This window comes from Lissotriton helveticus, chromosome 8 (assembly GCF_964261635.1).
Source record: "Lissotriton helveticus chromosome 8, aLisHel1.1, whole genome shotgun sequence".
Taxonomy (NCBI): Eukaryota; Metazoa; Chordata; class Amphibia; order Caudata; family Salamandridae; genus Lissotriton; species Lissotriton helveticus.
In genome coordinates, this window is record NC_136069.1 from 193,446,023 (window position 1) to 193,590,201 (window position 144,179).

The 144,179-nt window shown below is 45.4% G+C and overlaps 1 protein-coding gene across 16 annotated transcripts; it reads right to left on the reverse strand.

Moving 5' to 3' along the window:
* Positions 1–21,870: 21,870 nt before the first annotated feature.
* Positions 21,871–116,058, reverse strand: LOC144772508 (uncharacterized). Of its 16 annotated transcripts, none has more exons than XR_013599770.1 (7): positions 115,925–116,058; positions 90,483–90,554; positions 86,061–86,137; positions 83,563–83,644; positions 24,812–24,910; positions 23,177–23,290; positions 21,871–23,030 (listed from the first exon to the last, which is right to left on the reverse strand). XR_013599770.1 is itself a non-coding variant. In XM_078656886.1 (6 exons), the coding sequence occupies exons 2-5, from the start codon at positions 90,544–90,546 to the stop codon at positions 23,205–23,207; spliced, it is 309 nt and encodes a 102-aa protein (XP_078513012.1). In that variant the 5' UTR covers positions 90,547–90,554; positions 115,689–115,998; the 3' UTR covers positions 21,871–23,030; positions 23,177–23,204. The 16 variants fall into 16 exon arrangements, 3 of the variants coding, with proteins under 3 accessions (XP_078513012.1, XP_078513014.1, XP_078513013.1); XR_013599769.1 differs by having other exon boundaries at positions 115,689–116,001; XR_013599777.1 differs by lacking the exon at positions 83,563–83,644 and adding an exon at positions 44,007–44,127 and having other exon boundaries at positions 115,689–115,999.
* Between the last annotated feature and the right edge of the window lie 28,121 nt (positions 116,059–144,179).

A 144,179-nucleotide genomic window follows, 5' to 3' on the forward strand; every position in this document is an offset into this window, starting at 1 on the left:
ACACAGGAACAGTGTCAGCACCTGTGAGTTTATTAACAGTAGCAAAAAGAGTCCGAGGACAATTTTGCACTGAAGTAATAGTAGAGGTAATGTAAACTGCCTTGGCCCGTTTACAGTTGGCATGATAGGCTTTTAGCTCATCCTTGTAAATCAGTTTAGAGGGAATGGAATAGAATCTCCTCCACTTCCTCTCCAAGGCTTTACATTTAGCACGTTGGATTTTTAACTCATCCGAGTACCAAGGTGCTGGGGGACGCAAAGATCGAAATGTACTGCCCGAACGGGGGGCATGCACAGATACTGCATCTGTTAGCCACCTAATAATAGGGGCATTTAAATTCTGCTCAGTATTATTGAGAGACGGAATAGTCTTCGTCAGATGCAGATTAAAAGTGGCTATATCGATTTTGTCCCATCGATAAGAGGGTTTTGTTTCCTCTACATAAACATTGGTTATGTAAAGACCGGGCGGTAACACAAAGTGTACGGCATAATGATCGGACCACACCAGCGGACGAGCCAGATGAGAGCACTCAAATGGAAGAGTGGAAATAACTGGGTCCAAAAGGTGACCAGCAATATGAGTAGCTCCAGTATTACAAAGTGTGAGATTAAAAACCTCTAAATCAGAAAGAATAGATTTTGTAAGGGGATTGTTAACATCGTCTAAATGAATATTTAAATCACCAAGTATGGTGAAGTTATTTGATTTCAGGAGTATTGCTGATAGACAATCAACAAGTAAGGGAATCCAAGAAGCAGCATTCCCCGGGGGCCGATAAATTAACAGACCCGAAAGTGTCAAACGGGGATTAATCGTGAGTTTAAACAATGCAGCTTCACTACCTGGGAGATGTAATGCCTCCAGTTTGCATTGGTAGGTGGATTTAAAGATGATAGCAATTCCACCCCCTTTACCTGAGGGTCTATCCTGATGAAGCATAACATAATTAGAAGGAATCGCAGTAGCGATATCCGGACCTGAGCTGGCATGAATCCAGGTCTCGGTCAAGAATAAAACATCAGGAGATTCCTCAATTATGAACTCATGGATGTTTAGATTATTCTTAGGGAGCGATCTACAGTTTAGGCTCCATAAATGGAGCGGGGCGGGAGGGGAAGTACCACCCTTCGTAGGCTTCCGTTTCCCCCTACAGTGCTTAATATACTGTTGGGTTTTAGAGAGCTGCATTTTGCCAGTAGTAAAGCCGCAGCCGGGGCATAAGAAGTTATGGCACGGCAGAGTGCAGGTAGCGCAATGAGAGGAAGCAGAAGGTCGCAGTAAGTAGAGTGCCGCAGATGAATAATACACGCGACTGCCCTGAGTTAACGTACCTGAGGTCACGATGGCAGTGGACAGCCCGTCCTGCAGCCCGTCCTCAGCGCGGACGGGCGCAGACGGGCAGGACTCAGGCACGACTCCGGCTAAGCGAGGGCGACCCATCTGCGCGGTAGAGAGGAGCTTTAAATAGGCACTCCATGCTCAACTCGGTCACAAGGGCGTTCCAAAATGGCGCCCGTAGTTGTAGTAGTGATCCCAACCTAAGATGGCCCCCAAGCAGGGCAAACCCCAGGACCCGGACTCGCCGAAAACGGCGATGCGCTTTCCTTTAAATGCGGTGTGAGGGAGGGAGAGATCTTAAGCCCAGCCTGACCCCGCTAAAAACAGGGGGAAAAACGAAAATAAATAACAAAGCAAATAGCATAAAAGGTGAGTTTAAAAATGAGGTAGCGCTAGCAGCAGCGCGAGCGCTATGCAGCAATACCTATCAGGGCAGAGGTGAAGGAGTAATCGCCTTAAATAGGCACTCCAGGCTCAACTCGGTCACAAGGGCGTTCCAAAATGGCGCCCGTAGTTGTAGTAGTGATCCCAACCTAAGATGGCCCCCAAGCAGATGCAAAAAGTCCACCACGAAAATGAGCAAACATTTTTTGGAACATAACCACACCACCAACGACATGCACTGGACAATAATAGAACACATTGGAAGTGGTAACAACATCAATCACCGTCTGTTCGAAAAGGAACAAAGATGGGTCTACAGACTTGGGACCCACCTCCAGGGGCTGAACGATGATATTCCTTGGAACTCTGTCTTGAACCAATCCTAATAGTGGCCAGCCATACTGAACTACGCCTAGATCGTAATTGTCAAATACTAATTCCTAAAACACTATCTCCAGGCAATATGATAACGAACAATGCCTACCTCCACCCTGCCAACCAAAAAATCTACAGTCCTGACGAGTGCCTATCTGTCACTGACATCGTCTGATGCATTCTCAATTGACTCACGGGACCCTCGGGGTCCGAGTGTTAGAATCCCTTTCTGACCACATTAAGATTAAAATCATTGGCATTGGCATTTGTTATACAGTTTACAACTCGCTGCGAAAAATCGACTTGGCCTGAGTCACGAGTTGCCATGAACAACGACGCCGTCAGCTCCCATTGGCTGCACGAACATCGCGTCAGTGCGCACCGATTGGCCTACTCTCACGCACCGACGTGGCTCGACCACGCCCACCCGGAAGCAGAGTAACGCTGCATTTACTTAACGCCCTCGCTGCCTCGAGCAGACATCTTCGGGGTCCAGCAGAGGGTCGCTATAGGGATACAACGGGTGCCGAGCGTCGAGGGCATGAGTACATAAAGCCAGAAACCTCCCATCAACAATACTTCACTGAGCTAAGTACCAATTTGAGTCGCGTAATTGCCTCTCTTTGTTTCTGATGATTGCAGGGTGTGCCAATTACGCTTCCACCCCCCTCCTGTGACCCATGGTGTGAATTAATCACACTATAAAAGTGAGAAATTACCATTATTTTAATTATCAGCACGATCTCGATCGCGCCGACATTTTAGGTTGATAGCGTTTTTAAACTCACAAACCCCTTGTAAATATCACGCGATGTATATAGCACGTATAGCACTTATCACTACCTACCCATAACGCTCTATAAACTGGGGACCAAGGTGGTGTTAACTATACTGTTACTCAACCACATGATGTCTCTGATACCACCAACTGGAGCACTGACAATAGGCGATCATCAATACAACTTATTGTTTGTTTTGTCTTTTCTGTCTGTCCTCGTTATTTTTTTCCCACAGGTGCAGAAACCGAAAATTCGGAAGCCTCCTAAACCAGGAGTTATTAGAAAGACAGTTTTTCTTTCTAATTTTCTCGCACTTTTTTCACTATTTAATTTTCACTTTCACGTCCCTAGGTAAGGGTGGGCCTTAGAGAGTCCATACCGCCAGGGTTTATCCACACCAAGTCCTGAAGAATGCCAGGTAAATTTACACCGTTTCGTGGCTGAAACATGTCGACTGACTTAGGAAACTACCACTTAATTAATTGTGGACATATTTCCTACACATGATTTTATTTCTAAGTCCTTAGTGACCCTAATAAAATTAATTTTGATACACTACAGACTTCTTTTTAACCTCACATCATTCACTTAAAATTCTTTGCACAGCACTGTCCTTACCCACCAACCCGCTCCGCAGTAGATCTGGCGTTGTAGCACACAAAAGGGACGCTAGGTCCCTTTTGTGGGGCCCGATGATGAAGCATGTCATCACTAGGTAGTGAGTGAGGGCTTTCTTAAAAAACGCCTTAAGTGAAGCCGTTTGTTTGCTCCATACCGGTGGTCCCTAACTGCCTTGGAATACTCTTGTTTTGTTTACTATATGCAAATTAGTCTGTCCCTGGCCCAGTGCATCATGGGAACAGGGCAGACCAAACTACCAAGCCAATTCTTCACCAGAAAGGAGACAAGCTACCGGGGACCGGTTTCTGGCATTTCAGCCTCGTCTGCCCGGCTTGCTTGAATCCTGATGGAGCAGTGAGCAAGGGACTCATGTCCGAGTATACCCTGCCACACCTATAGTGGCCAAAAACGATTCAGAAAAGGGGGTGGTGATGAACAGAGCGTCTGAATTAAGCAGACCACTCTTACCCAGTCCAAAGATCAGGGCTTGATCCATTACCGTTATTTAGCTCACTGCCCCATCCCAGCTCAGAACCTGGCTATATGCAAATTAGTCTGTCCCTGGCCCAGTGCATCATGGGAACAGGGCAGACCAAACTACCAAGCCAATTCTTCACCAGAAAGGAGACAAGCTACCGGGGACCGGTTTCTGGCATTTCAGCCTCGTCGGCCCGGCTTGCTTGAATCCTGATGGAGCAGTGAGTAAGGGACTCATGTCTGAGTATACCCTGCCACACCTATAGTGGCCAAAAACGATTCAGAAAAGGGGGTGGTGATGAACAGAGTGTCTGAATTAAGCAGACCACTCTTACCCAGTCCAAAGATCAGGGCTTGATCCATCACCGTTATTTAGCTCACTGCCCCATCCCAGCTCAGAACCTGGCTATATGCAAATTAGTCTGTCCCTGGCCCAGTGCATCATGGGAACAGGGCAGACCAAATTACCAAGCCAATTCTTCACCCGAAAGGAGACAAGCTACCGGGGACCGGTTTCTGGCATTTCAGCCTCGTCGGCTCGGCTTGCTTGAATCCTGATGGAGCAGTGAGCAAGGGACTCATGTCTGAGTATACCCTGCCACACATATAGTGGCCAAAAACGATTCAGAAAAGGGGGTGGTGATGAACAGAGTGTCTGAATTAAGCAGACCACTCTTACCCAGTCCAAAGATCAGGGCTTGATCCATCACCGTTATTTAGCTCACTGCCCCATCCCAGCTCAGAACCTGGCTATATGCAAATTAGTCTGTCCCTGGCCCAGTGCATCATGGGAACAGGGCAGACCAAACTACCACGCCAATTCTTCACCAGAAAGGAGACAAGCTACCGGGGACCGGTTTCTGGCATTTCAGCCTCGTCGGCCCGGCTTGCTTGAATCCTGATGGAGCAGTGAGCAAGGGACTCATGTCTGAGTATACCCTGCCACACCTATAGTGGCCAAAAACGATTCAGAAAAGGGGGTGGTGATGAACAGAGTGTCTGAATTAAGCAGACCACTCTTACCCAGTCCAAAGATCAGGACTTGATCCATCACCGTTATTTAGCTCACTGCCCCATCCCAGCTCAGAACCTGGCTATATGCAAATTAGTCTGTCCCTGGCCCAGTGCATCATGGGAACAGGGCAGACCAAACTACCAAGCCAATTCTTCACCAGAAAGGAGACAAGCTACCGGGGACCGGTTTCTGGCATTTCAGCCTCGTCGGCCCGGCTTGCTTGAATCCTGATGGAGAAGTGAGCAAGGGACTCATGTCTGAGTATACCCTGCCACACCTATAGTGGCCAAAAACGATTCAGAAAAGGGGGTGGTGATGAACAGAGTGTCTGAATTAAGCAGACCACTCTTACCCAGTCCAAAGATCAGGGCTTGATCCATCACCGTTATTTAGCTCACTGCCCCATCCCAGCTCAGAACCTGGCTGTATGCAAATTAGTCTGTCCCTGGCCCAGTGCATCATGGGAACAGGGCAGACCAAACTACCAAGCCAATTCTTCACCAGAAAGGAGACAAGCTACCAGGGACCGGTTTCTGGCATTTCAGCCTCGTCGGCCCGGCTTGCTTGAATCCTGATGGAGCAGTGAGCAAGGGACTCATGTCTGAGTATACCCTGCCACACCTATAGTGGCCTTGCTCATTGCACCATCAGGATTCAAGCAAGCCGGGCCGACGACGGCTGAAATGCCAGAAACCGGTCCCCGGAAGCTTGTTTCCTTCCCAGTGTAAGAATTGGCTTGGTAGTTTGGTTTGCCCTGTTCCCATCATGCACTGGGACAGGAACAGACTAATTTGCATATAGCCAGGTTCTGAACTGGGATGGTGCAGTGAGCTAAAAAACGGTGTTGGATCTAGCCCTGATCTCTTGACTGGGTGAGAGTATTCTGCTTTATTCAGAAACTCTGTCCATCACCACCCCTTGTTGTTAAATATTTTGTCCACCCTAAGCGTGGAAGGGTATACTCAGATGTGAGTCCCTTGCTCATTGCACTATCAGGATTCAAGCAAGCCGGGCCGACGACGGCTGAAATGCCAGAAACCGGTCCCCGGAAGCTTGTTTCCTTCCCAGTGTAAGAATTGGCTTGGTAGTTTGGTTTGCCCTGTTCCCATCATGCACTGGGACAGGAACAGACTAATTTGCATATAGCCAGGTTCTGAACTGGGATGGTGCAGTGAGCTAAAAAACGGTGTTGGATCTAGCCCTGATCTCTTGACTGGGTGAGAGTATTCTGCTTTATTCAGAAACTCTGTCCATCACCACCCCTTGTTGTTAAATATTTTGTCCACCCTAAGCGTGGAAGGGTATACTCAGATGTGAGTCCCTTGCTCATTGCACCATCAGGATTCAAGCAAGCCGGGCCGACGACGGCTGAAATGCCAGAAACCGGTCCCCGGAAGCTTGTTTCCTTCCCAGTGTAAGAATTGGCTTGGTAGTTTGGTTTGCCCTGTTCACATCATGCACTGGGACAGGAACAGACTAATTTGCATATAGCCAGGTTCTGAACTGGGATGGTGCAGTGAGCTAAAAAACGGTGTTGGATCTAGCCCTGATCTCTTGACTGGGTGAGAGTATTCTGCTTTATTCAGAAACTCTGTCCATCACCACCCCTTGTTGTTAAATATTTTGTCCACCCTAAGCGTGGAAGGGTATACTCAGATGTGAGTCCCTTGCTCATTGCACCATCAGGATTCAAGCAAGCCGGGCCGACGACGGCTGAAATGCCAGAAACCGGTCCCCGGAAGCTTGTTTCCTTCTCAGTGTAAGAATTGGCTTGGTAGTTTGGTTTGCCCTGTTCCCATCATGCACTGCGACGGGAACAGACTAATTTGCATATAGCCAGGTTCTGAACTGGGATGGTGCAGTGAGCTAAAAAACGGTGTTGGATCTAGCCCTGATCTCTTGACTGGGTGAGAGTATTCTGCTTTATTCAGAAACTCTGTCCATCACCACCCCTTGTTGTTAAATATTTTGTCCACCCTAAGCGTGGAAGGGTATACTCAGATGTGAGTCCCTTGCTCATTGCACCATCAGGATTCAAGCAAGCCGGGCCGACGACGGCTGAAATTCCAGAAACCGGTCCCCGGAAGCTTGTTTCCTTCCCAGTGTAAGAATTGGCTTGGTAGTTTGGTTTGCCCTGTTCCCATCATGCACTGGGACAGGAACAGACTAATTTGCATATAGCCAGGTTCTGAACTGGGATGGTGCAGTGAGCTAAAAAACGGTGTTGGATCTAGCCCTGATCTCTTGACTGGGTGAGAGTATTCTGCTTTATTCAGAAACTCTGTCCATCACCACCCCTTGTTGTTAAATATTTTGTCCACCCGAAGCGTGGAAGGTCATACTCAGATGTGAGTCCCTTGCTCATTGCACCATCAGGATTCAAGCAAGCCGGGCCGACGACGGCTGAAATGCCAGAAACCGGTCCCCGGAAGCTTGTTTCCTTCCCAGTGTAAGAATTGGCTTGGTAGTTTGGTTTGCCCTGTTCCCATCATGCACTGGGACAGGAACAAACTAATTTGCATATAGCCAGGTTCTGAACTGGGATGGTGCAGTGAGCTAAAAAACGGTGTTGGATCTAGCCCTGATCTCTTGACTGGGTGAGAGTATTCTGCTTTATTCAGAAACTCTGTCCATCACCACCCCTTGTTGTTAAATGCATGTGGAGCATCCATGATGGTGGAGCTGTGGCGCACAACAACTGGCGCATCCCTGCTGATTTGCAGGGATGCGCCAGTTATTGTAAATATGCCCCTATGATTTTGAACTTTCTCCTTGGCCTACTACACATGCTGTTGTGAATTCTCTACATCAGTCCTACAATGCATCACACTATAGCCACTCCAAACATCAAGACAAAGCATATTAATATGAAATTTGATATCGCTTATTACTACTACACAGGAGCAATGAATAATTTTTCTACCACAAAGGTTTACAGCACTTTCCCTTCACCATTTGAACAAATGTTGAAAGTTCAAGATGTTGACTGCCTTTAGCGGTTAGAAAATATGTGCATTGAATATTAAGAAGAAAATGTGCTTCTGGTGTAATAGGGAATGTGATACAGATAGCAATGGGAGTCAAAGAAAAAAATTAAGAGATCTCAATATTGGGGTTTTCTTGGATTTTAGTGACACACTAATGCAAGTGTGTATCACTGATGGATTAGTTACTTACCAGTAATCCTAGTTCTCTTCCAGGGGTATCCTCATCAAAGTCATAAGCATTAGAATATTCCCGCCCATGCGCGGGACCCCGGAAACACTATATTATATGTGCCCCACATATATATACTAATATTACCTACTGGCGAGAGCCAGTAGGTATATATAGTTAGGATTGTTTTCCATAGGGAAAATCGCAACATTCTATTGGGAATAACTTTGGTGCCGGTTGAGGAATCTTCCTGAAATTTTCCTTAACTTTGCCTCGCGGCGCTCCGGTCCTTCCCTGAAGGTTTGAGGGGGATTCGTCAAGCGGGGGCCGAGATAAAAGGGGGGTCCCAAAACGTGTTTTCCCCATGTTAATTTCCATAGGGCGGTTGGACTCACTTTTAGCCCGAACGGCTGAATGGTTTTCCACCAAACTTGGCAAAATTGTAGGGACTGCTAGCCCGATGTGCCTTTGCTATGTCTCAAGATATGTGCTCCAGTGGTTTTTACGAAAATTAACTTTGAAAAAATATATATTGGGCTACATTGGGCTATATATATGTTAGAGCCCAAATGTAGCCCAAAGATGGCCACCAGAGACCAAAAAAAACAAATGTAGCCCAAATATCAGCCAGATGTAGCACAACTATAGCCCAATGACAGAATGTCCCTGAGTGTTCTAAAGAACAACTAGAGCGCTAACAGTCTTACTTATGACAAAAGCATGGCACACCTGAAGTCATCTTGATTGGAATAAAGTGTTAACACTTAAAACATTTAATTTGCAAAGGAACAAAATGAGGGGGTTCATTTTGCTATAGAAATTATGATTAGTGCTGAAGAAAGAAAAATTAGGGCACATTTTGAGTGACTTCTCAAACCCTCTTATATTTCATTAAAAAAATTCTGATATGCAGTCTCCCAAGATGGCCACCAGAGACATGTGGTCTGGGATGCCCGCCACCCCTTCCACCATCAATCCCAATGGTAGGAGACAGACACAGCGTTTAAGCTTTTGGAAGGCAGGGGAGCCTCACGACTCCCCCGGCCGTATTTATTAAAATATGAAACAAAATTTAAAACTTTAAATAAAAACGTTTCATTTTTATGTACAAATTTCAACTTCCATTACACTTGATGAAGACAGGTATTGAGGCTAACCTTAACAAATCTCTAATACAAAGATTTCCTAGCCGAGTCTAACATCATGGCATCGTGCATTGTATACGAATTTTGTACATCCTATCGTTAAGGGCCAACGGCAAGGTCTTAACCGGTGGCAGATCCCTATCACCAGATCCGCCCTCTCGTAGTGGCGTCTCACCAAATCCGCCCTCTCATAGTGGCGTCTCACCAAATCCGCCCTCTCGTAGTGGCGTCTCACCAAATTCGCCCTCTCGTAGTGGCGCCTGCTCAGAGGGCTGTACCCTCGTAGCCAACCGTAATTTCCCTTGCATGGGGGCCCCTTTTCCACTTGGCGCCATATTAAAGGTCGTCCGAGATCCCGTGCGGGGTAACCGTAAGAAGGACAGCGTAGACTCCCCCCCTTTCCCCGCACTCTCTTCCTCCGCAGCGGCTATCTGGCCCCCGGGAAATTCCTGGGAGGGGCATATAGCCGTCTCCCCCTGGGAGGGGCCAATGGCCGTCTCCCCCTGGGCGATCCCATCCGTATTGGGTGTTGCCCCCACATGGGAGGGGCCAATGGCCGCCTCCCCCCGGGCGCTCCCAGCTGTACTGGGTGGCACCCCCACTAGGGACCTTGAAAATTGCTCACCGATCATGACCTTACCGCCACAGGCCAGATAGTTGACCGACAATCTGGCCCCCCCACACAGTCCTATAGGTCATGTCTCCTCAAACCCACTAGCCATGCTAGGAGATCTCCTATCCATATGTCGTTCCCTGCCTTGGACAGGTGTACACCATCATGGGAGTAACAGTGATCCCCCCAAATGCACCCGCGGGGTATACTGTGAAGGTGGGCGGACCGAAACAACTTCTCAATCTTATTGGTGAGGAAGGGCACGCCCTGTGCTATCTTGCCAGCAGATGATATCCGTGGCTCAGAGAGCCTCGCCTTTTCTATCACCCTGGCACCGCACCAATCAGCTAAGGGATTATTGGTCTATAGACCGCCTGGTCCATCGGGCACGTTCTTTGAAGATCTTGATTCCGTGCTGCTGGGACTGGCCCTGAAAGCGGAACACTGCATTGTGGCTGGGGATTTCAACTTCCGGTTGGATGATCCGTCGGACCCTGCCGCTACCAAGCTTTCTGAGGCTATGACCCCGCTGGGTCTGATCCCTTATTTGCAGGGGCCTACGCACGACAAGGGGCATACCCTGGACCAGGTCTTCTCGTCTTCCCCTCTTGAGGGGATAGAGATTACCCCGGTACTGTGGTCAGACCATCTGCTTGCAAAATTTACTATCAAAGGCACAGTTAAAGCGGCTGTTGCCTTTTCACAGCAGCAGGGTCGAGTCCATAGGGCCTACCACCTAGTGACCCCTGCGATGCTTGCCCAGGCAGCCTTGGCTCATCCCTGCCCTCTCACAGGCGACTTAGAGAGGGACCTGGATTCCTTGCTTGCGTGGCTGGCAGACAGGATAAATGATCTTGCCCCGGAATTGTCCCCCTGCTTGACACCGAAACGGGTCTCCGCTCCTTGGTTCACCGCAGCACTGTCCGCTACGCGGCAGCAGTGTAAGGTGGCCGAAAGAGCTTGGAGGGCACAATATGACACAGGGGCTAAGCTGATCTATAAAGCGGCCGTTAAGGCCTATCACCGCGACATCCGTCTGGGGAAAAAAGCCTTTTTGGCAGGGAGGATAGAGGCCGCTACCAACTCCTGTAAGGAGATTTTCTCCATTGTGAGAGAATTTACATCCCCACGGTCTAATATCTCGGATGAGAGGCCAGTTGACTCCTGGGCCTTGGATCTGGCTAATTTTTTTACTAGTAAGATCCAACTTATACAGGACTCCTTCCCTGCGGCTGTTCCAGTAGGGTTGACTAACCGTGAGGCTAACCTGTCTCCTCTGACCTCGTCAGCCCCGACGTTGGGCGTGTTTCCACCCATTTCCGCCCCTGCTTCTCTAATACTTATGGGCAAGCTTAAATCGGGCTCGCCGCTGGACCCGTGCCCCGTGCCCCGCTAAATTTCTGGCAAAAATGGCGGAGGTAATCAACCCACTGGCGAACCCGTTATTGAATCTCTCGCTGAGCCAGGGAGTGGTCCCGCAGGCCTGGAAGCAGGCAATGGTCATCCCGCTGCTAAAGAAGCCTGGTTTGGACCCAAAGGCCCCAGGCAACTATAGGCCTATCTCTCTGTTGCCGGCTCTCACGAAAGTTGTGGAAAAGCACGTTCAATCGGTGCTTTCCAATTTTCTAGAGACAAACGAGATTCTGCATGCCACCCAGTCTGGTTTCCGTCCAAATCTCAGCACCGAGACCGCGCTCCTCGAGGTTTCAGAAACCATTAAAGGGGTTCTGGACACGGGAGGCAAAGCCATGCTGGTGCTGTTGGATCTGTCGGCGGCTTTCGACACCGTCCCCCATGACGGCCTTCTCGCAAGACTCTATGAGATAGGACTGCGGGGGACGGTGCTCGGCTGGTTTTCTTCCTTTCTAGCGGGCCACCGGCAAACGGTCTGGGCCTCGCCAGATTCCGCCGTGATGCCGCCATTGGGAGTCGGAGTCCCTCAGGGCTCTATTTTGAGCCCGACCCTTTTCAACATCTTTATGGCCCCTTTGGCGGCGCTGGTGGAGTCGTTTGGGGCCCAGATCGTATCCTACGCGGACGACACCCAGCTCCTCTTCTCGTGTAAGAGAGGAGGGGACTTTGATGGGGAGAGTATCCGGGATTGCCTTGGGGCTGTTTTTCAATGGTTCCAACTAAACAGCCTCAAGTGCAATTCCGATAAGTCTGAGGTACTCTTCTTTGGGTGTACAACGGAGCCAGATTGGCAGGCTTGGTGGCCCATTAGTATGTTCCCTCCGTCTTGTTCATCCCAAATGGCGAAGAACTTGGGGGTCAAGATGGATAAGGGGCTAACGTTGAAGTCCCAGATCCTTGGGGTCTCGGGTATGTGTTTCGGCCTCCTCAAGATGCTGCGGAGGTTTCTTCCCCTTCTATCTGAGGAGCATAGGAAGCTGACTGTGCAGGCTCTGATCGGCTCTAGGCTAGACTACTCCAACGTTCTTTACCTGGGCCTGCCAGAGTATCTGCTACAGCGGCTTCAAGTGGTGCAGAATGCGGCTGCTAGAGCTGCTTTTGGCTTAAACAGACGTGCCAGTGCAGCAGGTCTGTTGCAGACGCTGCACTGGCTTCCAATCCGCAAACGGATTGCCTTCAAGGCCTTGACTTTGGCCTATAAGGCTCTCCACGCGGTCGGTGCAAAGTACCTCCAAAAGAGACTCGCATTCTACCACCCAGTCCGTTCTTTGAGGTCGGAATCCCTGTTCTTGGCGGTGGTCCCGCGAGTGAAGAAAGCTCGACTGGGAGGTCGTTCCTTTGCACTTTTGGCACCACAGTTGTGGAACTCTCTGCCGCTCACACTTCGGGGAGCCACCAGCCTACTTGTTTTTAGAAAAGGTCTTAAAACCTGGTTGTTTAGCCAGTAGGTTGTATAAATTCTGTCTGCTCTATTTTTTTCTGTTTCCTTTTAACTGTGTTGTGTTATTGTATGGTAGTCCTCCTTACTCAAAGCGCCGGGACACTCTTTTTGAGTAGCCGCGCGCTATACAAAAATAAATATAACATAACATAACATATTGTTGACCCTCTTTACCGAATGGTTCAACGCTGTTGTGGACCGCCCCCCCTCCATACCCTCCTTGGCACCATGTGCAACCAGGCTAACGTGCATTCTGGGAGGATCTTTGCCAACCAACTAACTGTTGTTAAAATCTGCTCGATTAAGGCCCGTCTGCCTAATCTCACCAAGTCATTGCCCCCAATGTGCACTATGACTACTGAAGGCGGTGACCCATGCCGCCCTAACAATTCTTTAACAAAACCTTGCAGTTGGGAAATGCCCAAACCGCCCCGTCCATAAAAGAACACCTGAAAACCGTATTCCTCAGATGTGTGAATCGCATCACCTGCTCCGAATACGTCCAGCGGCCCGTCTCACGTATGAGTGGCCCACGACCCAGACCACACGTCGTCCCTTCCTTTCTCCGGACGTGGTGGACACCTGATACTGGGCCGACCCCAGTTCCCGCCCTGCGTCACAGGCTCGTGAAACTGTAAACCAAACAGAAGAGAAACAGCGTGAGTGCACATTCTTAATAAATCACAACATATGCAACCGCACGTACCGTTTAAAACAGTCCGAAGACCACCTCCCCAACTGTTTAACTTTGTCTGCTTGCAGACCCCTGGCCGTTGCCTCAGTAGCGGCCCCAATTCTGAAAGAATGCGTCCCAAAATCACTCGGGTTCAAGCCCGCCTCCGCAATTGCCATTGCCAATACTCTTTGGAACTGAAACTTTGTTAACGGGGTGCCATCCATATGCCGCAGCAAGGCCCCCCCATGTCGCCCCCTTTGCTGCAGGTACGCCTCTACATGCGCTACCGGACAGCAAGGACTACCCGGAGCGCGCTGCAACACCACGCTACTCCGTTGGGCCTCTTGGTCGGTCTTTGACCTGGCTATCGTGATGAGCAGGGAGTCCCCTCTTACTTGGACATGCTCTCACCGCAAGCCCCCCTCGGTATCCTTTTTGTTGGCCGCCACCAGTTCACTTATTCGCATGGCACCATAAAAGGCCAGGGTAAATGCTGCTCGGAACAAGCCAACTTCACTAGGTGAGGAACATGTCGCCTCGAGTGCTGCCAACAAGGTCGTTAATCTGTCAAAACCTATCGGATGCCTAGTGTCCTTCTTGCGCCCTTTTAAGCGCCTCCACCCGCGCAGCGCCTTCCTGACCATGAAGGAATCTGTGGGATCCCCCGTCCCATGGAGCTGTGCCATGAAGGCAATGGCGGCCTTATACCGACTGGCGGTTGCCGCTGACCGGCCTTCCTTATGAAGAGCCACCAAAAATTGGGCTAAGGCCCCCTCCTGCACCCACTCATGCTCCCATCTGGGACCCAAAAAGGTGCAGTATGCACGGAACGCCCCTTCATAAGCCTTCCTTGTCTTGAGCCCTAGACTGGCTGCCACGAGGTCTTGTAATCCGGTGCACCGATTTGCCACAATGCCTCGGGAAATGGCGCTGTCGCTAGCTCCGCTGCTGGTAAGTACTCCCTGAATGCCTGCATTTTAAAACGAGAGAGCGCATCTGCTGCATTATTCAGCACCCCAGGCACATGTTTAGCCCTGAATTGTACATTCAATTGCAAGCACTGTAACACAATTTCTTTCAGTAATCGCAATATCCATTTGCAGCGTGCTGCCTGTTGATTAATGCATTCAACCACAGTCATGTTATCCGACCAAAATACCACCGAGCTGTTCCTGAGTTCTTCGGGCCATGCCAGTAATGCCACCCATATCGGGAACAACTCCAGGAACCCAATGTTGCTCGTCAGGCCGCTTGTCGCCCACCATGCCGGCCATCTCTGGGCCGACCAGCGATTTCCTAAGATGGCGCCAAAGCACACGCTGCCGGCCGAGTCTGTCCACAGGCCCAGCTCTGGTGATGAAGCTGGGGCCTTGGTCCAGACTACCCGGCCGTTGAAATCCGCCAGGAATGCCAGCCAAATGAGCATATCCTGGCGAACCTCTGCCGTCAGCCTCGTGCGATGGTGGCCTTCCTTGAGGCCCACCATGGCCTGTGCAATGGACCGTGAGAACGGGCGAGCCATGGGCATCACCCGTAGCGCAAAATTCAGCTGTCCGACTGTTCGTTGTAGCTGGTGCAGTGTCACCTTACTGCTCCCAAGACATTGTTGCAAGGAGGCCCTGAATTTGGCGACCTTATCTAAGGGTAACCGGAAGCAACCTTCCACAGAGTCTAGTTCAATACCCAGAAACTCTAGAGAGGTAGTCGGCCCCACCGTCTTACCTGGCGCCAACGGTACTCCAAAACCTCGCATGAGCACGCAAAATTCCTGCAATGCCCTTGCACAGTCCTGAGAGCCGGCCGGGCCGAGGAACAAGAAATCATCCAGATAATGCATTACATGTTGATGCCCTGAGGCCCTTGTGAATGCCCATTCTAAAAAAGAGCTAAACATTTCAAAATAAGCACAGGAAATCGAACAACCCATCGGCATGCACATGTCCATATAATATTTTCCCTGGAAGGAAAACCCCAACAAGTGCTGATCCCTGGGATGAACCGGTAGTAGCCTAAATGCCGATTCGATGTCTGATTTCGCCAGCAGTGCCCCTGAACCCAGGTCGTTCAACATGGCTACTGCGTCATCGAACGATGCATACCTCACACTGCATACGCCCGAATTGCTTCGTTTAGGGAAGCCCCTCTCGGTGCAGACAGATTATGTATGAGTCTGAACTCACCCGGCTCCCTTTTAGGAACAACCCCTAACGGGGAACACACAAAATTGGCAGTCGGTACCACTGCGAATGGTCCCGCAACCCGCCCCAAACGAACCTCCTTTGCAATCTTTGCCGTGACCACAGTCAGGTTTTGCGTCACAGATGCTTGGTTCCTACACAATGGGGAGCCACGAAAGTCACCCGCCGGGATCCTGAAGCCCATTGTGAAGCCTTCCCGCAGGATCCCGGCGGACGCTCGATCAGGGTATATACTTAGCCAGGGGGTCATTGCCAAAATCGCTACTGGTGACTGGGGAGTCCCTCGTGCCCCCTTGTCACTCCTGCCGACTACCCCCTTTCCCTCCGGATCCATTGCCCTTGGATCGGCAGCTAATCTCAGGGTGGGAGGTGTTGCCACAAATTGCGCAGGCATGCCTGAACCTGCATGTTCCCTGCGGCCTAACACATGTCCCTTTGTTGAAACCCCAACACACTTTTCATTTGCCTCCATTCCCACCCGGTCTTGACTGCAAGTCACCCCCGTGGGTTGGCCGAAAGGGCTGCGGCTGCTTCTGTGGCACCGCCTTGAAGCCATTCATGCTCGACCCCGTGGCTATCGCCGGGCCTGGCACGAACTGCCCATGCCAAGATACAGTGTCCAAACAATCCCAAGTCAAACATGCATTAAATTCCTTTGCTTTTCTGAAAGACACATCATACCCTTTCCATGCGTCCCCCCGTACTTCTCATGGTAGCCCACGATCCTGCTCTGGTAGCAGTTCAGGGCTCCCATCAATTCCGGTGTGCGCTCGTGTATTATTGCCCCGAACACATTGAAGGCCCTGATCCAATTAGCCAAGTTTTCCTCCACCCTGAATTCCGCCATTTTGGCCCTCCATTCGCTTGGGTGTAAGAAATCCTTCTGGGTCTTGGCATACTCAAATTCTCTATTGGCAGTCAACAATGAAAATATATTAATGAATTTGTCGGCCCACACCATTTCCTTCGTTTCCATCGGAACATGTTGTGCCAGGCTTTCCCGCCTTGACGGTATAACACCCTCCCCCATGATTGGGAGCGATCTCTTACCATCCTCTGCCGGTACTCCGGTCTTATCTGCCGTCTTGTCCCGACTTTCTCCTGCAGCGGGGCTCGCCACCTGTAAGGGAGTAGAAGGCACCTTCACGGGCCCAGGGCATCTTGCCCGTCTGAGCTCCTCGATTATTCGTCTAGCTTCCGCAGCTGGATCTTCCCCAGTCAAGGCCTCCCCCGCACCCTTCTTCAACCAAGGCAATATCGCTGCAAAGTGTATCGCTAGCTCGGGGGGTATCTGGTCTTTGTCAATTGGTGTAACTATCACCGGTATTGGCAATCCCTCTAACGGAGCGGCCACTGGGTCGGCCGACGGGGACACCGGGACAGGCGGGACCTCCACCGGGACCGGGGCCTCGCTAGGGATTGCTTTCTTCTCCCTTAGCTTACGCTTATTCGCCCCCGGGGTGTCGCTCGGTGAATCAGACCCCTCTACCCTCTTACGTTTCCCGCCCTGCGCTTCTACCTTTTTCTGAAGCGCCGTTAAATTGCGGTCCATTCGGTCCATTTTTCCGAATTTCCTATCCATCGCCGAGACGCGGGTTACCAATGTCCGAAGCATTCGTTCCATCTCAGAGCTCTTTCCAGTCTTCTTTCCAAGCATAGTCGCTGTTCAGCTCTTGCTATATTCTCCTTGAGCCTTTGAGCACGCCTGGACCACTGAAACAGAAAGAACACAATTACCACGTTCAAAATTGCCGCTTGTTCCCTTGAGGGCTCTCGAGCGACGAGTGGTGCAACCTTCAGAGCGCGGGAACAAGAGGACGACTTCTACGATTCTGCGCCTTTTAGCTTCTTCCCGGTAGGCGGGCGGTATTCTCTCCCGCCCTAAGTGCATGACTTCCGGGCGGGAATTCTTAGGACAACCCCTTAATGCGGCGGGGGCGTGCTCCGGCTACATCACTAGGGACATACCAGCCGGGGCACGCCCCACGCCTGCACAGGTTTCCCGGGTGGGCGGGGCACCCAGCCATACGTGCGGAGTGACCGAGTGGTCCCCCCTTTCCAAAAGAGCCTGTGCTTAAAAACTCTGTTAGCAAAGCAGGCATTTGAGATTTAAAAAACGTTTTAATATATAAAAACGTTATCCGCCAATAGAATTAGCATTTAAAAAACCTTGCGAATTCAATGAAAAAACCATAGGTTGCAGGCCTTATATAGTTAGGAATTAGCATTTAAAAAACCTTGCGAATTCACTGAAAAAAACATAGGTTTCAGGCCTTATATAGTGAGGAATTAGCATTTAAAAAACCTTTGAAATTCACAGAAAAAAACATAGGTTTCAGGCCTTATATAGTTAGGAATTAGCATTTAAAAAAACCTTGCAAATTCACTGAAAAAACCATAGGTTTCAGGCCTTATAAAGTTAGGAATTAGCATTTAAAAAACCTTTGAAATTCACTGAAAAAACCATAGGTATCAGGCCTTATATAGTTAGGAATTAGCATTTAAAAAACCTTGCAAATTCACTGAAAAAACCATAGGTTTCAGGCCTTATATAGTTAGGAATTAGCATTTAAAAAACCTTTGAAATTCACTGAAAAAACCATAGGTTTCAGGAGTTATATAGTTAGGAATTATCTTTAAAAAAACCTTTGAAATTCACTCAAAAAACTATAAGTTTTAGTGGTGTTATTGTTAGCTGGACATTTTACTCATACAAAACCATTGAAATTGCTCCTATATAGTTAGTTGTACTAACTATATTTCGCGCACCCGCAATCCACTGTAGATGACGTCACATATTAGATCATGGTCAGTGACATCACTGATGACATCTCAAATGACATCACTGATGACATCATCCAGTGAATGTGGTTTGCTTCGTTATTTAAATATGCATTATATATATAGCAATTTGCATTGAAGAATAACCTGTTAACCGATTTAGCCAGGCCTTCCAACTATAACCCAACTACCACCCGAAATACCATGCTTCCTCAGCCTATGTCCCAGAGCACAAGATAAATACATAAGCTACATAATTACTTGTCCATCGAGTCCAAATACTCTTGTGCCTTTATCTCCGAAGAGAAATAATGTGTCCGGCCTTCATTAATGATTTCCAATTGCGCTGGGTTTATCAGATATACTTGTCGCTTCTGCTCTTGAAAGGGTCTGATCAGCTGCCTTAGTCTCCAGCGCCTTTCAACCGTCGAGTGGCAGAAATCTGGGCGTACGAAAAAAGAAATCCCTTCACATTCCCTCTTCGCATCAGGTCTCGCTTTATCAGCAATAGCTTGCCTCAAATCAAAATTCCCCAAGAACATGAAAATTGCCCTTGGTTTATCTCCCTCCTTTGCAGTACGTCTTACTTTGAAGGGTGTGCGATGCACCCTCTGTATCTCCTGGACCAATCCCAGTTTGAAAATTCGGGAAATGCAGACTGAAATAATTTGATGACATAGGCTCTTCCATACCCTCCGGAATTCCCAAAATCCTGAGATTGTTCCTTCGGAGCCGGTTCTCTATGTCCTCTAATTTCCACTGTATAACTATAACTTGCGCACCTTGAGACTCGACTTTGCTGGTAGCCGCCGCTACTTCTGTTTCAGTCGAGACTATCCTCTCGTCGAAATTAGAGACTCTGTCCCCAACGTTAGCACAAGCTTTAGAGAGTTTTCTCACTACGTTCTGCATCTTTCTCCTCGCCGCTTGGGCCTTGCTGCTATCCTGACGAGCTTCCTCTCTATGTGCTATAATCGCTTGGTGGATCACCTCCAGGATTGGGGGATGATAGGTTTCGAGAATAGGGCTTCCCTGTAGCGGCATTGCAGAGGAATGATCCCAGATCAAATCGCTGTGTAATGGCTGCTGCACTTTTAGCCAGACATTAGATTTTACTGTTGCGCCGCTAGCTGTTGTACTGGGTCACTTTCTGAATCTAAATTGTTGTCCTCCAGATAAGAGCTATGCTCCTTGTCCTCTTCAGACCATTTCGCGCCTTCTGATACAGAGAAGAAGCACTCTCTTGGGTCTTTCTCCTTCTCAGAGTCCTGAGTGCACATAACACTGGCTGTATCTGGAGGGTCTAGATGACCTCTTACTAACAAGTCACCCGGTTCAATGCCGTTGCAAGTATCTATCCAGAGCGCCTCCGGGGACCGTTGCTGCTGTAGGTCCCTTATATTTGTCTGTGGAGTCTCAATACCAGCTTGCCCTGTCTCACCCACAGTAGCCATAGTAGCCATATTCTCCTGTAACGCCTGAGTTAGTGGTTTCCGATTTTTCAAAGGGGCCTCTACTGTTGAACGAGACTCATGAGACCCTTTGACAATCTTCCTTGCCGGGGGGGGCGGGGGAGGGAGGGGGTTGTAGGGCGCCAGCACCAACAATCTCACCCTGCTTCAGACCTGCAGTCGCTAGCGCCGCCTCTGCCCCTACATCAAGTTCCAACGCGGTTTTCGTAGACTTCTCCTACCTTGCGCCGCCTCTGCCCCTACATCGAGTTCCAACGCGGTTTTCGTACCCTTCTCCTTCCCGCTTTTAGCAAATAGTTCCGGGATTGAGGCAGTATTCTGACGGGTCCTAGACATAGTCTGATTGCCCTTTTTTGCGAGCTCCTCAGTAGACATCTGTGACCCCCGTGGCATATCCTCCACGCCTACTGCCATCTCCTCCATTTCGGCCCTCTTCCGTGCTGCCGCTGTAGATTTTGCTCCTGGCTTTCGAGGCATCTCTCCTGTCTCTCCCGTCTTGTTTCGGAGACTCCGCAAATTCCGCGAGCTCCGCAGGCTCCGCCGATTTCTCCCCGATAGTCTCTCTTCCAGGGCAGTCCCTGTGCTCACTGTGCTCCGCCTCCTCAAACGGGCCCTCCAGCGAGCAGCGCGCGGCACTCCAACAACCAACGCCGATCCTGAGATCCTCACCCAGAACGCCCACAAGGTACCGGCATCAAACATTTGGCTTTTTAGGTTTCTTTAATCAACATTCATGATATTACACGGTTTTTACTCCAGCCCTCGCCGCCTCACTGCAAATGGCCACCACTACGCGGACGCCATCTTGCTTCTACTCCAGTCGATCATTTGTTACTGTGAAAAAGAAAAAAATTCTTAAAAATAAATACTGTCCAGGCCATTAAACTCCCCCCCCCCCCCCCAAATTACAGAATTAAATATGTGGATCGTGTTATGTAACTACTCAAAGAAATAGCTTTTGTGTCTCCCCTTTATGAATCATTTAAATCTGGAATTATAGCTACAGCAGATGCCACTCAGATCTCCATGATCTTAATTCCAGCTTATGTCCTATTAACTGCAACTTAGTTGGTTTTATATCTTCAATGGGAAAATTCTGTGCTTAGTGATCAAACATATACCTGCAACTATAGCGATGTGGTCAACACATTGCCCTATTGAACAATCCATTTTGAGACTGTCTACTTTGATAACTGAAACCACACCCCTCCCAAAGAATGCCTTGCGCCCGTGGGTAAACACTACAAGCTCCTGTTATGATTCTGGTGGACAACAGCATTGAGGTCATTGTTATTTTGAATGGTTTATCACACACTATACTAAAGAACACCGACCTACAAGTACAAAAATAGAACATAACCAAGAAACAAAATGGAAAAACATGATGGGTCATTTGCTAACAGCTAACTTAATATTGAGTCAATTAATCGTTGTAGAACGAGGAGAAAGGGTAACCGACTAAGAATATCAGGAAAACCTACTCAAGACATATTTAACAAGGTAGCGGAGGTTGAGATTCACAAGATTTCACACAGTTGAATGGAATGGATTCGGACATACGCTCAAAAAAATGGGAGGATAAACAAGATCATTGTAATTTGCAATTATTATTTTCTTTAACATCTGCTGATAAACAATTTCCTTGAGAAATAATATTTTTCTGTTAGGAAAAGTAAAACAATTTGGCCAGGCAGTCTATAAATAACACAAGAATTCATATTTATGGATAATTATAGGGCAGTACTTAGACAGACTCACTTGAAAGTGCTGATATAGTTTGATTGAAGCCAAAGCGATTCAGTGCAGACCTAAACATCACATCCTCCCTTCATTCAAAGAGTTTGCTATGAAATCAAATGTTTTATGGTGGCGAATCATGCAAGGCATGAGAGCCTTATATGAGGGGTAAATTATTTGATATTCTACAGAAAATCCAAGTCATGATTAAGCATACATAAAGTAAACACGGACACAGCAAAAGGTAAGTCTGATATGTTTATTCTCATACGTGGTCCCCAGCAACCAAGACACCTGTCCACAACAGCAGAGAGGCATGGAGTAACAGATGCTTCATTCAAAAGAAAGCAAAAATATCAAATAGAACATTACGCGAGTAAGAACAAGATGGAAGAAAGGAAACAAAAACGCTTGAACTGCTGCACATGAAACTGAGAACAGAACACTATAATACACTTGTTAATACGTTTTCCTTTTCATTGGTCTAGCGGACGCTCTGGGAATATGAAAGGTGTTGTATGTGTAGAAGTAATAAACATCTGTGTACAGTATCCAATAAAGGAATTCAAAGAAGGGGTCACTTTCTTAAGAAAAGAGGGCTACACCCGCATGCCTAGTTAATCACAGAAAACTGCCCAAAAGATGTACAACTGAATGCTTTCAAAATGAATATATCTCCTCAATACACTCACAGTATACATGTCTCAAATTCAACTGAAAACAAGAAAAAGCAAAATGTAAACTTCAACCCTACTTATGCATTAGTCGTACCTGTCCATTTTCAGATGCCCAAAATGGAACTTGGTGGGGTAATGTAGCCCAGGGGATTCAGTAATATGAGCATGAGATGTTACAATAATAAATGGTCACTGGAAATCCAAAGGATTACTACCTCGCTCCTGAAGTGCAGCCTGGCCCAATGATCAGCCAGGTAGCTCTAGAATCTTCATGGTCAGCCATGACAACATAATCAGCAGGTGACAAGTTTACTGCATCATAAAGGAGTGTGGGTGTATATATACTTCAGTCTCTGTTTATGACAGAAGCATGGCATCTTGATGGAATCACAGATACAAAAATGAAAGCATTTCCTACAGAGGATACTCCAGTTAAGTTACATTTTTCTAGCTATCATGAAGGAAAGTATTCATTTTATTAGTGACATGGAGGTGAGGACTATGCTGTAATTTTCTTTACGGTTTCTCACAGCAGCCAATACAAAATCCTGCAACTCCCATGAATGCATAAACATGCCATGTCAAAACGTGAACCCAATAACCAATAGCAGTGTCCATAATGTTATAAAATGTCTTTCCATCATCTTCGTTCTTTTTCTTTGCATGGAGGATAGCCTTAAAGTCTTCTTGTTCACCTCCTCTTAAACTTTACTGCTTCCCTTCTGTAGCTAAAAGGACACAACACCAGTTAGCTCAGATCGACCTGCACTTACCAAGTCATATCACATGGTCTTAAAATGTCTGTTTCTGTACAGTCAAGCATTTAGCAATCAACATCAGACGTAAGAATGTAAAAGAATCAAAACATACTTACCCAACTTAGTCTTCGGTAATCTTAACAATTAGGGTGAGTCTCCTGAAAGGATGTTGGGTGGGATAATGCTTGCCTCCGTGTCTTTAATGGAATTGAAACTTTCCTTCACGTTACCTTTAAAAAAAATGTATTCCGTGTCAGGACCAGGAGCTTCTGATTATGCTCTTTTAAAGCTTATTTATTACCAGTGAAACCTACTATGTAACTGGTTTAAAGTAAAGCCTTTTAAAAGTAGAATCTGATAACCAGTCAGCTGTCCTTAAGATATTTCCAATCTGGCGGTTGTATATTTATCCTCCTTAGTGTTGATGATAAATAGGAATGTGGAATGTCAATAGTATGTGTTCTATGTTCTGTACTTGCTCCAGCAGTACTGTTACTGCAGCTGGACAAGACACACCTGTTTCCTGTGCGGAATAAAGAAGATAACTAATTAAATGTATTTCCGTAGATATTTATGCAACAATTTATTGCCGACGACCTGATGGATGAACCTTTGATTCATTAACAACCTTGAATGAAATTTGAACTGGAATTATTTATTTTTGTTTTGGAATGATATTCGTGCAGCATTGGAAAAGTGGATCTTAATTGGATTATTTGGCATTCTGCGATTTCAAGAGGATTTTGGTTTGGATGGCAAAATTCTGTTTTCTACCTTAAACATAGCGTGGGACGTCGGTCCGCTGTGTTTGGAGAGTCACTGGCTGTTGGAAACGCTTCTCTTCACCGCATCCTTTAAAACGGAGAAGCGCGATGTTCAAAACCTTCTCGCGTCTTGCGTTCCACATCCCTGAATGAAATGACGTGGGACTGACCGTGTGCTGAACACTAAGTGTTCTACTTCTAGCGACTGCAACGTATGACTTCACTAATACAATGTGAAGTGTAATTACGCTCGGGTCACACAACGTGACCCCAGGGAGTGGCCATTTTGTTTTTTTTATCTTTTGGTCAATTTCAGTATCCACAACAACGCAGCAAAGTCAATAATGACGTGGGAGAAAAAACTCCTGATTACGATCTTCACTAAGAAAACACAGGTGGGGAAGTTATACATTGTACTATATTATTAAATACAATATGCATTTTCAGTGACATTTCAAAGAAACGTTTTGACATTTCAAAGGAAAGTTCTACGCAGCAAGAATTCTAAGTTAAGAATTAATAGAATTGTATGAAGGATTGATGGCTCAACAAAATTTTACAATTAATCCTCCCCATAGTTTTTGGGTTACAGGTCGAGAACCGACCGAGAAGTGGTCTGCATGGAAAGAGTATTTTGATAATTACATTGCAGCAATTGATGAGAATAAGAAAATGTCAGCTGAACAAAAGAAAGGTAGAAAAGCGCGTCTTGCAAGCAAGACGCACTGCCGTTGAGAAGGTGACTGTTAGCAGCACTCTGCCTTGAACACTCAAGTGGGAATGAGGATTTTCATAAATAACTGTACCTATCTAAACAACTCTGTCTGATTCATCAGGGATTTACAGATAACACACCATGGCTAATGAGGAATTAGATTCTACACATTCTTTGTTTCTCCTAGGAGGTTAATTTAAAGCCCTACCAAGACTAATTGGTCTGCCCCACTCTGTCCTGATGAAGACGCGCATGACCATGGTCTAACTTACCTCATGGTCCCAAGACGGGTCGAAATGTCGACGCCACTTTAAACACACAGCCTGGACCCCCATCCATCTTACCCAACGTGCCACAAGGGAAAGTATACACTGAAAAATACAATTGTTGTAAATGAGCTATTTTAAATTGTAATTGTGGCCAGGTCAACAAGGACGGTGCTTTACAACCAGTCAGCACTTTCAGAACTGTATTATCTTGTGTCACTACCTTAAATACCTTTTCCTCCCTTCACTATTTCACACTCGATCACCTCTTCCTCTTAGCACGTTCCTCCTCTGGGGCACCCATTTTACATGTGTTGATATTAATATATTAAAAAGCATATTTTTCCCCCGTTTTTTGCAAAGAAAATAAATTGTTTTTGGATTTAGAATCAGGTTGTTGCCTTTTCTACCCCATTTTACTTACGTAATTATTGAATACCTTGAGCAGACTTGTGTTTCTTTCAGCATGCTCATGAATCAATGTACTAACTGAACTAAGTATTTCAATCAATTTGACATTTTGAATAAGGTTTAGGATCATTGTTTACTGTATCAATGTATTTTTACCAGCATTACAAGATCTTGACAAATACTTTACACCAAAAGTTTGTATTGGAATTACGAGGTATAAATTCTTTCAACGTAAAACTTAAAGGTGAAGCAGTTGATGATTACATTGCAGAACTAAAGAGGTTAGCTATTGATTGCAAGTTTGGTACAAATCACGGTGATTTCATTAGAGATCAATTAGTGATGCATAGCAACAATAATACTATTCAGGAAAAGTTATGGATTAATGGAGATTCATCACTAGACAAAGTTGTTAATATTGTACGCAAAGCAGGAATGTCTAGAAGATGGCCTAATGAACTTCAACAACCAGAAAAGGATGGATAGGGCTTGTGTATGTAAAGTTGGTTCACGGAAACCTGAACATAATAAGAAATATACCAAGAAGAAAGTTCCACAGCGGATCAACTGAAAAAGCACCTCCAATTTCCAACGTTCCTTACAGTGTTCGGTTTTATTGTGCTGTGAACCTCCAGGACCTGCTGTGGTTCAGTCCCACTGGAATTCCAGACAGAAAGTATAAAAAAATAGTGGAGGCAGCACCAAATTGAAGTCAATCAACACGACAAAAGTTTTTTTATCCAAAAATATATTTTTATTTTTATTTTCGACTTTTGAAAGTGCACAGGACAGCCAACGCGTTTCTCTCCCCAACCATGGGAGCTTCGTCAGGGCTGAAAACAACGTGAAATATACACATATATTAATAATACATACTAGCAAACACAATAAATCACAGAACATACAAAAACAAAAACCAATAAATACAAAAATGAAAACAAAGAGCATGGCACTACACCTACGACGACACAATAACAATCCTACTACCTTAAGGGCATGTTGTCTCAATTGTGAAAACAACATGGAATTACTAAAGCTCCACAATAAAAACAGCTACTATATTATCAAACAAAGTTTTATGCGGCCATAAATTCCATTGCAATCGAAAATTTGGAGTCAGTGAAGAAGAAAAAAAGGAAGAAGAGGAAGAAAAGGAAATGTGGGGGGGGGGAAAGGGGGAAAGGAAGCTGGGGGATGGGGGAGGGAAGAGAACGAAGTTAGAAAGAGATGAATAGGAATAAAAATCGATAATTCCTAGTGGGTAGGAGAAGCTATGGCGAATATTACAATGTAGTCAATTATCAGTCAAATAAGAAACACATAATTCTCACCATATAAACTAGATGGTTTTTCTCACAGTTGTGCAGTCAAATTTGTAAAAAGAAGATGAACTGGCCAGTATAATGGTATAAGTACTGGAACAGCAAGAAAAAAGAAATATATATGGATTTTAGAGCACTAAAGACAAATTTGTAGAAATTATGCATATACCTAGACACATCCAATATAATGGTGCATATATGTTAAATAAAACCAACCTCCTTAAAGGAAACTATAATATGAATAACCTATGGTAAACACTATTCATAAATGAGGCAATCTATATCACAAACTAATCGTATAGTATATGCCTCAACAATATTAATGTTGAGCACTGTCAACAGCGATTCCTAGTCTGCAAGAAAAGCATACATCTATTGTTATCTCACCTAGTGCAGATATTCCAAAATAGAAATAGGGTATCCAGTGCGTCAGGGTCCGTCAGGTGGGGGAAATAGAGTTGTTAGAGAAGGAGATTGGTGAGTTGGGAGAGAAGGATCTCATAGAGAAAAACTTTGCCATTTTGAAACAAGTGATGGAAAATCATCAAGTTTATCTTAAGGACAAAAAGTTGCGCAAAATTAAGAGGGATGACCGTGACTACAAGGACGGTCGAATCTATACTTTTGCTAAAAAATGTGATAATTTATCTGTGGCCGAGGATAAAAAAAGAACTAGGGATGATAGGGATGATATGGCGATGATACCCAGTCAGGCAGTAACATCTATATTTCCTCAACCAGTAGTGTTGCCTCCTCTATTACTACATCTGAAGTCCCTTTAGGCGAGGGCTCATCGTCATTCCAAAAGGAACTGGCGAAGTTAAGGATGTCAAGCCGCCTCCAACAAAAAAGGGAACAACCAAAACCAGGAGGGGCGGCAGGAGGTGGAAAGCCAGTAGGAAAAATCGACAAATCTGTAAAAGCAAAGAAACAGTAAATACTGCTGAGATGTTGAATGCAACTGACAATATACAGGATTTGAAAATTGTGAATTTGTCCAATAAAGTTCTTGACACTATTGAAATGCAAGTTTTGAGTAAAGGATTGAGTTTTTGCCCCACCCAAATGGGTGATTTTGCTGATGTACACGTAGACTTGTTTAAATTTGCTAGGCTGTTAAAATTGAAGGATTTCTTTTCCAATAGAGCATTGTGTAATGAGAACTTACCAAACAGAATGTGTGAGAGTGAACATACTGTTGCCTCGATACGTGCTGTTCATTGTCTCATGACCATCGATGAGGAGGAACAGACGGAATTACCTGCTCTGATGACGGAATTAGGTATTAGCCAAGAAATATCTGATGATAGTGGGCTACATCCCAGATCCAAATTTACTCCAACATTTGGATATCATCCCAACATAGATGTTTTCTATAAAAAGGTCACAGAGGATCTGTACAAACTGGACATGTCTAACCAGTCCAGTTTAGGAACCAGAGCTAATCTAAGTCATTCTGAAAGGCAAGCCCTTAAAGATCTTAAGGATGACCCCAATATTGTCATACGGGAGGCCGATAAGGGCGGAAGTGTGGTTATCATGAATCGGGTTGACTATCTTAGTGAGATCAAACGCCAACTTGATGATCGCCATAGTTATAGGGAGATCAAGAGCAATCCGATATCACATGTAGTGAATGAAATCAATGAAAGACTGTGTGAATGGAAGGATTCATGCCTACTGACGGAGGATGAATTCAAATTCTTACACGTGGCCCACCCTTCTTTCCCTTGTATATACATTCTTCCAAAAATCCACAAGGGAGGGGTGGGCTTCCCTCCTGGCAGGCCCATCATCTATGGGGTGGGTTCACCCACTGAAGGACTTTCCCACTATGTGGACCTGAAGTTGCAGAAACATTTCCTTGGTCTCCCTTCGTATGTTCGTGATAGCAAGGATGTCTTGGTGAAACTTAATGATTTTGAGTGGTCGGAGGACCTTAGCTTTGTGGCACTAGATGTCACCAGTCTTTATACGTGTATAGACAGACTATATGGGAAAATAGCTGTTCAGTCGTTTCTGGATAGAGAGGACGCCCAGCTTTATTCACAGAACGAAATGATTATGCAAATGATTGATCTTATTTTGCTCAATAACTTCTTCCTCTTTGATGGTCGCTGGTACCAACAGACCAGTGGTACCGCGATGGGTTCCAGGTTTGCTCCTTCGTATGCCTGCCTCTTTATGGGGTGGTACGAGAGGGAGCATGCCTGGGCCCGATGTGCCTCCCCCTGGACCAATCATATTGTGTTCTGGGGGAGGTACATCGATGATGTGATTTGCCTCTGGTCAGGCACTGTTGAGGAACTGAACAGCTATTTTGTCTATCTCAATGACAATCCTTATAATGTCAAGTTCACTATGTCACACAATAAGAGTAGCATTAACTTTTTGGACATTACGTTCTATGTACAGAATGGTCGGGTTCAAAGCAAACTCTATCGGAAGGAAACTTCCTGTAATTCTGTATTGCATGCGTCTAGCGCGCATGCTAGTTCGGTGATAAAAAATATCCCGTTTGGTGAACTTACAAGAGTGCGCAGAACCTGTAGTCAACAAGACACATTTAAGGAAAATGTGGATGAGACTAGACTGAGATTCCTCAAACGCGGCTATGACCATAAGATTGTCAATAGAGCTGTATGCAGGATCGAGTCTCTGGACAGGGACTCTACCCTTGCAAACAGGATTGAAAGAACGAAATTGAACAAAGGTTCTAGCTTAGTCAGATTTGTTACCCAGTATAGGTCTCATAGCGACAAAATATTCAATGTATTCAGGAAGAATTGGCACCTGTTAACTGGAATCGAGAGCATCAAAAATGATATAGGTGAAAAGCCATTGATCACCTATAGAAGAGGTATCTCCCTACATAACAAGCTTTGTCCTAGTTATGTGACTACACCTCCTAATGTAGGAAATTGGTTACCTCCCAAACCTGCAGGCTTCTTTACATGTGGAACATGCATTGTCTGTGAGATGGGTATTAACAAGATCACTACCTTTTCATATAACAGTGATCGCAAGTTTAGAATTACTCATTTCTGTAACTGCAACACTCCCTACACAGTCTATGTCCTTGGTTGCCCTTGTGGTCGTATATATGTAGGCAGCAGTATACGACCATTGAAACTGAGAATTCAAGAACACCGTAGGGCAATCATCAATAGAGACACCAGACATCCAATATGGAACATTACAACTTGAAACACGTAAATGATGATACCTTCTGGTTCCATGCGATTCAACACATTCCACAAAACAGGAGAGGTGGGAATCGGGAGTTAACTTTAAGGAAGGAAGAAGCCAAATGGATTTGTCGTCTTCGAGCGATTAACCAGGGACACAATTCCGATAATGAAATGCACCATTTTTTATAGTGCACCCTCTGCTTTACGTTTTGCCATCTGAAATGGTTTAACAACCATTAACTGAATGTAATTCAAATTCTCAACTGCCTGTAACCTTTTAACATTGAAATCAAGATATCGCTATGCATATATACTCAGTCCCTCTGTTCTACCCTTTGGTTCATTCGACATGGTCCTATTCTTGTTTGATCTAAATTTAATTTTCATACTGATTCCTATTGTTATATTGTTTGACCTAAATTTAATTTTCATACTGATTCCTATTGTTATATTGTCATGATTAAGACATGTTCATGTATGTTATTTTTGTGTACTTTCTCCACTTACTATATCTCCTCTCCTTATTTGTAGTTCTTTTCATTATTGTGTCTGTATCTTGGGAATTTATTTTTTTCTTTCCGTTTTCTGATTATGCAACGATTATTGCTACACACATCTTATTTTCATACTTATCATGTGGGTACATTTATTATATACATGTATTTACATATTCCCTGCTCGAAGGCTACTACACACCGCTGTATGCTGTGTCTGTTATCTCCCACATATCTGACTTGGAGCCAGCGTCACTGGACTCCGAGCCAACCTCGTTGCTTTAGCATTTCTCCTCCACTTTCTCTCACATATAATCGCTACGGGCCGCACACGCTTGTGCAGTAACTATGGTCGTTTTTTAGGATATTTCCTTATTTAAGTGGTTTGTACATTTTTTTTATGGCCATTTAGTTGAGTTTTCACCATTCCATCATGGCCGCCGCATACTACTACGTTGTTGTTGTTTCTATCTTCACTCCCCTCACACTAAAGAGTTGGTCCACGTGACCGGCTTTAAAAAGTTGGTCCGGTGCCTTAGAGCTTGTTTGAGAAAATCCGCCGTGGGCCGTCACGCCGTGTCAAACTTTTGAAGGTAGGCACTCTTGGATGCTGTTACTTTAACTTTTAAACTGTTAAGTCAGTTTCCTCTCGGTAGCGTTTAAGCTGACGTAGGTATGCTGTTCTAGCGAGTTAATTATGTGCTTCGAGCCCTCGAGTGCTTTCTGGAGATGGGGGCTTTCATGCTTATTTTTTAATATTTGGGGGAGCTCAGGCGCCTTGCTTATGTGTTTTTGTGCTGCATTGCGTTAGTGAGCTTACGTTATCGGAGTCTGTTTGTCTTGAGTCGGTGCATAATACCCACAAGCCATATATTTTTTGTTACAGCACGTGTGTTTCAGCAGCTTATCAGGGACTGCACACACGTCGCTTGGTGTCACGACAACCTCTGATATCAATGTGAGTTGCTAACAATATTGTTTACCCCCTACCCGTTTTAATCATGTACAGCACGTGTGTTTCAGCAGTTTATCAGGGACTGCACACACGTCGCTTTGCGTTATGACAACCTCTGATACTAATGTGAGTTGCTAATCATGTGTTTTTTACATTTTACCCGTTTCAATCATGTACATTTTTGTGGTAATATTTAGTAGTAGGTATGATACTATGTGATTGTACCATAACCATCACCAGAGATACTAGCTTTACTTCCAGGTAGTTAGTTACAGATGGTATACACCTTCAGATTGGATTAATATGGGGCTCCTCGAGAGGTTTATCTCTGTCATGGAAATAGGAAAGCTCTTGATTGTGAACTTGGGCACCATTAGCTGTGTGTTTCCATCCAGTGACACTTCTTTATCTGTTGCTCTTTCAGACTATTTATTATGATAGCCTTGTGAAAAAACCTGACGGACCCTGACGCACTGGATACCCTATTTCTATTTTGGAATATCTGCACTAGGTGAGATAACAATAGATGTATGCTTTTCTTGCAGACTAGGAATCGCTGTTGACAGTGCTCAACATTAATATTGTTGAGGCATATACTATACGATTTGTTTGTGATATAGATTGCCTCATTTATGAATAGTGTTTACCATAGGTTATTCATATTATAGTTTCCTTTAAGGAGGTTGGTTTTATTTAACATATATGCACCATTATATTGGATGTGTCTAGGTATATGCATAATTTCTATAAATTTGTCTTTAGTGCTCTAAAATCCATATATATTTCTTTTTTCTTGCTGTTCCAGTACTTATACCATTATACTGGCCAGTTCATCTTCTTTTTACAAATTTGACTGCACAACTGTGAGAAAAACCATCTAGTTTATATGGTGAGAATTATGTGTTTCTTATTTGACTGATAATTGACTACATTGTAATATTCACCATAGCTTCTCCTACCCACTAGGAATTATCGATTTTTATTCCTATTCATCTCTTTCTAACTTCGTTCTCTTCCCTCCCCCATCCCCCAGCTTCCTTTCCCCCTTTCCCCCCCCCACATTTCCTTTTCTTCCTCTTCTTCCTTTTTTTCCTCTTCACTGACTCCAAATTTTCGATTGCAATGGAATTTATGGCCGCATAAAACTTTGTTTGATAATATAGTAGCTGTTTTTATTGTGGAGCTTTAGTAATTCCATGTTGTTTTCACAATTGAGACAACATGCCCTTAAGGTAGTAGGATTGTTATTGTGTCGTCGTAGGTGTAGTGCCATGCTCTTTGTTTTCATTTTTGTATTTATTGGTTTTTATTTTTGTATGTTCTGTGATTTATTGTGTTTGGTAGTATGTGTTATTAATATATGTGTATATTTCACGTTGTTTTCAGCCCTGACGAAGCTCCCATGGTTGGGGAGCGAAACGCGTTGGCTGTCCTGTGCACTTTCAAAATTCGAAAAGAAAAAGAAAAATATATTTTTGGATAAAAAAACTTTGGTCGTGTTGATTGACTTCAATTTGGTGCTGCCTCCACTATTTTTTTATAATAAGAAATATGACTCAAAGTGGAAAACGAATAACACCTAGAAAATGAATAACTCTGAGTGGAGATGCTACCGTTGTGTCAGTAAAGATCATTTAGCGTACAGTAAGTCATGTCCAACCCTTAAACAAAAGTGCATGAATTATGGAGTAATGGGACTTTATGCAAAGGTTTGCAGTAAAAGAATCTTAAAGTAAAATGTGTTCATAATACTAAAAGCTCAAGTAGTAGTGAGAATGAAGAACAATAAAATTTACTAAATCTTCAAGAAAGGAAATTTGTACTACATATTGACGAGAAAAATACAAAAGGGAAACCAGAATGTAATATGTCCATTGGTGGCGTTAGAATAAAAACGTATGCAGATTCAGGTTCACCTTTTACAATAGTGAACAAGGAAGTAAGGAGGAATAAAATTACAGAGCAAATAGGTGAATACTTATCTCCATCAGACATCAACCAAGAAAGCTTTACTGTTGAGAATACAGACATGATTGGATACAGACATATCTCTTGGAAGAAAAATGGAAAAGAAGTTTCCATGTGTGCTTAAAGAACAGTTAGGTACACTTAAAGGATTTGAACATGAGATAATTCCTAAACAAGATGGTATTTCTAAAGTACATAAAATGAGAATGGTACCAATGTTGATAGGTGAAGAAGTAGCCAAGGAACTGGAAAGGTTAAAGGAATTGGATGTCATCGAATAGGTGGAATCCTCTGACTGGATTCCTCAAACTGTGGTTTCTCGACGGAGCAATGGAAAAATCTGTTTATATGTACACTTAATAATATTATACTTGCTGAGCGCTTTCCTTTATGAATGAATTGTGTCTTATACCGCGCTAACTTAGCCCAATGGGCGTCAAGGCGCCTACATCCAATAAAGGAACAATCCAGGTCACACAGTGATATCTCATTGGTAGGCTCTGATGAAGTACCAAGTTTTAAGGGCCTTTTTAAACAGGTCGATGGAGGGAAGGGTTTTGATCTCCACCGAAAGGGAGTTCCATAGCTGAGGAGCGGCAACAGAAAAAGCTCTCGCTCCCCATCTGGTCAGCCTAGCGCGGGGCACTACCAATTGGTGTAGCCCGGCCGATCGTAGGCATCTCGTGGGTACATAGCGGGTAAGCAGGGTACCAAGTGCGTCCGCAGGGCCAGCCGCAAGTGCTCTATATGTGAGACATAGGAGCTTAAAGGAGATTCTAAACTGGACGGGGAGCCAGTGAAGATCTCTCCTAGCAGTGGTGGCAGATGATGCTATGGGAAGGGCCAGGACGAAGCGCGCTGCGGCGTTCTGTACAGTTTGAAGTCGATGGTTAAGGCCCTTGTTAGACTCCACATAGAGAGAGTTACAATAATCAAGCCTGGAGCCAAGAAGAGCAATCGCAATCTGTTTGCGTGCCTGGAAGGAGAGATAGTGGAGAATTCTTTTTAAGATCTTGATGACACCCCAGCAAGTGGCCACTGTCCTATTCACTTGGAGCGTCATGGAGAGTGAAGTGTCAAAGATGACGCCGAGGTTTCTGGACGATTGGGAGGGAGTGGGGCAGGTGCCGAGAGATGAAGGCCACCACTCGCTCGACCACACGTGTTGGTCTTTACCGAAGACCAAGACCTCTGTCTTGTCGCCATTCAGCTTTAGGGAGTTAAGGATCATCCACTCCGCCACACGCTGCATGCATGACCTAAAGCTGAATGCGGATGTACTGACAGAGTGGGCCAGCGACACCATGATCTGGGTGTCGTCGGCGTAAGACACCACCTCCATCCCCTGCGATCTTACTAGTCTAGCAAGGGGGGCCACGTAGATGTTAAATAGGGTCGGGCTAAGGGCCGACCCCTGTGGCACCCCACATTGCAATGACTTGGCAGGGGAGAGGAAATCTCCAAGCATGACTCTCTGTTCTCTGTCATGGAGAAAGGAGTTAAGAAGACTCAGGGCCGGTCCAGTAACCCCTGCCTCCCTAAGCCGAGATGTTAAAATGGCAGGAGACAGGGTATCGAACGCAGCCGTGAGGTCTAATAGGACCAGCACTGTGGTTTGGCCAAGGTCAACTTTGCGGCGAATATTATCCACCACAACAGTGAGAGCGGATTCGGTGCTGTGATGTTTTCTGAATCCGTGCTGAGAGCCATCAAGATACTCACTAGACTCAAGGAAGGTGGAAAGATGTGTATTAAGGTGCGCTTCTAACATCTTTGCCGGGGCTGGGAGTAAAGAGATCGGCCTAACATTTTTAAGGAGGCCAGGGTCCAGGGACGGTTTTTTAAGGAGAGGCTTCACTATAGCCTTCTTCCACACCGGCGGAAATACACCCTGGACAATAGCCCCGTTCATGATTTCCAGCAGAGGCGGAAGGATGCTGTTTCTGCACTCCTTTAGCTTTTTTAGCGGTACAGGATCCATTGGGGAAGAGGATTTGGTCCTGTCTAGCAGGAGATTAAGTCCTTCCAGTGAGAGTGCTGGAAATTGGGTGAAGGATTCGGAGGGGCCTTCAACCAAAGTATCAAGGTTGGCTATAGTGAGAGGAACATCATCGTCCAGGGAGTGGCGTTGAGCTTCCAAAGAAGTGTGGATATCCGCGATTTTACTATAAAAGAAATCCGAGATGTTATTGCAAAGATCTTGTGAGCTCATCACTGGATCTGGAAGTTGGAGAGAGCACAGCGAATCAGCAATTTTGAAGAGTTCTCTAGATGAGGTTAGAGAACTTGTAAGATTGGAGAAATACTCCTGCTTTTCCATGATCACTCTCTGTTTGTATTCCCGCAAAGCGGACTTGTGTTCCTCCCGGTCCTTCATATTCCAAGATTTCCTCCAGCTTCTCTCCTTACTCCTACAGCTCTGCCTCAGAAGTCTCAGATGTTCAGAGAACCAAGGAGCAGTGGGCTTCTGTCTCGCCACATAGCGGAGAGAGGCGGGGGCAAGCTTCTCAACTGCAGTAATGATGGAGTCCGCGAGTTCTTGAGCTGCCTCACCAGCCTCTCTTGAGGTGGAGGGCTCTATGGCCCGAACGTAAGGGGCAAGAGCTTCGTCGGTGATGTTTCTATAATTTCTCCTGAGAGCATATGTGGTGGCGACCTGGTTAGCCGTGGCCAAGGCAGGGAGAGCAAGTTCTAGCGGCACTGCAAGATGGTCTGACCAGACCAGCGGCAGAGGGGGGCCAGTAGATAATCTTGAGTCACTGGAAAATACCCCGTCCAGAATATGGCCAGCCTTGTGTGTTGGGCTGTTCACCATCTGAACGAGGTCACAAGCTTCAAGTGACTCAGTTAGTGTAGAGGTGTCCTTTGAACCAACTTCATCAAGGTGGAAATTGAAATCGCCCAAAATAGAGAGACGAGATTTTCCAAAATAAGGTTCAAGGATTCTAAGTAGATCTACACAGAAACTAGCTCTAGGACCAGGCGGTCTGTATAGAAGTATCCCGGTGAATGAGACAGATGGGGCACACAAAATGCAGAAGTATAATGCTTCAAAACGGTCTTGGGGCATCGATAGGGGTTTGATGGTGCAAGAAAGGGAGGATTTATAGAGGATGGCAAGTCCTCCACCTCTACGGCGCAATCTGTCCTGCCTGTGGAGAGAATAGCCATCAGGAATGGCCAGAAGTAAGTCATGACCGGAGGAGTCCGAGGCCCAGGTTTCCGTCACAAAAACCCAATCTGGCTGTCTCTCTTCAACGAACTCGTGGAAGGCAACATTATTTTTAATGAGCGAGCGCGCATTTATTAGGAAACCCGTTCTGGGAGGGATGGTAGGACGTTTTCCAAGGCGCAAATAGGGTCTTGTAGGAGCGGGAGCGGGAAAGCGAAGGGGAGCTCTGCATGTAAGACAAAAATGGGAATGTAATATCCCCTCTGGAGTGAAGCAATAATAACATGAATGTGCTGACGGTTTAAGAGCCAACAGCTCAAAGATAGAATATTGCCTAAGTACCTCAAAAGATGGAGGAGGAGTGTAAGCCGAGTCCAGCCCATCCTGCAGCGCGTCCTCAACGGGGACGGGCGCAGACGGGCTGAACTCAGGCGTAACTCCGGCGGATATCCGACGATCCCGCTGCGCGATACCGCTGCGCGTCGGCATGGCTTGTATTTATGTAGGTCCAGCCTCCTAGTGAGAGCTAGACCGCTGGAAGCCTCAACCCTCCCTCAAGATGGCCGCCAACGAGACGGGGCGAGGGACCCGCAAAGTGCGGTGTTCTTCCAATTATAGTGCAGGTGAGCGGGTCAGAGGTGCAGGTTAAGCGTGGCCGGCAATTTAAAACCAAGGGATAAGTGATACAAAGTAAAAGTAACCAAGAAGACAAAACGGGGAGATTTAAAATTCACAAGAGCTGCGCAAAGGTACAGCGCTGTCTAGTAGTGCGCCGAGGCTAGTAGGGGCTTCTCATCGACTTATTAGCGTCACCTAATGTATGAAAAATTGACTGGGGTGATGGGGGTCCACAGCTCTCCGTTGCCCAAGAGGACTCCGTTTACCAAGTACAACGACGAATCAGGTGCTGAGCAGCTCCGGGTCTCTGGGCGACTTTTGCTTTAGGTATAACAGAAAAAAAAAAAAGAAAACCCCTCCTGCGGCGTTTCCAAACAAACACTTTCCGAGTTGTGCTACGTGAAGTGAGTTTTTCAGAGGGTACCAGGCCGACAGGAACTCTGCTTTGTTGGGGGTCAGGTAGGTGCTTTTAAGATTACACACACTACGGCAAAACACTAAACTACAAATCCAAGAATGCAAAACGTTGTTTGCTAAAAAGCCAGAATGGATGAAAAAAGTTACACGTAACAGGAGTCAACTCGGCGACTGTTTTCGGCAACAGCTGTGATTCCATTGTATGGTGTTTTATATAGATTTCTGTAGAATGGATACTGAAATATAACTGGTTAACGTTCCTAAAGTGTCTCAAAATCAAGGGTTGCTGACTGGCGAAGCTCGTATGCTGCTGAAGCTAAAACAAACCAAACCCCTGCTTAGCTTTACCAAAAATTACTGAAATGGTGTCTTCCCTTAAGGGAGCTTTATGGTTTTCAACTATAGATCTTTCAAGTGCCTATCACCAGATTTTGTTATCAGAAACGTCTAGGAAAATGACAGCCTTCATCACACCTTTTGGTTGTTTTCAGTACAAGCGGATGCCTTTTTGCCTGGCATCGGGTGCAGCTGTATTTCAAATACTTATGTATAACTGATTTGGGAAAGAAAATGGTGTATTATTTTTTCAGGACGACATTTTAGTTTTTGGTGAGAACAAAGATCAACACGATGAAAGGCCACATAAAATGTTAAGTATTTTAGGAGATAAGGGTTTAACTATTGAGCAAGAAACATGCTAAATTCTGTTGAGATTCATTGTGTGAAGAAGAATTTCAGTATATCAAGAGAAAGTTCCTCATTTAACAAGTTTCGATCCCAATTCAGACACTTACATTACTGTGGACACTAGTAACAAGGGTTTAGGAGCTGTTCTTTCTCAGAAAAATGCCCAGGGCAAGGAAAACATTATTTTGTTTGCATCAAGGTCCGTTTCTCCCACCGAGGAAAAATATCCTATAATAGAGCGAGAAGCACTTGCTTATGCATGGAGTCGTGATCATTTTAGAGCTTTTATTTGGGGTAAACCGGTTGTCATTCGTAGTGATCATAAACCTCTTATCAAGATACTTTCTACTGAAGGTACTTATTCTTCAGCGAGATTAGCAAGGTTGTCAATGAGAATGAAAGACTACATGTACAAAATAGTTTACATTCCAGATAAAGAGAATTTAATAGCTGATTTTTTGTCTAGATTACCAAACCCTTTGGAAATGTGCGAGGATGATCCTTGGAATGATTTTAAAGTAGCTTTTGTGCACGATTCAGGTCTGTCTGCCATTGAACATAAAATTTGGATGGAAAAGCATTTGGAGGACAAAGTTTTATTAGAAGTTGTTAAATACATGTCAGAATGTTGGCCTAAGAAGGATGTGTTATCAAAGGAGTGTACAGCCTTATGGGAGGTCAGGTATGAACTGTCTTTAGAAAACGACATTGTTTTTAGAGGTTGTAAAGTGATTCCTCCTGATGAAATGAGGAATTGGATTTTGAGTCCATGTCATGAAGGCTATTTTGGAGTTGTAAGAACGAAGAATGTTGTTATAGCATCTTTTTGGTGGCCTTCTATTGAGAAAGTAATTCAAACGTTTGTAAATGAATATGCTGTTTGTTCCTCTTCAGAAAAAACTTTCCACACATTAAGACCACCTATGTTGGAGGTAAATGTTTCTAATGAACCTTGGGAGATTGTTGCCATTGATCTTATGGGTCCAACTGGTGAGTCATAGGAATACATTGTTGTTTTAATGGATTTATTTACTAAATGGCCAATCATAGATATTGTGAGTAAAGCGGACACTAACATTGTTTTGTAATTTTTAATCAGGTATTTTTATCTGAGGTATTCCAGTTACTCTCTTGAGTGACAATGGTGTGCAATTTACATCATCAGCAGCCAAAACATGTTTTAATAGGGTTGGTTTAAAACACAAAACCACAGCACTTTATAATCCCAGCAGGAATGGTACATTTGAAAGGTTCAACCGTGTATTGAAAGGGGCAATTCAAGGTGCTGTGTCTGATGGAACTGATTGGAAATTAGCTGTAAAAAAAGCAGTGTGGGCATACCGGATGACCAAAAATTATGTAGCAGGATTGCCACCTTTCATCATGAGAGGTAGATCTCAGAGATGCAAGTTTAATCCTGTTTGGTTAAAAGATATCTCTGTTTTAGAGTGGTCACCTGAGTCGGTTAAGGAAAAATTAATAGAAAATCAAACTAGAAGCAGAGAATATTATGACCATCATAATAGTGTCAGAGATGTGTGTATTAAAGTTGGTGATTGGGTGAGAATCAAAAAACCAACAAAGGTTGCTAAAGGTATTAGTCGTTTTTTTGAGCCAGAAAAAGTAATTGACATTTTGAAAAATGCTGTTCGTTTAGAGAACAGTAAGGTATGGAATTTAAAAAGAGTTGTGTTATGCCAAAAGAGTCAAGTAGAAAAGAGAAGTAAAGTGGATGCGATCACTGATCCACTGTGGTCTACTGACATTTGTCAATTAAATTACAGAAATGTGACTTTGCCAGAAGCAAATTGTGATATTAATAAAGAATGTATTAGTGCAGTGGATGGGAGATGTGAAAGGAAAAAAAACTTACTGTCAGGAAACCTAGAAGCCTTACCAGCCCCTACTTAAAGGTGGCTTAAACAGCAGATCAACCTGTCCATAGAACAAGCAGTGGACATGGCAACGTATTTTGCCCCAGCTCAACCGAAGGTTTTATTATATGAACCCGAGAAAGCCACACGTTTCAGTTCGGGACGTGGGCGAGTCGAGAAGAAATGCAAGTCTTTTGTAGAACCTCCAAAAGATCGTATTCCTAAAAACGACGTCACATTATGCAAAGGCCCGCAGTGTTATGAATGCGGAGAGTGGGGCCATATAGCCAGATTCTGCCCCCAAAAGAAGAACGACGAACCAATGGACGTTAGCTGTGTTCCGCGCAGCATTCTATATACGGAGGAATGCGGTTCCTGTTTTTTTGTAAGTCTTATTCTGAACGGGCATACAGTCAAGGCCCTTTTGGACTCAGGCTGTAGGCAGTCTGTTGTGCGCAAAACGTTAGTAAAAGAATCCCAACTCTGTCCCAATAAACAGATACCATTACGTTGTGTACATGGGGATGTCCATATTTATCCTGTAGCTAATATCCCCATCACACTGCTCAATGGAGTTACTGTACAGGCAAAGGTGGGGTAATGGATACCCTCCCAGAACAGTTACTTCTAGGAACAGATAACCCTGTGTTTACTGTCTTGCTTCAAAACTCTTTGAGGAAGGCTCCAGTTCATCCTTATGTCCTACTTACACAAGCCCCATGGTTATCAGACAGGACCTTTCGATATGCACAAAACCAAGATCCCACTCTTTGGAATGGATGGCAACAAGCCAGAAACACCACGTCGTCACCATCTTATCCTTTTTTTCAAATTAAGAATGGGTTATTATATCACAGAGGAAATCCCTAAGAACCTTTACAACTGGTAGTTTCCCCAAAATTTCGTGAACAAATTATGTTTTTTACTTCTTCACATCTCTTGGCTCATCATAGCGGGGCAGCAAAAACAACTCAAACGGTATTAAGATATTTTTACTGGCCTGGTATATACGCCAATATAAAAGAATATTGCAAAAAAATGTAAAATATGTCAGAAAAGGAATCCAAACACGCCACCGCCCGTTCCCTTACAACCCCTTTCTATCATCGAGAAACATTTTGAAAGGATCGGCATGGACCTGGTAGGAACCCTCCCTAAGTCAAACAAGTATTGGCATAGCCAATAGGTCTCACCTTTGGGACCTTATAAGTGTTCAGCCATGCAACAGTTGATGTTGCTGCACCAAGGATATTGTGCTGGATAACTAAACACTTATAAGGTCCCAAAGGCGAGACCTATTGGCTTGCCAATTCTTGTTGTGTAAGCCTTGTGAAAGAATCTATAGGAATGGAAGGGGAAATACCAAGGCATGGCCGTCCTTTGGTAATATAGTGCCCTGGGCAGTATTAAACGTTGCACCCTTCTTAGTCTCTCCCCAAGGTTTTCCCTTCAACCTTTTCTAAGTGAATCATTTAACCGGAGTTACTATTCGACACAGTGCTTACATTTTTCATTAAATAAGTGTAATTGCCCAGAATTGTTCTAAGGAGTTTGGGGTTCACTTTCACCACTGATGTAGCCCACTGGCATCACTGGGCCACCATTGTACTGCCCACTGTCTTTAGTGCTAGTAACATGTTAGCTTGGAAGCAATATCTGCTGGTGAACCTACTAAATAGGTTTGGTGGGGTTCACCCTGAGGAAAGGAAAGCAGCTACAAATGGTGACTTTTATAGCACAATTATCACATAAGTGCTCCAAACAACCCCAAAGATTCTGAAGGGACACTAAAGAAATATTACTGTATTCTTGTGGTGTTCTGTAGAGGCACTTGCACTCTCCGTGGATATTGATGCTCGCCCTCCCAATTGCACATGGCCTTTCACAGAATGTATGGAGCATCCTTCTTCAACTATTTGTTTCAACCTGTCCTTTCAAGTAGATCCTGATTTTGTAGTTTGAAGTGGAATGGTGTATTTTTCACAATCTCTTGCTGTAGGCAGAAACCCTCACCCTTTACTTTCAAAACCAATACCTGCCTCTTTCTAAATTTCCGTTTATTAAATTAGATCAGTTTCTAGTAGTCTATCAGTCAGAGAGCCCTGCACCTGTCACAAAACTTTCAGAGAGCCGGGCACCTTTCACATCACGTTTAGCGCTTCTAAACATTGGAATTGAAAAGTCTTACGTTCGACATAAACTTTGGTCAGTGCTAAAGGGTTCATTCACTTTTAAGGAAGTATTAGAATGTAAGAGTAGTATGTAAGATAGCTCACCAGGGACATCTTAAAGACTTTCGGGGTCCTAGGCCAAACTTATTTTGGGGCCCTGGCTCGGAACAGCTTTGAATTTATATTCCAGTTTCAGCTCTCTCATGCGGTCTTTGGCCAGGTCACTGACAAAGCACATGCACACTGTGTTTTCAATATTTTAACACAGCTGTAGCTCACTAATATTACTGCTAATAATCTCTTTGACTCCCTCCCATTTCGCATTTGTGAGGTTGATCTAAAAGAATTTTTTTCATGGATGTTGCATGAAACTAAAACACAGCATTTATCTGCAAAATCTCTGTAACAGACTCTCACACAACTCACATTAAAAATAGATTAAGCCAGGGAAAAGGGTATTTAAAACAATTTGTTTAACCTCATCGATGCAGCGCTTTTTTCCGCTGTGCGCTAACCGCAAACGGAAACCTATGCGTTCATGACGAGCTCAGCTCGTCATGAGCGTAGGAGAGGTGTACCTCATGACGAGCTGAGCTCGTCATCAGCGTCGAAGGTGTTAAGAATTATTAAAGGTCCTTTCCGTGTTGTCTCTCTCTTTAACAAATTGAACAATTTAAAATACACACTCCTTGCAGCAATTTGCTTATTTTATGGACATAAAGAAAAGCAGACAGCCCTCAACATTTCAACACCTTTGTCAAGAGGATTAAGTTTCCTACTTCAAAAGTGATGAGGCAGAGTTCTAAACTCCTGCCAGGCTGAAGAAATACTACAAGGAGGAAAGGGTGTGTATGTAAGTGATGAAGGGGTGCAAGAGAGTTCATACAGCGCGTTAATAGAATGAAAAGGCGCTGGCGAGCTCAAAATGTATGATTAAAACAGGTTTCGTTAGAGGCAAGCTCAGTTTGCACTATCTGAAATTCAGACGCCCTGGTTCGGGCCCAAGCTTGCCCATGCTTAAGGTCGGTCCGTTACCATGGACATATCATGTATAAATTATTTGGAAGCAATAGAGTCTGAAGTACAGAATGTCAGTGGTTAACTTGTTTAACAAATACTGCAATACCACTGTGGATTTCCATGTCACCCAGTTTAATAAATCGTACAGACGGCAGACGGGCAATGCATTATGGCACATTTAATTCTCCTGTGTGTTTGCTCACTACTATTTATCGAAAGGAGTCAAACACACACTAAACTCTTGGTTACATCGATCAACCCCTTTTTTTCCGCATATTTATATAGCGCAAACATGACCCGAAGGGATTGGGGAGCTTTACATGAGCACCGAATTTAGTATAATCACGTTGATGACCCAGCGCCACAGAAACCAGAGCTTTAAAATCTGGTTTCGGACACTTGAGAACAATCAGAGCACTTCCCCTTGTGGTGCCGGAAGGGAATATATCTGCAGAGCTGCGGTTTTCCGAGGACAGACTGATTGCGACATTACAAGCAAACTTCAGCTTTAAGAATTAAGGTAGCAAGTAGTTTGTAGTGTTCTTAAAAAAGATTGGTCTGTCCGTGTTTTAATAGGGTCACAGTAGGAAACAGCTCACCTTCTGGTCAGATACAATAAGCTAAAAAAAAAAAAAAAAAGGACGGGCTCCTTTAATTACAACAAAACATGAAACTACTAACAGCCAATATGTCGGACACCAAAGACTGAACTGCACTGCCTCTTGAGTGACAGGAGTATTCCTCATCCTGTCGGCCGGAAGAATGTATGCAGAGCGGGCCATGTTGGATGTATACTCGTGTCCCGAAGCTTTCACACACATCAGTGCAGCCAGCTTTAAACCCATCGAGCTGTCTTAGTATGCGTCGGAACCCACAAGTTGAACATAAGAACCCATCTCACCGCCTGAGAACTCCGCTGAGGACGGTCATCTGATGACGCAGGCAACTTGAATTATCCACAGCTGACCAGAACTCTGAACAAATTTGACTTCATGGGGAAGTGCAGACTGCTGCTGCCGTTTCTTAAAGAGAATAAACAAAACCAGAGCGTTTCCACAGACGCACACTGAAAGTGAAAGTACCACGAAAAGGAATATTTTGCAGCAGTTTCTTAAAGAGAATAAACAACATCAAAGACTACATAAAGAACGAGCATGTGAAGAAAAAAAACAAAATTGGAGAGAAGCCAAAAAAGCTATCGCCATTGCTGAAGGCAGGGGATGGTTTATACTTGCTCGCGGCCGCCATTGCAAAAGCAGAATGAAGACAAGCATTGGCGGCGTGGCCGTAAAAGTAAAGCTGCGCGGCCGCAAAATCAAATTAAAACACCCCGCGAGTGGTGGGCACGCGCATCACCGCAAGTCCTACCTTGCCGCCCCCAGCTTGCTATTACGCGCATGCGCGCTCTTGCGCGTGTGTTAGTAAGCTGGTCGCCGGTAAAATAGCACTTTTCCGAGCAGCTACAAAATGTCTCGGCCAGACAAGCACATGCGCTGGATCAGGCCGAGACCTAAAAAGGGGTATCTATACATATTAGTCATAACCGACTATGCCACCCGATACCCAGAGGCCTTTTCATTACAAGCATCAAACACCAAGATCATCAGTGAAAAACTGTTTCCCAGAGAAATATTAACAGACCAGGGAACCCCCTTTGTGTCTCGCCTTATGGGACAAGTCTGTAAAACATTGAACATCTCCCAGATAAGAACATCAGCATATCACCCTCAAACAGACAGTTTATGTGAGCGATAGAACACTACCTTAAAGCTTACCCTTGAAAAAATGTTGTCTACCGAAGGAAAGGAATGGGACATGCTTCTGCCCCTCGCTCTCTTTGTTATCTGTAGTCAGACCCAGAGCAGTCTGGGCTTCTCCCCATTTGAGCTTCTTTAAGGAAGACAGCCCAGAAAACTACTGGAAATGACAAAGGAGGCATGGGAACAAGAGACACAGGAAGATACCCAAAACCTTCTCGAGTATACCCAAGCACTAAGATCACGTCTACAAAAGCTACGAAACTTTGCTTCAGCAAATCTGGAACGAGCCCAAAGAAAACAACAAACATATTATGACAGAAGGAAGAAATGGAGACAGCTTAACCTCCATGATTGGGGTCTCGTACACATACCCCCCTCCCTACCCCATAAACAGGCAGAGTGGAAAGGACCCTATGAGGATATTGACAAAATCGACCTATCGGTTACAGTTGTCCCCAAAAAAAAACCAAATCTATCCAATAAACCTTTTGAAGAAATGGTTGGGACCCCTTCCTAAAAAATGTCCAAGCGGCATTTACAGAATTCTTCCATTTTCTCTGATCTTCCTGGTAGAACCTCCTTGGTCGAGCACACCATCACCACCCCCTGGGGAAAGTAGTGAAACAACACCTCTATAGAATTTCAGCTGCTAGGAGGGACGATGTTACCACTGAAATAGAGACCATGTTAAAGCTAGGTGTTATAAAGCCATCCCATAGTAACTGGTCTTCTCCTATCTTCATAGTTCCAAAGCCAGATGGCTCCATCCGTTTTTGTATAGACTTCAGAGCGGTTAACCTCATATCAGAATTCGACTCATACCCCTTACCCAGAGTTGATTAATTAAATGATAAACTAGGTGAAGCTCAGTATATAATCGCATTCGACCTCACTAAGGGATACTGGCAGGTCCCACTGAGACAGGAAGACCAAGAGAAAACAGCTTCAGTACCCCCACTGGCCTATATGAGTTCACCTTATTACCTTTCGGATTACATGGGCACCAGCGACTTTACGTCTCATGAATAAGGTACACCACCTATTCATCAGTATACATTGATGACATCATCATATTCAGTCCCAATTGGGAACGACATCTTTCCCACTGTAGAGAGGTATTTCAAGCACTCAAAATGGCAGGACTACATGTTAATTCCAAAAAGTGCAAAGCAGGCTTCACCAAAGTAAAGTATTTGGGATACCTCCTAGAGGATGGAGTCATTGCACCCCAACAGGAAAAGATCAAGGCAATCATGGATATTCCTTTCCCTTCTACTAAAAAGGGTGTTAGATCTTTTCTGGGTTTAATCGGCTATTACCGTTGGCTTATACCTAATTACTCCGAGATAGCGTCACCCTTAACTGACATGCTAAGAAAAGAAGTAAAGAATAAGGATCTGGTACATCCCCCCAAACCGCCAGGAGAGCGTTTTATGCTCTCAAGAAGCCCTGACTAGCAGTCCTATCCTTGTCTCACCTAACTTCAGAAAACCATTTTTATTGCAAACTGATGTATCAGAAGCAGGCTTAGGGGCTGTACTTTCCCAATGTACCGAGGACAATATAGAACGCCCTGTGCTGTTTACTAGTCGCAAGCTATTTCCAAGAGAAAAGAAATACTAGACAATTGAAAAGAAATGCTTGGCCATCAAATGGGCGATAGACAATTTGCGTTATTACTTAGAGGGAACATACTTTACCCTGTATACAGATAATGCGCCCCTTTTGTGGATGAGTCGTAATAAGGGCAACAAACCGCGAGTTCTGCGAAGGTTCTTATCCCTACAACCCTATTCCTATGACATATTGCATCGGAAGGGAACTGAAAACGGAAATGCTGACTTCCTTTCACGTAATCCGTGTTTCCCCGAACGGGAAAAAAGGGGGTTAGGGTGCGATAGGAAGCCACTAGCCAGGATGAGGGGAGACCAGAAACGGACGGAAAAGACTGTATTCCGCCTTACATTTCCCCCCTCCTTTATTTACAGCCCATATGGAGTGAAGGGACTGACGCACCTTCAAGCGGCACGAGAGACCAGAGTAACAACTGCGGCCCCTTTAAGAGTAACGCTATTACAACCCATGTGGGAGGTCACATGGGGTATGGGAAGGCATTACTATTGGAAGAAAGACAACCAGAAGAGACGAAAGGCGTGGCAGAAGAGGGAGAGGTTATTTCTACGCGAGAAGAATTTCCGACGTGGAGAAAAGAAGACGGCAGGAGGAGAGCAAGCATTGTGCCGAGTGGACCAGATAAAGTTCAGCCGTCCCAGAGCCGAGCCGAAGAGTCCTGCCACGGCCCCGGAGGGTCGTGGCTCTAACAGGTGCGTGGGCGCCTACGAGGTTACTGGCAAAGACGTGGAGAGGTCGGGAGGGACAGGGAGAGAAAGGGGGAAGTGCGCAGAGCAGAAACAAAGCGATTATGAAAGCACACCTAAATGTTCATTCTTGTGGCTGTTCGTGACTGCACCTTCCTCTTTTGGTTCTTGTCACGGTTTCCTCCCTCCTCACTATTTTTCGGGCTAATTTTTTGGGGTATTGGTGGTCCCTCACACCCTTTCTTACTACTTCTAGCGAATGCAACATATGACTTAACTGATACAATGTGAAGTGTAATTACGCTTGGGTCACCCAACGTGACCCCAGGGAGTGGCCATTTTGTTTTTTTTATATTTTGGTCAATTTCAGTTTCCACAACAACGCAGCAAAGTCAATAATGACGTGGGAGAAAAAACTCCCGATTATGATCTTCACTAAGAAAAAACAGGAAACAGGTGGGAAAGTTATACATTGTACTATATTATTAAATGCAATATGCATTTTTAGTGAATTTCAAAGAAAAGTTTTGACATTTCAAAGGCAAGTTCTATGCAGCAAGTATTCTAAGTTAAGAATTATTAGATTTGTATGGAGGAGTTATGGCTCAACAGAATTTTACAATTAATCCTCCCCATAGTTTTTGGGTTACGGGTCGCGAACCGACCAAGAAGTGGTCTGCATGGAAAGAGTATTTTGATAATTACATTGCAGCAATTGATGAGAATAAGAAAATGTCAGCTGAACAAATACTTTTACTATCGTTAGGTCCAATAGTATTAAAACTTTCAATAGAATGCCTAAAAGTGCTGGTACTGGAGATGCTAAAGTATTTTTACCAGTGTTACAAGATCTAGACAAATACTTTACACCAAAAAACTGTATTGGAATTACGAGGTATAAATTCTTTCAACGTAAACAACTTAAAGGTGAAGCAGTTGATGATTACGTTGCAGAACTAAAGAAGTTAGCTATTGATTGCAAGTTTGGTACAAATCACAGTGATTTCATTAGAGATCAATTATTTATACATAGCAACAATAATACTATTCAGGAGAGGTTATGGATTAATGGCGATTCATCACTAGACAAAGTTGTTAATATTGTACGCAAAGCAGAAATGTTTAAAAGATACGCTAATGAACTTCAACATCCAGACAAGGATGGGGCTTGTTTATGTAAAGTTGGTTCACGGAAACCTGAACATAATAAGAAATATGACTCAAAGTGGAAAACGAATAACACTGAGAAAATGAATAACTGAGTGGAGATGCTACCGTTGTGACAGTAAAGATCATTTAGCGTCCAGTAAGTCATGTCCAACCATTAAACAAAAGTGCATGAATTATGGAGTAATGGGACATTATGCAAAGGTTTGCCGTAGAAAGAATCTTTAAGTAAAATGTGTTCATAATACTAAAAGCTCAAGTAGTAGTGAGAATGAAGATGAGAATGAAAAACAAGAACATTTACTAAATCTTCAAGAAAGGAAATTTGTACTAAATATTGACGAGAAAAATACAAAAGGGAAACCACAATGTAATATGTCCATTGGTGGTATTAGAATAAAAATGTATGCAGATTCAGTTTCACCTTTTACAATAGTGAACGAGGAAGTATGGAGGAATACAATTACAGAGAAAATAGGTGAATACTCATCTCCATCAGATATCAATCCAGAAAGTTTTACTGTTGAGAAAATAGACATTATTGGATACAGACATATCTCTTGGAAGAGAAATGGGAAAGAAGTTTCCATGTGTATGTAAAGAACAGTTAGGTACACTTAAAGGATTTGAGCATGAGATCATTCTTAAACAAGATGCTATTCCTAAACTACACAAAATGAGAATGGTCCCAATGATGATACGCGAAGAAGTAGCCAAGGAATTGTAAAGGTTAAAGGAATTGGATTGTCATGGAGATGGGCCTTGCCTTTACACTGTGTTAAGTTAGCATGAGCTTATTAGAAGTTTAAACAACATTTTTCCTTTCTGCTGCCTTTGCACACGGCACACATTATTATAAATGTTTAGAGTCTAGCAGACTGTTTTGCTTCACACAAGAATAATATGTTTTCCTATGGTAGCAGCCATGCTTGGTAAGCTTTGTCTGAACAGTGAGTGCCGAGGCCTTCAAGGTTATTTCAACACAGTGGTTGTTGTTCAGTCTGATCAGTGCACGTTCTAGACATAACATATATGCAGCTGTAGCCACCTCTGATTTTGGCGTGTTTAATAATGCACTGCACAGGCATGCTCAAACACACTTTGGAGAACATTCGCATGCAGAGAGCTGGTGTAGAAAATGATGTGATCCATTTCTGCTAGGACCAGAGGTATGGGGTCGCCCTTGTAATCCCAAGAGACCTTCTATAGATATAAAATAACTTACTAGCAAGGGAGGGTGAGATCTAGGTGTAATCTAGCCTTTTTCATTTAGCATTTTACCATACTTTCTCCCTTTGTATTTTATGGAATAGTGACTATGTTGATAATCTTGTTGCTTATAATATGTCTGCTTTATTAGCTAAGATACTGCGCCTGAGAACACGGCATTAGAAATAAATATTTAAAACTTGCACTTGTCTATATTTACTTCCCGTTTTGGACTGTTATGAGAGTATGACGAAAGAGTGTTCATGTGTACGTTGCCTGAGGTATTCTAAGTTCCATGTTCTGGGTTGTCTAATCATTGGGGGTATGGAAGAACCAATGAGACACTGATTACTAGTCTGGTTGGGGATTTTGGATAGTACGGTGAGTTTTGGCACACCCTAATTCACTGAGGTTCCAAGTCTCTATGCACAGTTCTGTGTAGGAGCAGAATCCCTGCTACATGGCGCCCTAACGATGGTGGACTTATTACATGACACTTGAGTAGTACTTCTATCAGTCCTTAACCCCTTCAACGCTCATGACGAGCTCAGCTCATCATGAGTTACGCCTGTCGTACGCTCATGACGAGCTGAGCTCGTCATGAACCACAGCTTTATAAAAAAGTCAGCGCACAGCGGGAAAACCCGCAGCGCGCATGGGGTTAACTCCTTCACTATTGTTTCCGGATAATAGTAGTGTCGGGCAAAACTACCTATAGTTACATAGGGCTTTTCAAGCTTGAATCTTTTCAAACGGTTTCCTTTTGAATTACTACCCAGTTGTGCTACTTTGTTTTGCATTGTACCTTTTTCTTCTCTGTATCACTATGGCTGACATTGTTATACCGCAACAAAGTCGCATTGCGGTTCACAATCATTTGCAAGCATATAATGTTGGCTTGGAGGGCATGGCAATGATTTTGGTTGTAAGCATATAATGTTGGCTTGGAGGGCATGGCAGTGATTTTGGTTGTAAGTGCTGAGGTTGCTTACCCGTTTGAGATATTCTACTCTTGGGCGACATTTCCTGCAGCAGATGCGGTTACGCAGGTTTTTCACACTTACGCTCACTCAGCCGTGCCCCAGGGATATGTTCCTTATAGGACACAGGAGATTCCAATTTCTGCATGGCAGCACCGAGTTTGGTTTGATGGCGCCCTTTGCCACACTGTAACGACAGCTAGATTGGGTCCTTTGTCCATTCCAGGCGCTTCTTGGCCGGTTTTGGCTGGATTCACCGCGCACCCTCGTTCGGGGCAAGTTGCCGTTGCTGAATTACGGATCCTGTATAACTCTTCTATTAGTGTTATTCGGGCCCTAGTTCAATATATTACCCGCAATTTCCAGGGCGGGCCCCTGGTGTTGCGGCCCTTCCAGCTGGACCGGGCGGAATGAAGCATAGTCCCGTGATGGTCAATGCGGTGATGGGCAAGCATCCCCAAGATAAGGATGATATGCCTTTTTGGCTTGCCGAGAAGTTTGACCAGCTGGAAGCAGTGTTTCCTAATTCGACTCCCGTTGAAAAACACAGGATTCTTACGATTATTTTACCCAAAGACTTGGTACCAGAAGCCGATGACTGAGTCATGGGGGAGAATATTTGCGGCTGTGTACACGAGGTGCTTCGGCACTCCGTCAATGGCTGTCCTTCCAACGGTCATTAAGCGCGTTCAGGACGAACACGGACCTGAGGCTGCGGTTGAATTGGGAATGAGACTCTTTGGCACATTTGATGTAGTAGCTGATCTCGTCCTTTCTAATGTAAAGGGAGATGCGGTGAACTTTCAGGTGGCTAATGCCTTAAGCGATGTCCCAGATGCCGACAAACCCCGCCAGTTACAGAGAATTATTACAGCTGCCTATAAAACTATTACGCACACAACAAACAATGGGAGGAGGGTCTAAGGGCGAGTTTACCGACCAACCAGGTACATGCCCCAAAATACAATATTTTCACAACAAAAGTGCCTGGGGGTCAAAAAATTAGTCAAACAGAGTGGATCACAACATCAATACTACACAAAAGACACCAGTGAGGACATCATCCGTGTTAGTGAATGCAGGCCAAGTAGAGGCTCAAGAGCATATGGAGAAATAGTTCCCATCAGAAGCCACACTGTACCGCCCTCTTTGTCATCATTTGGATTCTCCTTACCCAGGAGACAGAACGGCCGGTCAGATGTTACCGTGACCGATATATGTGATACGGGGTGGTGTATTGAGTACAAAAAATGAGGTGGCTGCTGAAAAAGCAGTGTTAAGGTGGTAAGAGTGTTAATGTGAGGGAGAGTAAAATTAGGTGTGTCGGGTAGACAAACAAATTTTATTAGTGTCTTCCAATCCCTAAGGTTTAAAAAGCAAGTGTGAGTGCGGGTTTTGAATAATCACCGTACTTAATAGTGGTCGACATGTTTCTGCATTATATCGAACATAGTTTCAAAATGCATTCTTCAGGACCGTGTAAAAACACTGCTACTTATAGTGATGGAAGTTAAAATTAAGATCAATATCACCTGAGCTTCAGGTACATACTCAACCGAATACTGTTGCATCGCACGGTATTGGATCCACACAGAGAGACAAACAAACAAAAAGAAAAAGAAGAACATGAAAGTGTCATATTCCCATGAGTAATATACTGTAATGGATACACATTCACATGTATATGGACAACCATTTCGAATTTGCAGACTCACCCATATATGGTGGCTGAGAGGCTTCACCCCACCTGGCTGCAGCGCAGGTATGAGGAGCACCGCTCTAAAAACAATTCACAAGTGACATTTAGAGCTGGAATTTGAAATTAAAATGAATTCACAGGGAGGCAGATTCTTTAGTGCATCCTTCAAAATATACGTTAGTATTGTGCGGTGCTACCCGCCTATGTTCTACTCCATCGGAACGACAGAGATGCGGAGGCCGGGTTAAGTTGAAAAGAATGATAATGAAAAGCTTGGCTCTTCAGTGTTTATTCGCAAACCCCAGTGATGGTAGCGTGATCGCTTTCAGGACAGCGCGTTTGTAGCGTGATCGCTTAGCGTGTTTGTGTTGTTAATCACCAACGCGATGGCTGTTAGACCGCCAGCATACACATTAGGCTTCTCAGCGCATTAGTCCGCTGGTCGGGTGGGCAAACAAAGAGGCGAGCGCTTTCAGAGCAGCGCGTTATTAATTGGCCTGCGCCTTGTACTTCTCAGCGTGTCGGTCCGCTGGTCGAATAAGCAAACAGACGCGCGATCACTTTCAGGGCAACGCCTCTGTATTATAAACTATCAGCGCGGTAAAATACAGGCAGAAAGCGTGCGCATTGTGGGCGAGCGCTCGCCTACCTGTCCGTCGGTGTCTCCTGGCAGTCAACTGTACTGTCTGGGGGGGCACCGGCGCTTCTCAAAGACGACTGTATTATGCTTTCTCGTTCAGTCCGGCAGAGAAACAGTCACGTGATGTGGTTCAATCACGTGACACCGGGCATGCTGGGACATGTAGTCCCAAACTGAAAATTAATGAATAGAGTTGGCAACAAAGCATATTGGTCTGGGCGTAAGTTGCGCATACATATAGAGGAGCTCATGGTTCTAGGAGTATTATGAAAAAACATAATGATGTTGTAAGGGTACTGAGAGGTAAACTAGCGAAAACCCATGCGATTAGTTACATTAAGGCTCAGACTGAATAAAATAGAGTTTAATATAGGGACATCCAGGGAATTGGCTCATTTAGTCCCTCTTTATCACTGTTCAAGCGGTACACCCACTTTTGTTCGATTTTGAACAGGAAACGGCTAATGTCAGTACAAGACAGGGGTATTTGTGGTTGTTCCAGGACAGTCCAGCAAAAATCATCAGGGCCATGGCCCTTCTCCAGAAAGTGTGCGGTCAAACGAGTGGCCTGTTTTCTGCAACGCACTGTACTTTTGTGTTCTTGTATCCTCGTCCTGATTTTTCGGGTCGTCATGCCAACGTATCGGAGAGGGCATGGGCATGTTATCAGGTATATGAGGTTACTGCTGTTGCAGTTTGTAAATCTTTTTTGTCTCCAAGGGCGACTGGTCCCAATTTCGACCTCAATGGATTTACAAGTCTGGGGGCAGACAGTGCAGGCCCCACAGGGATGGTGTCCAATAACTGGAGGTAAGTCCCACAACGTACCCACTTGCCTCGGTTCTTTATTGCGTGGACGTGTGTGGACCAGCTGATCTTTTAGATTTTGTCCTCTTTTGAAGGCAAAAATAGGTAAAGCGATATCGTCATTGCCAGTCTTCAAGATCGACCAATGCTTTTTTATGATTTTTGCTGGACTGTCCTGGAACAACCACAAATACCCCTGTCTTGTACTGACATTAGCCGTTTCCTGTTCAAAATCGAACAAAAGTGGGTGTACCGCTTGAACAGTGATAAAGAGGGACTAAATGAGCCAATTCCCTGGATGTCCCTATAATAAACTCTATTTTATTCAGTCTGAGCCTTAATGTAACTAATCGCATGGGTTTTCGCTAGTTTACCTCTCAGTACCCTTACAACATCATTATGTTTTTTCATAATACTCCTGGAACCATGAGCTCCTCTATATGTATGCGCAACTTACGCCCAGACCAATATGCTTTGTTGCCAACTCTATTCATTAATTTTCAGTTTGGGACTACATGTCCCAGCATGCCCGGTGTCACGTGATTGAACCACATCACGTGACTGTTTCTCTGCTGGACTGAACGAGAAAGCATAATACAGTCGTCTTTGAGAAGCGCCGGTGCCCCCCCAGACAGTACAGTTGACTGCCAGGAGACACCGACGGACAGGTAGGCGAGCGCTCGCCCACAATGCGCACGCTTTCTGCCTGTATTTTACCGCGCTGATAGTTTATAATACAGAGGCGTTGCCCTGAAAGTGATCGCGCGTCTGTTTGCTTATTCGACCAGCGGACTAATGCGCTGAGAATCCTAATGTGTATGCTGGCGGTCTAACAGCCATCGCGTTGGTGATTAACAACACAAACACGCTAAGCGATCACGCTACAAACGCGCTGTCCTGAAAGCGATCACGCTACCATCACTGGGGTTTGCGAATAAACACTGAAGAGCCAAGCTTTTCATTATCATTCTTTTCAACTTAACCCGGCCTCCGCATCTCTGTCGTTCCGATGGAGTAGAACATAGGCGGGTAGCACCGCACAATACTAACGTATATTTTGAAGGATGCACTAAAGAATCTGCCTCCCTGTGAATTCATTTTAATTTCAAATTCCAGCTCTAAATGTCACTTGTGAATTGTTTTTAGAGCGGTGCTCCTCATACCTGCGCTGCAGCCAGGTGGGGTGAAGCCTCTCAGCCACCATATATGGGTGAGTCTGCAAATTCGAAATGGTTGTCCATATACATGTGAATGTGTATCCATTACAGTATATTACTCATGGGAATATGACACTTTCATGTTCTTCTTTTTCTTTTTGTTTGTTTGTCTCTCTGTGTGGATCCAATACCGTGCGATGCAACAGTATTCGGTTGAGTATGTACCTGAAGCTCAGGTGATATTGATCTTAATTTTAACTTCCATCACTATAAGTAGCAGTGTTTTTACACGGTCCTGAAGAATGCATTTTGAAACTATGTTCGATATAATGCAGAAACATGTCGACCACTATTAAGTACGGTGATTATTCAAAACCCGCACTCACACTTGCTTTTTAAACCTTAGGGATTGGAAGGCACTAATAAAATTTGTTTGTCTACCCGACACACCTAATTTTACTCTCCCTCACATTAACACTCTTACCACCTTAACACTGCTTTTTCAGCAGCCACCTCATTTTTTGTACTCAATACACCACCCCGTATCACATATATCGGTCACGGTAACATCTGACCGGCCGTTCTGTCTCCTGGGTAAGGAGAATCCAAATGATGACAAAGAGGGCGGTACAGTGTGGCTATAAAACTATTAGCCAAAATAGTTTAGGTGTCAAGCCCTTTAGTGCTAAAGATAAAAAGTAGACCCAGGGTACGGAGTCTGAAACGGAAGTTCAACCCTCAGCTCCAAAGAAAAATTGGAACAAATAAAATACAGGGGAAAGAGCAACAGAAACAGGAGTCCCGTGTCCCAGTCACCAGTGCCTGCGTCTACTGAGCGCGTATATGATTTGCGCAACCGCACTACGATTAAGTCGCCTGATAGATTTCAGGTTCCTGATCAACGCTCTCCTCGTTCTTTACAGGACACATCGGTCCCATCGTCTGGTGGTGGAAGCGGCAGAAGAGGTAGGGGTGGCCAGCTGACGCGTGACCAGCCCCGCCAGAAAGACGGAAAAGGCAAGCAGGGTTATTCTTTACAGAAGAGACCCCTGATTCAGAAAAAGAAACTACCCGCTTTAACAGCGAGATATGCCACAGATAGTGAGAAAGCAGCTTCGGAATCAGACATGGGCGCCGACGTTGTTTGACAGCGCGGCGGAGATTACCATAGTGCGAAAGGCCCTGCGTCCACTACTGAAGGTGACATATACTAACTAATATGTTGTTGTGGAGACAGCTGATACCAGAGTAGTTCCCCCTGATAGACCTTATGAAATTGTCCTTTTAGTTGAAGATGACATACAACGTATCATAAAAGGGGTATTTTGGGAAAATCTTACAACTACCTATGACATTTTGTTAGCGGAGGCTGACTGGCCCCCACCTTTTGTTCTCGCAGCTCCAAGAGGGGAGGAGGTGATCCTCCCTAGTTTCGCGCACACTGTCTCAAAGGAGCATTCGCTGAATTTTGCAGAAGAGTGAGCTAAAGCCCTTGCGCCGGCTCTGTACCGTACACACTGTGGTTGGGATAAACTTTCCCCACACCAAGAGATTCCCTTATGGTCTATGCCTCAGCCACAACCTCAATATCCCATCCAACGTGCTAAGGATCCGTTGCGGAAATCCTTGAACAATTGGAATATCAAGGTGTAATTGAAACTTGTGTGTCACCGATGAATAACCCACTTTTTGCTGTGACCAAGCCTGACGGTTCGTACCGTTTGGTATTGGATTACCGGCATTTGAACTCGCATTGCCGTACCTGTTCAGTACAGAAGAACAAGTTACTTACCTTCGGTAACGCTTTTTCTGGTAGATACTATATCTGCCTGTGGATTCCTCACCTTGTGAATATCCCCTTGCGTCAGCAACATCCGGAAATTCTTTTTTCGTAGCCTCGCGCCGACGTGGACTCTGACATCATAGAGACACGACCTCGCTCGCGACTCCGCCGACGTCACCGACGCCTACAATAGGCCCACGCCGGCGTGATGACATCAGTTCCGCCCTTTTTTCCGTGCCATCGAGGCACACGGACGGACCAATGACAGTAGAAATATGCAAAGCATACACAGTACACAATACTCAAGGCAAAACACACAGTGTTAAGCAAATGCAGGAAAGCAATTGAAACATTATCCTGACAACATAATATATACACATTACATTACAGTAACTCTGGCACAGAAGAGTGGACAACGGGGAGGCGGGTGGGTCAGTGAGGAATCCACAGGCAGATATAGTATCTACCAGAAAAAGCGTTACCGAAGGTAAGTAACTTGTTCTTCTGATAGATACATCTGCCGTGTGGATTCCTCACCTTGTGAATAGAGTCCCACAGCAGTCCCCACTCCCGGAGGAGGGTGTCCACTCTTCTAGACCAGGAAATCCTGAAGGACAGAGCGCGCAAAGTGACCGTCCCTCCTCACTTCGGAGTCTAAGCAGTAATGCTTCGCGAATGTGTGGAGGGAAGACCAAGTCGCCGCTCTACAAATATCTTCTACAGGCACACCTCTGGCCAATGCTGAGGTAGAAGACTTAGCCCTTGTAGAATGAGCCCTTATACCCTCTGGTGGTTCCTTACCGGCCAAAGAGTAGCAGATCTTTATGCAGAGGACGATCCATCTCGACAAAGTTCTCTTATGGACCGCTCTTCCTTTCTTGCAGCCAGCAAATCCAACGAAGAGCTGGTCTTCCAAACGAAAGTCCTTGGATCTGTCCAAGTAAAAGGACACCGCCCTCTTAGGGTCCAGACGGTGCAGTCTCTCTTCCTCCTTAGAAGGGTGAGGGGGAGGATAGAAGGAAGGTAAAGTAATGGACTGCCCTAGGTGGAAGGGAGTTACCACCTTAGGCAGAAAAGCAGCCCTGGTCCTGAGAACCATTCGATCAGCATGTATGGACAAGAAAGGGAGCTTGTGACAAAGAGCTTGAAGCTCACTTACCCTCCTTGCCGAGGTTATTGCAACGAGGAAGACTGTTTTGAGGGTAAGAAGCCTCAAGGGACATTTGTGGAGAGGCTCGAAAGGAGCACCCATCAAAAAGGTCAAGACCAGATTCAAGTCCCACTGAGGCACAATAAAAGGGACAGGAGGAAACTTATTTATAAGGCCCTTAAACCACAGGTGACTTAAAAAGAGAAGGCTGGTCAGGCAAACAGAGAAAAGCTGACAGCGCAGAAAGATAACCTTTCACCGTGGCAACAGCAAGACCCTGCTGAGCCAGAGAAAGGGCAAACTGGAGAACGTGAGACAAATGGGCCTTCAAAGGATCAATAGACCTTTCCCCACACCACGAGACAAATTTCGCCCATCTATAAGAATAGATGGACTTAGTGGAGTCACGCCTGGCTGACAAGATGACATCCACAACGTCAGGTGGGAGGGAAAAGGAAATCAGGTTGCCCCGCTCAGTCTCCAGGCATGAAGGTGCAATGTCTGGAGGTGGGGGCGTAGAACCTGCCCCTCCATCTGAGAGAGGAGGTCTGCCCTGTGAGGGAGACGGAGCGGCGGGTGAGAGGAGAGGTGGAGAAGATCTGTATACCACACCCTTCTTGGCCAATCCGGGGCGACCAATATGACTTGGGCCCGGTCTTGCCGAATCTTCCTCAGAACCCGAGGAATCAAGGGTATGGGAGGAAACGCGTAAAGGAGTTGACCTCTCCAACTCAACTGAAACGCATCCCCCAAGGCTCCTTGCATCGGATACTGGAGACTGCAGAATGACAGGCAGTGAGCATTCTCGCGAGTGGCGAACAGGTCCACCCGAGGAGTCCCCCACATCTGAAAGATGTCGTGAACCACCTCCGGGTGAAGCCTCCACTCGTGGTCGGCAGAGAACTGCCGACTGAGACTGTCTGCACGAACGTTCAACACCCCGGCCAGATGATTTGCCATCAGACAAATCTGATGGTCCTGAACCCAGGACCAGAGACGCAGAGCCTCTCTGCAGAGACACTGCGACCCCACTCCTCCCTGCTTGTTGATGTACCACATCGCAGTCGTGTTGTCCGTCAGGACTTGGACTGACCGACCGCGAAGGGAAGGAAGGAAGGCCTTGAGCGCCAAACGTATCGCCCGCAATTCTAAAAGGTTGATGTGAAGCAACCTTTCCTCTGGAGACCAAAGGCCCTTGACCTCCAGATCCCCCAGATGAGCACCCCACCCGAGAGCACTGAGGCCACTGATGGAGGCAGATGAAAAGGCTTTCCTTGAGACAGATTGCCTTCCACGCCCCACCAAGACAGATCCGCTGCAGCTTCTCGGGAGATCCTCACCGACTCCCTGAGATCTCCGTTGTGTTGATACCACTGCCTGCGGAGGCACCACTGGAGTGCCCTCATGTGCCAGCGTGCATGACTGACCAACAGAATGCAAGAAGCCATCAGACCGAGCAGGCGGAGGACCTTCAGGACTGGAACAACCGCTCCATTGAAGAATAAAGGAATCATCTCCTGTATGTCGCGAATCCTTTGAGGGGGAGGGAATGCGCGACATACAGTCGTGTCCAGTACAGCACCTATGAACAGGTTGCGCTGGGAGGGCACCAGGTGAGACTTGGGTACGTTTATCGAAAAACCCAACCTGAACAACAACTGTGTTGTCTCCTGCAGATGATGAAGCACTCTCTCTGACGACTCCGCTTTGATCAGCCAGTCGTCCAGATACGGGAATACAGGAATCCCCGATCTTCTGAGATGCGCCGCCACCACTGCCATCACCTTGGTGAAAACTCGAGGTGCAGTAGTAAGTCCAAACGGAAGGACCGCAAACTGGTAGTGCTGCGACCCCACCGTAAAACGGAGATACCTCCTGTGCGACTTCAGGATCGGAATATGAAAATACGCATCCTGCAAGTCGAGCGACACCATCCAGTCTTCTTCCAGCAGAGCCTGAAGAACCTGAGCAAGGGTGAGCATCTTGAATTTCTCCTGCTTCAGATAAAAATTCAAGATCCTGAGATCTAGGATTGGACGAAGCCTGCCATCCTTCTTGGGAATCAGGAAATACCGGGAGTAGCATCCCTGATCCCTTTCCTGCTCTGGAACCACCTCTATCGCACCTTTTCTCAATAGGGTTTGGACTTCCTCCTGGAGGAGTAACAGATGTTCCTCTGAGCAATACCCCTGGCAAGGAGGGTAATTGGGAGGGAATTCCCGAAAGGGAAGGGCATACCCATTTTCTACGAGATTGAGAACCCAAAGATCTGATGTAACCGATTCCCAATCTCGTAGAAAGTGGGTAAGCCGACCCCCCACTGGGCCTACATGATCCTGAATGGCGGATCTAGGGCTGCTTTTCCGTGGCTGGGGGGTTGGAGGAGGTGGAGGAGGAAGAGGCTTGACGCCCTCAAGGACGTGCCCTCTGCTTTCCTCTGTAAGACCTATATAAGGTATTCTGCTGCTGCTGGCCTTGTCTATACGACCGAAAGGAAGAGCGGCCAAATCCTCTAAATTTCCTGGTCGTTGTACCCCTGACCTAAAGGCCAAGAGACCTAGCAGTTGCCCTGCTGTCCTTGAATCTTTCCAAGGCCGTGTCTGCTTTCTTTCCAAAAAGCCCCACACCATCGAAGGGCAAATCCAACAATGCAGACTGCACATCAGTTGAAAAATCAGAAGACTTCAACCAGGCTGAACGCCTCGTGGCAACCGCCGTGCCCATGATCCTTGCCACAGAATCCGTAGTATCAAGTCCACTTTGGATGACCTGACGAGCCGCCGCCTGAGAGTCAGACAAAGCTTCTTCAAAGTCTTTTCTACTATCCTCAGGAACCTTAGGGACCAATGAACGCATAGAGTCCATAAGAGCATGAATGTATCTTCCCATAAGGCAAGTGGCGTTAGAAGACTTCAAAGCCATACTGGCCGAAGAAAAAACCTTTTTCGCCACTTGATCCTGCTTCTTGGCCTCTTTGTCGGCAGGTACTTGCGGAAAAGCCCCAACCGACTTCTTAGAGCAAGCGGCCTGAATTACCAAACTCTCAGGGGAAGGATGAGAAGATAAGAAAGCAGGATCCTCAGGAGCCACTCTATACCTCCTTGCCACACGTTTCGAAACTGCAGGAGCAGAAAAGGGCTTCTTCCAAACCTCCATGATGGGATCCTTTAAAGCGTCATTAAATGGTAGCAAAGGTTCCACCGACGAGCTTGGGGAATGGAGGACCTCTGTTAACAAGTTCGACTTAAACTCGACAGAAGGCAAAATCAAACCCAAAAGTCCTGCTGCCTTCTTCATGACAACATGATAAGGTTGAACATCCCTGGAGGGAGCATCAGGTCCTGAAGGCAACGACCACTCTGGAGAAAACTCGAGACCACTAGCATCCGCCAGGTCTTCAAAACAACTCCCCTCCAGCTCACCTTCCTCCACTTCAGAAGATGATTCATCAACCCTCTGTTCATCCAGAAGTCGTTGAGCTTCTCTACGAGACCTCATCTTCACTCGAAGTGCAGTCGAATCCAAAGCCGAATTCGACGGCGCCGGAGTCGACTTCGGAACCGAATCCGAGGGCTTGGAAGGCCGCCCCATAGAGTCCAAAGGAGCCGGTGACGCCGGGACCGGAGTCGTCGACTTCGGCCGAGCCGGCGTCGACACCGGCGTCGACCTCGGTGGAGCTTGGTACTGCCACAACGGAGTCGGAGCCGGCATATACGGCATGAAGGGTGCCGGAGCATATGAGTGTGGAACACCCAAATTGAAAGCCATTGGACCCATGGGACCCGAAGGTGCTCCAGAGGGGTACCACGACCTCGAGAAGACACCATACATCGCGTTTAAAAACGCAGAGGGGTCCTGACCTGGAGCCGGGAATGGTGGATGCTCAGGCTGACCTCATGGCACGTTCGAATCTGTCTCCTCAACAGGATTCGAAACCTCCTCCTCAACAGGAACCCCAACTGTGTCCTCCGGAGCCGGAGACAGAGCCGGGGACGGATCCGCAACTGGAATAGGAGACTGGACCACCGACTCTGAAGGCGAAGCCTCACCTTCTCGATCCGACACCTGAAGAGGAATCACCTTCGACCTCATCCTCTTGGGAGACTTCGATCTAGAATGATGACAGGAACCATGCCTCCTTTTCTTGTGCTTCTTGTGAGAACCAGAGGCGTGACCGGACGAAGACTTCGAAGCCGACGCCTCCCGAGACCTCGACCTGGATCTCGACTTCGACCTCTTCGAGTGCTTCGATGATCTTTTCACCTTACTCGCCTTAAGCCTGGCCACAAGAAGCTTGGATTCTCTTTCACGGAGAGCCTTCGGATTCATCTTCTGACACGATGAACATCCATCGACGTCATGATCCGAACTTAAACACCAGATGCAGTCCTGGTGAGGGTCCGTAACGGACATCATCTTCCCACATTCTCTGCAAGGCTTAAACCCGGTCTTCTTTGTCGACATGACAATAGAACACAAATATCCGAGAATGGAGAATCGAGGAAATAAAATAACACTGTACTAAGGCTATAGAGTATCCCGAAACCGTTAGCGTCGACGACGCGGAAAAAAGGGAACTGATGTCATCACGCCGGCGTGGGCCTATTGTAGGCGTCGGTGACGTCGGCGGAGTCGCGAGCGAGGTCGTGTCTCTATGACGTCAGAGTCCACGTCGGCGCGAGGCTACGAAAAAAGAATTTCCGGATGTTGCTGACGCAAGGGGATATTCACAAGGTGAGGAATCCACACGGCAGATGTATCTATCAGAATACCCACGGCTCTGCTTTAGTGGATAGTCTTGAGCGTAAACCACGCTTGACATATCCAACGTTTTTTTTGCCCACAATATGGATGGTCTAAGCTCCAAATGGACCAGTTATACAGTTTTACATGTGGCGGCAAACAACGCCATTTTAAATGCCTGGCTATGGGCTACAAGAATAGTCCAGGTGTGTTTGCTGCCCGCATTGTCTCGCATGAGAGTTGACCCAGATGCGTGTTCGGATGTGGATGACATCTATCTCACAGACGACGAGATTTGGGCGCAACTGTGTCGCGTTGACCGCATAATTTGTAACTTTGCGGACTGCGGTTACAAATTTAACTTTGCAAAGTCTCACATTGCAGAGTACACAGTGTTGTTCTTGGGCTACGAGCTCAACAATGAAGGCCGTGGATTGACCCCTCACTTCTTGGAGAAATGCGCACAACTGCGCGCTCCTACAACACTACAGTCCTTGCTGGGATTTTTGAATTTCGGGCGCACTTACATTACCGATTATGCCCAGCGTATCAAGCCTTTGTATGCCTTGATACAACCTACTTTCACCAAATCGTGCTGGCTGCCTGAACATTCAGCTATTTTGCAATCTTTGCAGGCTGACCTTCTAGAATCTAAATTCTTACTGACTTGTGATAACCACACCAACCTGGTGATAAGAATCATCCCTGGGGCGGTAGGTTTCACTTACCTTACTTTTAACAAAGGAGACATAGTACCTTTTGCTTACAAGTCACAATTGTACACTTCGGCTGAAATGCGGTTTTCCACTGTGGAAAAAGTTTTGTCAACAGTGCAAATGGTGATTCTAAAGGAACGTGCACTGTCGCAGTGAAAACGCATGCTGGTCGTTACCCCGTATCCTGCACTAGGGGCAGTGTCGAAGGCCAGTGTACCAAATTCTAAAGCTTTGCACCCACGGTGGATACAATGATCAGCATCATTGACGTCTCTGGATGTCACGTTTATTTTTTATGCCTCCTTACAGTCACAGGAGTTTTTGCAGTATGAATTTGTTCATCCTGCGCCATTGACTATGCGACCTTTGGAGGATTTCCATTGTATCATTTACACTGATGGTTCAGCGCAAGTTGCGCATGGGTCTAAACACGCATACGCTTCTGCTTGCGCCATTGTGATAGGTACCATGGTGAATGATGAATTCAAGTCCAGAGTCGTGCACACGGAGACTATACCGCACAATTGGCAGAGCTCCGTGCTCTGATGCTTGCATTGGAGTATGCTGATCCTAATGTGACGACTCTTATTGTGAGTGATTCTTACTACTGTGTCCAGTCTGGATTCAGGATGATTTTAGTGACTCCAAGGGTAGCACAATAAAACATAAAATGATCTGGGTCCGAGTGGCTGAGTTTAAAGAGCAGTTGCCGCTCGTGTATGTAATTCACACTCTCGGTCATCAGCGTGTGAGAGTCCTCTAATGTGAAAATACCGGACGTTGGTGAAAGGTTGATTCCCAACGCGGACCACAGGCCAACGCTGATTACAGCTGCCCATGAAGGTGTTGCGTCTGCGCATGCGGGCGTTTCGGCTACTGTATCTCAGCTACAACAACGTTTTTGGTGGCGGGGACTGTACAAACAGACGCGTGATTATGTCCTTCAATGTGACATTTGCCAGCAGATTAATCCTTCAACTGCTGCACGTCCGCCCCAGACACAGTTGTACATTTCTAATACACCACTTGGTTGTGTTTACTTAGATCACTGCAGTCCTTTTTCTTCTGATACTGCGTATAAGTACATCTAAGTAGCAGATGCATGCACACGCTTTGTGTGGGTGTGGCCACACTGCAGCGCTGATTCGAGAACTTTCATAAGAGACATGTGTGTCTTTGTAGGGATTTTTGCCTGTGGTACCTTCCATTCAGATCAGGGTCCTGCTTTCGCCTCTAAGGCGTATAAGGATACCATGGCTTCGTTGGGGGTCCAAGTCAAGTTTTTGTCTCCATACAGACCTGAGGGTAGTGTCGTGGAACGAATGAACCGAGATTTAAAGCAGTCTTTGACAGCTAGGGTTATAGGCACTGGCAGGAACCGACTGGCCCACCTAAATAGCGTGCAACGTGCACTTAATAATCTCCCTAGAAGGTCTCTGGGTGGGCGGACCCCATACGAAATGTTCTTTGGTATCAAGATGTTTGTCCCGGACCTTGATGGTCTACACCAGGCGGCTGTTGCTGCCTCCTTTGATGTAGGTGAACATTGCAATGTTTTACAGGATCTACAAAAGACGAGAGACAGTCTTGCAAAGGAACACTTGCCCTCCACATCAGATTCCGGTAGTTGGCTGGCTACCCTAAGTAGGAGAACTGGTTCGGGAGAAGATCGAAAACAAGAAGGAATTTGGTCCCTCATATCGAGCTCCGGTTCCAGTGCTTGGCGTGAAGGGCACAAGAACAGTCATTTTACCACCACTTCCAGGTCGTAAATAAAAAAGGTATATCTCCATTGACAATGTCAAACTACACAAAGTGGCCGATTCTTCTTAGCATGACTCCGGCAGTCTCGTGTCTATTGATTTTGAGAAATTCTGTTTTGGCCCCGGCTCCTGCTCCCAGGCCTGATGTTGCCCTCGAGATACCTGCAGTTTCAAGTCCTTTATTGAGTTCACCACCTGATGCTCACCTTAATGAGACTGAATATACTTACCCCACTGACTTATCGATGCCCGATTTGCAGACTTGTTTGGCTACAGAATCCAGATTTTCATTTGACACTGACTCTCACACATCGAAGACCCCTTAAAAAAATTCTGTTTTTGCATCACTGTTTAAAAAACATTTTTTGATTCCTCCTTGGACCTACATTTGGTTGGTGCTTTTTTCGATTTACCTGTTCATGTCTATTGGATTTGTGGTATATTTTTTCCGTCTTGTCAACGGACACTATGTTGAAGAAAGAACATGCATTCGACATAATAATGGAACATTGGCTCCCCATTCCTCATCACACAGATTGAAGAAGGACCTGGCTTTTGTTAATATCACTGCTTGGTCCGTCTTAGATGCTATTAGATTTCAAATCCATGGGCCCACAGAGGTTATAAATGTCCCTAATGTTCTTAGAGTTTCTATGGGGGATGTAATTAAACAAAATATACGTTCTGATGATTGGGATGTTCAGGGCGTAGAAGCTTTGTTTTCTGATTTGAAATATTATGCTGCCTTTGATGCTGAAGATTTGTATTTAGATTCTGCAAATTATGGTGATTTGGATAAGTTACTTACCTGTAATCCTAGTTCTCTTCCAGGGGTATCCTCATCAAAGTCATAAGCACTGAATATTCCCGCCCATGTGCGGGACCCCGGAAACAATATAAAAATATATATGTAAAAAACACATATATCTCGCTCCACATATATGTATGTACATATATTATTTTTCTCACACCAATGCAGCTCCATAACTGAGGCTAAAACAATGTAAACACATATACATGCACTGCAATTAGTAAGGAAGCCAAAGAAGAAAACACATTAGATCAAATAACCTTTGAACTTTGTGTTTTAATGAGTAGACCACTCATAAATCCTGAAAATTGCTTGTAAATAGACATTGTTAGCCCTCAGGCTGCATTGCAAAACAATAGCATAGAAAATGAAACCATTTTCAACAAAAACTGGCACCGTGCCTTTAAGGCAGCCATGACCCCAGGCTTCCCATCATGCCTCAGGGGTGACAGTTAGGTCAGTTGTTCTTTGCATAACCCTGAAGACAGGGCTCAACCACAAGATTGAAATAGTACAAAATCTCATTTACCTGGGGAGGCGGGTGGGTTGCTTATGACTTTGATGAGGATACCCCTGGAAGAGAACTAGGATTACAGGTAAGTAACTTATCCTTCTCTTCCAGGGAATCCTCATCAATAGTCATAAGCACTGAATAGAATAGCAAGCCCAACAACCACCTGCAGGTAAATGAGAATTATATGACCCAACCAAGTGATGACAGCCAAATAATTCAGCTGTTGAACAGATTCCTCAGTGAGGCCTGGCCCACCTGGGTATCTGCTCTAGTGTCAGAATCAAGACAGTAATGTCTGGTAAATGTATGGACAGACCTCCAGGTCGCCGCTTTACAAATCTCAGACATGGGCACATCATGTAGGTAAGCCGCCGTGGCCGCTCTACCTCTAGTGGAATGCGCCTTAGGAGTAAACCCCAAAGGTTTTTGCGCCAATTGGTAAGCAAGTTTGATACACGAAACGATCCACCTGGAAATGGAACGCTTCGATGCTGCATGGCCAGTTCTGATCGATCCATAGTTAATAAACAATTGATCAGAATGTCGAATAGACTTGGACCTGTCCAGATAGAACTTTAAAACCCTCTTCAGGTCCAAAGAGTGTAAAGCCCTCTCAGCTGGAGTAGAGGGATTAGGAAAGAAAGTGGGTAAAGAGATAGACTGATTGACATGAAAATCTGACACCACTTTCGGCAGGAAGGAAGGGTGCGTTCTGAGCACCACTCTGTTCAAATGAAAGACTGTATACGGTTCTTTAGTACACAGGGCCTGAATTTCGCTCACCCTACGGGCTGACGTAATCGCTAACAAAAAAGCCGCTTTCCAGGAAATATGCTGTAAAGTAGCTTTATGAATGGGCTCAAAGGGTGGGCCCATCAACTTTGATAGTACTAGGTTCAGCTCCCAGGGAGGAGAAGGAGGCCGTACAGGAGGGTACACCTTTTTCAGACCTTGCAGGAAATCTTTTACTGCTGGCAACTGAAAAAAAGAGGTTTGTGAAGGTGATCGCCTATAAGCAGTTATAGCGGCTAAATGCACCTTAATGGAGTTAAACTTCAAACCTGCTTTAGCAAGGTACAATAAGTATGGAAGAACTGCCTCTTCCTGACTCTTCACCGGATTATGACCATTCTGCACGCACCACATATAGAACCTCTTCCACTTGCATGCGTAAGAATGTCTCGTGGAGGGACGTCGTGCTTCTCTCAGAATGGACATGCAGTCTTGTGGCAGTCCTAGATGGCCGTACTGAATGACCTCAGGAGCCATGCTGCCAAGTTCAGTGACGGAAGGTTGGGATGGTGAATCCTCCCGTTCATCTTCGATAACAGGTCTGGCCTGCACGGAAGCCTCTTGTGAGGAGACACTGACAGGTGAAGGAGGTCCGTGTACCACCATTGCCTCGGCCAGTCGGGGGCAATCAGGATCATTGTTGTGCACGAGTGATTCAGCTTGCTCACCACCTTCGGGATCAGAGGAAGGGGTGGAAAGGACTACACAAATTCCCCTGACCAGTCGATCAAAAGAGCATTCCCCATCGTTCCTGGTCGATAGAACCTCGAGGCGAAGCTTGGGCATTTGCTGTTTACGTCGTCCGCGAAGAGATCTATGGAAGGACGACCCCAAGCCTGGAAAACGTCGTCTAGTACTTCGTCGTTGAGAACCCAGTCCTCTTTGTCCTCGAAGTGTCGACTTAGGGCGTCCGCCCTCACGTTTTGCTCTCCTGGGAGGTGGACTGCTTGAACCGACAACTTGCAAGCCAGAAGCCAATGCCAGATGCCCTGAGCTTCTAGTGACAGAGTCCTTGAGCGGGTTCCTCCCTGCTTGTTTAAATAGTACATAGTGGTGGTGTTGTCCGTTTGTACTAGCACCACCTCTGTCTGAATCGAGGGAAGGAACGCTTTGAGAGCCAGGTGGACTGCTCTCAACTCCAGCAAGTTGATGTAGTAGGTGCTTTCTTTTGACGACCACAGACCCTGCACCTGAAGAGGACCCATGTGCGCCCCCCAGCCTTGCAATGATGCGTCTGTGATGATCGTTTGCGTAGGAGGAGGTTGATGGAAGAGAACTCCCACTTGCATGTTCTCCTTCTTCGTCCACCACGGAATGGAAGCTCGTGCTACCTCTGACAAAGTGATCTGATCGTCCCATCGATCTGATTGCTGGTCCCATTTGTCCTCCAGATCCTGCTGAAGAGGACGCATCCGAAGTCTGGCGTTCGGTACCAAGAAGATGCAAGAAGCCATCGACCCTAAGAGGGAGGCTATCTTTCGCACTTTCTGAGACCTGTTGCGAAGAACTTGCTGGCACTTGAGCGCTATTGAAAACTGTCTCTCCTCCGAAGGAAACACTTTTCCTACCTCGGAGTCTAGCAGAGCTCCTAGGAAGTGAATCTTCTGAGTGGGATGGGAGACCGACTTCTTGTAGTCGACATGCAGGCCTAGACGTTGACAAAGCTCTATGCATGTCTGGAATTGATTCCTTACATCGTCTGGAGTTGGACCTTTCAACAGCCAATCGTCTAAGTATGGGTATACGAAGACTCCCCTGCGGCACAGAGCTGCCGCCACCACTGCGACACACTTTGTGAACACTCTGGGGGCCGACTTCAACCCAAAAGGAAGGACTTTGAACTGGTAGTGAGAGGTCCCCACCCGGAACCGAAGGAATCTTCTGTGATCTGGTCGTATCGGGACATGAAAATAAGCGTCTTGAAGGTCCACCGAACACATCCAATCGCCCCTCCTGAGATGTGGATATATTTGATGGAGCGCCAACATGCGGAATTTTTCTTTTCGTACATGTAGATTGAGTGTTCTCAAGTCCAGAATAGGTCTGTATTCTGCCTTCTGGCCCTTTTTTCTGACCAGAAAATACCTCGAGTATACTCCTTTCCCCCTTTGAGCCACCAGAACCCTCTCGATGGCTAATTTCTCGAGGAGTGTCGCTACTTCTTTCTTTAACATTTGTAGCTGGTGGCTTGACGTTGACATCGGAGGAACTGGTGGAGGTAGACGGTGGAAACGAAGACAGTACCCATTCTGCAGCGTAGACAACACCCATTGATCTTTTGTAATGGCCTGCCACTCTGTCCTGTGATGTGCAATGCTTCCCCCCACTGGAGTGGACAACGGCGCTGGGGGAAGTGAAGACTCATTGCTTCTGCTGGGACTTATTGAAGTTGTTGCCTTGGCCCTGATTCCCATTTCCTTTGGAATTGCGCTTGCCTTTGTATTGCGATTTCTGTTGGCCTTGTTGGTTCTGGCCCTTCTACCATTGAGGGGTTTGAACCCTCTGCTTCGAAGTTCCCTTGTTGTCCGAACGGAACTTCTTCCTGAATTCCTTTTTCTTTTCAAGCCCTACGGCTTTGAGGGTGTCCAACTCAGACTTCATACGCTGCATCTCCTCATCAGCACTCGCACCAAAGAGAGACTTGCCCGAAAAAGGAAGATTTAGAATCCTGGCTTGAGCCTCGGGTTTTAATGCCGTAAGGCGTAACCATGAGGATCTCCTCGCTGTGATTCCAAGCGCATAACCATGCGCAGCCAGCGTTGCCCCATCCGCCGCCGCTCCTATAATCTGATTGGAGACTTGACTGCCCTCCATCAGAACCTCCTCAAAGTCCTTTCTATCCTCCTGAGGAAGTTTCTCAGAAAATCTCTGAAGTGAGTCCCACAGAGATCTATCATATCTGCCGAGCAGCGCTTCCGCATTGGAGACTTTGAGGAAAGAAGCTGAGGTGTTACAAACTCTTCTTCCCCAGGAATCTTGCACCTTGCTGTCCTTATCCGGAGGAACCGTGGATGAGGAAGCTACCGCATTGGATTTTCTAGCCGCCGCAATGACTGAATCAGGCGGGGGATCAGATTTGAGGAACAGAGGATCCTCATCAGGAGGACGATACTTCTTGAGAATCCTCGCTGGGACGGACTTCACCGTTGCCGGAGTCAGGAAGACTTCATTTACTGGGTCCATTATACCCGGAACCATCGGCAACAAAGGTTTGGGTGTCGTTCTGTGCTGTAGGGTTTCAAATATGACTGTCGTCTTGATCTGTGGAGCAGTCATAGGCACTCCTAGCTTCAGGGCTCCCCTGCCCAAGATATCCTGGAATGAAAAAATATCCTCAGTTGGAGATATCCTTGAGCGTGGACTGTTTGTCAAGGTCGGAGAGTAATCCCTGTGAGAGCGGGTCCTCGAAGTACTTGAAGAACTACGGGTCCTCCTGGACCTAGATCTTCTACTTGAGCGTGTTCTAGAGTGCGATCGGTCTCTGCGACGAGATCCTCTTTTACTTGAGTGCCTAGAACGTGACCATTCCTTACGGCGATGAGCCTGGTCTCGATATGCTTTCAGCCGATCAGCTGTCTCCTTGTCCTTGGCCCAGTGGTGAAGAGGTCTATACCACCGTGGGGAAAGACGAACAGGAGATTTGTGTGCGGAATCCTTCACTGGAGAACGTGGAGGTTGATCCGCTTGATCCTGTTGCGATCTTGCAGGGGACTTGGATCTCTCCCTATCCGAAACACTGTTTCGTCCATCCGAGCATCCGCCACTGCGAGATGATGAGGAGGATGAGGATAGGCTCACTATAGATCTAGAGGAAGACCTGGAACGAGATCTCTCTTCTGTGACTCTCCTTCTCTTGGCAGGAGGCTCCTGTAGTGGAGATTGTCCCACCTCCGCAGCTGATGCAGATCCTGGAGAACCTAACTGAGACCTTAATATTTGAGACTGGTCCAATGGTTCACCCTCCTTTTCCTGCAGCACCTGCTGCAAAGGCGACCTCTCCTGTGATCTTGCAGGAGAGATGTTCAGGGGCTGCGAAACACTCCGTTCTCTGGATTTCCGCTGATCCATCGACGGCGGCTGTATCGACGATGCGCCGAGCAGGTAGGCGCTCCCTCGACGTCGACCGTGGTTTCCTCGATGCCGACCTCGGGTGACGACGAATGTCCTTCGGCATAGAGCCCCTCGCCGTCGAAGGTTGTCTACTCGACGACGACTGAGGCTGCTTCGACGCCGATCGCCGGTGCTCCGTCGGCGACGGGGTGTGCCTTGAGGCCGAATGCCGCTTGCCTGAATGCGACGGAGGCTGCCTCGACGTCGAACGCCATTGATCGGGCGTCGACGTGGGCTGCTTCGACGTCGATCGACTATGTGTCGATAGAGGCTCCCTCGACGCCGAACGACCAGGACTAGTCGTCGACGGAGGATGGCTCGACGCCGAACGCCGGTGGCCAGGCGTCGACGGAGAATGCCTCGACGTCATAGCATGACGATGCTGCTTCGACGTCAGGTGGCTCGCCGTCGAACTCTTCTGCTTCGACGGTGACCTATCCCTCGACGCAGTCTGTAGCGGAGGTACCTTCGATGTTGACGCTGAAGACATCTTCTTCGTCGCCGTCGACTGCTTCTCCAACGCCGATCTCGACGCTGAATGTGAACCAGTCGGGGCTTCTCTCGACGTCGACCGCGTCTTCCGACTTTTCTGCTTCTTGGGAGATCTTCCTCTCTCAGAAAGCCCATAAACACGAATTCTCTCACGTTCTTTCAGAGTTCTGGATGATAAAACCTGGCAGTGTTCACAGGTTTTCGATGAATGAGAGTCTGGTAGGCACAGGATACACACTGAATGAGTGTCAGTCTTGGCCATCTTCCTTCCACATGAAGGGCACTTGTCAAAGAGTGAAGGCATCTCTGACAGAAAAATTACCTTTTTTAAGCCTAAAAAAGGTAGAAATAACACCCTAAGTCAAAAAGACGTCGAGTGAAAGCAAAAAATTGTAGATAACAGGAATATTTTTTGACAAAAAGTCAAAAAGAAAGGGAGCTGTTTCACCAGGGTCCTGACTGAAGGAGCCGGAAAGAACAACTGACCTAACTGTCACCCCTGAGGCATGATGGGAAGCCTGGGGTCATGGCTGCCTTAAAGGCACGGTGCCAGTTTTGGTTGAAAATGGTTTCATTTTCTATGCTATTGTTTTGCAATGCAGCCTGAGGGCTAACAATGTCTATTTACAAGCAATTTTCAGGATTTATGAGTGGTCTACTCATTAAAACACAAAGTTCAAAGGTTATTTGATCTAATGTGTTTTCTTCTTTGGCTTCCTTACTAATTGCAGTGCATGTATATGTGTTTACATTGTTTTAGCCTCAGTTATGGAGCTGCATTGGTGTGAGAAAAATAATATATGTACATACATATATGTGGAGCGAGATATGTGTTTTTTACATATATATTTTTATATTGTTTCCGGGGTCCCGCACATGGGCGGGAATATTCAGTGCTTATGACTATTGATGAGGATTCCCTGGAAGAGAAGTTTTGTTACCAACATTTTGGCAATCACTACCTGCATAAAGCGAATACCAGGAGGAATACTGTTAATTGTACACAATGGGAACATTGTCCAGCTCCTGTACAAGGCTGTTCCACTTCTTTTATTAAAGAGGTTCACTTATTTTACTGATTTTAATCAGACAAATCCCAATGCATTTTATTAAAATGACTGAAAAGTCCAAGGTTAGACTTACCCCTACAAAATTATTGTATTCAACGTTCTTTTTAGACCAATTGGCTGTGGAAGGATACTATTGATCTTAAATCTGTTTGGGGTTCTAAAAGTTGGCAAGTGCAAGGCACTGAGGCTTTGCATCGTGCATGCCTCATCCCGGACCATATGTTGTTTTTGAATTCTACAATTTCACAGACAACTTGCTTTGGATTGGCTACTACTAAAAAAATAAATGCACCTTCTTTTCCTGAATTAGAAGAGTATTCTGGTTGGAATTATAATACCAAGTTTTCCAACCGAGAATTACAGACGGTTACTGAATTCTTCCTTTAACATATCCAGTTTGGATCCTAAGGGTTGGTTGCTGTGGCACAAAAGTGTTGATTCTTGCCAGCATCGTTTTCTGGGTTTAGCTCCAGGCTACACGCAGGTCAGGGTGGATCCCCGTTTTGAAAGTGGCCATTCTGTGACTACCTATTCTGTAGGCAAATGATGTCAGAGTTGGCTCAAACATTCCACTTTGGCGTCAGTTAAGCTGCATTTATCTAAATTGACTGACAATGTTGATCTGAATGATTTTGTAAAAGGCCCGGCTTCAGGCAGATCTAAAAGATGGATATATGCTATTTACAACGAAGTTTGGAAACTGTCCCAGATTGTGGCGGCTTCCAGCATTAGAGCTATAGATCATACTGATTTGCTCTTGCATTTCGGTAAGTTAATTCACACTATCTTTAACGCATCGTCCACCACAAGGCTGGCACACTTTTTTAAAGTTGTGAGCAGTGGCCTTGTGACTTCTTTTCAAACTTAGGAGCCGATTATGATGGCGGACGGACCTGAGTCCGTCCGCCACCATAGAGGAGGAGGGACCGTCCGCAGGGGCAGCGGCGGTCCCTCCGTGCAAATTAGGATGTGACCGCCACCCTGGCGGTCACATCCTGTATTTTTATCATTGCGGCGGGTGCTGCTTGAAGCAGCACCCGCCGCAATGATAAAAATGTAAGTTGTGCATTTGCATGCACAAAGCGGCAGGCACCTCGCGGTGCCTGCCGCTTTGTGCAGGCAAATGCAGGGGGGTACCATAGGTACCCCCCATGTGCACCCCCCACCCTCCTTCAACCCTGGGGGCCCGCAACGGGCCCCCAAACAAACATCCGTATGCCTTTACACGGCAGAAATGCCGCCGTGTAAAGGCATCTTTCTACAGACATCCTAATATGGCTGGCGGTGTCTGATAGACACCGCCAGCCATGTTAAAGCTTCTTCCGACCGCGGCGGAAAAGCTGCGGACTGAAAAACGATCCCCCAGCCATCCTAATCTGGCGGGGGGTCTTTTTTAGTCCGCAGCGGTTTTCCCGCATACTCCGGGCCGGCGGTGGCTTCCGCCGGCCCGGAGGATGCGGGAAAACCGCCATTGTAATCAGGCCCTATATTTGGTGTGTTCCCGGCATTTTTTAATTCGATTTTTTCCAGCCTGTTTGGTGGATTCCCCTTAATGCTAGCTCTGGCTACAGGCGTTCTTCTGCTGTTTTGTTTATTTCAAAATGGATGCACGTCCTGTGTTGCGAGAAGAACTGTCACGACTGTTGCTGCTCCGCAACCGAATGCTTGAATATTACGGAGCACTGCCTCTTGCTACATTGAGTGCGGCTTATGGATTATCGTTTCGATTTTCCTACTTTACATGCGTCCAGCCTGTCTTTCATTGCCTGAGTTGCGATTTTGACTGGGCCCTGGATTTGGGTCTCTGCAATACGGTGCCTCCCAATGCGGATTATGATCAGCTTATGAGCCCCTTAGTTGCTCATGAATTGCTTTGTTCTGGTGGAGGGATTATGGCCTTTGCAGTGATGCATGGAGTCCTGGGACGTTGGAATGTTTTCGCAGCGGTGCAAGATTTCTTGGCACGCAGCTTCATTGAAGCACCGAGTTGCCCTCTGATGGTGCTAGAGGTTTCGGTAATTGAGGAACATGTATGTTCTTTTCCTTTGTTGAATTGGATGGTTGACATGTTTTCGGATGAGAACCGTGACTTCCTATTGGAGGCTGTGGCTACATATTTGGCATATTCATTGTTGGATTGAGATGTGTCACCGCTTCTCTCTTCCATGACCGAGGTCACAATTTGGACATCGGATTTTTTTGTATATTTTTTTCTCTGCTCAGCTTCATTTTTTTCTGCCCAGACCTATTGACTTCACTATGTCCATGGCTAGAATCATTGGATTTGAATTATGTTCAAATAATGAGGGTTTTTTTTCTCTCACATTTTATTTTTTCCTGTGGCACTTTGAACTTGGTTCTGACTGTCGTTCTTCCAAATTTGCCCTTTATATTATCCGTGCTTGGATCAAGGGAGGATGTCATGGAGATGGGCCATGCTTTTACACTGGGTTAAATTAGCATGAGCTCATTAGAAGTTTAAACGCCATTTTTCCTTTCTGCTGCCTTTGCACACGGCACACATTATTATAAATGTTTAGAGTCTAGCAGACTGTTTTGCTTCACACAAGAATAATATGTTTTCCTATGGTAGCAGCTTTGCTTGGTAAGCTTTGTCTGAACAGTGAGTGCCGAGGCCTTCAAGGTTATTTCAACACAGTGGTTGTTGTTCAGTCTGATCAGCGCACGTTCTAGACATAACATATATGCATCTGTGGCCACCTCTGATTTTGGCGGGTTTAATAATGCACTGCAGAGGCATGCTCAAACACACTTTGGAGAACATTCGCATGCAGAGAGCTGGTGTAGACAATTATGTGATCCATTTCTACTAGGACGAGAGGTATGGGGCCGCCCTTGTAATCCCAAAAGACCTTCTATAGATATAAAATAAGCTACAAGCAAGGGAGGGCGAGATCTAGGTATAATCTAGCCTTTTTCCTTTAGCATTTTACCATGCTTTCTCCCTTTGTATTTTATGGAATAGTAACTATGTTGATAATCTTGTTGCTTATAACATGTCTGCTTGTATTAGCTAAGATACTGCGCCTGAGAACACGGCATTATAAATAAATATTTCAAACTTGCACGTGTCTTCATTTATTCCCCGTTTTAGACTGTTATGAGAGTATGACGAAAGAGTGTTCAGGTATTCTAAGTTCCATGTTCTGGGTTGTCTAATGATTGGGGGGTATGGAAGAACCAATGAGACACTGATTGCTAGTCTGGTAGGGGATTTTGGATACTAAGGTGAGTTTTGGCACACCCTAATTCACTGAGATTCCAAGTCTCTATGCACAGTTCTGTGTAGGAGCAGAATCCCTGCTACAGGATGTCATCGAATAAGTGGAATCCTCTGATTGGATTCCTCCAGTTGTGGTTGCTCGACGGAGCAATTGAAAAATCTGTTTATATGTACACTTAATAATATTATACTTATTGAGCGCTTTCCTTTACCAAAAATTACTGAAATGGTGTCTTCCCCTAAGGGAGCTTCATGGTTTTCAACTATAGATCTTTCAAGTGCCTATCACCAGATTTTGTTATCAGAAAGGTCTATGAAAATTACAGCCTTCATCACACCTTTTGGTTGTTTTCAGTACAAGCGGATGCCTTTTTGCCTGGCATCGCCTGCAGCTGTATTTCAAATACTTATGTATAACTGGTTTGGGAAATAAAATGGTGTATTATTTTTTCAGGGCGACATTTTAGTTTTTGGTGAGAACAAAGATCAACACAATGAAAGGCTACGTAAAATCTTAAGTATTTTAGGAGATAAAGGTTTAACTATTGAGTTAAGCAAATGCAAATTTAGAGAAAGAAGCGTATCTTATTTAGGTCATGTCATCAGCGAAGCTGGTGTTAAACCTAAATCTAGTCTAATCAATGCAATTGTGAATGTACCATCTCCCAGAAACAAAGATGAGGTAAGATCTTTCCTGGGAATGGCTGAATATTGTGCGAAGTTTATACCAAATTTTGCAGAGAAAGTATTTAATATCAGGCAACTTCTCAAGAAACATGCTAAATTCTGTTGGGATTCATTTTGTGAAGAGGAATTTCAGTATATAAAAGAATTCTTAGAGAAAGTTCCTCATTTAACAAGTTTCGATCCCAATTCAGACACTTACATTTCTGTGGACGCTAGTAACAAGGGTTTAGGAGCCGTTCTTTCTCAGAAAAATACCCAGGGCAAGGAAAACATTATTTTGTTTGCATCAAGGTCCGTTTCTCCCACTGAGGAAAAATATCCTATAATTGAGCGAGAAGCACTTGCTTATGCATGGAGTAGTGATCATTTTAGAGCTTTTATTTGGGGTAGTTTATGATCACTACGATTATGATCGTAGTGATCATAAACCTCTTATCAAAATACTTTCTACTGAAGGTACTTCTTCAGCGAGATTAGCAAGGTTGTCAATGAGAATGAAAGACTACATGTACAAAATAGTTTACATTCCAGGTAAAGAGAATTTAATAGCTGATTGTGTGTCTAGATTACCAAACCCTTTGGAAATGTGCGAGGATGATCTTTGGAATGTTTTTAAAGTAGCTTTTGTGCAGGATTCAGGTCCGTATGCCATTGAACATAAAATTTGGATGGAAAAGCATTTGGAAGACAAAGTTTTGTTAGAAGTTGTTAAATACATGTCAGAATGTTGGCCTAAGAAGGATGTGTTATCAAAGGAGTTTACAGCCTTTTGGGAGGTCAGGTATGAACTGTCTTTAGAAAACGACACTGTTGGGGAGGAAGACGGCGGCCGACTGACATCGCCGCGAAGAGGCTCCGCTGAGCCTCCCTCTACAAAGATGATTAAATGCCACAGATCATCGCGGAAATAGCAGTAAAAAGCAGTGAACCTGAACCGGTTCCACATTGAGACTATAAAACCCCTAACAAACAAGCGTAAAGTAATGATGTGGCAGAAAATTAGAAGCAGTCCAAACTCACCGCTACTCCTCGCCATAGCAATCCTTCACGGCACTGAAGAAGCTGACAGAGCGCCCGCTCGGTGCTCTCGGATGAAATTCGACCTGCGTGTCTGGCGGTGGCAGGGGCAGGAATCGTATCTCCTTGGAAGGCTGAAGAGCGTGATCGAGATCGGTGAGGCGAGGAGAATCCCTTTTCAGAGACAGCTCGGCATTGGCGGCAGTTTCAAAGCAAGGAGAGCAATCAACACAGCAATACAGTGTTGCATTCTACGCTCCTACGGAACTGCGCAAGTAAGGATGACCGGCAAAGGGGGGGAGAGGAGGAATGGGCAAACCGTTGCAATCTAGTACACCGCAAATAAGTACAACACAGGCACTCACACGCTTATGCAAAAAATTGGACAGCACAAGCACGAGTCAAACAAAAACTGGAGGCGAAAAAGGGGGCGGGAAAGGCCGGGGCAAAAACTCACCGGAAGAGAACTCATTCAATAACCCCCCAGATAATAGGAGCCGTACTCGAGAACCGAAGGATAGAAATAGTTGCAGCCTTTAATCTCCAGTAGTTTCGCGGCTGCAGGAGGAGGTCACAAGCCAGCTACTGCCATAGTAGGCTCAGGTACTTTCACAATGGAGGGCCTAATCGAAGCACTTCCCAAAGCAGTGGCCACATTAGCGATAGAGGGTGCCAAAGACTGTATTGACAGCGGGGCTAACCAACCCACCAGCCCCTCTTCGTTGGTGAGCTCCACAACCCCCGCGGTTGATGCTCCCAGTAGCTCTACTCTCCCCCTAAAAACGCTACATGCTACTCAACTATTGATAGACTGGAACCAAAAAAAGCCAGACAATCAGGACCAGCTTTTCTCTTTGATGGAAAATGCCGAAATAACGGATATTAGTATTTCATTATCAAGCGGGGAAGAAGGCATAAAATGGTACAGCAGCCCAAATACAGATTCCCAGAGATCCAGAGCAGGCACTAAAAAAATACGCAAAAAAAAGAAATAGAGAGCGGGCGCAAAAAGATAACACTCTGTTAGAAAATGAGAGTGCTAGAGAGATGAAATGGGACTACAACGATACCTCTCTTACACTGCTGCCTTCACCCCCTTTAGTCTTGGGGGGGGGGGGCCAACGGACAACAATCTGACGAGTGCTGGCACTGACAGCAGCAAAACGGACTCCTTCCTTGCAGTGGTCCTTCAGTCTATTAAAAGCTTTCAGGACGAAGTCAAGGCGGACAGTCGAAGATCCCGCATGGCGGCCAAAAAACGGCAAGTTGGGAAGACCTGCGCCGACATAGCGGATCGAATGACCATGGTGGAGGGAAGGACTGAACAACTGGTAAAAGATGTAAACACACTTCAATCACAGCATGAGGAGCATGATGGGATGGTAAAAGACCTAATGTGTAAGATGGAGGAACAAGAAAATCGCCAGAGACGGAACAACCTCCGCTTCTTAGAATTTCCGGAAGGGGCAGAAAAGGACGACCCTAGGCAATTCATGATCAACCTATTAAGAGGAAAAACAACATGTGAAGGACAGAATGCAGAACAATGTCATACATTCACCCCAGTACAGAGATCTGGGCCTAAAGCCATTGTTTTTTTGCTTACCATGCCTTTCCAGTTTTGTTTTTGCATTTGTCAACCTGTTAAGAGGGGCGTGCCCAGAGCTGCAATTTTGGGATCTGGAGAGGGAAGTGCAAAGAGCTCATCGATTCCCCCTGTTTCCTGGTATACATGCATCAGCCTCACAACACCCTCGTGCCATGCTTTTATTCTTCGGGAACTTCCTCCTCAGGCAAGCCCTGTTCGATCTGGCCACGCCAACAAAACCACGGACATTTGAGGGGATTACGTTCTTTACGAAACCCGATTTTGCCCAAGCCACAGTAGAGCGCAGGTGGAGGCTCCGCCAGCTCTTCGAGCCTTTCCAAAACACTGGAGCAGTAGTATATCTGAAGAATCCGACAAGACTAAAAATTGTTTTTAAGGGAACTCTCCGCAGCTTCGTTTCTGAAATACAGGCACAGAAGTATCTGGAGGAACTCTCAGGACGCAAATAATCTCACAAGACTTGAACTTGGGCTATAATTAGAATTTGTGTGTGCTTGCGGTTGCCGAATAGACTAGATCAGACAGTAGACGAAATAGCACTCTAACAGTCACAGATCCTATTCGGATGGCGAGATAGGGTGCAGTTTTTTTTTCTTCTCTCTCTCACGGCTTTTGTTGTTGTTTTTCTTTTCTCTGGTATGGTGGCTTTACTTTGAAATTCCTAAAGACGGGGGGCAGCGGGCTCGGGGGCTCTGCACGTCAGATGTCACACCCATGGCACCGCCAGGTAACCTCCAGAAGTGGTGGTGGGTGGGGGGGGGGGGGGAGGGGCAGTCTTGCAGACAGGCTAAAAAAAAAGGGAAAAACCCCAAAATCTCTTCTTTTTACATATGTATATATCTAAGGGGAAGAAAAAAGAAAGAGAAAGATGTGAAGCGAAAAGTGTGGCTGTATGCATACATGGGGTATCTTAAAATAATGTGATGAGTCTATTGAGAATTTTATCCATGAATATTTGTGGCCTGAATGATCAAAAAAGACAAACGCGATGGTAGCACTTCAAACCTAGGGGGCAAACATTGTTTGCCTACAGGAAACTCATGTTGAAGGGTCTCAAAAGCATATTCTTAATTCGCTAGGATACAGACTGATTTGTGCCACATCACAGGGTGCGCGGATGAAGGGGGTCGCTATTTTAGCAAAAGGCAAGGGGCTGATCTTTAATCACTCAAAAACTGACAAATTCGCCCGCTGGGCAATAACAGAATGCCAATATGATGAGAGGCAGAAACTGACCCTATGCGCCATCTATGGAAGTAACTGTGATGAGGCCTCTATGATTGAGGAGAACTCAAATGAACTAACGCACTGGCCTTTACCGCTGTTGATCTGCGGGGATCTAAACATCAATCTACCCCACAACTGGTCTCTAAATGAGGAGTGGAACTACACACTAAGGTTTTCAAGGCATTAAAACATCTGTGTCTGACTCATGGTCTAGTGGATGGCTGGCAGACAACGAACCCCGGGGATCCGGTGTTCACATATTTTTCCAACCCACATCTCTCCCATGCTAGATTAGACTATTTCTTAGTATCCAACTCCATTAAATCTAAATGTCACATAATGAAACTACCTCGGATCTTGTCGGATCATAATCCCCTTATCTGTGCCCTGGAGCTAGACTCTGGAGATAATACACCTAATGTATGGATCTTCGAGAAAGCCCTGCTGTCAGGCGAAAAGTATTGCAAACATATGGGGGAGGGAGGGAGTGGATTCCTAACTTTTTAAAGGATAATGAAGGAAGCGCTTCAATTGAAGTTATATGAGACATGCTAAAAGCAGGGGTGCGGGGAGAGACTACTCAGTATTCACTAAAAACAAACAAACAGAACCGGGTAGCTATCCAGGGGTTGCAAGATAATTTGAGGAAAGCTGAGGAAGGGCTAATAGATGGCACAACCAATAGTTGCCAAATCAGTAGAGATGAAGTGGTAAAACTACAGAACCAAGTGGCAATTTGAAAAGCGGAAATTTGGAATATTTCTACTGAGAAAGCTATCAGAAAAGCACTAGCTCAAAAAGAGAGGATATATGAAGTTAACGAACAAATTGGGCATCAGCTAGCAGTTCGTATGAGACAACAGGTCACCTCAAATTTAATTCGCAAAATTGAGGATCCCCTCGGATCCCGAGTAGAGGACCCTAAACTAAGAGACGCGTTTTGGCAGTTCTACCAAAATCTATACTCTGGAGCGGGAGAGGTTGATCAGACAAAAATTGAGGATTACCTAGACAATTTCCGACCTATTAAATTTGATATAGAGAATGCAAATAGCTTAGAAGAACTGCCCTCAGAGGACGAAATCATAGGGGTAATTAAAAAACTACCTGGAGGGAAAGCTACAGGGCTCGATTGTATCCCCTCAGAATTGTATGCTGTATTTCTAAATCAAATTAAAAAAATCCTGGTGGGCTTAATCATACATATTTTAAAGGGGGTATGCCACCGAAGTCCTGATCCCGGGCAAAATTAATTATCTTTCCCCAAAAATAAACCCCCGGAAAACAGCTTGGGTCATACCGCCCTATTACCCTGATTAATTCAGACTCGAAAATGTATGCAAAAATCCTGGCAAATAGAATTGCCCCTTTAATTTACAAAGTGATCTCACCAAGCCAACATGGCTTTATACCGGGGAGATCGACCATTAATCATGTTCATCGGGTAATCACCTTGTTTAATGGGATGGAAGTGGCAGGGGACCCTATGGCGCTGGTTTTGCTCGACGCGGAAAAGGCGTTTGATAGGGTCTCCTGGCACTTCCTATGGGCTGCAATGGCTAAAATTGGGTACATTCATGCCGTCCAAAAACAGTATACAGATCCTAGTGCCGTAGTGAAGGTAAATGGCAGTCTGACAGCAGAGCTAATAATCTCACGCGGGACACGACAAGGCTGCCCGTGTTCTCCTCTACTCTTCGCTATTTATATAGACTCATTTATTAGACATCTAGAAGAAGATAGAGCAATCAGACCGGTAATTTTAAAATCCTTTCCGACCAAGACTTTAGCCTATGCGGATGACATCACTAGTGTAACAACTGACCCAATTATGGCCATGCCGGCAATAGAGGAAAAGGCAAAACAATTTGGAGCTTTGTCAGGATATGAACTTAATCGAGGGAAAACCCAGATTGTTTTAGGTAGGGACTGCGCGATGAGCGATGATCGGGTGACGGAATAAGCAACCTATCTAGGCATCTCAATCACATCCGACCTCGAAAACCTTGTCAAAGGCAATTTTAAACCAATAACTAGTGTAATCCAGAAAGACCTTAAGCGCCTAGATAATTCGCACCTCTCTCTTATAGGCAGAGTAAATGTGCTTAAAATGGTCTTCTTCCCCAAGATCCTGTACCTCTTTAGAGCAATCTGTCTAGAGTTTTCAACAACCTGGCTTAGATCAATTGATCAGATGTTTTCCAGCTTCATCTGGGCATATTCACAACCACAACGTGCCCAGAAGCTCCTCACCCTCCAGAAAGATGGGGCGGGTTGGGCCTCCCGAACTTGAAAGCATACTATTGGGCAACTGTTCTCCTTTATAGCAGGGAACTGCTCGAGAATAACTGTGTAAATGAATCAGGGGAGGCCTATACACCATCTACCTTCCGACTGTTGTTAGGTAGGGAGAGCACCGGGCACTGGTGGAGGCACCTACATGACAGCTACTATAAAAAAAAATTGATTTAAAACACTACTTAGCGGGTTTAAAGTATGGAAAACAGTACGGAAACTGGTAGGGGTAGGTAGACTCATTTTACACTCCTATAAAAGATAATGCTGAGCTGCACGCTATTTTGAAAGACAACTATATGCGGAAATGGCATGAAGCAGGGATTATTCAGCTGGGCTGCCTTTTCTCCACTTTTGGGATACTGTCATTTGAGGATTTAAAAAACAAATTTGGTTTGGACTGGCGCGATTTCTTTAAATACCTCCAATTGAGAGATTGGTGGGAGGAGAGGTATGGGTAAAAGCGAATTAATAGGCACATTAATCTCGGGCACTAGGAACAAGATTGGATGCATCTACTTACACATTATGGCCCTGTTTCCAGACAATATGGAAAAAATATCTCAGAAATGACATGTGAAAGCAGACATCTCAGATAACGAGTTTAGTCATGCCTTTGAAATGTCGCAAACAATTTTGATGTCTACTAAACTCCAAACACAATTTTTTAAAACATGTTTCTTTCTATTTTACACACCTTGTAGAATAGCTCCGGTGTGAGTACTTGCTGCCCGAGGTGCAACCTTTATAGCGCCAATTGCATACATATTTTTTTCATCCTGCGAGGGTTTAAAAATGGTTAAACAAGAAATAGAGAAATTCCTATCCACAATGTTAAATAAAACAGTTGTATTAACCCTTGGAATCTTCCTACTGGGGGCCGAAAATCCAGAAAGCACAGAGAAAGGTCAGGAGCTTATTTTTATTGCAATGGCTGTCTTCAGGCTTTGCATTGCTTCTGCATGGCGAGACCGCAATGCCACATCTTTCCAACAATGGCTTGCCAGATTTCTTGCTGTGGCTAATGTTGAAATTCCTATTTATAAAGGCAAGGGTAGGAAACGACGAAAGAAAGGCCTAAAAACTTGGAACCCCCTGGTAGCTTGGCGGCAAGCTGCGGGTGGTTTAGAGTAATTTCCATGCTTTCAGGATTACATTGTTCTGATTGTGTATTGTATTTTTATTTATTCTAATATGTACTTATGTTGACTATACTCATACTGTGTTTATTTATTTTTTCTTTTTGTTGATTTGTTTTTCCTGCCTATTATATTTACATTGCTTTCTAATTTCCATTAATCTGTCTGCCTGGGTGGGGGAGGGGGAGGGTGGGACTGTGGGGTTAATTTAATTGTTGTAAAAATCTGAATAAAAATATTTAAAAAAAGGAAAACATTGTTTTTAGAGGTTGTAAAGTGATTCCTCCTGTTGGAATGAGGAATTGAATTTTGAGTCCATGTCATGAAGGGCATTTTGGAGATGTAAGAACGAAAAATTAAAACGTTTGTAAATGAATAAGCCGTTTGTTCCTCTTCAGATAAAACTTTACACACATTAAGACCTCCTATGTTGGAGGTAAATGTTTCTAATGAACCTTGGGAGAATGTTGCCATTGCTCTTATGGGTCCAACTGGTGAGTCATAGGAATACATTGTTGTTTTAATGGATTTATTTACTAAATGGCCAATCATAGATATTGTGAGTAAAGCGGACACTAACATTGTTTTGGAATTTTTAATCAGGTATTTTTATCTGAGGTATTCCAGTTACTCTCTTGAGTGACAATGGTGTGCAATTTACATCATCAGCAGCCAAAACATATTTTAATAGGGTTGGTTTAAAACACAAAACCACAGCACTTTATAATCCCAGCAGGAATGGTACTGTTGAAAGGTTCAACCGTGTGTTGAAAGGGGCACTTCAAGGTGCTGTGTCTGATGGAACGGATTGGAAATTAGCTGTAAAAAAAGCAGTGTGGGCATACCGGATGACAAAAAATGATGTAGCAGGATTGTCACCTTTCATCATGATGAGAGGTACATCTCCGAGATGCAAGTTTAATCCTGTTTGGTTAAAAGGTATCTCTGTTTTAGAGTGGTCACCTGAGTTGTTTAAGAAAAAATTAATAGAAAATCAACCTAGAATATTATGACCATCATAATAGTGTCAGAGATGTTTGTATTAATGTTGGTGATTGGGTAAGAATAAAAAAAACAACAAAGGTTGCTACATGTATTAGTTGGTTTTTTGAGCCAGAAAAAGTCATTGAAATTTTGAAAAAATTATGTTTGTTTAGAAAACAGTAAGGTGTGGAATTTAAAAAGAGTTGTGTTATGCAAAAAGAGTCAAGTAGAAAAGTGCAGTACAACGGATGCGATCACTGATCCACTGTGGTCTACTGACATTTGTGATATTAATCAAGAATGTACTAATGCAGTGGATGGGAGATGTGAAAGGAAGAAAAACTTACTGTCAGGAAACCACTAGCCAGGATGAGGGAGACCAGAAACGGACGGAAAAGACTGTATTCCGCCTTATAATTCCTCCTCCTTTATTTACAGGCTATATGGAGTGAAGCGACTGACGTACCTTTGAGCGGAACGAGAGACCAGTGACAACTGCCGGCCCTTTAAGAGTAACGCTATTACAACCCACGCGGGAGTTCACATGGGGTATGGGAAGGCATTACTACCGGAAGAAGGACAACCAGAAGAGACGAGAGGCAGGGAAGAAAACACTGGCGTGTCGAGGAGAAGATGGAGAGATTATTTCTGCGCGAGAAGAATTTCTGTTGTGGAGAAAAGAAGATGGCAGGAGGAGAGCAAGTGTCGTGCCGAGTGGACCAGACGAAGTTCAGCTGTCCCAGAGCCGAGCCGAATAGTCCTGCCACGGCCCCGGAGGGTCATGGCTCTCACAGGCGCGTGGGCGCCTACGAGGTTACTGGCAAAGAGGGGGAGAGGTCGGGTGGGGCAGGGAGGGCAAGGGGGAAGTGCGCAGGGCAGAAACAAAGCGATTATAAAAGCACCCCTAAATGTTCATTCTCGTGGCTGTTCATGACTGCACCTTCCTCTTTTAGTTCTTGATACCGTTTCCTCCCTCCTCACTATTTTTTTGGGGAAAATTATTTGGGGTATTGTTGGTCCCTCACACCCTTCCTTACATTATAACTGATAAGAAATAACCAGAAACACTTACCTGAGGGAGGTTGTTGGCCAGGAAGACGTCATCCAAGAGCCCACCATAGAAGACCCTGAATAAAGGAGACAAAGAAACTAAGAGGAGAATAAATCCATCAAGAGACTGTTTTCTTTCTTTTTGTATACAAATATTCTTAAATAAAGGAATAATAAACTCATCCCAAGCTGTAAAAGTCTTTTGTGGACCCCCACAAGATTACATTGTATCACATGTGGTATAGAATGCAGGCAGCCTCCATTAGTCTGGCATAATGGAAAACCTTATAAAGCAGCTGATCCGCGGACAGGAGAAGCCAGAATGGGCCATCGAGAGACAAATGACATCCGCCCAAGCCGATAGGGATATGTTCAAGGCCTCCCTATCCCAACAAGTGGACTGTATTCATAAGGTGGCTGAAGGACAGACCTTATCATCCCCTAACCAACAGAGCAGGCAGGCAGTTCATGTAGGCTATCCTACTATTTCGCTAAAAAAATATCAGTCTGGTGAAGACCCGGATGCAGTCCTTTTAAACTTTGAAAGGGCTGCCTAGGCCTGTGAGTGGCCAGAAGCGAAGTGGCTGTTCTTTTTGGCACCACTGCTGACTGGGGAAGCACAGGCAGCCTATCAAGTGGCAAATCCTACGAGGACCAAAAGCTACAAAGAGATTAATAAAGTTATACTGGATCCCGCCCCAAAAACTTTTGGGCCCCCCTTACGCATATTTGATGTCCCATCCCGATATACTTTGAATGATATGCCCAGCAACCTCTATGTTTTCCCTTCCACTGCATGAAGGTCCTCTGGAGGTGTTTGCCACTCGCCAGGCCATTGGTAGACTTTGAAAAGATACCCGGGAATAGATATGTACTCACTCCCGGCCCATATTGGCGGCCTATATCCAAGTATTTTACTCATAAGTGTTCTATTTTTCTATTCTATTTTTATCTTATGATAGAGAATGCGTTGTTATGTCCGGAATGTGCTGTAATTAAGATTTTTTTGTTCTGCCTGGGAGGCAGTGGGGGTGGGGGTGCAGGGTTTATATGCCCTTCTCGATTTTCATCATTCCGAACTATTGATTGTTCACCCCACTTTGAATCAATAAATAAAGTAAAAAAAAAAAAAAGTTATACTGAATCACCTGGGGGTGGATCCAGAAGCATTCCGGTTACGCTTTAAGAAGGAACAGGGTCATCCTGGAGATGCCCCAACGACATTGCTCTTCAGGTTAAAAGTGGCCGTGGATAAATAGCTTAGGCCTCAAGAGAATAGCAAGGAAGATAAAATGGCGTTGATTTATTTAGAACAATTCCTAGAAGCCTTACCAACACCTACTCAAAGGTGGCTTAACCCCTCCCATGCTCATGACGAGCTCAGCTCGACATGGCTGGTGGAACGCTCAGGTGCGGGGAGAATTCCCCTCCTGTGCTGAACGTTCCACGGGAGCCAATGCACCTGTGACAAGCTCAGCTCGTCATGAGCACAGGAGCGCCGTGCCCTTGGAGGCGTTGTGCGCGCCCCCTCCCCCCCAGCACAGCAGGTGAATAATCCCGCAGCGAAGGGGTTAAACAGCAGATCAACCTGTCCATAGAACAAGCAGTGGACATGACAACATATTTTGCCCAAGCTCAATCAAAGCTTTTATTATATGAACTCGAGAAAACCACACGTTTCAGTTCGGGACGTGGGCGAGTCGAGAAGAAAAGCAAGTCTTTTGTAGAACCTCCAAAAGATCGTATTCCTAAAAACATCGCCACCTTATGTAAAGGTCCCAAGTGTTATGAATGCGTTGAGTGGGGCCATATAGCCAGATTCTGCACCCAAAAGAACGACGAACCAATGGACGTTAGCTGTGTTCCGCGCAGCATTCTATATACGGAGCAATGCAGTTCCTGTTTTTTGTAAGTCTTATTCTGAATGGTCATACAGTCAAGGTCCTTTTGGACTCAGGCTGTAGGCAATCTGTTGTGTGCAAAACGTTAGTAAAAGAATCCCAACTCTGTCCCAATAAACAGATACCAATACGCTGTGTACATGGGGATGTCCGTATTTATCCCGTAGCTAATATCCCCATCAAACTGCCCAATGGAGTTAATGTGCAGGCAAAGGTGGGGGTAATGGATACCCTCCCAGAACAGTTACTTCGAGGAACGGATAACCCTGTGTATACAGTCTTGCTTCAAAACTCTGGAAAGGACCCTATGAGGATATTGACAAAATCGACCTATCGGTTACAGTTGTCTCCAAAAAGAACCCAAATCTATCATATAAACCTTTTGAAGAAATGGTTGGGGCCCCTTCCTAAAAATGTCCAAGCGGCCTTTACAGAGAATATGTTTTTCCTCTCCTATGTGAACTAGATAAGCATAAATGAAAACCTGAACTCCAACCAAAAGGAATCCCTCCTCCACCTTTTAGACCTATTCTTCCATTTTCTCTGATCTTCCTGGTAGAACCTCCTTGGTCAAGCACGCCATCACCACCCCCTGGGGAAAGTAGTGAAACAACACCCCTATAGAATTTCGGCTGCTAGGTGGGACGATGGTACCACTGAAATAGAGACCATGTTAAAGCTAGGTGTTATAAAGCCATCCCATAGTAATTGCTCTTCTCCTATCGTCATAGTTCAAAAGCCAGATGGCTCCATCCGTTACTGTATAGACTTCAGAGCGGTTAACCCCATATCAAAATGACTCATACCCCTTACCTAGAGTTAATTAATTGATAAACTAGGTGAAGCTCAGTATATAATTACATTCGACCTCACTAAGGGATACTGGCAGGTCCCACTGAGACAGGAAGACCAAGAGAAAACAGTCTTTAGTACCCCCACTGGCCTATATGAGTTAACGGTATTACCTTTCGGATTACAAGGGCCCCCGCGACTTTATCATATTCAGTCTCAATTCGGGAACAACATCTTTCCGACTGTAGAGAGGTATTTCAAGCACTCAAAATGGCAGGACATTTTAATTCCAAAAAGTCCAAACCAGGCTTCACCAAAGTAAAGTATTTGGGATACCTCCTAGAGGATGGAGTCATTGCACCCCAACAGGAAAAGATCAAGGCAATAATGGATATTCCTTTCCCTTCTACTAAAAAGGGTGTTAGAACTTTTCTGGGTTTAATCGGCTGTTACCGTCGGTTTATACCTAATTACTCCGAGATAGCGTCACCCTTAACTGACATGCTAAGGAAAGAAGTAAAGAATAAGGATCTGGTACATCCCCCCAAACCGCCAGGAGAGCGTTTTATGTTCTCAAAGAAGCCCTGACTAGCAGTCCTATCCTTGTCTCACCTAACTTCAGAAAAACATTTTTATTGCAAACTGATGCATCAGAAGCAAGCTTAAGGGCTGTCCTTTCCCAATGTACCGAGGAGAATATAGAACGGCCTGTGCTGTTTACTAGTCGCAAGCTATTTCCAAGAGAAAATAAATACTCGACAATTGAAAAGGAATGCTTGGCCATCAAATGGACGATAGACAAGTTGCGTTATTACTTAGAGGGAACACACTTTACCCTGTATACAGATAATGCGCCCCTCTTGTGGATGAGTCGCAATAAGGGCAACAACCCGCGAGTTCTGCGAAGGTTCTTATCCCTACAATCCTAAGCCTTTGACATACGGCATCGGAAGGGAACTGAAAACGGAAATGCTGACTTTCTTTAACGTAATCCGTGTTTCCTGGAAACGGGAAAAAAGGGGTAGGGTGCGTCAGGAAGCCACTAGCCAGGATGAGGGGAGACCAGAAATGGACGGAAAAGACTGTATTCCGCCATATATTTCCCCCCTCCTTTACTTACAGCCCAGATGGAGTAAAGCGACTGATGTACCTTCAAGCGGCACGAGAGACCAGAGTGACGACTGTGGGCCCTTTAAGAGTAACGCTATTACAACCCACGTGGGAGGTCACATGGGGTATGGGAAGCATTACTACCGGAAGGACAACCAGAAGAGACGAGAGGCGGGGCAGAAAAAGGCAGTGTGTCAAGGAGAAGACGGAGAGGTTATTTCTGCGCGAGAAGAATTTCCGATGTGGATAAAAGAAGACGGCAGGAGGAGAGCAAGCGTTGTGCAGAGTGGACCAGACTAAGTTCAGCCGTCCAAGAGCCGAGCCGAAGAGTCCTGCCACGGCCCGGAGGGTTGTGGCTCTTACAGGTGCGTGGGCGCCTACGAGGTTATTGGCAAAGACGGAGAGAGGTTGGGAGGGACGGGAAGGGCAAGGGGAAAGTGCGCAGAGCAGAAACAAATCGATTATGAAAGCACACCTAAATGTTCATTCTTGTGGCTGTTCGTGACTTCGCCTTCCTCTTTTGGTTCTTGTCACGGTTTCCTCCCTCCTCACTATTTTTTGGGCTAATTTATTTTGGTATTGGTGGTCCCTCACACCCTTCCTTACATTAAAACTGATAAGAAATAATCAGAAACACTTACCTGAGCCACTCTTCTCTCTGAGGGAGGTTGTTAGCCAGAAAGACATCATCCAAGAGACCACCATAGAAGACCCTGAATAAAGGAGACAAAGAGACTAAGAAGAGAATAAACCCACCAAGAGACTGTTTTCTTAAAAAAAGGAATAATACACTCATCCCAAGCTGTAAGTCTTTTGGGGATCCCCACAATATTACAATTTATCACACTTGCCTTCTTGGTTGAAGGACTTTGTTGTTGGATAAGGAATTAGTTACTTACCTGTACACTATAGTTCTCCAGTATTATCTTTCATAGATTCACATGCTTGTATCTTCCCCGTCGTCATGGTGGGAGTCTCACGGTAACAGAATGACCAAAGCAGTATCATAGAGAAGAAAAAACTGCATAGAAAAGCCCATAGGGACTGTAGTATTTGGTAACCAGACCTCATCATTGTTTGGTCCAAAAGTCAGCCAATCAGCATTGCTGCCCTGCCCTCACACTCCCCAGCAGAAGCTTCCTGCCTCAGATTTCCGGCCCCAAGTGAGAGACCTGGGTAAATACCGAGACAATAAGTTCTTCCTGAGAAACGGGGAGGTGGGCGGGCGCATGTGAATCTATGAAAGATAATACTGGAGAACTATAGTGTACAGGTAAGTAACTAATTCCTTCTCCAGTATTAAATCTTTCATAGATTCACATGCTTGTATCAGAGTAGTAAGTAGTACCCACAAAGCCTGCAGCGTTTCAAGGATAGAACCCAGAAGGAAGTTCTGCAGCTAAAATATCGTCACAACATGATCTGAAACTACATATGGCAAATAAGAATATATAACCATGTATAAACAAATCAGATTCCACATCTAGATATATAAATACATATACACATTGTAATAATATTAATAAAGCAATATAGAATACCTTATTGAAACAGACGTTTCAGAACGGCTTGCCCCACTGCCGTGTCCTCTTTCCACGCAGTGTCAAGACAGTAGTGCTTGGTAAATGAATGTACACTCTTCCAAGTCGCTGCTCTGCAAATGTCAGGTAGAGACACTCCTGCAATAGAGCTATTGATGTAGCAATCTTTCTTGTGGAATGAGCAGTCACTCTGGAAATAAGCGGTTTTCCGGCTTTCTCATGACACTTAGTGATAGCCGATGTTATCCATCTGGCAATACTCAGTCTTGACAGAGGAAGCCCTTTCATCTGACCTTCAAATGCAATGAATAATTGTTTTGATTTGCGGAAATTCTTTGTTCGTTCGATGTAGAATTTCAAACATCTAGCGATGTCTAGAGAGTGCAGCGCTCTTTCTGCTTCAGATGCAGGATTGTTGAAGAAGGTAGGCAAAATAATTGGCTCATTCAAGTGAAAAGAAGTAGGGACCTTGGGTATGAACCTAGGATTTGTCCGTAGTATTACCCTGTCTTGTCGAAATTGTAGAAAAGGCTCTTCCACTGAAAAAGCTTGAATTTCGCTAACTCTCCTCGCCGAGGTTAGAGCTAGTAGCAGTGCCGTCTTCCAAGATAAGAATTGTAAGTCTGTTTTGTGTATAGGCTCAAATGGAGGCCTCATAAGCTGTGTCAAGACTGTATTGAGATGCCAGGGTACTGGCGGACGTAAAATGGGTGGAAAGGCTCTAAAGAGTCCTTTAACAAACTCCTTAATTAGTCTGTGAGACCAGAGGGACGGCTCGCCTGGAATTCTTCTAAATCTTGAAAATCGCCGCCAAATGCACCTTCAGTGAAGCATGAGACAGACCTGCATTTGATAATGACAGCAGGTAAGGTAGAATACCTTCTGGGGGTACCGTCAACGGATGTAGGCTTTGACTGGTACACCAGTGACAGAAGCATGTCCATTTGGCTGCGTATGTTTTGTTGGTTGACATAGCTCTGGATTGCGAGAGTATTTGTCTGCAGTCTTGTGGAATACTCAAGGCTTGAAATTCCTGCTCATGAGGTTCCATGCGGATAATTTTAGCGATGCTAGGTCCGGATGCAGAATTTGTCCGTTGCTCATTGAAATGAGACTCTGGAATGTTGGAAATTGCATCTTGTTGCTTTTCGACATCTGCAGCAGATCTGAAAACCATGCCTGCCTCGGCCAAGCTGGTGCTATCAGGATGACGTGACATGGCTCTGATCTCATCTTGCGAATCACACGTGGTATCAGAGGGATTGGAGGAAACGCATAAGCGAACATTCCCGTCCAGTCCATGTGAAACGCATTTCCTTTGGAATCGCGCTGAGGGTACCTGGACGCTAACTGAACGCATTTCGAATTGTCCCGGGTTGCGAACAAATCGAACGTTGGTGTGCCCCATCTTTGGAATACTCTGCGCAGTTGACTGTCGTCCAGTTCCCACTCGTGCACGATACTCGTCGTGCGACTGAGGCCATCTGCCCGTGTGTTGAGGATGCCCTGTATATGCTGCACCTGAATAGAGATGTTGTGATTTATCAGCCATTTCCAAATTCTTTGCGCCAGCGCAGAGAGAGGTTTGGATCTTGCTCCTCCTTGCTTCAGAAGATAAATCATAGTTGTGGTGCTGTCTGTCTGAATGAGCACCGACGAATTCTGTATTCTGGGCAGGAACGCTTGAAGTCCCAGAAACACCGCTTTGAGTTCCAACAGATTTATATGAAGCTGTGCTTCCCACTCTGACCAGAGGCCCTGGATCTCCAGCTCCTGGAGGTGCGCGCCCCATCCTTGCAACAAAGCATCTGTTGTCATCACATAATTGTGATCTTGAGGTACAAAGTTGAGACCCTGATTCAAGTTCTTCAGAACCTTCCACCATGACATGGCCACCTTCATACGATGATTGATAATGATCCGATCTTCGAAGGTTCCTTTGGATTGAACCCACTGCTCGTCCAGATGTTCCTGCAAGGGTCTCATTTGAAGACGGCAGTTTGGAACCAGTGGGATGCAAGAGGACATCATCCCCAACAAGGATTTGTACATCTGCACAGAAGTGCACCTTTTTGTTTGAAGGGATGTTGCAGCTTATTATCTTTCTCATCCTTTCCTCGGAAGGGTATGCTTTCGTTTCCTTGGTGCATATCCAAGCCCCTAGGAATTGAATGCCCGGATCTGGAATCAGTGAGGACTTTTCCAAGTTGGTCCTTAATCCTAACCGATGGAAAAGACGGATGCAGCACTGAAGGGACCTCTTGGCTTTTGCGAAAGATGGACCTGTCACCAGCCAGTCGTCCAGATATGGGTAAATGCAATGTCCCTTCAATCTTAAGTGGGCCGCCACCGGGGCCATGCATTTGGTAAATACTCTCGGGGCCGACTTGAGGCCAAATGGCAACACTTTGAATTGGAAATGGCGACTCTCCACGGCAAATCTTAGGTATTTCCTGTGCTTCCGATGGATTGGAATATGGAAGTATGCATCCATGAGGTCCAAAGAAGCCATGAAGTCCTCCCTTTTTAGCAATAGGAGGATCTCCTGTAACGAGAGCATTCGGAAGGGAATTTTCTTTATGTACTGATTCAGATCCCTTAAATCCATTACCTGTCTCCATTTCGTAGTTTGCTTCTTCTTGATGAGGAAGAAATGCGAATAGAAGCCTATCCCTCGGTGTTGTTGAGGTACTTCCTCTATAGCCCCCTTCTGCAAAAGTGAATGGACTTCCTTTTGCAGCTCCTGACGATGTTGATGGTGTCTGAGCACCGGGGGATGATCTGGTGGTATTTGTACAAACTCAAGGGTATGGCCTTTGCTGATAACATCCAAAACCCATTTGTCCGATGTTATGGACATCCAATTGTCGAAGAAGAGAGACAGATAATGGTAGTTTTCCGGAATCTGCTGTGTGGGGAGCGCCAGCAGTAAATCATTGTCGTCTATTAGATTGTTGGTTCCTTCCTCTATTGGAGGACTTGCCTCTGGATTGCTGCTGAAAAGAGGAATTCGAAGGCCTATATTGATTGCCTGTATTGTATTGCTTATATCCTTGCTGGTTATAAGGCTGATATCTGTTGGATGAGAACGAAGATCTTTGATTAAACTGTCCTCTTCCACCTCTTTTACGAAAGGACTGAAACCGTCCTTGCTGAAGTGATCCTAGCGCCCTAGCCGTGTCCGTATCAGACTTGATGCCCTGCAGCGCCTCGTCGACATGTTTGTCAAAGAGATTTTCGCCATCAAAAGCCATGTCGATAATCTTCGCCTGTACTTCCGGGCGGAATGATGTAGCCTTCAGCCAACCTTGTCTTCGGAGCGAAACTGCTCCTGCCATCTGTCTGAAGGCCATAGAAGAAACATCCATGGCAACATCAATGGACTCCGCGGCCGATTTTGTTCCATCACGAAAAATAGCCGCTGCTTCTTCTTTTTTATCTTCTGGGAGCGCAGCCATGAGGGGTGCCAAATCCGACCACATTTGTCTGTTAAAACAGCCAATCAAGGCCATTGCATTGGCCGCCTTAATAGTGGAGGCTGCCATGACTGCAAACCTCTTTCCAGCTCCATCCATCCGTCTTCCCTCTTTGTCTGGGGGTACCATAGAAGTAGCCACTGGGTTCTTGGAATTTCTTTGAGCCGCTTGTGTCACCACCGACTCCGGTCTCGGGTGACCTATCAGGCAGGCCGGAGAAGACTCTGGTGCTCTATACTTTTTCTCGATTCTTGGAACCGAAACTGCGATGGAAGCCGGTGTTTTCAAAATCTTTAATCCTTCCTCCCACAAATGAGGTATGATCGGGATTGAGCGCGCAGTCTTTCTGGCGTCATCTTTAAAATCAAATAAGAAACATTCAGTTTCTTTGACCTCCATGTCCAGCTGAAATCTCTTAGCTGCTTTTTCCATAATGTCATGGAAACCTCCGATATCTTGTGGAGGAGAAGTGGTTGGCGGAGGAGTAGGTGAAGGATGAGACGGCAAAACGTATTCATTCCATTCCTGACCCACCGTAGGATCTTGAAGGATTTCACCTTCTTCAGGTTGCTCGTCATCATCAGTGTCCGTTAGGTCATCCCTGATTGTGACCACTGGAGGAGACCTCACTGACTGTGTGTGAGGGGTAGAATGGGTTCTTTGAGGCTGTGTAGTAGGTGCCGGCGTAGATGGTATCTACTTATTCGCCTCTGGAAAACGACGATAATAGTCGTTAATCATGAACCTCAGGCCAGTAACCAAAGTCATAGGAATGGAGATTGACTCATCTCGCGATTCCTCTCGTAACTCTTCCTGCTGCTCCTCTTCCTCAGTATAATCACAAGTCTCCTGTAAGGATTCATATCTTGCAGATTGAGACTGAGCTCTTTCTTTAAAGGAAAACACCTCCTCATCGTCTGTGTCCTGGCTCTTTAATTTCAGTTGTGAAGGACTGTAGGCCACTCCAGACGACGCCACTCCAGACGACTCCTCTCCGTCTGAATCCTGCTCCAGCAAAGAAGATGGGGGTAGAGGTGAAATCTGCATCCATGACGTGAATTCAGCAGATTTGCTTATGGTCGCCAACCTCTTGAAGACTGAAATGAGCGAAAGGATATCAAAGTCTTCGATTGTGGTGATTTGAACGCCTTTGCCATTGAAATTGTACTCGTCGTCGACGAGGACGTCGTCGAGGGAGTCATCGTCGAAGGAGCCGAGGTCACTAAAGCCATCGTCGACGGGTCCTTCGTCGACGGACCCTTCGTCGACGGAGCCATCGTCGACGGTATCCCCGTCGACGGGGTCGTCGACGACTTCGACACCGATTTCGTCGTCGACGGTGTCGTCGCCGGTTTCTTCGTCGACGGTAAGATTAAGCTCGTCGACATAGTCGTCGTTGATACGATTTTAGCTCCCGTCGTCGACGCAGCTGTCGTCGTCGAAATAGTCGTCGTCGACGGTGAAGTCGTCGACGGAGCTGAAGTCTTCACCACAGATTTTACTGTAGAAACCAGGGAGCTGGTCGATGTAGCAGACCCTGCCCCCTTCTGACCTGACGACTTCTTGATGGGAGTAGGGGGAAGAGAAGAGGCTTCCCTCACCTTAGACTTAGCCTTTTTAGACTCCACCATTCCCTCAGAATGTGAAGCCTTTCTCTTTTTAGGTGTCAAAGGAGCAGAATCTTCCACAGAATCCGAATCTGATGCGGCCTTCTTCTTCTGAAGCCACAACAGCAGCCGAGCCTCTCTGTCCCTCAAAGTTTTAGCAGAGAATGTTCTACAATATTTACAATCCTTAGCCACATGCTTTGGATGGAGACAGTATAAGCAGTCCTTGTGAGGATCTTCAGAGAAAAGTCTGGCCTTTCCACAGGATCTGCAGGGCCTGAAAAGCCTCTTTTTAGAGCTTTCAGCCATCATTAGAGAAATAGGTTTACACAATACCTTAATCCAGAAGATTAAACAGTTGAAAAACCAAAGGTCAATAGTTCACACTGGAACAGTAAACTGAGCAGAGCTCAGGGAGACTCCTTTCTCACACGAAGGCGGTTGGAAATCTGAGGCAGGAAGCTTCTGCTGGGGAGTGTGAGGGCAGGGCAGCAATGCTGATTGGCTGACTTTTGGACCAAACAATGATGAGGTCTGGTTACCAAATACTACAGTCCCTATGGGCTTTTCGATGCAGTTTTTTCTTCTCTATGATACTGCTTTGGTCATTCTGTTACCGTGGGACTCCCACCATGACGACGGGGAAGATACAAGCATGTGAATCTATGAAAGATGTAATACTGGAGAATTATTATTATTATCATTTTGAGTAATAGGTAGTGTGGTTCTTGCCTAATTCTAAAACTATGTTATTGTATCCTTTTGTTCCATTATAAAGAGGGGGATGTGTTGTATCTTTATCCTTCTTTAGTGTTGATGATACATAGGAATGTGGAATGTCAATAGTATGTGTTCTATGTTCTGTACTTGTTCCAGCAGTACTGTTACTGCTGCTGGACAAGACACACCCGTTTCCTGTGCCGAATAAAGAAGATAACTAATTAATTGTATTTCCGTGGATATTTATACAACACTGGCCCCCAACAGAAAAGCCTTAGAAGACATGGCGCTTCTGGCTGTTTGGGTACCAAACCCTGAAATGTAAATTCTAGGTTTTTGCATCACTCATTTAACTGTATGTGGTATTCACACGATTCATGGTACCTCTGTGTGATTCACCACACTTTGTGGCTTTTGGTTTCTGTCATGGAAGGTTGCCTTACTTGTTGCAGTTACCTTAATGAGGACAGCTGGTGAATTGCAATCGCTCATACTGGATTGATTATCTTCAGGGTCATGAGGACAAATCCAATATTTCTTCAAAGGTGATTTCTCTTTTTCACGTTGACTAGACCATCAAGTGAACTATTTTCTTCCCACACCCGGAGACTGTGGTGGAATGAGCATTACACAAAGAAGTCTAGCGAATACTAATGTATTACTTTGACAGGGCAACCTCCACCTGCAAAACAAAGCAACTCATTTTTGCTTTTGCAAAATCTCACCCAAGGTTGGTATTACAAGACTGAGGTATTTACAAATGTGATGTGCTGAGGTTAATCTCCCACTACAGTTGGCGCCCAGGCACAATAAAGTAAAAAGAAAGGAGCAACTATGACCACCTTCGGAAACATGCCATTAGCAGAGTTCTGCAAAACTGCTACACTCCAGTACCATAATAGTTCATTAAGCACGTCTGTATGGATATTCAAACCCATCAAGAGACTGTAGTCGGCCCATCACTATTGGGAACTTTATTTCAAACATCTACATCTTTAGTGCATTAACTCCATAGGCAAACATTGGAAGGTTTTATTTAACATTAATAAAGTCTACCCGTTGACAGGAGTGAGATATACTAATTCAAAATGCAAAATAATAGAATGAATTTAACAACTTGCCATTGTTGGGTTTACTATGACAGAAAAGAAGTTAGAGAACTTGCTTTTCCGATGTACCTGAATCCAGCTCTGGAGCAGCCTCTCAAGATTAGCCAGTCATTGACAAGCTGAGCAAAACTGCTCAGATGAGGTGTGAAGAGGCCTGCAAGGAACCAAAGTGACATCCTGATGGGAGGAGATCTGCAGCTACACAGCAAAGGGCAGGAAGGGGGCTGGGTAGCCAAACTGGTCTTCAAAGGAAGAAAGACATTAGGGACAGGAAGCAGGCTCACCTCTACTTCCTGCACCCTAGCTAGATTGGAGCCCCTGTAATGGAATTAGCACAGGGGCTAGAAAGGGAGTGTTAGGGAAAGTTAGTCACACCTGTAAGTTGGGTTAGTCAGACCTCAACCTCCAGGAGAGATTTTCTCCATTTAGTATTTTTATGAACAGTGCTTTCAGCGACAAGAAAATGCCACACTTCATGGGAAGAGGTCATCACAGAGGAGGGCACCCTGCACCCCATTGGTCATGGGTACCCCCCTTCTTACAAACCCAGAACCCTGAATAAATATGGGAGAGCTGCCCAGCAACTCCGATCCTTACCTGAAAGAAACAAGAAAAAAAAGGACTGCCCTGCTGGACCCCTGGCCTGAACTAAGGTGACTTCACTCTTAAGGACTGCACCTGCTGCACACTTTGGGCTTCAGCTACAGATGGACTTTGCCTTGCTCTGAACGTTTAAGGAGTGGACTCCCTGAAAGCAATAAGTAAAAAGAGCTCCACCTGCATCATCTCCACCGAGAAGAACCCAGCAGACGAGCTTCACCTGGACTTTGAAGGATTTCACCAGGTGCATTGTAGGTCTTTGAGCCCCAACTTCCCAAGGAGCAACTCAGAGGTTCTGGAACCTTGGATTGGTGTTTTGAACACTTTAACACCAAAATTACCTTCTGGAAGAAGATCCCGATGTTTGAGACCATTTGGAGAATTTTTGACAAAAAGCTCCTTAAGTTGATCAACCTGTTCTCGAGAGTCAAGCCGGCGACGCCGAACAGCGATTCGGTCTAAAATCCAGGTTTGCCGCTCTGAAAGCTCCAGAGCTCTTCGCCGTCGACGACAAGAACGAAGACTTCCAGGAATAATTAAGGCATCTTGTGGAAACGTGCAGTTGTTGTCGAACTGCAACTTGGCCTGACCAAGAGCCTTGCTCAATGTCGAGAGAAAAGTTCCAAAAAAGTGGCTACGTCAGAAAGCAAAACCTTGATCGGGCACTACTGCTCTTCGTATCCGACCTGTGCTCCATGCCAGTCGGCCTGAAACTTTGAGTTTGTCCTGATGTCCCAAGTTGGCGGTTTGGGCTTTTAGGCACTAGAAAGCATTCCATCTTTAACAATTCATTTTTCTTGTTTCCTACATCGGATCTATGTTGTTTTTGTGTCATTTTAGTCATAAACATATTTCCTAGTATTATAAATTAGTGTTAGATTTTCATTGTGTGTTGTGTCTTACTTATTTACTGTTATTGGTGTTTAAAAAACTTTACACACCTGTCTGCCAAGTTAAGACTGATAGGTCGTGAGCCAAGATACCATGGGTTGAGCATGGATTAATTTATTGAGACTTTACTGGACCTTATTTGTGATTGTGGTGTTATTACTCACTGTTGGTACACTTCCCCTCTGGTAAACTTTTAGCGCATTGTGAGCTAACGGTTGAATCACAAGCTATCTCAAGATCGAAGAGACCTTCAAATAAGAGCAACTTTCAAACGTCTGCACCCAGGACAGGGCTTGAAAAATCCACTCGGAACAGCAAGTCAGATTTAATCAGGACCAGCTACTTTTAGGGCCTACTCCCCCGTTCTGGCAAGCTGCCAACAGGTGTTCAGCTTGCTCACAAAGTGAATGAGCAAAAAGATGCATTAAATCTTGTTATTTTGTAAATTTCTCCGCTTTCATAACCAGAGGTCAAAAGTCAGTTTGTCTTTCTACATTTACTTTTCTTTCTGTGGTTAAAAATTGAGGATTTTGTAAAGTGAACTGTGTGACAATCGGGATGAGACCAGTTCACGTGTGAAGCACATCACAGTTAGGTCGAGTAGTGTATTCAAGTTACTACACAGAGCCTAATAAAACCAAAGTGTAGCTAAACACTTTAGGAAAGTTACTTCCTTACCTTCAACTAACTCAGACGTATGGGTTATTTTTTTTTTTCCCATATCTGTTTGAACAGCTACTGCATTTCAATGTTTCTAGTGTGAGTGGATATATTTTTTAATGATTTCTTTTGGGAATGCCTTTCCATAAAATGGGAATAATACTAGGACTCATCAGGTTGGGTGAATAATGCAGCGCTCAGGGTCCCCTTTTAGATTGCACATCCTAATCTCTAGGTAGGATTTATTTTTTGCTTATTGGCATTTTGCAATGGTATAGCATGAACAAAACAAATCAAAAAATACATCAGAACATCCTAGCAGGGTCACAATAATGTGTGCAACTCACGGTGTTTATCTATTTGTGTAGACACTTGGTAGCAGTTTCTCCATCTGTCCGAGGATGGGGATTCCTCACCCAATTGCAATAAGGTCCAGAGCACACAAGGCTGGACCCGTTCTCCTACACACCGGCATTTTCCTCACCAGCACTGTAACCTTCAGATGTCCGTCGCGCATGATTTGAAGAGTCATAGTATTTGTCTATGCCCTTGCCCATCCTGGCTCTGATTCCCCTTGAGGCCATGGTTCAACAGATATTGTTAAAGGGGCCCCAAATGTACTTAGGGCAATGTTACAGAGATATCATAGTAGAATATATTTTCAGCTAGTCATTATAGTTTGACGGTTGAACTGACAGCCCCGCAGCCTGGGTACTTGTCGTCCCAACCCCCCCCTATCCACAGGACACTCACCTTTTAGCCAGGAGTAGTGCCATTGAAGTGAGGCATCTAATGGCTTGCAACACCTTGTTTGTATATCCCAGCAGTGCCATCTCCAGTGTCCACCAATCTCCGGCGTCCACTGCGATCATATCTGAGAGCGCCCAGCCTACCTAGTTCCAGTATTCGGCTAACCCTTGTTAGTTCCACATAAAGGTGGTGCATGAAATCAGCCTACGCCTTACCACACCAGACACTGTGGGAATGTTTTCGTAGTTTGAGTGTGAATAGTTTATGGAGGTTGATTGGTCCTATAGAGGTATTTGAAATGGACATAGCACAGTCTACATTTTGAGGCAAGCTCCCCTATTTGACCACTGTGGTATGCCCATTCCACATACAAAATTGGAGTTTCCAGATCAGTATCTGAGTGTGTTCTCGCGCTTGCTGTGGGTTTCTGTCTGCAATGAATAGTATAGATTGGTCACCAAATGACTGGACATGAGGGCGGTCAAGAACTGGATACTGGAAGTTCCAGGAGTAAAGGTGAATAGTGCTCTCTACATATGCCACGAAGGCAACATATGTGAAGCTGTCTAGTACCGCTACTCCCCATTTGCAGATACACTGGGAGAGTGTTTGTAACATGTGAAGGATATCACAGGGAATTGAGTTAGAGATTGTTTAGGCGAATAGAGGATTGGGGAAATGTGGTCATTTCTGGATCTTGATCCAAGATAGCTGTGTGTTGGCTACTGTGCCTAGCTCTGCTCTTTTACACTTTGGAGTCTGACCTCGAAAGCCTCCAGTGGGGTGGGATATGCACTGTTCTCTACACCTAAATGTGCCATGAATGGATGGGGATTGGGGCAAAAATATGCGGTGTGTCTACATGCAGAGATAGGAATGCTCGAAAATGGGAGCCACAAAGCTGCCTCTTTCGTATGGCAGTGTCAGGGTTTCCTATTGCACCCACAGCTGCCAACCCACCCATGCGAGTATTATCAGGTATGCTTTGAGAGTCCTAAACAAGTGTTGTGCCAAATGTATAGGGATATTAGTGAACAAATAAAGCAGTTTAGGTAATGTGACCACCTTGATGAGTGCTATCCATCACATAGTGGCAATGGAAAGATAGCCATGGGGTGAATCTGCTCTTCAGTACGAGCCATGACAGTCCCATAGTTGTCTCTAATTACCTTTTCCTTGCCTTCATGATCCAAACCCCCAGGTATTTCATGGAATGTGTAGCCCAGGTAAGTGGCAAATCAAGTGTTTTAGCGAGTGTGGCCAACATGAGCGGGAAAACCGTGGATTTATTCTAGTTTATTGCAATCCAAGAGACTGCTCAAAATAGGAGTAAATTCTGTGTTTTAACCACTAGTGTGCACAAGATGACACAGTCATACCTCCACTGGGTGTTTGGGAGCTGAGTGTGTGTTTAAAGCAACACTTGAATCAGGGGGCATTCCACAGTTGTGTTTCCTCAACAGAGAATAACATGATTTTCTTTTATATCTCTTTGCACATGAGTAGGGGTCATGAGGGGATTACTTATGATTTGTATCTTTCTTTTAACAGACACTAATGATGACAGTGTTACTGAAATACAGGTACGGTTGAATTAACCACCTTGTACTTATTGGTCACACTGTGAAATAGACCAACAATATGAGGGATCATTTACACTGAAGAAGGCCAGTGACCCAAAGGTGCAATTAACTCTGGCTGAAACATGTTGGTATGAAGTAGGGGATAAGGAGTGGCAACTCTGCCTATATACCCCAGCTTTTGAGCTTTTAATCCGGCTAAGGGAGACACATAATCAAGGAATTAGGGTGGTACTTCCTTAGGTAGTTTTAATTCGCTTTCTTTTGCACCAGTGATCCCTCTTTGGAAAACGTTTCCTTTCCTTAACTTGCTTCACTTCTCTGATCTCTTTATTTTCCAAAAAATCAGGGCTCCATCCAGTGTGTTGGTCTGCACGAGGGCGCTACGATGAAGCATGACATGGCATAGTGGGTGAGGGCAGTATTTAAAAATCTGTTGATTTTCCTCTCTGTATATATTTTTCCACCCTTACAAATCCTTGTCAAATTCGACTTAGACAGAGACACTGACAAAACTGCCTCAAGCATAGTCTCTTCTGTTGGGTTTTTTAAGTTCTTCTCTTTTGTGAGTTTAGGTGTACTTAAGAGAAGGCTCACTCCCTAGTCTCTTTTCTGTGACATTAAATTCCTGCATGACAGGGCTCAGGTTCCATGCTGGGTCTTCTGGGTACAGTGTAATGTCACCCGCTTCGGCAACACTTATGTTACGGGTGGAAATGCAAGCCCCATGTAATTGTCGGATTGCATGCGCTGTGGGACAGGAGACAGCTTTATCTAGTCCCTAACCCTATAGGGAATTGCTCTCAGAGGAGGCTGCCCTGGCAAACCTGGAAGGCCGGAGACGCGCACAGAAGTCGCATCCAGTTTCCATATGATTGTACAATGCCAATCCATTGCAAGACCATGAATAGATATTGCCATTCAGTGAGTTAAAGGCCTTGGAGGAGACTAGGAAAATGGCTGCACCCGTCAGTGTTAGGATTGAGCTGACGTATGAGGAGAAATAGTGCCCTTAGGTTATGTGCTATCCTCCGACCAAACGTAAACCCAGCCTGGTCTGGGACTACCAGCTACGGCATCTGAACAGTGAGTCTGTTGGCTAGCGTATTAGTGTCAAAGTATTGTGTGTAGTTGTCGCCCTATCGGGAGACCCGCAAAGTATACAGAACGCAATAGTGCTCAACCAGTTCTGTTAATATGACGCTCATGTGATAGATTGAAGTGTCATCCTTCTTTTGTAGGTGAGTAATGGCTTGAACGTGTCTTTTGAGCCTCAAGAGTACAGCCATTGTCTGGCTTGACCTCTTCGCCTCTCCATATACCCTAGCTTGGGCACATTTATGTAGGAGTTAGATCTCCAATTCAGTCAGCTCTATAAATTCCAAATGTTTTTGTCACAATTCTTGTAGAATTGTAGAGGATGGTATATTAGCAAATTCCTCCCCTAGGACTCTCAGGTCTTTCTTGTGGCAGTCTAGACTGTTGCACAGTGAGGTGAAGACACTGTGATGTTTTGTAATACAAAGGCCCCTCGTGTACACCTTGACCGATAGCCACAACGTAGCAGGGTACTGTACCAATCCAGCATTGTTTTGAAAGTAGTTATTGATTTTGGTTTTCAATACTTATGCAAATTTATTGTCAAGTAAGGACTGTGGGAAAAAGTGCAATGTGAAGGCACGGTGTGGGGGAGCAGGTGTGTTTATGGTTAGTTTGATCAGTGAGCAGGATGTGCAGTAGATGCTTTATCCCTACTATCCAGCTGTTGACATCTGCTGTACCTAACCAGTAGTCCAGTCGTGCCCATGGGCTGTGTAGATATACATGCCCTCCCTCTGGGTGGGAAGGAGAGTTCTCCAGAGGTCTTTCAGGTCATGTTTTGCCATGATGTGGGTAAGCACTGTTGCATGTGTGAATGAGTGTGAAAGAGTTGGATCAGACCAGTTGCCTATCCAGCTCAAGATTAAAGTCACATCTTCAAAGTATCGTTTGGGGTGCTAGTACGTGGCTTTTTTCCCATAGGTTTCGGACAAACTGGGGGTCATCTATCTGTATTTGGGCCATAGGAGTTAAGTAAACTGAACTGCAGTTCGTTAGTTAAACATCACAGAGATGTCTATGATCTTATCCAGGACACTGAACCAGACATACTTTTTCTAACTGAGACATGGCTAACAAACGATTCTGTGGCAATCCCTACTCTGGCCCTCCATTCGGGCTACTCTTTGTTGGCTCAGAATAGACCCAGTGGAAGGGGAGGTGGTCTAGCAGTAATATGTAAATCTACTCTCTCTTGCACCCTATCTCCCTATGGCATACCAGAATGTGACTGTGCGCAGTTTAAAATGAGCATATCACCTACTTTTACCATCTCGGGGCTCCTTATTTACCGCCCTCCAAAGTCTTTCGAGAGGCCCTCGCTCACTCTGCATCCTCACTGGCCATGGGTGCGGCCAACTTTAGTATCTTGGGTGACCTGATTCTGCATCTGGACCGCCATGACTCCCGGGATATTGTTAATTTCCTGGGGGACTTGGAGTCTTGCCAACTCATGCAGATAGTGGAGGGTGCATCCCATCTTGCTGGCCAGTTGCTGGATCCTGTGTTTTCTAACATTCAGCCTGTCATCACACATGCTCCCCTTCAACTAGCTTGGTCCGATCATTTTCTTATTCATATAACCATAGATCTTGAGGGCGCCCCTTTTCAAGTCCTCCAGCATTCCACTATGAAGCGACCATGGCATAAATTGGATACCTCTGGCTTTGCGTCCAGCCTAAAAGCTTCCTGCCCTATTTGGTCCAATGATCTGGAAGAAGCCGATCAGGCTTACAGGAGCTGGCTCAATAGCACATTAGACCACTGCATCCCAAAAAAACTGATCCGCACCAAGTGTACAAAATCCCATGCGTGGTACAATGAGTATTTAAGGCAGGAAAAACATCACTGCAAACTCCTGGAACACTCATGGAGACGCTCCTACGACCCCTCAGCTAAACTACTCTATAGACTGGCAATCAAAGCCTATCATGAGCTTGTCCAAAAGGCCAAAGCCGCATATTACACCAATTTAATCCCTTCAAGTGCCAATCCCTCCAAAACCATATTTTCCCTGGTTGATGACATGACGAAGCTTAAAGCAACCACCAATAATATCATCTCCTCCAACCAACAGTGTGAAGAGCTAGCTCAATATTTCATCAATAAAATTGACCACATTTATACTACACTCGACGCGCGTAGGGCGAGACCGGACTCTTTGTACTCTACCATCACCACTGATTCCTCCACCCATCTTCAAGTCCTACCCCTCCCCCCCCCCTTATCCTGTGAAGACATGGATACCATCGCTAACAAGGTGAAAACTGGCTCTCCAGCCGACCCGGTCAAACCTGATATTTTCAGGATGCTTAAAGACTGCCTCCTTCCTGCCTGTAGGGAGGGCACTGATTAACAGCTCACTCCAGTCAGCGGTGCTCCCCAAATCTTGGAAACACGCTAAGGTTGTTCCAATTCTAAAAAAGCCTACATTGGATGCCTCTGCTTCTGAGAACTTCCGGCCCATCTCTTTGTTCCCTTACCTGACAAAGGTCATGGAATCCCATGTCCATACCACCCTTACCAGGTATTTAGAGGAGAATGAGATTCTGGACAAATCACAAAACGGGTTCCGGTCTAACCATAGCACAGAATCCGCTTTGCTGGCAGTCACAGAGCAACTGAAGGCGGTACTGGATGAGGGTGGCACCACTGTTTTGGTGCTGCTAGATCTGAGTGCGGCCTTTGACACGGTCTCCCATGGGGTCCTACTCCATCGACTCAGGGAGATCGGGGTCTGCGGCACAGCCTGGGCTTGGTTTGCATCGTTATTATCTGAACGCTCCTTCCAGATTCATGCCCCCCCTCATCAGTCCAATATCCATCCTCTCAATTGCGGTGTCCCACAGGGCTCGGTGTTGAGCCCTACACTTTTTAATGTCTACATTCGCCCTCTGGCCCTCCTGGCCAAGACCCGTGGGATTAACATGTTATCCTACGCTGACGACACGCAGTTGTTGTTTACCTTTACTAAAGACCCTGGCCTAGACAAACTGAGGCTTAAGGAAGACATGCTGGCAATCTTTGACTGGCGGGCAATCTCTGACTGGCTAGCAGACAACTATCTCCAACTCAACGCCTCAAAAACGGAGGTGCTTCTGTTTGGGAGAGACTCGCATAACTGGGACCACCAATGGTGGCCCGCTGAGCTGCAGTAAAAAACTTAGGAGTCCTAATGGACAATTCCCTGTCCTTTGAACTACATGCAAAAAAAGTAGCAGACACCTGCTTCGGCCTCCTACGTGGGGTGAAACCCATTTTAGGATTCTTTACTGCTCCCATCCGCCAGACAATCATTCAAGCAGTTGTCTTGTCGAGTCTGGACTACTGTGACGGAGTCTTAGTGGGCACCACTAAAATGGTTACGAAGAGACTACAACGAGCCCAGAATGTTGCTGCCCGGACTTTGTTTGCCCTCCCTAAATACTGTCACACCTCCCATCTCCTGCGTCGCCTACACTGGCTCCCGACTGAACAGAGAATCCACTTCAAGACTCTCTGTATTCTTCATAAGATCTTATCTAGCCAGGGCCCCCAGATTTTACAGGGCCTCTGCTCATTGTATGTACCCATACGGGCTCTACGTTCCGCTGATCTGCGTCTGGCTTGCACTCCTAGAGGGCGCAGATGCAGAGCAGGGGGGCGCTCTTTTAGGTCTCTGGCCCCTCTTCTTTGGAACTCTAATCCGATTGCGGCCCGTGGCACCCAAGACCACCTGGCCTTCAGGAAACAGATTAAAACCTGGCTGTTCGCCTCCATCTAGCAGCCTGCCTTCTAACCTGCTATGCCTGCTTTGCGGGCTCCCCGACTCCTGATCTCCCTTTCTACTTCGGACGCGGGAACTGCTAGCGCTGGGATGCCCCGTTGCTGAGGTAGCCATGCGCTTTATAAATTCTGTTAACATAACAGACATTTACCTACTTGTAGTCAAGCGGAAGGTATCAGCTCCACGCACCAGTCAAGCAGCGCATCAGTTTCCCAGCCTCCCGAGCCCACCTCTCGCCGCACCCGCTTCGCGGGTGCCGCTTCGCCGGTGGGTGCTGGTAGAGGCACCTTCGTGTAGGATTGAGGCGAGGATACCGGCAGCAAGACTCCAAGGCGGTAAGGGGCGCGAGGGACCAGCGGGGCTGCGAGCGTGCGGGGACTTCATTTCCCAGAAGTCCCTGCAAGACCAAGGAAGAGCTTCCGGTCCGCTCTCCCTGCTGGCCCGCCCCCCGCCCACCTGAGCCAGCTAAAAGCGTCTCTCTCTCTCCACCTCGTGGGACATTTACCTACTTGTAGCCAAGCGGAAGGTATCAGCTCCACGCACCAGTCAAGCAGCGCATCAGTTTCCCAGCCTCCCGAGCCCACCTCTCGCCGCACCCGCTTCGCGGGTGCCGCTTCGCCGGTGGGTGCTGGTAGAGGCACCTTCGTGTAGGATTGAGGCGAGGATACCGGCAGCAAGACTCCAAGGCGGTAAGGGGCGCGAGGGACCAGCGGGGCTGCGAGCGTGCGGGGACTTCATTTCCCAGAAGTCCCTGCAAGACCAAGGAAGAGCTTCCGGTCCGCTCTCCCTGCTGGCCCGCCCCCCGCCCTTTTGCACCTCCTACAAAACAACACTTCCCTCCCGCAGCGCGGGACGCAGCTCGGGCGAAGACAGGGCAAAGACAGGGCCGTTTGAGGCCGTTCGAGGACGGCAGAGGACGGCCCGGGCCCTGTCACCCTGCACCCCACGACAACCCCTCTGGGCCCCCTTGAATTATTTAACGTACATTATTGGGGATCAGGATGCGTCCCAAAACAAGAAGCACGTCCAAGAAAGCAACACTGGTGACGCAAGTGACCGGCCCTATAGACCTGTTTATATCCAGGGTAAATGACACCATTGACAAAAGCATCATCTTACTGGAGAAAAGAGTCTCCTTAGACCTCATACAGGCAAAACGATCTTCGCTCGGCTCAATTGCTACCGCAAATTCTCCTGTCCATCAGGGGGCAAACAATAATAATTGCTCCTTACCCCTGCCACTAACCATCGTTCCAATGGTGACTGTTCCAAACTCAGTAGACTTATCCGTAACCCAATCGGACTCCGATCAATCATATGTTGATCTCGACGCAACTCCTGATCTAGAAGCTTGCCAATCACCGGATGAGAAATTAGTCCAAAGTCCCATTTGTAATTCCTTACCACCTGAGCCAGAAACGTATGTAGAACCAACAAAAACAAAGGAAATCATCACTACTTTCTCAAAGGAAATGCCAATCATCAAGGGAAAATCAAAAATAAAGAACCATAATTTAATTACTCCTACCCCAAATCCCTCGGCAGGTATCCCCTGTTGGGTGGAAAACATGGTTATGGATCTAAAATCTGACCTTGAAGCTAAAATTACAGCACAGATCAAACCACTCATATCAAAGCTGGACAGACTTACGTCATTAATTAACACTAAATGCAGTTGTAAATTAAGTAGAAACGGTCCTGCCCCAACACAGGGAGCAAAGGAAACACCTCAAAAATCACCTAGCACCAAACAAATAACAGGTAAAACAGTTAATCCCAATATTTCACAAATTAAAAAAGCGGCAGAAACACTTCCTTTAGCAAAAAAAGGGAGCAATTTGGAAGTCTCCCAAAATACTCCGGAGGTGGTAGTTCTTCCTTCTGCCACACAAACAGGTTTAGTAGGTCAATTAAAAACAAATAATAGACAAGCAAAAGGGAATCTCACTATCCCACCAGAGACCCCCTCTCAGGAAAATCCATCAGATCTGAAGACAAAGCAACCTCGGCCCAAAATTATTAACTTACCCCCGGAAGCCTCTCCCCTCGTGGTGGTGCTAACAGCGGTGCCCCCACTGAAGGAGGGTACGAGAGAAACTTTTGCAGAGCTGAGGAACAAATGTGCCCAATGGCTCCAACTCCACAGACCATTACCCGCACATATTAGGGGTGACATCTTCTCTGTACGTAGAGGAGACTGGGTTGGTAGAACCCCGAAGGCAATAGCGGGGGATGTCATCAGTATCAAATTCAGGGAGATCGGGGCGTCAAATTATATCTGTAACTCGCCCAATAGAGGTCCTGCTACAAAAATAAATCCCCTTCCCTTGTCTTATTTTTTATCTTCACCTTCAAGGCAGAATTTTCCCTTTTATGCATATCCACCAAACCCCGGCCCTGCAAATCCCCCTGAAAATAACATATATCATCCCCAACACTACTTAGATAGGCCTAATTTCCCACAAAACTTACAACATTCAGTTTTTCAGTGGCAATCACCGGCCTTATTTTCCCAATTCGCACACCATGCAACCCAACACCCCATCAACCTACCACAATATTCACATCACACCTCCCAACAAGGGTGGCAACCTCACCAACCTCAGCAAACAACGCATTTTAGTATCCATCCTTGGCAACAGCCGCGGCAAGGATGGCTTCCCCCATTCAACCCACTAGGCCCAAATCATCATGGCAGAAATAGGGACGAATGGAGAGGCCAGGACCACCGGACAAAGTGCAACGATTCCACACGTTGGGATAGCTGGAATGGCCCCCAATTAGAAAATAGATACAGCCCCCTGGAATGTGTTGATTGACTACCACAATCACAACCTCAGGAAGACTCCCAACCTCAAACAGAAAGCCCGTTAGTCTCCCCAGTCTCAGAGACTCTACCAGTTCCTGAGATCCGAAATGAATTAAAAAGCACAAAAAGCTCAAGGGATAGCGTAATAATCCTGAGCTTGATCTCGTGGAACACTGCGGGATTAAAGACAAAAATAGAGGATGGGACAATCCTGTATCATACGCTTAATCACCAAGTACTATGCTTACAGGAGACATGGTCCCTACAAGAATACCACCTGCAAGGATTTAAAACGTACTCGTCCCTTGCGCAGTCGGGACATACAGGTAGACCAAAGGGAGGTCTCTGTATTTTTATAGCCAACACTATCCAAAACGTTAAAATAAAGGTTATCGAATTGGCACAAAATTTGCAGATCCTTGGTCTTTACTTCCAGAAAAGAGAGTCGATGATTATTATCAATTTTTATAACAATCTGGATGAATTGGACTTCGAGAAAGTCTTGGCCCACCTTCACGAGAAACTAATTAATTTAAGAATGAAACAAAGAGAAGGAGCCCCGGTAAACATATTATGGGCAGGCGATTTCAACCTACACGCCTGTACCAAACCAAAAAGAAAATGTCCCGGCATGGTGACGGAAGAAGGCCTCTTACTCACTCATTTTTCCCATAATAAAATGGGAAGGCAAATGAATGATCTCCTATCCGATCTGGATCTCCAGATAGCAAACACCTCGGATTATGGGGAAAACTCACTTGCACCTACCTACATTGGAAGAGGCTACCAAACTACGGTAGACTTTATAATTATATCAGCGTCCTTACAACTAAGAGTAAAGAACTTTGAAGTAATACCAAATTCCCAAAGCGACCATGCAATTCTAACTCTGGAAGTCTCATTAATTAACCAGAAATGTTCTCCTGAAATAATAGCTAACGCACTGACTCAGGAAGATATTAACATGGATAAAGTAAATGGGTATTCTATAAAATGGGAGAGGACAAATCCAGAGGAACTCACTAAAGAGCTAATAAGATTAGTCCATCCCCAAATTGAAATTTGTTTGGATACAGCCACCAACGATACGGATCTTTTAACCAACTTCGCCCAAATCATGGGAAAAATTAAGGTGTTATTAACAAAAAAACAAAAACCTACCTCATCCAAGCCTAATGGCTGGTTCAATCAAGAGTGCACCAAGGCTCATACAAATCTAAAGCAAGCCCTAAATAAAAAAGAAAGGGATCCTAGAACAATAGCCACTCTCAGAAGCGAATATCTAAAAATAAGAAAAAGGAGGAAAGAGGAACTGAAGCGAGAGCTGTGGAACGAACTTCACACCAGTGCCCAGGAAAAAAACTCTAAAGCTTTCTGGAAAATTATAAGAACTCCTTTTTTGGCAGACGACATTTGCCCAAAAATCGAAGCTGCCATAGACGCTGTAACTTGGGTGTCACATTTCACCAGCATCTTCCGAAAACCAACCCACGATCAAGACCTGGAAGAAGAGGAAAAAATACCCTCACCATACCCAATAGATATAAGCTTTGATATTCCCGAAATTCTCGTGGCACTGAACTCCACCAAAAAAGGGAAAGCCCCAGGGCCGGACGGTGTCCCGGCAGATCTTTTCAAACATCAAATAGATCTCTGGGCACCAATTTTAACAAGAGTCTGCACCGCTACAGCAAAAATAGGAATCTTGGAGTCTTGGACCAGGTCCATTATGGTGCCGATTTTTAAAAAAGGTAATCGCATGGACCCCGCCTGCTATCGCCCAATCTCCTTGTTGGACTCATTGGGAAAAATAGCAGGACGAGTGATTTTAGAAAGACTTCAGGACTGGGCAGAAGAAAGAGGTATCTTATCCGACCTTCAATTCGGATTTAGAAAAGGATTAGGTACCGTGGAACAAGCCCTAAATTTATCATTAATTTTTGGAAAATATGTGCATGCAAAGAAAGCAAAACTTTACATGACCTACGTAGATTTGTCGGCGGCGTTCGACTGCGTCGCCCATACAAAATTGTGGTCCCTCTTGGCACAGATGGGGGTTGATCCTCCACTCCTGAATTTTCTAAGGGAACTCTATTCCTATCCATCTGCAAGAGTTCGTTATGGAACAAAGGGAGAACTGACGGAGTCCTTCGCAGTAGAGCGTGGGGTCAGACAAGGCTGTGTCCTGGCACCCTTCCTTTTCTCCCTCTATACCAACAACTTGGAGGTTGAGCTACTAAAGGGTGCCCGTGATCTCCCCTTGGCAAAACATCGCCCGATCCCCGCCCTGCTGTATGCGGATGACGCCGTCCTTCTCGCACAAACTCCCCGTGAACTCCAAAGGTCCCTTAATAGTTATTCCCAGTTTATGAGAACTCTTGACCTCCACATAAATGTGAAAAAAACTTTTGTAATGAATGCTGGGGTTGGGAAAAAACACCAAAACTCTATTTACCTTGATAGCCAAAAAATTGACTCAACCAAAGAATACTCTTATCTGGGGGTCATGATAGACAATAAACTCTCCTGGAAACCAGCAATAGAAGCCAGAAGCCATTGTTTCAAAAGAGCACTAGCCGCTTTGGTATCGTTCTCTCAAAAACTAGGAAAACGTCCACCTAGAGAACTGATAACTATATATAAAGCCAAATGCCAATCCACAGCTTTATATGGTGCAGGACTATGGGGACATATGGACGTCACGTCTCTGCAAACTGCAGAAAATAAATTCTTTAGATTTATCCTATCCGCCCCCAAAACTTCCTCCACTTACGCCTGCCACTTGGAACTAGGGGCACCATATATTGAAGACCTTGCCAAGTTACAACCAATTTTACTTTGGCGACGTATCTGGACATCGGACAAAAACGCCCTCACAAAAATGATAGTGGCGGACGCAATGTCCCTGGATTATGTTTTGAGAATTAAATGGCTGGCCTACATTCGGACCTTTCTTCGAGATCTTGGAATGGAAAAATATTATTTTAATCCCGAAAAAATTGGAGAACTCGCAAAGGAGAATTTAAAACAGCGAGCGTTGGACCATCTGATCAAATTAAGACTTCAGGTCGAGGCCGGGAAACAATCGACGCAGCACGCCATGTTGGTTCAATCTACTCTTTCGATGCAGCCTTATTTAAATCTTGACATTGGTACCTTTGAACGATTCCTCCTGATAAGATTCAGACTGAACTTATTTCACAAACTGGTGGTTTTCCCAACACCAAACGTGTGGGACCTAAATTCACCTCCATGCCCATGTGATGGGATATCAGGTCAATCCACGCTTCATACAGTTCTGTTCTGTAAATTTTATCAGGAACACCGCAAACTCTGGCTACTGACCCTTTTAAAATCGTGGGGTCTCAGACAATGTAGAGTGGCCATGTTGAGCCTGCAGCTCTTGGATACTGAAGCCACATGTTACCATGTCCTTAATTTTTTGAAATGTATATACAGACATAGGAAAAACCTTTAAGAAAATATATCTGTACTGTATACACTAATGAAATTTCTTTCTGCAATCATTTTAAGTAACTGATAACTAGATCTCTTTGAAGATTTTTTAAATTGTATTGCTTTTATGGATTGTAATAATCCGAATAAAGTTTATTATTATTATTATTATAAAGTAATATGCTTTCCTCCCACCAATGGGTGTATAATGTTGCACCTGCCCTGGGCATCGGCTATCTCATGCAATAACCAAGAAGGGCACTCCTCAGTGCACAAGGATAGCTGTTCCTTCTCTTTGTACATAACCTTCAGGGGTTCTAGAAATAACAGGGTGTCTTTCACCCCAAGTTTTTGTCGTTTGACAGGCATGTATTCACTGCAGGCTTCTTGCAATGCTAGGGTGAAATCCAAAAAGACAGATTGTCGACCCCCCCACACACACACACACACACTAACTCATGTTTTTCACAGGCAAGGGTAATGCTGCATCTCATACTCTAGAGTCAATCTCGATTATTGGGCGCGGAGACGCCCCTGATGGAGGTTAAGGGCCCAGTGAACGGCGTGCCTGTTACACAGCAAAATAACGATAAGTGTTTGGGGCACAAAGTTTTTTTCAGGAGTGATTCCACATAGTTGGCCATATTCTTTATGTCTGTCACCGCAGGAATGCCTACTATATGCAAATCATAGAGCCAAATTTCGGGGGAAGGGGGCTAAGAAAAAATGTCGGGGGGGGGCTGAATCTCTAAGCAATAGGCAGAGTAGAGCTGCAGGGGCTCTTAGAAAGGGTGAATCAACAACAATGCCTCATTAACATGCAAATGGTCTTTCAAAGACCTGTGAAGTACTCTCGGGTGTGGCTGTGTGTGTGTGCCCGGGAAGCTGTCTCATCCCGGGCTGCCATATACGAGGGGGGGGGGGGGGGGGAGAAGGTAGGGGGAGTGCAGACCTTTGAGCCCAATGGGTGTTGCACGCCTGATGCAAATTGTTGCTGAGCATCATGCTTCCGAACACCATGAGAACCTTAACCATATCCAGCAGTTTCCCATTGTAACTAGCTGTGTTATTCTCCAGGTGGGAGATACGGCCTTACGCTGTGAATATGCTTTTTTTCGTGCTTATTGAGAGCGTTCACAAGCGTGCATACTCTAGTGGTCAGTGTATTTATTTAGTGTCTATTGGGGTCAATCATTTAGGCGCATGAAGCAACAGGGTGCGTATGTCCTACTTCGTCTCTCTCTGGTGGAGGAGCCTGTGATGGGATTGGTCTGTCCGCAGAGAGCTATGTCAGTCCTCTTGGACTCAAAGGGAAGTTTGGCTGGTGGGGCATGTGAGTTCCCCATTGTAGATGCCAATGCATATGTGGCGGCGTGACTGTGGTGTCTCTAGGCAAGGCCTTCGCGTCTAGCTGTCCTGACTGAATGGATCATGAGCGCAGATCGCACACTTAGGATGGGGTGTAGCCCCCAACCAGTCGGAAGGATGTCAATCGGCATGACGGGTGGCTGGACGCAGATTCAGGGGGCTGAGTGTCACAGTAAAGCGCCCCCCCTCCCCCTCCCTGCAGGTGCTACCTCAATAGGGCCCTGTGATGTTCAGGGCTGTCTCCCGATGGTTAGGTGCTGGGAGTTCCCTGTCACCGAGCAGCACAAGCGATGAAGTGGAGAGGATAGGACCCCGCCCAAGTGAAGAGGGACGGACCCCCGCCCGCCCAAGTGGAGAGGGTGGGACCCCCGCCCGGATTGGAGGCAGGAGCAGGGGGGATCTGCGTAGTTACCCACCTGGCAGCCTCGAAGTTAGACAGGCCTGCTCGCTCGGCTGGTCGGGGCCAGCGCACTCGCGGCCTCCCCACTATTGATTGATGCCTGTTTCTCAGGCGTCGCTCAGGTACAGGGGCCGGGACGGATCAAAAGGGCCGTCGAGGTTCTGAAGGGAAGGCTGACAGACTCCATCCCGCGATGGCACGATCAAGCGGCAGGCACTGCTACATCGAGTATAACATTAGAATGTCTCTCACCTCGGCACGTCCCCTCACGTCAGTGGCATAAACCGTTAGGCTGGGGGTTTGCTATGCGTCATATGACGTAGGATGCTGTCCACATATTGGCGCGAACAGCTCGAGCGCCAGGAGCCTCACTAGAAACTTGGAAACTGCACTCTGGCGCCCCCTATTGTTAGGTTAGGTTTATCCCTATTAGTTGGGTTGACTACATGCAGGGCCACTGGAATTATGCGACAGGAGAGGGCAAATTATGTAGCACAGTTGGGTAAATTATGCAGCGTAAATTACTCGGCGTAACGCGGCACATTTTGTAAATGTATTACTTCATTCTTTCCTCATTTTTAAACTCGGTAGCTCTGTCTGGGCATATGTGTCACCTAATTAGTAGCACTTTGTTGTGTCATGGTAATTATACACGAACAGAGAAAGTATTTTATATATAAATATTTATTTAAGAGTAAAGGTAACGAGCTTGCGGGGAAGGAAGCAGGTCGTGAGGGAGGTCACAGCATTTCTCTCGTACAGTGCCACTGACGTCATTTAAGTAGGGAACAAACATTCTAAATGACGTTTGGTTAACAGCCAATAAGAACTAGGCTCCCGCCATGAGAACTAGACCCACAACATCTCCCTTTCCTAAATGAAAAGAAATACATCAGTGCATGGTCCTCCAAGTGCTGGTAACTATGGGAAAAGCGCAAGACCTATATAGGATGATAAGACACCTCGATGAACCACGGGGTTTGGGTTAAAAGGCAAAGAGGTGGAGGAGGTAATACAGATGTAACCCAAAAGTGTTAGATCCTCAGAAAACATTTGAAAAGAGAAATGCACTGCTATTATTTAACCATTTACAGTCTTCACCTTAAACTTAAGCTGTTGATTGAAGATAATATTATCTGATATGCTCAAATTAACAACCGTTGAATGGGTGTAGGTATGCGGAAAGGAATGTAGGTAAAGTGAATACAGAACATCTATTAAAGTAATACAGTGTTTCTAACGGAACCAGAAAAAGGGTATATAATGATAAAAGGTTAAAGCACTACCTAGAATGTGCTATACAACTGATGCTACAAAGATATCCATAAACAGTTCCTATGTCACAGGCCTAAGCCAATGTATGACTTAATAAGTATCTTATACAAACATTATTTAACGATTGCTAACCCGCAACTGATGATACAATATGTAAATAATGTAATACATCTTAAGAAAATGGGCTTAATCACGACTATCCCCTTTATAAAAGAAATAATTAACAGTTATTTCCTATTTCCATTTGAGCTCTCAAATACTGGTCCTATAAGTGTAGAATAACAAGTTATCAAGTATGTGGATGGAGGCGTGACTACGAGAGGAACCACGCAGTCTGTTGCAGAACCCCAATTACGTCACATATATACTAATACCCATGAGTGAGGGTGCATACCAGGAAAACAAATAGGAAGAGATTGTATAAAACCTACTAGGCCCACCGATGACCTGTTACAATTTTACTGACTTAACTGATCTAAACAGGATTTTAATAAATCGCAAAAAGGTGTTGTAAAGTACTTCTAAATAAACTTAAGAAAATATGTATCTTGAACTTTACATAAACAAGAAAAGAGAGAAACTGTGTGGCACTGTCCATAATAGAGTTGTAGAAAACTTAACAGGCCGGTAGTGTGCCACGGAATACGGATTCCGTTTTTGAAGAAGATTTTCTTTCTCTCAATATGTCCAAAAGATCTTTCTTGCCAAGTTTCTCGACTGGACGATTAAATATCAAAATGTGGTTCATTTGTGTACTCCATAGTGGAAAAGTACGAGTTTAGGAAGTCCAGAACTGCATCAAATCCAATTAGAGTACTATTCCAACTGCAAATGGAAATACATTAATAGGCAGAAATAAATAAGTAAAAACACGTAGATATCCCTTTGTTCTGGTAAAATTATCTAGTATATATAAATGCAGATCACAAATCTTGAACTTTTATGCTCACAATAAGGAACACTTGGTAACACTTCTCTTTTTTGAAAATATGTACTTAATACCATTGTTCGAACCCTTGCACAGTGAAAATACTTACACAATAAAATGACAATCCAGCTTCTATTAATGAAAATATAAATATAAGAAGATTGTCAGAAATTTTACCAAACATAAATTGGAGCAATAGATCCTGGTTTTCAGTATAACATCAACTGAGAAATATCACAACGTGCTACTATATACTTACCTCTCACGTATATTCTACTCTTACTGCACGAGGGAAAAAATAATAATATATAAACCCTTTCTGCCGCATCAAATTAGGTTTTAATACTTCTATTATTAAAGCAAAGAATATGTTTGAAATAATCAAAATATTAATCTACGATTTCCTGAATGCTGTAGGATCAATAAGAAAAGCAAGTATCCACATTAGACCAATGCTAAAGAACAATACTGGAACAGAAGAGGATGAGCAGGGGTATTGAAAATACTTTCACAGGATCTGACTAGATTTTCCTCTACTGACTCTCTTTTAAATTTGATATAAATTGTGACACTAGTTTATGTGCTTGTACAGAATATATAACACTAATATATCATACATTACGAACGAAACTTGAACAGAATTGTTGAAATGTTCACACCTTGAATTGACAGGAAGCAAGATGCACTTAACCTATGGGAGTAAACTAAGCAAAGACTAAAATTCACTTATAAAAAAGAGAAAAGTTATTTTTACGCTCTTTAACTAAACACATATAATATTTTACCCTCAGATCTGCAAAGTACTTGAAATGCAGCCTTTGTTAAACTTACACGTTGCTGGCGGCCCTACGTGCTAAATAAACAAAGATGTATAATAATTTACTCTCAGTTCTACAAAGAACAGACTTTGTTAAACTTACACGTTGCTGGCATACCTATATGCTAAATAACTAAAGATGTATAACATAACCATTTCAAACCCTATGCAGAAAGGATACAAAAAGTGCTATTTACTATGCTCATAAACCCCTAATATGAACAGTGAGCCTTAATGACGATGATATAAAATCCTCAATATGATTTTCACCCGTAACTAAAACTAAAACAAAAATGAAACTTATGTATATCATTTAAAACATTGACCCAACTCATTTTGGTTCCAATGTCACATTTTAGGCTGAGATTCCTATGCAAAATTGCTAAATGACCTTCTTTTCTTTGAATTTTGTACATTCTTTCCCAATAGAAGGAAAACTTACCGCATCGGCAAAATCTTCTGTTTTTAAACAATAGCTCAATACCCATCACCCCAGACAATGTTGGATTTCTACTGACACATAATTGTTTTTTTAAATTTGCATGTGAAATAAATATTAAAACATGAACGTGAATGTTTCTAACTGCCAGGTCTCCTAAATCGAATTTTGAGACTAACTCCTTTACTTTACCCATAAACTCTACCACATTTTCAACAACTAATATTTTCATTATAGCTACGCAGTGTCTATCAAGCACCACGACCCTTTCTTGATTGAATCTCTTAATTAAAATTTTCACCGACATTTGCACATCATTATAAGTTATAATTTGACATGGAATAAGTTTGAATTTTGTCCGGTTTCTAACTAATACCCAGCTGGCCACTACTAAAACCCAAAACGTATTTTGATGCTGTTTGTACAGCATCAAAATACTTACCATTAAAACTTCTATGCAAGTGAAATAAGGACCGAAAATGTAAACTAAATTAGAATTAGACATGCCTAAAGAAACGATTTTACGTTACCTCGCACCCACTAAATAAAGTTCCACGAAATGTCAGTAGCACTCGCTTAATAAAGTTCCACGAATAGTCAGAAAAATCTTGTAATCAGTTTGGATGCAGGAAAGCTAAGAAACCAAGATGGCTACTTACGTACACGTTATGACGTAATACGTCTTGCAATACCTTAGCTGTAGAATTTCACTGAACACAGAGCGCGATGACGTATCTCTCTCTTCACAGCTGCTTTCTGACAGTTGAACGTTAATTAACTGTCACCTGTAACGGCAACCTTCTCCTCACACACCCACGAATACGTCTGAAAGTCTCTGACAGCAGTCGAAGAAAATCAGGAATCGAAGAAATTCTCCTCACAATATCAACGATTATTCCTAGAAACACATATATTGCCTTCTTAATGAGAATATTCACATCCCACAATAAACGAATTCATACGTAACTTGCCTGAAGTAAAGGAACCGAAGTCGAAGAATTCCTGAGCTGAAGTCGAAGAAGTTATGAACTGAAGCCGAAGAAATTATGTACTGAAATTGAAGAAATTTACGCTGGTTTTCTTTCAGTATCACTAGCAAAACCACGTACGAAGAAACTCGTTGAACATCACAAATCTCCAGAAGTTAGAAACAAGAAAATGGAATAATATTACCGCAAGAACTCTTATTTCATTAAAATGAAGTAGCGCTAGACTTGCCTTGAAGTTGTCTTGAAAGCAGAAAATATTTTATTCCTCCGCAAGCTCGTCTTTTTTAACTCGTATCCCGTACCTCGTCGCCATTTGTTGTGTCATGGTAATTATACACGAACAGAGAAAGTATTTTATATATAAATATTTATTTAAGAGTAAAGGTAACGAGCTTGCGGGGAAGGAAGCAGGTCGTGAGGGAGGTCACAGCATTTCTCTCGTACAGTGCCACTGACGTCATTTAAGTAGGGAACAAACATTCTAAATGACGTTTGGTTAACAGCCAATAAGAACTAGGCTCCCGCCATGAGAACTAGACCCACAACACACTTTAACTACCAAATATAGCAATAAGCAACAGAAAGCTGAACAGTTTAATTTTTTTAAAGGGCCATCCACCACACTGGAACACATATGTTCCATCATTTTTAGTAGCCCTTCGAGTTTGAAACAATTTGATGAAGATGCTGACTTTAAAATAAACTCACGAGTCAGAAGTCCGTTTTTTCCCTGTTCTGACTAAAAAAGGCTTACTTCCTAATTTAAAATACACAGTAAGAGAGGAAGTTTGGGATTTTACGAGCACAGAAATTAGATTGATAAGAGGTATAGAGCAAGTGAAAATAAAAGTGAAACCAGATGCAGTTTGTCCCACAACGCCCCAATGTAATGTCACTCCAGATTCAGTGACAGGAATTACCCCAGTGATTGAGCAAATGATCAACAGGTTATTTTTAAAGAAGTATTTGGCAGTCCTGTAATTCACCTATTCCGGGCCTCCAACAAGCAAATAAAACAAGCATTGACATAGCCTATAGGTCTTGCCTTTGGGACCTTATAAGTGATTAGGAATGCACCACATTAACCAGATATATGATACTTACCACAAATCAGGACAATTGGCTTTGTCTTTTTAAAAAAAAAAAAAAAATTCTTTCATTACACATTGTATCAGGTATATTATACATACATTATAGATTATAGATTTGTCAGTTGATAATTTTACAATAATACTTAACCACATCTGATTGGATGAAGCATCTCCAACTATACAATACAAAAGAATATTACAAAGGAAAAATACAAATACAAAAACAAAAATACTTTTACATTATTCGGTATCCCCCTGGGCTTTTGAATTACAAGTATATCTACATTTACTATACTACATTCAAAACAAGTAAATAACTATAATATCATGGTCTCTTTCCATTTCGCAATTGGCTCCCATATTTTTAATCCTAACTTTCTTCCCCTTTTCCCCTTGCGTGCGTATATTGCCTTCTCCAAGTTGTACATGCCTAATAAATTAGAAAGCCAAATTTGAAGTACTGGGGTTGTCTTATCCAGCCATGCTCTTGCTATTGATAATCTTAATACTGCAGTGGCAATAAACATAAATTCTATATGGGTATAATCTTCCCCCATATCCCTTCCCAGCAGTATTAACAACGGTGTCAAATGGACTGGTATTCTTAACGTATTACCCAAAAATTCTTCTATGTTTTTAATCAAAGTGTGTAGCTGCGGGCAGGTGGCAAACATATGGACAATATCTGCATCTATAGCATTGCAGCGGGGACAAGTGGTGCCAGTCGAGCCTCCCCATTTAGCTATTCTAGCCGGGGTGTGATACAGCGAAAATAGAGTTTTATAGTGTTGGGATTGGAGAGGACCCGAGCATAGGATGGTACGCCCCAGCTCAAGAGATTCCGCAAAATTTCCAGCCTCTCCCCCCAACTTTTCAACCCATTTATTACTAAATTTATCTAAATCATCCACCTTCCCTTTTACAAGACTTATATAGAAAGATCTTATCGTACAATCCCCTCCTAATACTATTTTGTCCAATATTTCATTTAGACTAAAGCCCGCTGCCCCACCCCGCTTATTGCTGAGAAAACTCCGTATCTGTAGGAATTTATAAAAATCCCTCCTTGCAACATCATATTTTCGGATTAGCTCTTCAAATTGGACAATCCCGTCTTCATCCATTAAGTCCCCAATCTGTATTATCCCTTTTTGCACCCAACCAGCCATTATTAAGTCAGCGAAAACTTCCACCGGGAAAGATTTGTTCTTGTACAACCTGGTATACCTATTGTATCTTGCTAGGTGCGCTTTTTTTAAAAAAGCGTTCCAGATCTTAACTGCTGCTTCTACGGTCTTGAATCTAGTCCTTTTGTAATATCCAAATTCTACACAGTTTAAAAAGCAGTTTTCTGTCTCGGCCCCTAGTACTGCTGAATACACTTCTGTGGACATGATCGTAACTCTTTCATCAAGTCCACCACCCCCGATTAGCCCCTGCATGTACTGTAGTGCTGTTGCCATATGGTACATTCGGAAATCGGGGGCCCCCCACCCCCCTCTCTCTCTTGGAAGGGTCATGTACCGATATGCGCGCCGGGTCTTCCCGTGTGCCCAAATAAATCTGTTCAGTACATTTTCTAACAAATTAAACCATTTAACATCAAACACCAAAGGAATAGTTCTAAAAAAATAAAGAAATTTGGGCAGTATCAACATTTTTATAACATTAGTGCATCCCATCAAGGAAAAGTGAAGGTTGTTCATTCTCTCTAAGTCATTCTTTACCTTTGAAATTAAAGGAGCCATATTACTCTCCACTATTACTCTGAGGTCCACCGATAATGAAACCCCCAGATATACTGCCAAGCTTACCACTCTATTATCATCGCACCTAGTATATACATTCTTTATAATTTGCGTTTTGGCTCTATTCAAACTATACCCAGATATCTGCCCAAACATAAGGGCCTCTGCTTCTACCTCTTTTATCGCTAGGGTGGGGTTTGATGTTAAAATTGCTACGTCATCAGCGTATGCTAGAGTCTTTACTATACAGTTGTTTACTTTTACTGGTTGTATATCCACATTAGATTCAAAACGCCTCAGTAACGGCTCCAAATATAATGCGAACAGCAAAGGCGAGGAAGGACACCCCTGCCTGGTTCCCCTTGCAATACTAACGGCAGCTGAAAGCTCTCCGTTAACGCTAATTCTAGCAGTGGGGGTGATATATAAGGCCTGTATAGCTTTAATAAACCTATCCTCCAACCCACGCCACTTCATAGCATACCACAGATAGTCCCAGGAGACCCTGTCAAACGCCTTCTCCGCGTCGAGAAAAAGCGCTGCGACAGGGTCTCCTAGGACATCTGCGGCATCGAGGATGGTAATTACAGTCCTGACGTGTTGGGTTGTCCCTTTCCCAGGTATAAACCCGTGCTGAGTGGAGGTCACCAGTTGTTCAATATTTTTTGCCAGTCTTTTTGACAATATTTTGGAGTATATTTTTACGTCGGCATTCATTAGTGTTATGGGTCTGTAGGAGCCTGGTGCTTCTGGTGGTTTACCTTTTTTTAGAATAACTATAATATTAGCACCGCCCCAGGATTCCGGAATAGATGCCCCTAATTGTGCTTGTGTCATTATATAAAACATATCTGCAAGTAACACCTCCCTGAATATTTGATAAAATTCAATTGGTATTAGGTCTGGTCCTGCTGCTTTCCCCGCTGGTAAACTTCCGATGGCAGACTCTAATTCTTCCGAGTGGAAAGGGCCCTCCATAATCACACGGTCCTCTTCGAGCAAAACCGGCGGTATAATATTCATAAAATAATTTTTAATATTTGCCGGACTTGCTATATCCTCCCGGGTATATAGAGCTAAATAGAATCTTCTAAAAACTTCCCTTATTAGATTAGGATCTATTACCACATTCCCCTGTTCATCCCTTATCTCCTTTATTGTTGCTGCTGCAGTTTTCTGTGTAGTTCTTATTGCTAATACTTGCCCTATTCTCTCACTATATTCATAAGTTCTTTCTTTTTTCGTCAAATAATTATCTGCCGCTTTCCTGGCCAGTCATTCAACAGCTTCAGCTTTTAATGCTATAATTTTAAATAGATGTTCTTCCAGAGGTAGGTCCCGACCAATAGCCCTACTCAAGCTATCTTCCTCCCTTAGTAGCTCTTTTTCTATTTGTTTTCGCTTATCGCTTTCCCTCTTCTGCCTTGCCAGAACAAAACTCATAGTTTCTCCCCTTACTCCAGCCTTAACGTGTCCCAGACCACCCCTGGGGATGCTGTCCCTCTATTAATTTCCCAGAAGTTTTGAATCCATGGAGCCATATGCTCCCTGTATGTAGTGTCTTTTAGTAAAGCTCTCTCGAAGGACCATTGCGAGGGTATTCTTTGTACTTGGGTAGTTTTAATTGTGCAAATCAGTGGACTATGGTCCGATATTATCCGTGGAAGTTTTTCTATATATAACCCCGGAAGTAGGGTAGTAGACGTTAAAAAATAGTCCAATCTAACCATTACTTTGTGTGGTGCGGAATAGAAGGTGCTCCCATCTAGATGTGGATGTATCTTAATCCATGGATCAACCAAAGTATTGTGAATCACCATAGCAGCTAGTGCCTTATGTACCCTCCTTTTCCTACCCCAGTAAGATCCCCCATGGTGTGTAAAAGAGCTCTCTGGATCGTGTATATTAAAATCCCCACAGCACACTATAGGCTCGGGCCAGTGAGCCAACTCAGTATCTAAGAATTGGAACACCTCTGGATCATCTGCTGTCGATCCATAAACTGAAACAATAGTTATTGTCTGTCCCCTAAATTTTACTTCCGCAATCACCCATCTTCCCCATTTATCTTCCATCCTTCTCATCATAATCGTATCGCTACCTTTTCCGAGGATTGCTACCCCTCTAGTCCTAGTACCCTGTTTAGTACTGGCAAGAACCTTGAATCCTAGTTGCTCCAGAAGATACTTCTTACTCTCTTCTATATGAGTCTCTTGCAGACAGATCAGGTCCACACGCAGGGTTTTTAAGTATTCCGCCACTTTCACCCTCTTGTTTTTGTCATTGAGACCACAAACATTAATCGTTGCAATCTTACACGTCATTGAAAAAGAGTTGGAGAGTATACCTACTGAAACCAATTCTATTTAAGCTCATCATCCAATGTATAGACATATCATCAATTCTACACAAATAACAATGTGTTAAATCATATGTTAAGACAAAAATTGTAGTTGCTGTTTTTTCCCCCTCCCACCCCCCCTGAGCCGTCTCCCTCCACCCCTTGGCTCCCCACTCCCCCCCCCTCCCCCCTCTCCCCTCTCCCCCCCTTTCTACAGGCAAATAGGTCAAGAGACCTATGTGTGTCCGCATTAGGTTGCGCTAGTCGCGCCCCTCTCTCGCCTGAATTCGCTTTGTATGCTGTACTACTTAATCGCCCTTGTGGCCCTCTACCAGTGCTCTACTAACAGTGACTGATGTAACCACCCATTCTAGCCTTCCTTCTTCTTTTTCATCTCTTCCAAAAATAATTGTGCTTTGATCTCCGATGTGAATATCCAAGGCTTACCCCTCACTATCACTTTAAGTCTAGATGGGAACAGGAGGTAAGCCTCCAGCCCTAGGGTCTGAAAAGGGGAGATCATCTCCCGAAGTTTCCATCTCCTCTCTATAGTGGCACGGCAAAAATCAGGCCTGGCGAAGAAGGTTACACCTTCGAATGTCCTCCTATTATCGGGTCTAGCCTTACTAATAATCTCTTCTCTGAGCAGAAAGTTTCCTACATTTATCAGGATAGCTCTTGGGAGGTTTCTCTGCCCAGCACCCCCTTCTCCCCCTACGCCCCCCGGGCCAAGGATTTTCTTCGCTGTAAATTGGAACCTATGTGCTTTCTGAATCTCCCTATCCCACTGCCACTGGGATTCTGGAAAAGCCCCTTTCAGTAGGTTAACCACAAATTGCCTGACGTCCTGCCCTTCTGTCCCTTCTGCCACACCCAATAGCCTGACGTTATTCCTCCTCTGCCTATTTTCAAAATCTTCCATTTTCCAGCACATGTCCACCGATAGCTTCTCCTGTTCTGTTTTAAATGTCTGCCAGGTTCCAACGTCGTCTTCCAATCTTCCTGTGCGTTCCTCCACCTCCGTTACTCTTTCCGATATCCCTTCGTAAAGTTTGTTAACTTTCCTCAAAGTGTTCTGTATTTTCTTTGTAGCCTGTCTTGCTCTTCGAGATTCTGTCCTGGCCTCCCCTTGCATCTGTTTGAGAATGCTGAACAAGTTTCCAAAGGAATCCTGGTTGGGGGGTGGGCCTGTAGCCCCATCATTGCACAATGTTGCACTGGTGTTTCCCTTATCATCAGCCTTATCAATGTCCTCCTCCTGATATACCTGTGAAGTCGCAGAGTAGTCCCATATCAGCTTATCCTTCATGTGCTCAGAAAAGCCAGACTTCTGGCTCCTTAGCTTCCTTAGCTTCCCGCTTTTCTTCCTCGCAGTAGATTCTCTTCCTGAGGTGGTATAGTCTGTGCCAGTTAAGTCCTCCTCTTCCACCTCGGAGCTAGTATCGGTAGAAACTGCTGACTCAGAGTCCTCATTTACCGAGTAAAATTCTGGTTCCACAGAGGCACTGTCGCCTCCGCCCGCAGGTTGAATGCTTTGCGTGATGATATTAGGTTCCAGGCTAACTCTTGCTACCCCAGGTGCTGTCCCGCTGCTTTAGTGCATTCATTTCCTCCTCAACTCCTAGCAGAGCCCCGAGCATATCAGCTGTCGTGTCTGGCGTTTCTGTGTCCAAATTATTAGGACCCCCTTTGATTCCCACTACGGCACCTTCAAGGCTCTCACCTCTGTTTTGTGGGCAGCCTGCTTCGCGGGCTTCAAGCCTCGGGGGTGATGGTTTGCTCTGAGCTCTCTGTCGGAGCCAGTCGTTGCTCAGCGACCGTCAGCGCCGCGTCTCCCAAGCCTGCCGCGTCCGTTGCGTCCTCGAGGACGTTACCGGATTGAGTCGATGGATCGGCAGGATCGGCTGGGCTCTTCCGCGGTGTGCGCTGCTCTGTGTTCTTCCCAGCCAGCACCTGGACCAAGGTAGGTTGCCTAAAGAGTGTCTCCCGATTCTTGTTACTGTTCTCTTTAGGGCGCGTGTCACTCCTGGCAGGGTAGGTCTCCTCCATCGTCTGCCCACTCGCGTCTTTGGGTCCTATGTTCGGCCGTCCCCGCAGCTCTCCTTTCTTCCCCCCACCCTTGTCGAGCATAGGAGGGGGTAATATTTTCCCTACTGCTCCGGCGCTCTTCCCAGCGGGGGAATCCAGATTCTTATTTGTAGTTGAACCTGCTTTGACTGTAGAAGGCTCCGGCATCTTCTTACTTCTTTCGTGTGCCTTCTCCCGAGGGGGTATCTTCGGTGCCATAATCCGACTGATATGTAGGTTTGCCGCTCTAAGCTTAACCCAAGTCCAGGCCACTCGAAACCGGAGCAGACGTTTCTGTAAGAACTTGATAACTGCAGATCTATTAAGCCACTCCAGCTCCATTAGTTGTCATTTCGGTAGCGAGTTGGGTTGGTTTCTGCAGTACAGCGCCCTTCTCATGTATCCTTTGGTTAATGCGAGAGAGGGATTAGTGCGACCTCTCAGCACAACGCTGTAGCGGCCATCTTGCCCCCTGTAGCGGCCATCTTGCCCTAGGACAATTGGCTTTGTCAATGGTTGTTAGTTGCGTAAAATAAATAAGCAGCAACTATGGCTTGTATATAATATTGAAAAAACTTCCACTTAAAGCCCTGGAGGCATCACGACAATGTTACTTCTCCTGAGTTTGAAAAAGAGAAGGGAAATCCAGAGAGAAAATGACTCTCTTTAAAGGATTTCCCTTCCCCTACAACGCTCACCTGGTATGAAGTTATGCTGTAACTTCTCCATCATTGAGAAGTGAGCAGGTGCATGTCGAAGTGCCTGCTGTCACTCCTGCTCTATAGGATGGTTTTGTGTTGTTCTACAAAGGGCAGTGCTTAGTGGCGTGTCCTATAATGAGTAGGACGTGGTAGAACGAACTGATCTGATTGAAACACAGATTAATAGAGTGGCAAAGTGGGCACAATAGAGGCCATCAGCTTCGACCACAGGGTCTCTCGCAGCTGTACCCTCCCATGCCCATAGTTTGAATCGGCCTGTGATTGAGTGATTTTCTATTCAGATATCACTCGCCGTGGGCGCCCTTGATTGCAACTGCATGTTACAAAAATAATAACCCTACTTAGCAGAATGAATAAAAACTGAATAATTCAGTGAATTAATAACGTAACTATATTGCATGTCTCTTTAACTAAACCGTATCAAGGCACTTCCTGATTAGGAGAGCCGGGTTCACAGAGACTAGAACGGTTCGAATTTTAAAGTGCTGCAAAGAATCCAAGTTGTTGCTGTGGAACTCAACGGCATGCGTGTTGTCGACCTTGAAAGGATGAGACACCAAGCCTATTTCGCCTGGCCTCCAAGCGTTGCTTGCCTGTGGGTGGCACTCAGATTCTTGCAGTAAATGTATTGACGGATTGAGATGTCTCGATGGCACGACCAGTGCTGCTGACACGACGCATTGTAATCACTCCTTCATTAGAGAACTTGGTGCCTTTGTCTTTTTGATTTATTAAAATTCAAATCACATACGTATATGTTGCATAACTAACCCTCTCCCATGGGACTGTGCAAGAGTGAGGTAACGTGACAAAGAGGTTGGCAGGGCTTGGTGGAGGGTTCCGCCAGGCTCCTCTCTGGTGGTGCTGCTCAACAGATGCTACAGATTTCTCGTGCAGTCACATTAAGTGTTAGCTGCCTTCACGTTCAATAGAGCATATCACAGCCCCACACGCTTTCACCGCTTGTACTCGCTCCCGAACGTCCGAGCGCCATGAAGCCACAATAGTGAAAGTTTAGCGCTACACACATGCTAGAAGCGATATAATTAAATTACAGAGCAACATATAACACCGTCTCTCACCTGCAAAACATGTACGTCCGCGTGCAATCGCTCTGGGACGTCTGAGCGCTACGATGCCACACTAGTGAAATGTAGCAAAACACACAAGATGATGGACGGAATGTTGCACAATGGCAAAACATTCACCCCCCAGTCACAGATCTGGGTTAAATTCATCGTTAATTTGCTCACCAAGCCACCCCAGTTCAGACATGGCCATATGCAAATCAGTCTTGACACTGTGCCTCATGGGAACAGTCCAGCCCGAACTGCCAAGCCATGTCTTCCCTGGACCGGAATCAAGCATCCTAGGACCAGTTTCTGGCTATCAGCCGTCTTCAGCCACGATAGATTGACTCCAGTGGCTTAGTGAGCACGGGACCCACGTCTGGGCATACCCTTCCCACATAGGGTGAACAGCAAAACACACAAGATGATGGATGGAATGTTGCACAATGGCAAAAAATTCACCCCCAGTCACAGATCTGGGTTAAATCCATCGTTATTTTGCACACCAAGCCACCCCAGTTCAGACATGGCCATATGCAAATCAGTCTTGACCCTGTGCCTCATGGGAACAGTCAAGCCCGAACTGTCAAGCCCGAACTGCCATGCCATGTCTTCCCTGGACCGGAATCAAGCATCCTAGGACCGGTTTCTGGGTATCAGCCGTCTTCAGCTAGGATAGCTTGACTCCAGTGGTTTAGTGAGCACGGAACCCACATCTGGATATACCCTTCCCACATAGGGTGAACAGCAAAACACACAAGATGATGGACGGAATGTTGCACAATGGCAAAAGATTCACCCCCAGTCACAGATCTGGGTTAAATCCATAGTTATTTTGCTCACCAAGCCACCCTAGTTCAGGCATGGCCATATTCAAATCAGTCTTGACCCTGTGACTCATGGGAACAGTCCAGCCCGAACTGCCAAGCCATGTATTCCCTGGACCGGAATCATGCATCCTAGGACCGGTTTCTGACTATCAGTCGTCTTCAGCCAGGATAGCTTGACTCCAGTAGCTTAGTGAGCACGGGACCCACATCTGGGCATACCCTTCCCACATAGGGTGAACAGCAAAACACACAAGATGATGGACAGAATGTTGCACAGTGGCAAAACATTCACCCCCAGTCACAGATATGGGTTAAATCCATCGTTATTTTGCTCACCAAGCCGCCCCAGTTCAGACATGGTCATATGCAAATCAGTCTTGATCCTGTGCCTCATGGGAACAGTCCAGCCCGAACTGCCAAGCCATGTCTTCCCTGGACCGGAATCAAGCATCCTAGGACTGTTGGTTTTGCATTTGTCACCCGAGTGGGATGGGTATGCTCAGACGTGAGTCCCATGCTCTCCACACCACTGGAGTCAAGCTATCCTAGCTGAAGACGGCTGATAGCCAGAAACCGGTCTTAGGATGCTTGATTCCGGTCCAGGAAAGACATGGCTGGGCAATTCGGGCTAGACTGTTCCCATGAGGCACTGGGTCAAGGCTGATTTGCATATGGCCATGTCTGAACTGGGGTAGTGTGGAGTGCAAAAAACGATGGATTTAGGCCCAGATCTCTGTACTGGGGTGAATGTATGACATTGTTCTGCATTCTGTCCATCAACTGTTGGTTTTGTATCAGCCGTCGTCAGCCAGGATAGCTTGACTCCAGTGGCTTATTGATCACGGGACCCACGTCTGGGCATACCCTTCCCACATAGGGTGAACAGCAAAACACACAAGATGATGGTTGGAATGTTGCACAATGGCGAAACATTCACCCCCAGTCACAGATCTAGGTTAAATCCATTGTTATTTTGCTCACCAAGCCACCCCAGTTGAGACATGCCCATATGCAAATCAGTCTGGATCCTGTACCTCATGGGAACAGTGCAGCCCGAACTGCCAAGCCATGTCTTCCCTGAACCGGAATCAAGCATCCTAGGACCGGTTTCTGGCTATCAGCCATCTTCAGCCAGGATACCTTGACTCCAGTGGCTTAGTGAGCACGGGACCCACGTCTGGGCATACCCTTCCCACATAGGGTGAACAGCAAAACACACAAGACACTAGTGAAATGTAAGCGCTACACACACATGCTAGCAACTATACCATTAAGTTACAGACCCCAGCTCCATCATGACACAATGACACTAAACTCGTATGATAGCTTTCTATCACTAGATCGGCTCAAGTCAACGTCCTCTGGTTGAAACGTCTCGTGCTCTACTAGAGGTAATTAACAATAAATCAATGTGCAGACATTCCTATATTCATAACGTGGGCACAGTGACAACAGTTCAGTGCAAGAAGCATGAGGCTGGAGGTGGCTCGATGCCCACAGATCAGAGGAGCCTTGCCAGCTGGGCAGGTAAGGCATACCACGCTCACACAGACATGCTGTCACCCTGATCAATGAACTAGGGTTGTCATTAACATTTATAGGGGATTTAGTAATGTATTGGAGCGAGGCTTCCCTGCGAGCAGCTATTACTAGATCAGAGAGAGAGTCTCGGTGCCAGCAGCCTGCCCGGGCCTCTGCAGGCTGTAAGGATGCCTTCACAGTAATAACCCACAGCTGGCACCTGAGGGCGGGAGCAAAGCGCTGCCTGCACCACCGAACCGCTGTGTTTACCCCACAGAGCCAAGTAAGCCAGTACAGAGAAAATGACCCACAACAACGTCGTGAACCGAAAACATGTGATGGTTGTTTAGCAGCAAAGCCGGTTGCGAGGGCAGTGCGCCCTCAAAGGGCATGTCTTTCTTTTATGTATGTTATGTTGCAGAGTGAGGGGGTGCTGTCTAGTGGTAACGAGGCAGAATATCATTTTAGTGGAAGTAACCATCCCAACCCGAAGCAGCAGTGTGATATTGGGCTTAATTGTGTTCTCATATCTACCTCTGTGGATTTCCTATTTTATAAAAAGAAAAACTGTTTGTTTAGGGTTACTAATTATTGATCCATACTTATATAGCAGCACAGTGCCTAGCCATCGCTAAGCTCTGTGAGATAAAAATTGATTATAGTACTTAACACGTCATCGTACACCGTGCTGTTAGGAGCTATCGTTTCCACAGATGAAGAACGGAATAGAACAATCGCGGCCGCCAAACAGCCCTTTGAAATGTGATCAGTCAGAGGGGCCGGGGAGGCAGCAGGGCCTACCGAGTTCCCAGGAGAGAGGGGAAGCAGGCTGAACGACTCCAATGATGCTGTTCACAGAAGTGACTATTCAGCAACAAGCCAGCGAGTGATGCGTGCGCGCTTGCGATCATCCAGGCCATCTGTTTCCAGTCATCGCTTTCCCATCTGGAACAGATGGCGCCCGTGCGCGTAACCGCACTGGTTAGGCCATGGGCGGATACATTGGCTGGGAAAGGTGGGACATGCACCCCGCCTTTACCCAATTGCGGGCTGCCTTTTTATAAAGACGCATGCAAAGACCAATAAATAAAAACAAAAAAATGCACACAAGCATGAGCTTGTGAAAAGTCCTGGTCAGCTGCAAGAGGTTGTTTGCCTGTAACAGCGCTGCTATAGGCTCGACCTAAAAATCGAGGATAATGCAGCACCATATCTTCAATAACCAAATTGAAATCACATGTCATGTGGTATTGAATCTTCCTGTAATCCCATTAGATGTGGTGTGGTTCGCAGTCATTGATGCGTGTCATTATTTTCCATTCATCTACGTGAGGAGGGTCAGTTTCTTTTCACATTTAAATTAGTTAGTGACATTTTAGTTTGGTATAGTGTTCCTCAGGGGGGCCTTTTTGTAAATGAAAGGAAATCAGATTGACTCCAAGGCACATGCACATATGCACCTCTGTGAAAGGGAATCCCGAAATCAATCGAGACTCAGGGTCACTTGCACTTGTTTCCCTGTCAACTTCACTTGCTGTTTTTATCGTCTCCACCTTGGCCCCTTCTTTTTTTGCCCACCTATTCTTACATTTCTTTAGTTGTCTGCATTTCTTTGTACAATTTAATAACTCCTTAATATCCACTCTCATGCTCGGTTTCTTGTGTCTTATCTTTTTATGACTCATTACCATTCTGAAATTCTTTTGCACATTTTTTCTTCTGATTTAAAGCAATCTAGTACTCTTCTGCAAAACGTTCCAATTTCTTATGTGCCTCTTGAGCAAGCTGAGCAACCTCAAGGAGATGATGAACGGAGTGCTGCAACCTTTCAGACAATCACCTACAGTCACAGATCTGGGTTGATTCCATCATCGTTCTTTAGCTCGCTTCGCCACCCAAGTTCTGACCCAGCTGTATGCAAATCAGTCTTGACCCTGTGCCTCATGAGAACAGTCCAGCCCGAACTGCCAAGCCTTGTCTTCCCTGGACCGGAAACAAGCATCCTGGGACCGGTTTCCTAGCTTAGCACCTTCCTTGCTCAAATATCTCAACTCAGCCTCATCATAGGTGTTCAATTTCTCTAGCCCAATTATATCTTACAGAATTTGTTAAATTTCTGTCATTAATTGCATGACATTTATCTCTATAACCACAAACTCTCTCGGTACAGGCTACGATTCTATGGCTGCAACTGTGACACTGTAGGTGTATGAGTTACATCAGTAGATGGCCTGATACAACAGAAGGTACCTCTACTTATGGTATGTTACGCTATGGTATGTTGATTTTTATATCACAGATGTGAACTCTGGCCTTTCCCATGTATTGTGTTGTGGACAATGAGCTTCTGGGTTGTGCCTGCTTTAGCAGACCTTTTTCATGAACGTAGATGAAAAGGAAAAGTGCCCACTTTGAAAGAAGGAAAACTCCAACAAAAAACTTCAAAGACATAGACCCTAAATCACATGTGGTGTCTGGAAAAAGACTGTAAAAATGCAGAGCCTGAGTCCAAAACATTTGTAATCTGCCAAGCAGCCAGACAGGCTGTATGAGGAGGGAAATCTCTGCAAGACTTCTGGCTGTGACCAGGACTGGGAACATCATCCACGGAAACCACGATCACCTGCCCTGGAGCTTGGAGCACCACTGCCTGCCTGCTTGTCAAGACCAATGTGCCATGTGAGGAAGAGGAGAACATTGCGGGAGCGAGGTCTAGTAGGGAGCTCTACCAAGAGGAATCCCTGAGCGAGATGTGAGAAGAGCGACTGCGAGAGGATCGAATTGTTACCCTGTGCAGGAACAATCCGAGGACCCTCATATACCAGAAGAGGGTCGCAGTGATATCAGCCATGTGGAGTGCGCTTTGCGGGAAGCACAAGGCCCGCACCACTGTGACTCAATGACCCTGTATGCCAGATGGTGCCACTGGTGAACTTAATTGGGCCAGAGCGTGAGACGTTTGTCTGCTGTATTTAGGGTGATCACACCAAAGAGTCTGTGGCAGATAGAGAGCAATGCGGCAACCCTGAATGCCAGAAAGGGCTGCCGGCATCACATTGGCCAATCGTTCGGGTCATGGCCCGGATGATTGCATTCCTGACATGACCAGAGGGCCTAGACCGCCAACGGCTGCTTTTTGCCCAAAGATCGCATGATGCCGCTGAAGATGTTGTATCCTGTCAAAGTGAGAATTCTTGAGTATGGTCTAATAGCTTGCATTCCATGGATACAGGCACACTTTACACGAAGGAGGGTAGAGCAGGGATCTGCCTGATAACTACTAGTGCACAACATCAAGGGAGGATTGGGCTGTTGCTTACGGATGTTGTAATTCATTGCATATGTAAAGTTAGAAGTAAAATACTAAATTTCTTAGAAAAGCAGGTATTTGGCTGGACATTAATTTATTGTTCAAACTATTTGCACTTTGAGTTATGAGTTGTGTTCACTGACCTGTATCTACATCTCCCTGAGAGAGCCTTGACTGCTCGACCACAGCCTCCACTGAGCCTGAAGTGCAGAAGGGGTACTTGGCCCAGTTGAGCAGGACACATAGTACACACAAGGCACAGTCTGTCATTGGGAAAGGGTTAGGTGGAATACCTGCTCCTCTGTGTGTTATCAGAAGTAGAAGCAAACTAACACAATATTAAATTGTGTGTGACCCAATTATGACATGGCAAATGAACCAAGATGAACTTAAAGCATATTTCCTAAAACCTAATAAACAGTCCTTGCTGAGATCTCGACCAAGAAAATATAAAAATGGTACTCAAATACACTAAAGCTTCAGCGTCGAGCAATGGAAATTGAAATGAAAACCATTAATATCCATCCTGAACCGGCATTTCAGCATGAAAAATTCAGGGAGTTATGAAAAGTGTATAAAAAGGCAGTTTGAACAGCATAAAGATCCAAGTTAACTAGGATTGGATAGATATTGTGCAAGTTTGTAAATGTAATAACGGTAAAGCTCTCTGGTCTTTAATTAATCAACTCGACATCCATAAAAGGCAGTAATGTCACACAAGACTAATGGGTGAGGCATGTTGAATCTCGATACAAAGCCAGGATCTAAATTCGTTCCTGATGTATGAAGATCATTCTACAATACCTTTGTCCTTTCCTCTAAGTGAAATCAAAGAATAATATGAAAAGCAGAGGGAACTGCACACCTGGCCCAAATAAGCTCCCTGCAGCTATATATAAACAAGATTGGAGATCTGGTGCCCCCGTTTTCACTTTTTAGTCTGTTTTGGTTTATCTCAGAAGGTGATACCAGAATCATGGTGTGGCTCTGTCTATCAACCAATCTACAAGAAAGGCCAATATGCCTCTCCGAATAGCTACTATAAGATTGCCCTTATGGATGTGTGCTCAAAGAACTTCGGTAGCCTGTTACTGTCAGAGATGGAAGATTGGGCGGAAAGAGAATATCTAGTTGCTTTCAATCAAACAGGTTTCATAGTCACATCTAGCACCATAGGTAACCTGGCCGGTTTCACAATGATTGAAGAGAAAAATTTCATCAATACAAAACAGCTTCTATATACCTGTTTTGTGGGTTTCTCTTAGACCTTCGATTAGGTTAATCAAAATCTTCTATGGAGAAAGCTGGCCAGTTAGAACATCACTACAAATTTATTATGTGCCATCCAACTTTTATACTCAAACAACTGGTCAAAGGTAAAAAATACTTGGCACTAACAAAGGCCTGTCATCCAAAACCACAGTCAATCGGGGCCTGAATCAAAGGAGTGTCCTTGCCCCAATGCTTTTTAATCTTTTGATATCAGACATAAGTCCTCATCGAGACACAGCAAAATCACATTCACCAAGAGCGGGGTACTGTCAGATGACTTCATTACAGTATGCTGATGAACTTGACTGGAATTTGATTACAGAGGCTATTACACTATTTCCATAGATACTGTGTTGAAAATGAAATGGCTATGAATCTTACAAAGACCCAGATACAGGTGTTTGGAAGGAAGATTAAAAATAAAGGGAGCTGGTTCCTGGGCAGTCTGCTGGTATCACAAAGCTCTTGCTATAAATACCTTGGTGTCTTGCCGCAGAATTGCAGCCTTTCAATCCTTATCTCGCAAACTGCTATGTCCTACTCTGGCCCCTCTTCTTCAAGTGATAAAGGACAATTTTCTGTTTACATTTCTTTATTGATTTCAAGTTAACCATACAATATACAGAGTTACAATTCAATCTGTAGATGCTTCTGTAAGCCCCATCACGTAGGCTGGCTTCAGTGCCTAATTTGAGCAGGAGCTTTCAGGTGCTCAGCACCTGCACTTCTTTCACAGGGCCGGGGCTACAGTTTTTGACCCTGCAGGTGGTGGTCTCAATATTAATTGTTCAAATTCAAAATAAAAAGAATAACATACATTGCATGGTTTTTGGCTGGTAAATGTTCATAGACAGGCCAGCATACGCCTGTCCAGGCAGGCATGATTGTGTATCACCAAGTTAGTGATGATGTCATCTCGCCGATCACAGATCCAAGAAGTCATCGACAAACTATGTCTTGCATTCTGTTCCCAGAGTCTGTTGCACCATGCCACTGCCTGAGCCTAAGCGTCCCATTGGATAATTGTAGCTGGGGGCTGGCTGAAGACGGAGTTGAGGCAAAGAAGCTGCAAGAGCGCATTTGGAACTTGGGAATGAGGGCTCTTGAGGAAGAATAAACAAAAGTAAGTGTGGACTTTCCACTTGCTGTGTAGCCAGAGTAGCATATCCTGCAGCCCTGCATTGCTGCTCTCTTCAACGTGCTCGATGCGGCTGGGGCACAACACAACTTTTGTGCGCCATGGTGTCACCTGTAGAATCTGTGCGCTGCACCCCAGCATGGTAATTGCTGAGCGTGCGTGAGTCCAGTAGGCACCACAGCCATACTTACCGGCATTGGCAGCATTACGGCTGGGGACAATGCCTGTGCTGTAGCAGGCAGGGTCACAGCAATCTGAGCAGTGGATGCCAATGCCGTCGCCTTCCCTGGACCTACTAATTATAGGCAGCACTAGTAGTGACATCACCTGCTGTGCTCGAGCAGCTACCTGTTCTGCAAATAACCCAGTTATACTGCACTGATTAATATATGCAAAAAAATAATTTTCATTTGGTGTACATTTTGTTTTTGCACTCGGTGTAGGTAAGAAAGTAAAACACATGTCATCTTCCTCTTATTTAGGAAAGACAACAGGAAAACGCAGAGTTCAAAATAACAGGGACATGTACGGGCTGACGACAGGGGTCACAGGCAGCAGCAGTGTTATAGATGATAGAGAGAGCAGGAGTAAAGAGGAGAAAGAAACAACAGGAGAGGAGAGAGATAAGACGGAGTTAAGTAGAAGAAAAGGAGAGCAAATCCGATACAAAGAGAAAGCAGCCGTGGTGTGAAGAAGAGAGCATTAAGAAGAGAGAAGATAGAATGAAAGGATGTAGAGGACAGGACAGAGAGAAAAAAGCTGAAAAATGATAAAACGGAGACACAGCTAATCACTGCTAGAAGAGTGATCGTAAAGTGCCAAGATCGAGGGGAGCGAGAGCAGAGCATGGATAAAAGTGAAGAGGAAAAAGGGCAGGGTTATAATGAATAGAGGGAAAATCAGAAATGAAGGGAATAAAGTAACACACCAGGTGTGACAAAGAAGATAGAAAACAATTAGAGAGGTGAGAAGATAGAATCTTAGAGCAAAGACGTAGGGGACAGACAACAGATCAAGGTTAGAAGATAGAGACAGAGGCAGTGAGAGTGTTGAAAGTGGGGCTCACCGGAGGAAGAAGTGAGCTGTGGCCTCCTTGGAAAAATGTTCAGCACCTGCACTTCTTTTACAAATTAAGCACTGGCTGGCTTGGGTAAAGAGAAAAGCATGAAACAACCCCCTCCCGTTTAGGCATAGGGCTGTTACAGTAGGTGCCCTCGGACTCGTCCCCTGGCCTGAGATTTCTGTCCTGATGTAGCCTATGCCCGTTGGTGTATCGTATCGTCTTGTGGTGCAGTTTGTGGTGGGTCTGCAAAGCGCGACAGTCTCAGATACCTCGGGCAGGTAAGTTCTTTAAACTCCGAGGTTAGCAGCGACAATAAGGGTTTCCAGAGATCCTGGAATGACGCACCCGGATTGGAGAGCAAAAGAGAGATCCTCTCCATCTTAAGAATTTGCCACAGCCTGTGGAGCCACACAAGATAGGTGGGCAAGGTGGTCGTCCCCCAGTGACATAGGATATTTTGTAAAGCCGCCACCAACACTAGTGTATCTGCCTACACCTCAGTGTTCTGAGTGGAAAGGTAAGCGGGTTGGGAAGACCCAAGAGAGTGTAAGCAAGGATTTGGGTAGTTGGGAGTCAAAATGGGCATCAATGTCATCTAGTATCTGCTTCCAGTAGCTCGAGATTTGAGGGCATTCCCACAGCAGGTGGGTCAGGGTGCCCGACTAGCCACACCCTCTCCAGCAATGGGGGCTTTGTGTTGGGTTGCCTCTATGAAGTCGCGGGGGCGTGAGATACCAATATGTTGCTATTTTCCTTGCCGTGTCTATATTCGCAATGCTGCGTACCTTGTGGCGAGCCCTATAATAAATATCTGTCCATTCTTTCTGCAAGAGCGTCCTGCCCAATTCCCCTTCCCATCTCAGCTGTCCAGGGGATTTGTCTGTCCCAGGGGTGCGTTCGAGTAACCTATAGAGTTCCGTCATCTAGCGCGAGTCAGTGTCACTAACTACTTTTCAAATGCCGTAAGGGTCCTCTGTGCGCCCCTCCACGCACCCCCGGTTGCATAACCCAATGTCGGATCTGATGGTATTGGAAGCGTTCCTTCTCTGGAAGGTTCTGTTGTGTACGGAAATCAGTGAAAGATAGGTGCCCCTCCTCATCAAAGAAGTGTCCTATTGACTGGCCACCCTATTTTGTCCATTGTGCAAATGCTCTTGTATCGAGTCCAGGGGTAAAATCGGGATTATGGACTATAGGTGTAATAGTAGACGGAAATGTAGTGAGCCCTTGAGATGTGGCCACCCTGTCCCAGGCTGATAGAGTAGAATGCTTGACCTTCGATAAGTATAGATTTCAGGCCTAGCTGCATTTGCTAGAAAGGGGACTCCCTATAGAGGCTGTCTAGCTAAAGCTCTGTCCATGAACAGACAGACTGGGGCCCTATACCATATATCTCTGTGTAATCTGGTACGCTGATTCTGCCAAATAAAGCACCCCAAATCCAGCTGCAAAGAGTGCAGAACTCCTGAAGAGGGGGCCAGCGGGAGAGTCTGAAATAGAAATATTATCTTAGGTAAGAGTGTCATTTTTATCGCCTCTATGCGGTCCAACCAAGACAGCAAGTGTGGTCTGCATCTACGGAGGCAGTCGCCTATGTGTTGCAATAGCGCCGCGTAGTTCAGTGAAGTGGTGCATTGGATGCTGGCGGCAAGTTGGCAAGAGGCGTAAATAGAGGATAGTCTCTCGAGCCCAGTGAAGGTGGTACTCGCGTTTGAGTGCCTCTGTTGTGTCCGGGGTAAGGGATAAGTTGAGCGCTTGTGACTTATGAACGTTGACCTTAAATCCCGACACTTGTGCAAAGCAATCTAACTCGGTAATGAGGGCAGGCAGGGACTCCCTAGGCTGTTCTAAGGTGGCAATTATGTGATCCGCGTATAAGCTGATTTTATGTTCCTCTCCCCCGAACATCACCCCAGATATTTAAAGGATCATCACGCACTCTTTGAGTCATGAGCTCCATGTAAAGGGTAAATAGGAGTGGTGAGAGTGGGCAGCCCTGTCTTGTTCCTTGTTGGATAGCCAAGGGGTGCAAAACGAGGCCATTCACATGGACAGAGGCGGTATGGTTGGTATAACTAACTAGCACCCACTTTATAAATGTTTCTGTCAAGCCTAAATGGCACATAGTTGCTTTAAGATAGGGCCAATGCACCCTATCAAACCCCGGCTTGGCATCTATAAATAACGGTCATACATTCAATCTCAAAATGCTCGGATTTGTCTATAATGTGCAGGAGGCGTTTGGTGTTTTCGGACCACTGGCGGCCTGGCACAAAGCCCGATTGGTCCAGGTCTATCAACCCTGGAAGACAGGAGGAGAGTCGCTGCGATAAGATCCCCTTAAATATTTTAAGGTCCACATTGAGAAGGGAGATAGGACGATAGGATGCACAGTGTTGGTTGTCCTTCCCCAGCTTGGGTATAAAAGTAACTAGTGCCTCCAACATCGTGGATGGAATGGGGTAAGACAGCTCAATCGAATTGTATACCCTCACGAGTATCGGGGCCAATGTGGCGCAAAAGGTTTTATAAAATATAGATAAAAACCCATCCGGGCCTGGAGATTTAAGTAGTTTTTGCTTAGAAATGGCTGAGATTGGAGGAGCTACGACACCAACCAAGATGGCCGCATAGTCTCCCGGCTCCGCTTACCTCCGTCCTACGCTCACTTATCCTGTCGAATATCCTGATCTCCTGCCCCGGATTCGTGTGGGTGAATTAGTCGGCACCCCGATGGTGTGATCACGGAATTTTTCTTATGTTCTGGGGTGAAGTAACATCGAAAATGTTTTGAGGCCTAACCCACACTGGAAGCCGGGGACTCGATTGCTGGTCTACCCGGGTCCAAAGTGAACAACAACGGACTGAGGAGAGTGGTTGGGTCCGGTCCTTGGAACTTTTGAAAATTTCTCTGGACTACTTTGCAACCACCTGCTGCCTGGTGCTGTACCTGAGGTGAGGTGACGGGTGGCGCGCGGTGCTGCGTCGCGGGGGGCCCCGGCCCGGAGGCCCGGCACTAGCACCACTGGTGCCCCCGGGGTGGGGGTCCCGCCGCGCGTTGCTGCGTGCTGCTGGCCCGTCCCTCACGGCTTGTTTCTGCTCCGGCGTATCCTGCCCCGGAGAAGGCGCCTCTCCGTGGGGATCGTTATGTCTGCGGACGTATGGAACTTGGCGAACGGACCCAATGTGGCCCTTCCTTGCGGATGGTAATGGCGGAACTTGCGGCGCTTCACGCGTCGGTGAGGGCCCAGGTCAATCATTTACTGTCGGCAGCAGATGGGATCATAGGACCGGGAGCACGCCCTGACTTGATTTTTGAGACCTGGCAGCCGACCTGCCTCCTGTTGGGCGCCCTAGTGACGCGTTTGGACCCGGTGCTGGAAGCTGTGCCTGCCCCCGAAGAAATGGAACTCATCGTGTTCAGCTGAGATTGGTGACTCTCTTACGTTCTCGGAAACATCGGTCCTACAGTTATCGGAACATTTCACTGCTTCCCTCATCCTGGACACTGTTGGCCCACACTATAATCTGTATCGGAACGAGTCGCACCCCCTCCCCAATCGGTCTCCCAACATGGCGGATGTAACGATGCTTGGCTTCGGAGACGGGGAGGGACATCGTTTGTGCAAGCCGTGTGCGTTGGGATCTGCTATTCCTCTCCCGTTTGCTGGCCCAAGCTCCGGCTGCTTCTGTGTGACTTTTGACTTCCCGGGGATGGGGCTTTACTTATCCGAGGGACTCGGCACCTTTGATAGACGGGGCCAAGGCTGAGATTGTGGGTTGAATTGTTTACGATGGATCTATTGGTAACGGGACTGCTTCATTAACAGACGGATTCCGGGGCGGGGGGTTTGTGGTTTCCCCCGGGGCATTTTTGTATGGTGGACAACTTTATTCGTGCTGGCTTAGGGGGGCCCCCTTTGTTAGGGCGGGGGGGAGAGACCGGGAGCGCATAGACTATCGCCCTCCTTCACTTCCCCGTTGGGTGGGGTTTCCTTTCTTTCTCCTTTTTCTCTGTTTCTTCTATATTTCGGGTTTGGTTCTCGGGCGACAGGCACACTGCTGGGGGGGGGGCCGTAGTCATCTGCAGGGGTGCAGGTTGGGGGAGGGGACTTTTCGTTTTTATTTTTGTTTCTATGGCCTTTTTTCTCTTCTCTTATCTTTCTGTCTTTTTCTTTCTCTGGGTCAGTGCAGTGGGTTTCCTTTGGTATCAATCACTGCTTTTTCATCTGTGCCTCAATTTTCGTGGTGTTCTCTGGGTCTTAGGGCAAGTGACTAGCAGGCGCGAATTGACCGTAATATTCCCTCACATCCTGAACCGCCTGTTCCAGCGCCATTGATTTGACCGATTACTGTTGACACGTTTACTATTCTGCCTGCCGTTTTTCGCTGCTGGGAAATTGTTCGGCACCTGATCCTTCCATCCTATACTATAAAATGAAAACCTTCAATATCCTGTTTTTCTAATTGTGCTATTCAGTGACCAAGAGTACGCTAGCATGGTGATTCTGCTACCCGAGGTGCTGCATGTGATAAAAATTGCTCTCTGTTAATCTAACTGCTTGGCGGCCAGCCCCGGGGGTTGTAGGCCCATACTTGTATTTGGTTGAAATGTCAATAAAGGTTTAAAAAAAAAAGAAAAATGCAGGTATTGGGCGGGGGCATCGTCGGAGAGTTTCTGTGCCTTGTATAGGGACGCATAATGTTGCCAAAATGTTTCTGCAATGTCTAGGTCAGTAGTCTGCTGTTGCCCAGAATGGTCAGTAACCATGGAAATGTTTTTTGCCTGCCATTAACCTATTGGCCAGGAGTCTCCTACTCCTATCCCCCACAGAGTAAAAGGAGTGTCTAAGCCTTAGTGCTGCATACTCTGCCCAATCAATGTCTAGGCCTGCTAAATGAGTTTGTGACGCCTTAAGCAGCCTCCAAACCTTAGGTGCCCCTGTTCTCTGATGTATACGCTCTAACTCTTTCACCTCGCTATAGAGTTGCTCCCTCTTTTCCCGCCGAGTTTTGTTGTCAAACGTGGTGATGGCTATGAACTCTCCCCTGACTATTTTTTTCAGGGCGTCCCATAATGTAGCAATGGGGGTATCGGTTGTGTCGTTCACTTCCAGGTAATCCACTATAGCTTTAGTGATTCGCTGAACTACTGTGGAGCACTGGAGCATTGTCTCTTTGAGCCACCAAAAGCGGTGGGCAGGTCAAGGACCAGTAAGGACCAATGACATACATACTGCCGAGTGATATGACAAGGTGCAAGGGAGTATCTCAACCTGTTGAGCATGCTGAGTCATTGTGGTGGTGGTTAGTATATTGTCAATTCTAGCATAGGTCTTGTGGGGGTGCGAGCAGAAAGTGTACTCCCTAGCTGTCGGGTGGTGGGACCTCCATATGTCCGCCAGTCCTGCCCCAGTTTGTCCATGTCGCTGGCTTGATCTGTCCATGTCATTATCGAAAGCTAGCCTAAGATCCCCCCTATGACCAGCGATCTATCCGTGGATTTACAGTCCCAGCAACGCATCGTGAAATAACCCTTCTTGTCCATCGTTCGGGGCGTATACTGTACTGATGGTAAAGGTATGCAGGTCTAATGTAAAAGTGTGCACCAGCAGTGTGCCCCTAATTTTGGCCCGTTTGAGACCCACTCTACCTTGAAACTTAGAGTAGACTAAGATGGGCACCCCAGCTGTTTTGGAGGTATGAGACAAGAAGAACTGTTGAGGAAACGCTCTAGCTCGCAATATATAGGTATCTCTTGACAGGTGATGTGTCTCCTGGAGGAGACAGATGTGCGCATCAGTATTTTCAAGGAACTATAAGACAGCCCGTCTTTTAACTGGGCTGTTGAGACCTTTTAGATTAAGTGAGATAATCTTAAAGGCT

Bases quoted from the DNA above. Each gene is read 5' to 3' on its own strand.
- LOC144772508 (XM_078656886.1), bottom strand. From the start codon at position 90,546: ATGGTGGTCTCTTGGATGATGTCTTTCTGGCTAACAACCTCCCTCAGA. The intron at 83,645-86,060 runs GTAAGTGTTTCT...AAACCCTCGCAG, and splicing joins TGGCCAACAACCTCCCTCAG to GATGAAAAAAATATGTATGC. The intron at 23,291-83,562 runs GTGTGTAAAATA...TTTTTTTTAAAG, and splicing joins CACCGGAGCTATTCTACAAG to GTAACGTGAAGGAAAGTTTC.